Below are 137,221 nucleotides of genomic sequence, written 5' to 3' on the forward strand. Positions count from 1 at the left end.
AAAAAATATTATCAATTTTCCTGAAGGAGAATTGTATAAAACTTTTCACAAATGATTAATTTTGTGTTTCTCTGACTCAGGGACATCTGCCTCTAACATCTCTGAAACTTGCAACATCTTTGGAGAAAATTGGCTCTTTAAAGGTACAATCTTGTACAGTTATATCTTTTAAGATATTTCAAGGCAAAGGCTTCTTGTTTTTAACATTAAGAGTTGTATCTTCTGCAGGCACAGTCAAATATTAGTTCGAAGGAAATACATTCAATAACAGTTGATCCAACATGTCCATATCACTTGGCTTTTCATCTTGATGACGGTTGGTAAGTCATAGAAGATTAGCAAGTAGGAACTAGTATTTCTGCTTATGTAACAAAATGTAGATTCATGTTTGTGCTATGTAGACCAATTTTCAATATTGCTTAGACATTCGCTTAAAACATCTTGTTATTATTATTCTCTGGTCTAGGTCTGGAGTTTTGGATCTGCACAATTTCGAAGTTACACATGTCCATTGCCCTCCACCACCTTGGTTGTAAGTATATTTTCAATTTTTCCTTCTTTATCTACATTCATACGAGCAAACAAGTGATACATTTTTTAATCTCTCTAACTGAGTTTAGGTCCAATGTTTTGTATTTGGAGCTCCCTAGAGTTTGCTAGCTTCTTATCTTGTTGTTTTGATTTTATTTGGGGTAGGGTTGGAGGAAATCATTTTGGTACCATGAGCTTGAGAAAACCGTCATGGATTTCAACTCATTCGGTAATAAGAGAAATAAAGGTAGTAGAATAATAATATGTACAAATAATAATAATAAAATGATTTTCAGATCTATGTGGTTGGATCAGCATACAACAGTGGTCTGCATTTTCTAGATTTCTATCCAGATTCCAGTTCTCCTTGCCATGTCAACTTCAAGTAAGGAACTTAATCAACTTATCCGTTGTAGATTTGAAATAGGCACAAAATGCATAACAGTTTATTACTCCTTTTCTGTTCTTAGAGAGGATAACCTCCGACATAGGCAAAACAGGTATCTTCCATTGTCAGACGGTGTTACAGCCTGTGCAACACATCCCCTCAATGGTACCATTGTTGCTGGAACCAAGGTTTGATAACCTATGAACATAACAAAGTTTTTATTTTTCTTTGGATGTCGTGATGATATGATATGGTAATAACAATGATTTTCAGCAATCATCACTGTTGGTGATCTCCCAAAGACAACAGTCATGCGGTAGAGAGGAATGTCAACAATTAGGAGGATGTCAAGTGGATGATGGTAAACATACAATGTCTTGATCAATTTTTGGAAGATGGGGCGGATGATGAGTTTCAGATGAAGCACCACCAAACAGCAAATAGTAGATTTTCATCATGTTGAATTATTAAAAAAAAATAAAAATTCATTTTTTTTAAAACCATGATTTAATCTCTAGAGGTGGCTAAGCACATCATGAACAGATCACACTGATACAAATTGTGGAAAGGTTATGAAACCCTAGTTCAGAAGTTGTGAGATGCACATGCAATAAACTGTTTAGAATATTATAGTATTAATTAACCTTGTTCCTACTTCCTCCCAAAAGTTTATAAGACTTACCCATTGTAAACGTGTCAGAGCTAGGAATCCAGTATAATAGTTTTAGTACTATAAATAAATATTGCAATTAGGTTTGAATTATCTTGATTTCAGTTTTATCGCTCTGCATTTGAAGGATTCATCAGTCCGGTGATCTCATTCAGTACTTTTCAGTATATATAGATATTTATTGGATTACTAATTTTATAGGAATTATTTTAGATGATACATGTCAAGAACTTTAATTGGCAAGGAAGATTGAAATACAATGTTTGATTTGGAAACAGTTTTGAAGTTTCTTTACATCAATTTGATAGTTTAATAATTGAAAGTGTGTAAAATCAAAGTTTTCTTTAATTTAGTGAGCTATATCAAGTACGAGTCATTATAGGGAGTAAAATTAGAGTATCACAAAAGTATAGTGAGCAAATATAATTAATATTTTTTGGGGTACATATATATATATACCTCTTAATTTATTTTTAAAACAGGAAAAAAAAAACTATACTATGGTACATTTATTTTTATTTTTTTAAATTTGATTGCAGCAAAAATTTCACTTGTCTACTATGTTTCTATTTCACACAACAATGTTACCGATTTAGACGACAACGAGATTATACAGGACTTACACCAAAAAGACGACTATTACTTCAGTGATAATGAATTAAATTTTATTTGGTGTAAATTTATTAGTTAAAATAAATTATCTAGGGCTCAAATTTCGACTATAAAATAAAATTATTTATACTTTGAAGTTGTTTCATTTAGTACTATTTTTAAATATTCAAATTATCAAATTAAATATATCACTCACTAATTTTATAATATAATATTATTATTTCTTAATTTAAATATTATTTATTATTTTATTTTTCAAGTTTTTAAAATTATTTTTATAAAAAAAAAATATTTAATAATTATTTTTTAAAAATAATATAATTATTTTTAAAAAAATAATATAATTATTTTTTTTATGATAAACAATAATATTAATTATTATTTTTATTTGACCCTGATAATATACTATTTTATATACATGAAGTCATGGACTATTTAAAAAAAAATTATAATTACAACAAAATTATAAATTAAAATAATAAATATTTATTATTTAAAAAATGTATATATAAAAATTAACTGGTTTAATTTTTATGCCCTAATGTTTACCTTCATTGTAACTAAGCTAATTTCATATTTTTATAGTATATACAGCATTTAAAATTAAATATATATATATATATATATAATTAAAAATATATGTTAAATATATTATATTGTTATTAAATAATTAAAAATACAAATGAAACTAAATTAATAAAATTTGTGTTCACATCTCATATAAAAGTAATAATAATTTTGTCTTAAACCGTGACTAATCGTGTCGATGTTAATTCATATTTGTGTTATAGATTAATTCGTACTCGTGTTATGTAAGTACTTGTGTGATAATTTATACTCGTGTTAGGTTAATATTTGTGTGATAGAAATAGAACTTATATTTTGTTAGTCTAAATTAAATAATATAAAAGGTTAATAGTTAATTTAGTTTCAAAAATATATTATTCATAAATTTGAATTGCCTTTAATTCATGCATATTAACATAATTTTTTTTTTTGTTTAACCATCCCTTCCAAATTTTGCATTTAAATTATTTATTACTAACTTTTTATATTGTAATCTCATATTAATATAAATGATATTTTTATATATATATATATATATATTTTTTTTTTTTTGTTGAATTAATATTTAAAGTCTCATTACTTTTGAGAGCACGCGGATCACTATCCGCTTTGAGACATAGAAGTGTATCACAGACGTCAGATCTTGTATCGACGGTCAGAAATCTCTCAATTGATTGCAATATTTCGTACTCCCGGCTTTTCACATTGGGCCATCTCTAATATAAATAAGGGTTCAAAGATCTCTCTAGATCATCACAACTTAGATATTCATCTTCTTCCATTTTCTCTTTATCTTTGTTTATTCGATCAAACAAATGGCTCGTACAAAGCAGACGGCGAGGAAGTCTACCGGCGGGAAGGCGCCAAGGAAGCAGTTGGCAACCAAGGCGGCGAGGAAATCAGCTCCGGCCACCGGAGGAGTTAAGAAGCCACACAGATTCAGGCCTGGAACCGTGGCTCTGAGAGAGATTCGCAAATACCAAAAGAGTACCGAACTTCTCATCCGAAAACTTCCTTTCCAGAGGCTTGTACGTGAGATCGCACAGGACTTCAAGACCGATCTCCGTTTCCAGAGTTCGGCCGTCGCCGCTCTCCAGGAGGCAGCTGAAGCTTATCTGGTTGGTCTGTTCGAAGACACCAATCTCTGTGCGATTCACGCCAAACGTGTCACCATCATGCCCAAGGATATGCAGCTTGCTCGCAGGATCCGCGGCGAGAGGGCTTAGATCTGTAATAATCATTAGACACTATAGCTTAATTCCCCGGTGTATTGTAGTGTTACTGTTATCCTAACTAGCTAGTTAGGGTTTTTATTGCTGTTATCAGATCCCTTATTATCCTATGTCTGTCTAGGTTTCTTATCTTCTGTCTCACTATATACTAAATACTAGTAAATCATTTTGGTTATCGGAACATGTTTTTTTTTGTTTGTCTTTTTTCAAATCCTTAAAAAGAATCTCAATGCAATTGTTGATAACTGGGGAAAAAATTGATAGTTATTTACTGAAATTTGGCAAATATTTCTTTTACCTATCAGTGTGTTGTATAACCTAATAACATAGTTCTATATAACATTGAACAAATAGGCTTTTCATGTGAGAAATGGCTCACCAATGTACAAATAAAGACCATTCTAATGTCTAAATTTGATTTCAAAATCAAACATCAATTATGATGATAAATTTGATATTATTTAGATTTTTATAATTTCGTAATTAAAGTAGTCATAAGAGATGAAATGTAAGTGTTAAATTGATAAGAAAAAAATGGTCCTAATGGAGCAAAATACGGGACGAATTATAATTGATAGCTTGCTCAGGTGTTATGGTAATTTTTACACTAACATATACATACATTTTCATAAACTTTGATTCATTCTCTCGATAAGTTTTGTTAGTTCTGTAGATTTTATTAAATAAAGCATTAGAAGATACGAAACAGGGCATAGGTAGTGAAATTGAAGAAAATGGAGATGATAAATAAATAAGCAAGGGAAATAAATAAGTGTTTGTAATGGTGTTGTGTTAATTAGTACTACAAATCTAATTTAATTAGGGCACAGGTTGGTGATTGATTCATATTCACACAAATTAAGTTAAATTGTAAGAATTGCAGAACCGTATATAAAATGGACAATGGTTTAGAAATTGATAGAAGATGAACATATATCCGATTCAATGTTTAAACGATGCTATTAAAAGAAGTGATTAAATTAACCAAACAAATGAGTTAACAACATAATAAAAGAGATAAGAGATTGGTTTAAGCCCTTTCACCACGGATCCTACGAGCTAGTTGAATGTCCTTGGGCATGATAGTAACACGCTTGGCGTGAATGGCACATAGATTGGTATCCTCAAATAGACCGACAAGATAAGCCTCTGCGGCTTCTTGAAGAGCGGCAACAGCAGAGCTCTGGAAACGAAGATCGGTCTTGAAATCTTGTGCGATCTCGCGAACAAGTCTCTGGAATGGAAGCTTACGGATAAGAAGCTCTGTGCTCTTCTGGTACTTACGGATCTCCCTCAGAGCAACGGTTCCAGGCCTAAATCGATGCGGCTTCTTCACTCCTCCGGTGGCCGGTGCAGATTTTCTTGCGGCCTTGGTCGCGAGTTGCTTACGAGGTGCCTTGCCTCCGGTTGATTTTCTTGCGGTCTGCTTCGTGCGAGCCATGATTCTTTCTTCTCTTCTCTGGATGGATCACCAACTGTATAGATTATGAAAGAAGATGACGATTGATGATTGATGATTGATGATTTGATTGATAGGGCCGCGGCGTACAGGGTTTTATAGATTGGAATGGAAAATAAATATATATGAGAAAGAGCGGGAAATATTTTGCCAAAATTTTCAGATTCCATGTTGGCAATCCGCGTCTCCTTTTTTTTAACCAATACTTGTTCACCTTTCAGATATTGAACTACTTTTATTTTTATTTTTTTTAATATTAACCTTCTAAAATGATGAAGATACTTAAAAATACATATATTTTATATTTACTTTAAATTCATATGTATAAAGTATTTTAAGCAAGTTTTCTATAAATTTGTATATATATTATATAGAGAGAGAACATAATATATACAAATATTAAGTTAGATTTAGATCCAACCTTTTTTTAATATTTTCAGAATTCCTGATTAAGAAAATAATAAAATTATAAAAGTATTTTAAATTTTAAAAAATATAATTAAGATTTAAAAAAAATAAAAAGTAAAATTGCCTATTTTATTATATTCAGTTTTTCTTAGCAAATCTCGATTCACAATATTTAAAATTATTTATTTTATTTGACATAGAAAAATAGTGGAGTGAGAGGTAGATTGATGGAGAGACTAATATTTTTTTAAGTTTATCACGAAAACAATATTTTCTTGTTAAATAATGGTTCGATCGGTTATCCGCGATTAAATGTAAAACTACAACTTAATCAGACCATGTTCTAGTCGGTTTTTATTTTACTATAATAAAAGTATATTCGTTAATACTATTTTTTTTTTGGTAAAACAGGTAGAAAGTCTCCATCCTACAAGTGACTAACATAAAAAAAATATATATTATATGAATTGTTTAATTTGATATCATAACATAACCTTATCTTAATAACAATATTATAGGAAGTCTATTTAACTTCCTAGGAATTTTGAAGTTTATTTAATTTTATTTATTTGTTTAAAAAAACAAGTTTGATTATTAGAAAATGAAGCATACATGAAAATGATTTGATGGAGGAGGAGGTAAAAAAGTATTTTCACCAAATAAAATAAAATAATAATTATTTCAATTTTACCATGTGAGAGGAAACAGAGAGCATATGTGGAAGTAAAGAACCTAAATTAATTGGTCGATTTTACGTTAGCTTATTTGAGATTTTTATTTTATTTTTTCAAAAAAATTATCTAATAAAAATATAGGATATTTCAGTTTTTAATTATGATATTTTTTTTTTATTTTAGTTTATAAAATAAAGTAAAATTTTATTGATAATTGATTGGTTGTTAAAAGGAATAAATTTAAAATTTTCAACTCAAATGCATTCTTTTTTATAGTGATTGGGAATAATGTTTTAAGGCGAATTCCTGGTGTTAGAATATTTAAGGAAGTGAACTACTTGACTAATCTTCATCGTTCCGAAATGGAGAGTGAAAGTTAATGATAAGTTCAATTCGAATTTAGCAAACTGTTTTGTGGTGTCCTTTGGCATAGTCTTCCAAAATCATACATAAACATTAAGTAACTGACTTGCGTTTGGTGAAAGGTTAATAACAAGAGACTGAGTGAGCAAATTTATGATAATTCAAGCATCAATTGTGTGTTATATTCGGAAGGTGATGAATCAATAGCCTATATATTTAAATATTGCCCATATGTGAGTATCATTTGGAGGAAATCATCGGTAGCCGTCCAGGGACGGATGCAGGTTAGGGCTGAGGTGGGTTTAAACCCACCCCAAGCTCATCCTATTTTTTTTTATATATATATGTAGCCAGTTTTGTTGACAGGTAGTGATCAATAACGGGGGCCGGTAAGCATACATAATTACCGAGAGAAAACAAGGTGAAGAAGACAACCAATGCAAGTTAGCTGTCAATGACAGCCTATAATTTACTATTTTTTTTGTACTGTAGATCTTTTTATTCATTTTTTTCTATATATATATATATATATATATCAACTTATTAAATTTAATATTTATATTTAAATTCATAATCGAAATCAAGTTGAAATTTTGAAGGGTTATTTGAAGAAAATCAAAGTTATTATTTGAGATGTTTTTATTTTTTTTATTAGATTAAGATACATTTAAAAAAAATTGAGTAAATAATTTGTTTTTTCACATAGACAATGTTTTAGGTGGACAATGAAAAAATAAAAAAATTATTTTTATAAAAACTATATATACTTGAGACAAATAAAATTATTTTTTATTTCATAATTTCTTATAGTTATAATTTATAAATATTTATTTACAAATTTAAGAGTGTTAAATTTTTTTTTATATATATTATTTTTATGTTATAATAAATGAGTTTGTCATCCAACCATTCTTCACTTAAGTTACATTATAAATGTTGTTATATAAGTTAATATTTTTACTTTTTAAAGTTAATTTTAAGATTTTTTTCATTTTGTTTCCGTACCTGTAGCCGTCTACTCATATATTTAGAGATTGGCAATATGTGAATCAAAGGCTATTTTACTGTAACTTTAAAAATTAATGTATTTCTTTTCTTTTTAATTTTTTTTTGGGAATTAAAGAAGAACTAATGTGACAATCCATTGTCATGATTCACCGCTTAAATTCAAAACGATTTTAGATGGAATCGAACTTCTTTTTAGATTTTTAATAAAATGACTAAAATTTTTTAAAAAATAATTATTAATTTTAAGTTAGTTATTTAACTTTGATTTTATCATCTTCTAAATCAAACTTGCAATCTCACCTAGTACTGGTTTGATATATGAATTATTGTGATAAAAACCTCCCAAACTCCAAACATTATATCCATTAACGGATCCTTTCAACTCCAAAAATAAATTAGTCTTTAAATTTCAAAAACTTTTTTTTTTGAATTTTTATTAAGGTTTTTAATAGAAAACCCATAAAACCTCAAACCACCTACCTCAAACAAGCCCTATATCTCAAACAAGCCCTATATTGGCACTATATAAACTTGTAGGAATAATTTAATAAACAATAAATATCGTCATTGCTGACGTTCTCCTCTCTCCTCCTTTGACTGGGTTGTTTCCCAATTTTGTTTGTTTGTTTATTAACTATTTAATTTCTTCCCAAAGCCAAGAACCCATATAAATAAATTAATCACCATTATCATCTTTGCACACAACACAAGCAAATTTTATCTGCTCAAACCACTCTCTCTCTCTTTCTTTTTCTCTAGATTTGTGCTTTGTTTGTTTGAAAGGATTAATTAATGGCAGGAGGAGAAGGTTCAGTAAAGCTTCTGGGTGCGTCTCCAAGTTCATACGTGAACCGGGTTCAGATCGCACTCAATCTCAAGTCAATCGAATACGAATTCTTGCAGGAGACATTCTTCCCAAAGAGTGACCTACTTTTGACATCAAATCCAATTCACAAGAAAATCCCTGTTTTTTTCCATAACGATAAACCCATCTGCGAGTCCCTTATCATATTACAATACATCGACGAGCAGTGGTCATCAGGACCGTCAATCCTCCCCCTCGACGCATATGATCGCTCCATCGTCCGTTTCTGGGCTGCCTACGTGGACGACAAGGTAAGTTATTATAAACTACTTTGCTTTGCTAGCTCATGTATGTATGTCTTGATGAGCTGACCTTTTTTTTATTTTTTTCTTAATTTGGTCTCGAATCGACAGTTGGCCCCTACTTTGAGAGAATACCGCGGGGCTTCAGAAGAGGAAAGATTGGTAATACTGGGGAGGCTGAGTGAAGGGTTAGTCTTGTTGGAGGAAGTTTTAGTGAAATCTGGAAAAAATACATTCTTTGGAGGGGAGAATATTGGGTACTTGGATATTGCGTTTGGAAGCTTCTTGGGATGGTTTAAGGCTACGGAGAAGATGACAAATGTGAAGATTCTAGATGAATCCATTACACCTCGTCTTGTGGAATGGGCTGAGAATTTCCTTTCTCATGAGGCTGTAAAGGGTGTCATTCCGGAGACTGATGTACTCATTGACTTGGTCAAGAAGATTGCAGCAATGCAAAATCTCCAACCTAAAAATTAATCCAATTTTGGGTTTGTTTAAATATATATACTTAAGGAATTAATTATGAATTGGGGATGGGGTGGGAGGTATCTATATATAGTGTTTGTTTTTATTTCAATAATATTATACCTCTCTTGTTGTATTCATTCCTCAATAATAATAATGTTGGTGGTTGATCATTACTCACACATTTTATATACACTAAAGGTGAAAAGTCCAATTTTTTTGGTCCCTATCAGAGCATAAAGGAGAGATGGAGTTGTTAGAATTCTAGATATTAACTTATTGAAAATGATATTGTATTTGAAAACCTTCTTAGACCATCTCAAACCGAGACTCAAAATTACCCTGAAATGTGTTTTTTCTTTACAACCTTACTCCAAACTTTAAACTTAAACCAAAATGCAATTTTCATCCATTTTCTCTCTCTCTCTCTCTTAGTTTACCTATCCATTTTTTAAATTATAAATGGATCATTTAAGTATTGATATGGTTTAATTTTATATATTTACTTTTTTTATATAATTTATTTATATATTTAATTTTGTATTTTTATCTTATATTTTTTTATTAATATTTGTTTATATATCATAAATTTATAATAATAAACAACATTGATAAAAAAAAATTAATTAAAATAAAACACAAAAGTATAAAAAATAAAACAAATATTTAACCGTTAAAAGCTATGAAATTGAAAAAATAAATTCAGATTATTCAATACTTAAATTAAGAAGACATTTGGATTACAATAATAAAAAAATACAAGGTAAAAATAAAAATTAAAGAGAAGCAATAAAAATATAATTAATAATCTTGTAAATTAGCATCACTATATATTGCAATTTTTTTTTTATTAATTATGAATAGATCTTTTTGACTTTGATTTTGAAATATTTTTTTAAAATACGTGTCTATTTAGTTTCAATAAATATTTGAACCATTGAATATTAGAAAAGGTTGGTATGAAATGAAATATGTCGATGATAATTTTTTTTTATGTTTCTGGCTTTCTTTATCGATCACGACCAAGGATAAAAGACAAATTTAAGTGCAGCTTAGAATAATTGGTAAAATTATATTTGATACTGCATGGTTTGTCTGACTTGTTTTTACTTATTCACATGAAACTCAAACATATTATTTTAATATTTATTATTTTAATATTTATTTAACATTTAGATCATCTCCAACCCATCTACAATCTCATTAGCCCTCCAACACACCTGTAAACTGAACTACATTTTGAGTTTTTTTTTTTTTTTTCAAATTTTTTCTCCTCTAAATCCAAATTTACAGGAACACTATTCATATACTCAAAAGTTTTTAAAACTTTTATTTCAATCCTTCTAGTTTGTTTTTTAATTAATTTACATAACTTTTTTATATTTTAATTTGTTTACATATTTTATTTATTTATATTTTAATTTATTTATATTTTACTTTATTTATATATTTAATTCATGATAATTTTAATTTGTTTATACTTATATTTAAATTTGTTTATATTTAAATTTTATATTTTCTAAGTATTATAAATATATAATAATAAACAATATTGATAAAAAAATAATAAATAATAAAAATAGTTTTAATAAAATAAAACACGTAGAAAACCCGAAAAAATATAATAATCCATTACATAACTAAGAAATTGAAAAAGACATTCCGATTACATAACTAAAAAATTAAAAAAGACATTCCATTTACATAACTAAGAAATTGAAAAAGACATTCCGATTAGATAACTAAGAAATTAAAAAAGACATCTCGATTACGTAACTAAAAAATTGAAAAAGACATTTCGATTACATTAATAAGTTATTGTAAAGTTATGGATTTAATTTGTAATTTTAGATAAATATATAGATAATATTGAAAAAATTAAAAATTATTATAAAAATGAATATTTTTTTTCGTTTGAGTTAAAGATAAATTACTGTTTGATATTTATTGAATCCTCTCAACATCTTCATGCCCAGGTTGGCGATCCTGCTTCTCGTCCATTAACTATACTCTTTTTCGGCAAATGGCCCAATTCCTTTCAAACCTTCAATGTGAATGCATCCTATCTTCATCCTGAAATTCCTGCTATGCGATAGAATTTTAATCAGACTCCTCCATACTTTTATATATATAAAAGGAAAAGGCATGACCAGAAGAATTGTGTAAAATAAGTGAATTTATCTCCTCCAACCTCCAACCTCCCACGACCAGGCTGTCAAGCTTGCTATCATTCAGGAGCAATATCTGGAGCAGCAGGTTTTTCACCTGCCTCGGCTGATGATTGGCTCAGGCCAAACATCCACTGCTACCAGTAGGATTACAGGAGCTAAGCCCCCTTGTCCAATACTGCTGCGGCAAAGGCCTCCCTGCAATAACTCCTTATAGAACACTATGGCAGAAATCCAAGCTAAGAGGGAAAAGGGCCGTTCCCGCCCTAGGCCCACTCACCCCCAGAAGGGAAAGGAGGCACTGAGGCGACAATCCCATAAAGGAAGGGGTCCAATCTGCATGTGTTAAGCACCGCGCATTTAAGAAAGAAAAGAGAGAAGCTAGCGTCCGATTCCATGCTTCCCTATGCTATCGAATCGCGGACGATTTATTATAAAAAAAAGGAGGCGCCACCTCTGTGTCTTTGTCAGTGAAGTAAATCACCTCGATGCTAAGCGATCCGCAGTCTTCAATGTGAGCCCAACCACCCCACTTTATATTTATTGTCTGGCCCTGTAACTCTTTATTTGAATTTATGATAATTAATTTTTTATAAAAATTAAAAATGGTTACTTTTGATGTGAATGTGTATGAAATCTATCCTTGATGAAACTAAGTTTAGTAACAAGAAAAGTATGTACTTATTAATTGTAATGAATTTGAATGTTTATAAAATTATTTTAAATATGAGGCTTATGGGTATGGTATATTGGTATATATTGATAGCATTGGCATTGATTCTCCTCCTATACCCAATTATTGTTGGGAAGCACCAAGTCATGAAACCGGAAAGACGTTTCTCCGGCGGTGGTGTTTTCCCCCACAGGATGATCAGTATCCCTATCCAGAGAATTCTCCAGCATAGTCAGTTTCTCTATTATATCGTTAAACCTAAATGAGAAATCCTCCGCACTTCCTCTCTCCACTACCGCCGCCAATGTTGCAGCCACCCGCTCCTCAGTTACCGGCATCGTCTCGACGGCTCTACATTCATTACGTTCCCACAGGAAAACGTGGATTGTGACTGAGACCTTTGCGTGGCGGTGTAAAGAGAGCTTCTGGCTGAGAGAAACCGTGTCGTAACATCGGATAGCTCCCGTAGAAGAAGTTATCCATGGCAGAACTTTTTGGTTGCCTAATCGAGAGACAACAAGAAGTTTGGAAGCTTTCATTGCCTCCTTATGTAGATTGCACAGTCCTGAACGCGACGAAGGCGCATTCTCATCTCCGTCAATGACAGAAGAGATGTAGATGAATCCCTGTATCATATCATTACTATTATTACTATTGTTTAATGTAATTTATTCAGAAGAATCTGATGATTGCTGACCGACCTCTTCTGTACGACTAATTGCAAAACCTAGCTTCGTGTCACCTTCTTTAAGCTCGATCTCTACAGGAATCTCTCCTCCGAATGATGAATACCAGAGACGAACTGCCCGCACAACTCCGATGTCCAGCCCGTGATAATCCTCGAATCCGTATAGACTTGTGGTAGCGAGATTAGACAAATCTGACAATGATCCCGCACTTACTGTACAAGACGCCTTTCCTCCAGAGATCTGTTATCTCAACAAGGAAGGAAGGAGTTGATTTATTATGAAGAAGAAGAAATGTGAATGAAATTTCTTCTTCTCTTCTTACCTTGGTGAGTAAGGATTCAGTCTGAACACTGACGAAGGCGACGGGAACGCCTGATGCCTGAGAAGCATTCATCCAAGCATTAGCTCTTGCAAGAGTATCCTCAAGATCGTTATAGCGTGATTCAGAAGCTAATTTGGGAAGGAAGAGGATTGAGAGAAAACCGCTGCTACAATTAGGAACAACAGATTGCATCTCCTTCATTCTCTTCTCCCATGGATATGAGACGTAACCGTCTTGAAGTTCAGTTCCTGCTAGAACATCTTCCAATCGAGCAGCTGCATCGTCTTAACTTTAACTAGAGATCGATCGATCAATCGATCAAATATATAATTAAGGATTTAAAGTTGCGCTCACCTTGAAGAGCGAAACACTCAGCCTCAGTTCGATCGAGAAACCCTACGATGTAGTTAGGATCGTCAACTGCACGGAGCATATACTGTTTCTTACCGGCGGATTCATTAGGAACGATGTAGGCCTTTAGCTCGGCAAAAGAATTTGATCCACGTCGGACGCGAACCGAGATGTTGACCGTGTCCTTGGACTTGAAGGAGGCGTGGAGGACTCTCTGTAAGCCGGCCTTACCGCTTTTGAATGGTGCTCGTATAACGGAGTGGCCATCGCCGAAGAGAATCTCCTCAACTATGTCGCCTGTCTGGAGCATATCGGCCGTGGAACCACCACCACCACCGCCACCGCCTTTGAGGCACTCGATGGAAACAACCGCCATGGATTTGGAAGAAGAAGATGAAGTAGATGAATCGTATCGGTGGATTGTCATTGTTCTGATTTTAGTGAAGAGAGAGAGAGAGAAGGAGAAACCGAGAAAAGGAGGGAATGAAGGAGGCGGCTATTTCTATGATTCCATTGTAGATATAATATTTTATAGCCGGCCGGCGGTTAAGAGGTCGTCATTGGCAATTGCAATGTGTAGGCACACCGGCGAACCATCTCTCAAAGGTTAGTCTTTCTTCATGGAGCCATTATTATTATTTTCAATTTCTTTAACATAGTAGAATTATATATGTACTTTTTTTTAAGCATAAAAATAGTATTAAAGTGTTTTTTATTTTTATATTTGAATCCATTTACGTTGCAATCAACATATTATATATGTATTACCCATGACTTATTCTTGAGGACCATGTTTCTTAAGAATAAACATATCCAAAGCGTTTATTGATTGGTTCTTCTTTACCTTCATGTTGCTCCATGTTGTTTTGATCATATAAATTAATCACATTTGATAGCTCAAGCAAGGATAGCTGGTTTGAAAACACATTAGCTTTAGCGCGAATTTTTGTTTGAATGAAAAAAACGTTATTATTTTGTCTCACGTGAGCTAAATTTAGACTAATTCGTGATATGTTCGTTTCTAAACAAGGATATATATGTCTTTTTCTTTCTGTTGTATCCAGTATCCTTTTACAACAATAGGGTTTGAGTGGGTTCCTGTTCAATCTTGAGCTTTAGAACACCCATTTGAAAGATTTTGCTTTCTCATCCACTTGAATGGTTTCATCAAAATTATGAGATTCCCATTCATCAGTAAGATTGACATAATCATCTGAAAATTACCTTTTCTTATGATTGTTTGATTCTTGTGTATCATCTCACATAAGGTTCTTATTTTAATTTGATATCCTTGTCAATTTGTTATATTAGACCAAGTTCTTTTGTTTGATGATCCAAGTGAGAAATTTTGGCCTTAAAATAATAGGTCTTTGATTAGGAATATCTTATACTTTGGCCCTTTAGAATTATACAATTCTCTTGTTTAAAATTCCAATTATCTGAAACCAAATTTGTCTTTTTGGTGAACCAAGGTATACATCAAAATCTTTCCTCTTTTATCTTTTAGAATGTGAACAAAAGCTTCGTATCTAAAGACCCTTAAGTAATTTAAAGAAGTTATTTTTCCATATCATATTACCATTCAATGATCTTATGGGTGAAAAATTGACCAGATCAAAAGCCATTTTTTTGCTTCTCCCTGAATTAACTTAGAAAGTTTTGCATGAGAAAACACATTTAATCTATTTTCCTCAATGTCCTGGTAGACGTTTTGGGATGTACATTTCCATTATCCCACTACTCTTTCAACTCAATTGGGCCTCTGTACTCTCCACCATTGTTACCTATGTTAGTTTCTGATACAGAATGAAGACTAAGATTTAAACAATCCAAGAAATGGAGGTGAGAAGCCAAGAGAAATCAAAACGAGATGTTAGAACATTTTCATAGTTTTATTCAGTAATCATAAGTTGTAATTTATATATGTTTTTATACTAGTCTATTCCTATACCAAAACATAAATATGTTTAAAAGACTAAGACAATTTCTCCTAGAAGCTTAGGCTACTCTTTTCTCATCTCCTTTCTCTTATAAACCCTAGAGGTATGTTATATTTTCTTCTTCTAACATCATCAAATTTGAAAACGGTACTTGATGTTGTTTTCCTGATAGATAGTCTTCACAAGATTGAAGTGACTGTGACCTTTTATACATGGAAAATGGACTTTTACAACAATCCCTAATAACTTCCTGCTTATATGAAAACGTATGTGACATACTTGTACAAGGATCCTTCATTCTTTTCTTGATCTACAATTAAGTTATCTGGACTAAGCCTTCAATTGTCAACACCCAATTGTCTAATCATTCATGCATCATCTAACTTCTTAATTGACAAAAGCATTCAGGTACGTGGCTTACTTGTGACATAGCTTGTACCAAAACATTCATTTCGATACGACGAAAATAATTCTTTATGAGGTGTGATGACAAATGATGATGTCAAATCAACGACTTAAAACAATTGTCCAAATGCAATATTCATATACTTTTCCTCACTAATAAGAGAAATGTTCTTGTTGGTGGTAATCCAGACTTAGATATAAATTTTTGGACTTTACATTTATCACAGAAACTTCAATGTAAATATAAATTGCTCCACAAAGTTTGCTTAATAAGGAAGCTCCTACTGGGAAACAAATGTTATCCTATACAACCTAGATGCTTATCTGTTAGACAATTGGAATCCTTGAAAATCACCTTTCAAATCATTTTGTATGTCTAGAACCAGCGGTAGAAATGCAAATCTTACTCCAGATGTTTTTTCTAGAAACAAAAAATAAAATATCCACATAGAGAGAGTCAATGGGCAACTTATTCTAACATTGTGCATATATCATAGATATTTCAAACTTCATTTGGTAGTTGACTATCATAGAATATTTTTGATGACGTGTGTAACGCCTGGCTTAGGCAAAACAACTTAGCCACCACAATCTTTACAACTTTGGGAAAAAACGATGAGAGTATTTCAGTTCCATTTATAACTTACCAGAAGGGGTAAACTGATGGGGGCAGGATTAGCAATCTGCCATCCATTCTACAACAAAAGTGTGATGAAATCCATAAACAAACATGGACAAAGCGATGATGCCCTTTGTGACTCCAAAGCCCTATCATAACTTCAAGAAATATTCACATTCCCACACATACAAGAGGCTGAAAACCAAAATAGATATGCAAATTTCAGAAGTGGAGATATAGCTTCACTATTTCTACGGATAGGTAGGTAACATGACTCACCAAGTGTGATTTTGCGTTATCTGTTGTTCTTATGGGGACAAGTACAGTTAGCTTGGCTCTCTGTAAGTATCTGATCAGGAGAAGATACAATATGGTGGGTCAGTGAGAAGACTTCAATTTTCTTTCCTTTGAATTCACAGTTCAACATACCTTCGCTTGTCTCTGAAGTTCCTTAATGTAATCAACAGCCAGGTCCAACATGTCCGCAGTGTTCGTTTGCTGATCAAGAAGACATGGTGTGCATTAATGGATATTTTCAGGTCAGTGTCATTAATTCTTAGTAAGAAGAGATACACCTTACCTTGTCCATGTTAGGAACAAGTTCTTGCAATTTCCTTATTCGTTCACTGATCTTTGTTCTTCTCACCTGAAAATCAATCCAAATATAGTAATAACTAGATTTGGTCATTCCCATCACTAAACATTCAACAATAAAAAAATAAAAGAAATAAGCATACCCTTTCAGCAACACTCCGTGGGTGAGTAGCACAACCCCGTTTTGCTCTCGTCTTAAAAGGAACTGAATCTTGGAACTGCAGTAGCTTCTCCATAGTAGATTGGGGTAAACTCAGGTGGCGAGACAATAAAGTGTTGGAAGTGGGTTTGTCATCTTCAACGTTCTGAAAAAAAAAGTGTACATGTGATTCAATCTTTAGCCAATGATGGAATCGCCAAAACACTGAATAACATAAAATTGCTAAGGATGGTACCTGATTTTCTATAGCATTTAAGTCAGCTTCTGGTTTTATGTCATCATCTTCGAGTTCTAAGAAAGATCTGGATAGATTCATTGAATCATCCCATGATTCAATTGGGAAACTCGGGATATAACCTCCGCCACTTCTCTCAGCAGCTTCACCGAAAATTTCACCTTCAGGACTTCCTATCCCCATACTATTGGTAGTTTCTGGGATTGGAGCCATTCGTCGAGATGAGAAGTCCATTTGAACCCTCAACCTGCTGGAGGAAAATGTTGACTCAGAAGTATTACCTTCATGCAGTCCAGAATTTCCCATTCCTCCCATTTCACTAAAGTCTGCCAAAAGCGAACACATATGTTTGACTGTCTACAATAATTGAATCCAACAATGATACACAACTAACATCATTCATTAGGTTTTCACAGCACCTTCATCTTGATTCTGAATTTTCAAATTCATTAGTATATATACATACATACATACTTCCAAGTTAGTAATTCTTTCTATCCTCACCTTCCTTGTCTTTTACAGAGGAGCAATCTATGATTATATTATTATGTAGTTTATTGCAACTTGGTTTCTGGTTGGTTATACACAAAAAGGGAAAGATGACAAGTGTCAACGACAATAGATATAAGTAAAAGTACCATTTTCGGCAGCATTAAAGTAGGAGGAGAGAAATCCGGCAGGGGAACTACTTTGTCTTATAAGGTTAATTCCACCCCCACCACCAGCACCAGCACCAGCACTGCTGAGGCCTCCTCCTCTTATAGAATTCGCAGCTCTAAAAGAATTATCCATGGAAGGTTTCTGATTCATCACTTGTTCAGAGAAAGAGTATGCAGCAGCAGTATTATTATTATCCTGTTGCGGTTGACGATTCTGAAAATCTTCAGATTGATGGTCTATCGATGCGGACGATTGAGACCTAAGACCTTCACTTTCGTCAAATTCAGGCGTGTTGTGCAAAGATGAATCGTCTCTGGTTACACCAGGAGCAAATCTGGAGGAATTGTAGGGATGAGGCTTGAGAAATTGATCAAATTTCTCTTCTCCTCCTCCTCCTCCGCTGCTGTTGAGCAAACTCGTAAAATACGAGCTCGGAGCAGATCTATATCGCGTCAATCCTGGATTGATTTGTTGTTGCTGCTGCTGCTGATCCATTACTACGGTGACTAGAATTGGCCGTGAGAAGTATCTAGAAAGTGAGGAATCCGGTAGATCTCTCGCTAGAACGCAAACGGTAGGAAAGCTTTCGAACAAAGAGCGGTTGGTTCCATTCGTTGAGAAGTGAAATGCAACATGTAAATCTCCTTTCTACAATTGATACTTGTTTGAGCAGTGGATTAAGGAGAAAAGTGGAGACAGAGAAATCCAATCCGGTCGAGGAATCTTTTTATCTTGAGCCTGAGATTCGAAGATTTCTGTTGTGTTGATGAAGAGCGGTGATGATGATGATGGTGGAGGGAGCAAGAACCTTTTTTTTTTTTTTTTTCCTTTCTTTCGAGTGGCGTAGCTAATATTACTAGTTGCTTTTCTTTCTTCTTATCATCTTATTATTTTCAAGAATACCCCAATGAAATGAAGTTTCATAAAAAGAGAAATAAAAAATATTCCTTCCTTATCATCAAAAACAGGCCCAAATATTTGAATTTCATTTTTACTAAATCTTAACTCCTTTAATAAGGTACTTTTAGTTTAAATTGAAGTTAGATTTTATGATTGTATTTTGTTTTTGTCATAACTTGGTAAGGGTAACATAACAAAGGTTAAAATCAAACTTATGCAACTTCCTAAAAGAAGCAACAAATTAATTATTTTGTTGGCAATGTTGACCTTTATAATTGACAAGCTCCCCAATTTCAGGAAGGGACTATTCCATTTTGTTAGTATATATACTGTTGTTTTAGTTTAATCAAAATTTCATTTAATAAGAAAATTTATACGGATTATTAAAAATTTCACTAACTTATTTATTTGATTTTATTAAAATCTTTCAAAATTGAAGTGTGACAATGATTTATGATGTAATCCTAATATGTAGTAATATATATGGTTGTGTTTATCCTAGAAAGTATGGGGAAATGGATAAAATGTTTTGAGATTTTGCTGTTATTATATTTTGGTGCAGATAAGAGTTCAATTTGTGTGGATTATTTGTGAACTTTTTCAAAATAAAATTTATATTTTTTTTAATCATTAAATTACTCAAATTATTAAATAAAATATTTTCATTTTTTTATTATAAATTTTAAATACAAAAAGTATTATATTAATTCAATTAATAAAAACCCAAATAACATATATTTTCATAAAACATTTTTTTTAAATGTATTAAAAACTTCAAAATAATTAACATCAAACAAGTCCAAGTGAGACCGGCCAGATTGTAAAATGATTTTTTATTGTTAAGTAACAGATTATTATTGAATTATGTTTGAAATAATATGTCTTGTTAAAAACATAATGTTTAGGGTGAATATTACAATTTAGAAATAATCAAAGGGCTTATTTAATATTTTCTATGTATCATTAATACATTTTTATTGCTAAAAACAACCAAGCAAATGCTGTCCATGTCTTGGTTGTCACATCCGGTATATGATTAATTAGCTCAAATTTAATTTAATCAGCTTAAACCTTTTTATTAATTATAAAAATTAATAAATAAGAGTTTCCCCCAAAAGTAGCCGACCTTTATTACCTACTTGATTAACAAATATAATCTGTTTCATAATAACATCCTATTAGTTCCATGATATCGATTACACTAATAATTTTCAAATTAGATATGAAGGTAATAAAATTGAAAAAGGGTTTGAAACTCATTTTGACCACTTGGGAGAGTTTTCAATAAATATGTATCCATAATTTTATTATTATTATTATTATTATTATTATTATTATTATTATGCATTTTTAACCTGCTTAATTAATTAGGTTGGGAATTTCTTTTAAAAAAACAAACATTTTAAAGTTGTCAAAATTTAGAGTTTAACTAGAATCCTTAGTTAGTAAACTAGCCAAATGTAGAGTTAAAAAGATAATAGTTATATATTATTATTATTATGATTATTTATATATATAATTACATATTTTATAATTAGTCAATTTTAAAAAATTATTTATTTTAATATAAAATTAATTACAAATAATAATAATTAAATAACACTATAAAAAATTATAATTATAAAATTAATTAATTAATTTAAATAAATAAATTTATTTTTTTAATTTTGAAATATAAATTTATTTATTCAAAAATAAATAATATATAATCGTAAAATCTAAATTATTTATAAACTCGTAAAATCATAAAATCTTATTATAAATTTAAAATCGTAAAAGTTTACCTATTTAAGAGTTACTTAAAATCAGACTTGTTAACCTAATGTGAAATTGTAAAATCGTAATATTTTAAAAGTTAACTCGAAATTTTAAGACTTGTCTCATATTATTCATACTAAAATATTGTCAAATTTAAAAAAGGGTTATCATTATAAATTTGGGCCGCCTCGAATTTTGAATTGCCCAAATCCACAAGGGACTGTGCTATTCAAGATGGATGTGGCATAAGGATTTGTTCCTTGGCCAATGACCTAACTATATTAGAGCTTCGAAAGATTTGAAAGGCTCCTTCCTTTACTCCAATTTTGACTTGCTATTGCACCTTTCAAACCAAGCTCCTTGTTTGGTAAAAATGTTGCTAGTTGATCTGACCCTGGACACCCACCTCCCAGGGCTATAGCCAATATCATCAGAAACCTATAAAGGTATAGACACCTATACCAAATTAGTTTGAAGAGTCTTGATTTGATGACCAAACTTTTTTTCAATTAACGTTGACATGCTTCACAGAAATAGATTTTAGTGTCAAAATATTGTAACTCAAAAGTAGATCAAACACGGGAAATTCTTGCCCTAGAAGACCGGGGTTGGTTCTTTCTCGCCACCCACGTAGATAAAATATAGATTCTTTTTATTGACATAGGTCTAATTTAAAAAAATGAAAAAAATAAATATTTTGAGTAAAATTTAAACCCATAATCAAATAAAATTTTTAAGTTTTTATATTAAACCACTAGACTAGAACATCTTATATTTATAAAAATAATAAATTTTAACTAAATATCATACTATTTTAATAAATGGGCAGACCTAGTCCAATGACTTATTGGGCTTACCCCATGGCCGACACTACTGTAATATATGATGGATTAAGTTGACGGATTTACGGATTGAATGATACTAACATGAACCTAACATGTATAGTAATTCGTGTCAAGATTTATAAGATTAACCTAAACCTAGGGACAGATTCAGAAATGTGAGTTGAGTTTAAAAAAAAAATAGGGTCCCTTAAAATAATAAGGAGAAAATTATATATAAAACTAATCAATAAGTAATTTTTACTTATTTTAAAAAAGAATAGATAAAAAATAGTTAATTAAATTGAAAAAGTTAATTTTTGTTTTTACAAAATTAAAGGGTAATGTCACATTTTTATCTTAAAAAAATAAATTAGGGTGGGCAACCTACTACCTGTCATATTTATTTGAAATTAACCTAAATTCGATCTAATTAACCTAACTTAACTCCAACATTACACGATGTAAATTAATAACACTATTTATTTCATATCAAAATTACATTAACACAATAAAAACAATAAAACTATCAGGATGACGGGTTTACCTTTGGATATTTTAAATCTGTTGGAATTTTAAACTAATTCATAAATTCTATTAATGAATGGAAATTAGAATATGAATAATGAAATCAAATCAAATTCACATGAAATTCAAACGTGAATTAAAGGGTGAAATTTGATCCAAATGTATAATTTAAATCAATTAATTTAAATTAATTGATCTAAAATGCCTTGATGACCAATTAACAAAATATTGTTAATTTGTAGTGTAGCTTACATGAGTTTGTTATTATTATTATTATTTGTTATGATAATTTATATTATTATTAACAAATTGGAAAACCACGTAATGTTAGTATTGAATTGTAAATGCCTTAATTGTTTTGACAAACAATTACTCTATAATGAAGAGAAAAACGTTAAGGTAATGAAGAGGCAAACAATGCCAACTGTTGGATCAAATGATGATTTTATTTAATGGTTTAACTTTCAATCTTAAAACAGTTTCATGTGCTAAGTTATTTAGTAGCTTTTGCCGTCGAAAATCTTTGTCTTTGATGTTTCAGAAATACGAGTCACGATGTTTCAAAAGAGATGATGGCTCATTTCGACAAGTTGAAATTATTCATCTTAATAAGAAGAAGAATCGACTAATAAAGATAAGTCTTTATTATACACGTATAATGTTAATTTTTAATATTTTTCTTGTATTATTAAAAGCTTAATTTTATAAGCTGATATATGTTTGACATATAATTTTTCTCAAGAAAAAAATTGTATATTCAATATACAAATGTTATCTTGAAAATAATTTAGAAAACAATAATTTGTTTTCTTTTTCATTAAAAGTTTGAGAGTTACTAGAATTATTATTATTAATAAATGAAAAGGTAACTAAAAGGTTAACTTATAATTTTCAATTTAAATAAAATTTGTGGTTATATTTAATAGTAATTAAAATTAATTATAATTGAAACATATGGTTTCAGTTTTAAAATAATTAATTATAATATATATACATTCTTAAATTAATTAAGTGTGATAATTAATAAGAATGTGATATGTTGATTATTAACGAAATATAGTCTATTTATATATGTATATATAAATTGTCTTATATATTTACCGTTTGATTATGATACTAAGTTATCAATTTTGTTTGACAGAGTTTAAGTCAAAAATAAGAGAAAAATAAGTTTATCTGAAGAGAAGACAAAATGTCGTAAACAGTAATACAACAATAAAAGGCCGCATTGGCACAGTGGTTTAAAGTTCAGACGCAAGGGTGTGAGGAGGCGAAAAGTCCCTAGTTCGAATCCCATTTAGCCATTTCATAAGAAATCTGATGTGTTATACAATGACACTAGTCATTTATGTTGAAACCATTCCAATTTCTTGTGTAGAAATTATGAGATGAATGGATAGTCAATAATGATTTCTTATAAAAAAAACATGATTTGTCTAAATGACATTAATTATGAATGTTGAAATCATTATAATTTCTTATGTAGAAATTATGAAATAAATTGAGTATAGAAATTTTAATTTCTTAAGATTAAATAAGTTGTTTGTGTTAGAACTTATTCTAATCATGCATTGAGAGAGACAATTATGTAAGTTGAAATATTTTCGCAAAAATTATCTCGGTGAGAATGATCCACCTAGATTTGTTTTGAGCATTGTCGCTTCACGTGGATTATCGTTCATAACACGATAATGTAATTACTTCGATTAAGACATGAGGTACGTTTGTAGTTATGTTTTATTTGATTATACTGCTAAGTGATTAATTATATATATCATGCATATTAGCTAATAATATGATTCATGTTCATTCATAATAAGTATGATTATCTAAAAATTTATATACATATATAAATAAAGATTTATTTTTAATCTATTTTATTTTAATAGATAATTTTGAATTTTGTCACAAAACTATGTATTTTTTGATTGACAAATATTTGTTATAGAATGTTAAAGGTCATCTAATTAATTAAAAAACAAATAATTGATGACATGAATACTTATAGTTAGCTAGTTTTATATTTGATTAAAGTTAAACGGTCAACATTCTATTAATTATTATGTATTTTATAAATGTATTTATATATATATGAAAGTTAATATATATTTGTTTAAATAATATATGACATATTATTTATTTGATTATGTTTCTAAGTTATTGACTATATATATATATATTTGTTTTTTTCGTGGTGACTAAAATTAAAGAAGCAATAATATATAATATCATATATATATGGATATATTAAATTTGGTATAATATAATATATTTGATATACATTGTTTAATTGTATCATAAAGACTTACTTAATTTGATAATTTTAAAATCAAATAATTACAAGGAAAGTCTTGTTTAATTTGAGAATAATATGGCAAACGTGCCAATATTGCGGGATGCAAACGTGCAACCGAAATTAAATGTTTTATGCGGCTTCGGCCAAAGATGCTTGAAACATTATGATTTCTTTTGTAGAAATCATGTGATATGGTGAATATTTATTTGATTAAATATTCTAATTTCTTTTATAGAAATTAAGTGTTGAAATAAATATTTTATTTGATTAAATATTTTAATTTTTTATGTAGAGATTATGTGAAGAATGATTTATATATGAATAAACATTCTAATCTCTTGTATATAAATTATATTTTATTCAATTAAATATTTATGATATAGTTATCTTATTCATTGTATGATAAGTATAACAAAATAAATTTGTAAAAGAATTGTGTGACAATTTCTTGATTTGAAAATCATTGACTTAAATCATATAAGTGTGTGATTTAAAAAAAAGGGTACCAACACGAATGTGGGGGCAAATATTTTTATTGATTATAACACAAAAATAATTGTGTATATTATGATAAATAAAAAGATAATTTATTGTTAGAGAAATATGTTCTCTATAAAAGATAAAGTTGCGCAACTTTACAAAAAGAAAGAAAATAACAAGAAAATGTCTTGTTTATATTTGCTGAGTTGAGTTGGTGTTCAAATCGATATTTTAGATTTGAGAATTTTGAAATCAAGAAATGTGTCATATTTTGACATTATTTTCATAAAACTATGAAGAACCAATGTCTTCAAAAGAATTTTATGAAATAAATGAAAATGAAGTTTATAAAGTTTTGATATGACTTATAACAAATTTTATAATAATGATATGAAAATTTGATCATACTTTTATTAAAAAGTGGATGTGACAATTATATATATCATAAAGACAATGAAAATTATTTCATTACGTGTCTTTTGTACGATATTTTTATCGTTGAAAATTACGATAAAAATGATTAAATCCATAAAGGATATGAATTGCACTAAACGAAATATCATGTTGTTATCAAATGATATATTGATATTATTAAATGAAAGACTTTACGTCTTAAAGTGAATATGTTTACACTTAGAAGTGCAATCTACGTATGAAAATCTTCTAAAAAACTTATGATGGATAGATTAAACGTTATAATCTATATTTTTGACTTATTTCGAAAAATAAAATATTTTTATGTAAAATATATAATCGTTTACACGAAGGCAGAATAGTTCAAAGACATTTTGTCTACTAGTTAGCCAAGTAAACAATATTTTCATAAAAAAAATTAAATGATAAGCATGTACGAATGATTATGCTTCTCATTAGAAGATGTTCCAAGGTTAACTAAGAATGCATCAACAAAAATTTATAATTATTGTGATAGTAATTAGAAATTGGACAAGCTTAGAGTCGGTGACAAGTCTAGACATACATGTCTTAGACATAATGTCATTAGACTATACTCTCTAATGAAGTTATCAAATTTAACTATGTAAGTCAAAGATAACATTGTGGATCCACTAATCAAATTATTGAATAGAGAGATAGTTTGAAGTCTTATGAGACATCAGCCTACTATAAGTTAGTATGAAGGAAAACCCAACCTATGCAGACTGGAGATCCCAAGAACTAGGTTCAATGGGACAACCTAATTGTACTAACTTGGAAAGTTATTGTTAAGGATTAATCCTATAACGAAACAATATATATTTTGACGAGGATAAGCATATCGCTTTTAATGATTCTTTGTGAGCAAAGAGATCACCTATGTGAGGGAGAAGTGGGGCCGCTTCGAAAGAATTGCACGGCTCAATTCTAGACCCTCTCACAGAACCAGGCGCGTGTTCCATGGCCAAAACGGACACAACCATGAGAGTTTGACATGTATCAAGGAGAATTCTATGTGAAAGTGTGTAATCGTTTACACAAAAGGCAGAATAGTTCAAGGACATCGAGTCTACTAATCAGCTAGTAAAGTTATATGCTTTCACAAGGGAAGGTTCAAAGGGTTACACCTACCTATCCTATGTAGAATTCAACTGTTGAACCTTTCACCGGGTTAATCTTTCAATTTCCATTAATGTGGGGGATTGTTGGAATTTTAAACTAATTCATAAATTCCATTAATGAATGGAAATGAGAATTTGGGTAAATAAAATCAAATGAAATTCAAACGTGAATTAAAGTGAAATTTGATCCAAATAATTAAATTATTTTGTTAATGATGTAATTAACATTTAATGGCTTGAAAAACAATTATCAAATTAAATATGTTTAATTTTGTTAATTGTCATTGTAACCTTCATGATATTATTGCTATCAATTTATTAGCAAGAAAATCATGTAACGTGTATTTTCTATCGAAGAAGAGAAAATACAAAGGGCAATGAAGAGGCAATCAAGGTCAGCCGTTGGATCAAAGATTAATGGTTGATTTTATTTTTATGAAAGTTTAACTTTTTAACAATATAAAACCCCTCATCTCTAATCTCAAAATTTTACATTATCTTATATTTTTTCTCACACTAGAATTCCAAAAGTCTTCTTCTTGTTTTGTGAGTGTTCTTCGAGTTTTTTGTTCGATTTTTCCGTTGAAACCCGGTGATAGTTCATGTACTTTATCAAGCTCGTTGTGTAGTGATTTCGGTGCTGAATCACTACTAGATTCGTTGTACCCTGGGAGACAACCATCTGTGATAAGCTCTAGCACATGGGGAGACGGTGGAACTGTTTTAAGGGAAATGTGCTAAGCACATGCCTCGAATCAACAATTTATTCGGTGATATTGTTTTTCATATATTTTATTTATTTCATCTATTTGTAACGTAATTTATATATATATTTCTGTTATTTTTCAAGACAAGATTTCTAACAAAATCGACACAATTTTGACCGGTTTATTAAGTAAATTAAATAGGTCGATCCGAATAAAAAAAAAATTCCAAATATGATATTTCCGTGCTCGGATATAGTCGTATTTTTGTGTCGGGTTAAAATTTGCCAACCCTATTATAAATCCACCTGGAGTAAAAAAAAAAATTCCCAATTTTATTATTTAATATAAAAATATTGTTAGTTATGATTAAGTTTCAACTTTTTAATATTTGCTTATAGATGGATGATGTAACTATACTCATAAAATTGATACCTTTTAGTCCAATTAAGATTTTTTATAAAGTTATACTCATTCATTTGTACTTCCATCGAAAACAGTTAGTGGGAGAATTCAAGAATAGAGTTTAGTTATTTTTTGCTTTCTAATTATTTTCTACCCCTCTTAATATATTTGAAAAAAAAAGTATTTCTTTTGCACATCATATTTGGAAACTTGTTGTATATGGTTAGATTTGGGTTAAAATGTTAAAATATCAAAATGAGAAAGAGACTGTTAGAGTTCTATAACTCAATCCATATTAGGTTTTCTTTCGAGTATCTTTTGATCTGTTTTCGTAAAGTTTTATGTTTTCTTTCTTGTAGTTAAAAAAAAGTGTGATTTTAGTTAAATAGTTGCGTTGCCATGGTCCTGCTCCTTATGTTCAGTAATTGAAAGTTTGAAATGTTACATATGTGAAAGTTTGAAATGTTAAACAAATTGAATATGTTAAACAATATCAATAAATGGATGTTGAACATGATGCAATTGAAACTTCTTGATATGACAATTTTTCACTATATCCAAAATCTACATTTGAAGAGTGATCCACTGTAATTTTGGTAGGAAATAAATTTTCTTTGTCAAAAAATAAAATCCCTGAGAACAGCTCAATGAAATCAGTGAAAATATTTGATTATCACTTAACTTACAATAGGGAGGCCAAAGATGAACACAATTTTATAGCTTTCAAACACTTTACATCTAATTTTGTCAAACTTCTATTAGTCACATAACTCATTGAAAATGAAAAAACAAACATATTTAATGAATTGCCAGAAAAATTTGTCACCAAATACTACAATCCAAAGAGGCTATTCCTATAGGAGTTTCAATCTTGATCTTAAAATAATCTGCAAACTAATCAAACAAAATAAATAATCATGAAGTCAAGTCTATCAATAACAAAGAAATCAGAATTGTCTCCCATATAATCAAAATTCAAAGAAGTAATTGACAAAAACTTGGGCGATAATTGAAGATTGTCTGTCAATACTTTAGAGATAAAACAAACCCAAACTAATAGACTAAAAGACAGGGTAAAATCATAACAAAGATTTGATTGATTCATTCATCATCATCTTCAATGATCTTGGTCCCTAATCCCTTGAGTCCTTCAGCTGGAGTTTCAGCAACAGTGACAAGCGAGAAGAGCTCCTCCTCAGCATCTTCCTCATCATTCCTCTTTCGGGCAATGCGAACACGGACCCTCCTTGGCACACTTCTGATACCACGGCTCCAAATCAGTTTGTTGAGCTTCACATCAACCCTAACATCTGTTGTTCCCATAGCCTTCTGAGCAAACTTCCTAATCTCCTTTATGGCATTAGGAGCCTTCTTCTTGAAGGTGCTAAATAAAGGATAGAATCACAACAGCAAACAATGATAGAATCAGATTCATCTTCAACTTGTCAAAACATCCAAATGTTAAAATTCCACAGAACAATGAGGACATACAAATTCTTCAACATAAGTCACAAACAATTCATTCGTAAGAACATCTAAGACTGTCTTGAGCATATACTTAGTAAGTCTAGTTTACAATTGTTCCGATCACAGACAGATGATGAACATATATGACTTCATAACGACGGACAAATGTAATTGATCTACAAAGATCCGACCATCTATTCAAAAACAGGTAAGGAAATCTAAAGATCTAACATTTTCTGGCTGTTTCACTGGATTGAAGAGTCAAAGTAAATGGGTTTCTATCTTCATATGAATATATCCACAAACACATCAATCTATGGCTCATACGAAAAGGGAGAAAGAAAAAAGATAAGATCTTGAAGATTACCAGCCATGGAGACGCTTGTGAAGATTTATGGTGTACTCCCTAGTGACAACCTCTTCCTTTCTGCCTTTGCTGCCCTTCTCAACCATTTTTGTCTGCGGCTTCTGGGAAGGAAGGGTTCGATAGAATTTCTCTTTCTCTCTCTCGGAAGAAATTGTATCGCCGTATCAGCACAGCTATAAGTAGAAACCCTAAACGCAGGACGACGGCCAATTTCTTATGCTTATTGGGCTTTCTTATTTAGCTGGGCCCTTTAAAACAACAGGGCCTTAAAATAACTCTAGGTCATTTACTAGTTATTTCTTTTGAGTCCATTTTGGTTTTGCAGAAGTAACAATAATATATATTCTTTTTAATTTTGTAAAAATAAAAGAATAATATAGCAATGAGACAAATAGAATTGCTATTCATAGGTCATATATATATTTATTTATTTATTTATCTGAAAATATATTGACATGACCTTTCAGTATTATTTATTTGCTTTTTACTGCTCTCTCTAGTCTCTACACAGCCAGCTTTCTTTGGGACCAAACTAAAGCTGCCACCAAGATCCATGCCCACTTTAATTGATTTTTACAAACAAAAATTAACCTAAGTTATTATTAAGACTATCTATATATATATATATATAATATATGATCATCAGACTCAAACAACAAAATCCTAAATCAAACACAACCACAACCTAGGTTATGTTGACAAATATCTACCTAGAACATGTTATATATATTCTATATATTTCAATTAGATGGTTTTTATGAATAAATTAGATGGTTTTTATGAATAGATATTTATAAGTAGAGTTTATTTAATATAAAGAATGTTTATTTTAATTAGATGTCATTTTTTCAAACCAGATTTTTATTGGCTTAATTTAGATATAATATAAGATTAATTATGAACATACAAAGGTGATAAAAAATAAGTGAAGTTTATATAAAGGAAAGCTTAGATTTCTAGAAGCTTCCAACATTAACTAATTGGTTAATAATACATTATACGCATAACACACATGGAATAACTTAATTTGATATTTAATAGTATTCTTGCATGCATATAATATATAAATTTTAGTTTTAATTAATAATTTTTCTAAAAAATAAACTAATATAAACTCAAAAGATAAGAGTCAAATGAAGTTAGACAATTCTGGTACTATATATTGTGGTTTTGTCCTCTAAGTTGAAGAGACCAATTTATTATTTGTTATGTACTTTATTTAGGCTTGCATTATATAATGTGGTGGAGTTATATTCTCATATAAATTTTCAGTCGGTTTTACAGAATAACAAAAGAGAAAGCAGAACAAAAATAAATTTAGGAGTTTGAGGTAGTAGTTTGAGAAGATTTCTGTTTTTCGAAATTTGGACTGTTTGATTGACTTCAAACGTTGACAACATGTTGGTTATTTATGAGACTATTTTCTGAACGGTGAAGATCTATTTTATGATACTTCTAAATCAATCAAAGAAAAACCAGAATTACAGAATTAATAATGTTGGTTGATCTTATTTTTTCTTGCTCTTTATTGTTATTTACCAAGATTGTTGTGTGATTTTGATGTAATTGATTAGATTTTAGTTTGGTTATACCTAGAATAAACCATTATTTGTAACATTGTTGATAATAGATTGTTAAGTGACATATATAGGTCCCGTGATTTTTACTCTCGATTTGTAGAGATTTTTCACGCTAAATTCGTCTTGTTCTGTGGTTTCAATTTCTTTCTGTTTGACTCATCTCTTATACTCAATTAATTGAAAAAGTGTTATGTTTTGGAAGAATACATTTTCCCATCAACCGTTTAAGTTTAAAGTACTCATTAAAACTAAACTAGCTAGCACTTTCTATATATGACATATTTTTATTTAAAGAAGGTTTCTGATGGTATCTTTTACTCGTCGATTATTCCTCAACACCTACTTAAAATCAAATCTTTATCTCAAGTGAAAAAAATCTTCAACTATAAGAGATCAAATGTTTCAAATTCAATTCTCCGATTAAAAACACTATACGTTGAAGTATGAGGTAATGATGGCAAAAGACCGTGCTAACTTTCTCCAAAAAATAAACTTATTTGAAAAAAAGTGGAGACAATAATATTTGTTGAGAATGTGGAAACACTTGGTTTATCTTAATGAATAAGGGTTATGATGATTACTCATTTACAATAAACTAGAACAGTAAAACAATGAACTACAAACAGAAGACCATAAATGACTATACGACATAATAACAAGTCTATCTAAATATCTAAATCACTTTCAAAATAAATTTAAGCCAACCCCAAACATGACCCGCCACAGACAATTTGAGGAAAAGCTTCACCGGTACACAAGTAAAAGAAGATACAAAAACACATTATTGAAGCAGTAATAAAAAAAAGTGAGAAGACAAAAATATTATGTTTTAAAGTGAAGGAAATAGACAATAATAAATATGATTTGATCTGCGGTATTCGATCTACACTGCAATTAGAAAACATGTTAGAAAGGGACAATTGAAAAAACATAAGGCGCAGTCTCATCAGCACCTGATCTGAGATACTTGTCATCTCTCTCTCTCTCTATATCTCTTTTCTCTCTCTAATTATTGAAAGACAATACCTAAAATTAAAGGGCAACAAGAGAACCTAGCAATCTATGGATGATCTAGCTAGCTAGCTAGCTAGTTAGTATTGTTGTCTTGCTCAATCTCAGAGGCAGGTTCATCTTCTTGATCATCAAAACAATCAATCCCATAAGCAGCATGTCCATTACCAAATGCCTTAATATGATCCTTAAGAGACCTTTTATGTTTAAAATCAGATCCACAAGAACAATACCAAAGCTTCCCACAATTCTTCTCATGTGTCCTCCAATCCCCTCTCACTGCAAAAGCCTTCCCACATTTCCTACACATGAAGGGTTTCGCTCCATGCTTTCTCTTGTAATGAGTTTGAAGCGTCCTAAAATCCTTAAGTGCCTTTGCCCTAGGATGATCTATGTTGTTCCTACACCCGGGTGCACAACAGTAACACGGCAACCTCAGCATCGCCGTCGGTTGTGTCCCTCTTAACGACTCCGGTCCTCTCCTATACTGCGATCCGTGCCCCCACATGTGCATCTATATATATAAACAAACTGATTAATCACCTAAACAAAACTATGTATTTTGGGGTCAGTTTTAAAATGAATAATATAATGGATAGACAGAAATGGAATGTTTTTATTTTGAATGAGAAGAAGATGGAAACTTTGCTTGGACTGAAAGAGGAAGGGTTACCACTCATACTCGTGAGCATACAGCAATGTATTCTGACAGTTTTTTCTTTATTTTTCACCTCAAATCACGTACCGATAAGGAGAACCCATTTGGTAATAGGATGAGACTGGAGATAAAAATCATTGCTTTTGCATGGGTCCTAATACATTCATTTCCCCTTCTTGCAGCTCTTTCATGTACAGTATATTATATCAAAAGAAAGACAAAATGATGCTGCTCTAAGTAAACAGAACCCTGAATCCTATTCATCATATTCAGAAAATAAAAGTAGTACTATTTTCCTTATTGTCATTATAGTTGGGCTTCTTTTTTTTTATATCACTGTTTCAACATGTATCAACTCTATTATTAGGGTTTTCAAGCTAGCACATTAGAATATAAAACTTTATTTTTTCTTCTTGGCATATGGGTAATATTTTTTTATTTTATTTTATTTTAAATATTTTGTTTAGCTTTTGAGTGAATATATTATAACCTGAAAACAGAAAGAAAGCACAGCGTGAAAATGTTACAGTTTTGCACACCTGCCAATGAATTGAATGATGTAGAATACAAACTCCAAGGAACAAAAAGCATAATGGGATGTGTAGTTCAATCAAAATAAAGAGAGGCACTAGACAAAGGGTACCCAGTTGGACCAGTATAGATAGATTTATTCAAATCCCCAAATCCCTCAAATCATGCACTAAAAGAAGCTAATCAATGAATAAACTATTAGTAGATGAACTTGCAGTAGTAGGAAACTAATTAACTACCAATGTTGATTAAATTCAAAAGGAAGAAAGAAAGAAAGAAAGAAAGAAAGAAAGAAAAAGAGAGAAGACCAGATTAATATAAAGTTTTTAACCTTGGAAGAGAGAAATGACAAATTTATAATATATAGGAGGAAGGAACCAGTCACAGACCCATGAAAAGTCTCAGATCCAAGTCATGAATTTATTATGAAAGCCTCTGATCAGGCCATTAATATAATTTGTTTGTTCTTGATCCATCGAATTAATTACTAATAAAAATCATGTCATTAATTTTATAATGAAAGTTTGAACCTTTTAAAAAAGAAAAGAAAAGAATGACAAAGAAAAGAGAAAGGTTGAAATTGTGGTAGAAAAGATCTAAAAAGAGGTATGACCAATTAAACAAACAATCAGTTGCTTTGTTAGCTATTTTTTTTTTCTCTTTTCTCTTCAAAGAAGAATCAAAAGTGAAACCCTTTTGTAGACAATGGGTCCATATGTTTGTTTCTGATAGATTCTGCCTTTGTTTCTTTGACTCTAGCTCATATAACAAATTAATTTAAAGGGGGAACCAGTATTTCATGTAAGAAATTAAGAATTGACAATACCTGCATGTTGTTGTATCTGTTGAAAGTCTTGAAGCAAAGAGGGCAAGAGAACTGTGTAGGACCAATCAGAATCTGGGCTGGAGTTGGAATCCAGTACTGACCACCCTTGTTAATAGGGTGTGATGATGATGATGATGAGGCCATAACCGTCGACACTTGATCTGATGATTCCTTAACCACCATAAAATTATTATTATTATCACTTGATCTTGAGATCAGATCATTATCATCACCAAAGCTGCAGCTGCTAGGGTTTGGGAGGAGGCCAAGATGGAGATCAACGGTCACAGCTTCATCAATATCATAGTCATGATCAACAAGATCTAGGTCCATGGGGGTGTATGATAAATCATGATCTGCAACAGCTTGTCTTGCAGGGCTTGAGCTGAGAAGAGGGAGGGCTTCTCTAAGAGGAGGAGAGGATGGGAATATTGAGTGATGATGATCAAAGAAATAATAATTAGAAGCATTAGAGGAGGTAATGATATCATTAGAAGATGATGAAAAGTGATGATCATGAAAAGAATTAGGGTTGATTAATTCATGATTGTAGTAGTAGTAGTAATTATAGCTTGGATCACCCATGGTGGATATACACTACTGGAAGCTAGCTACTTTGATGATAGAGAGAGAAGCAAAAGGAAGGAGAAGGAATAGGATTAGTAGTAAAACTCAAGAAAAGGCAAAGTTGATAAAGGGAAGGAAGGAAGGAAGCAAACCCTAATATGAATAAATGGGCGACAAACACTTATGATGGAGTGTTTGTTGTACATCATACATGACCTAGCCTAGTAGCCTGCGACAGATAGAGAGAGAATATGAATGAGATAATAATAATAAAAATAATAATATTCTTGGGACTCGGAAAGAACCTGATTATAGAACAATGTGTGGAAATGCAGGGGGATAACAAGATCCAAAATAAAGTGTGAAAGTAGCTAGCTAGATAATCTACATAGCCAGATCTATATATTTATCTCATTCTAATTTTATTTAAAAGATCATGTACATATATTTCCCTTTTTTTTTTTTCTTTTTAAAAGTAAGATTTTTCTCTTAAGTTTACAGTCAAATCAAAGTTGTCTTAACTGTAACGAAACTTAAACAATTATATCATATGCTTAACTAAATTAAGTAAAGTGCATCTCTCTCTATATAAATATATGTGTTTTCAAATTATATTGTAATAGATTTAACCATGATGAATTGTCATGATTTAATCAAATACAAGTGACCAAGATAAAAAAAAAACATTTCTCTCCTCAAATAAGTAAGACAATCATGAAGAGACATAGTTAACTCATGACAATAAAGAAATGAGTTATTGCGATTCTAACATTAAACTATGAGTTTTCACATAATTTTCATATATTATTATTATCAAAAACCTTATAACCCACTCTATGGTTGACCTCCAAATAAGTTTAGTTAGACCCACAATATTGTTAAGACCCACATAGACAATAGCAATGATTTCATGGTAGTGTGATTTGAATGGCCATATTCTTCAACAAACCCTCCAATATGTTTGAGATCTTATGTAACTAATCTTTTTGTTTCACTAGCTAGTATGATTTACTATTATTTTTTTTAATAGAAAAAGAAAGGAAGAAAGAAGAGAAATTATGTTGAAAGAAAACAAAGAAGTAAAAGTTAATATAATTTTTCTCCCATAGGGGTAAAAATATAGAAAGAAAAACATGGTCGAATAATAAGGAACAGCAAGAAAGTGAAAAGTGAGCGAGACAAATAGTCATGCAATTAGGGTTACATGTTGTCCCACCTTAGACCTTACCCCACCCACACCTTGAGTCTCGTTTGGTGAGGCCAGTTTTTGGGGTACTCCGGTCTCATAGTCATTTAATTTTACCTAGCTAGCTAGCTAGCTAGATAGCTAGATACTTATTTATTTGATAATTAGTAGGTAGGTACAACAATTATTGTTGTGATGTGGCTACTCTACTGCATGTATATATGCTTACCAAACAGGCTCTAACTGCAGTATCCATACAGAGTTTATAATTTATTTATTGGGAAACAAAACACAGCTTCAAACCTTCCCGGCAATGGCTTCGGTGGGCGAGCTATGGTCGCCTTTGGCCAAGTGAAGTCCACTCTCTCTTTCACACACAAAATGTGTGTGAATGTGTGTGTGAGAGAAAGAGAGAGAGAGAATGGTCCGTGTGTGTCCCTACCCTACCCTACCTTCTCTGCTGTCTAACTGTTCACACTCTTAGATGCACTCGATCATGCAGTCATGCCCATGCACATTCAACTTAGGACTAGTTTGATTGATTGATTCATTCATTAGGTAATTAGGCTCTACAACAATTGTATTAATAATATTATTATTTCTTCTCTTTAATTATAAATCTGGATTGATTATATATGTTTAAAATAACCCTAAATTGTTTTAATTACCTTTCAACTAATTCCCCCCCATCTCTCTCGCCCATACATGTGTACTCGGTACTTTTACTGGACTTTTATCAACAGTTATAGTTGTACTCCATTTTTATTATTATTTGTTGGGACATATATATATATATATATATATGCCTGATGCTTAAATAAATGATCATGGATCAACTTGTGCAAGAACCACCTAGCTAGCTAGAGAAAATGCATAGATTTTTAGCCGCGCTTTAGAATTTTAGCAACATTCTTTAGCTGCTGTTTTATTATTAACAACTTTTTACTATTAACCAATTCAATATTTTATAAATCTTAAACATCAACAATATATATAACTTTTTTTTATCATAAATAAACAAAAATGAAATAAAAACATGATAAGATGATAAGTACACGGTGTAAAACTTTTTAATATTCATTCCACTGCGAATGTTTATTGGGATAACCCGGCCCATTACAATCAACATATATATAACAACAAACAAAAAACATAAATATTATTTTGTGTTACTTGTATATTAAAGTAAGAGATAACGTCTAATCAACAAAGTTAAGTTAATTTTTGTTAATTTTGACAACACTGTAACAGAAATGAAAAAAAGGGACAAAAGAAAGAAAATTAAACAACTAATTATTAATAATTAGAACTAAGATGGGTTTGATTTAATTACTTGATTTGTTGAATATGTATATTAAAGAATGATGCATGAGATGGGGCCATGGCCATATATATGAGATAGTAACAAATTAAAGAGAAATTAAGTGGGCAAAGGAGACAAAACCATTGGTTGCTGTGGCCATCAAGATTGGGACGAGTAAGAATAATTGTACCAATAGACAAACGGTGGTTGGGGAGTTTAATTTATTTATTTATGTTGCTGCCCTATTTCAATATATATATATTTTTTATATAGTTTCAAAATTTGGCATCCTTCCCCATATTTGAACGCTTGGATCTTATATCTTGTCTGATAGGGTTATAACCATCATTAATGCAAGATGTATAATACATAGTTTTGAATCAATTAAGTTTGGTTTATGCAAGCATATGCAATATGAATTAGTCTTATCTGGTTAACTATATATATATAACTTATTGTCTATCATCTCTTTTTGATGTTTGTGATTAAAGTTTGTACAAGTTTTTGTTGATGATAAAATAAGGATATTCATGATCATCATGTGCAGATTGGAGATTTTTATTTTATTTGAGTATGGAAGTTAGGATCCAGTTTGGGCTGATGAGGAACATATATTATAATATGAATCATATCTCATTTCAATGTCTTTGTATGGAGATATATGAAGAGGAAGATGAGATGATCAAATTATAATAATTTGGTGATCAATTGAGAACTCATGAAAAAAGTGTTTAAAACAACTATTCATATATACACAGATTTTGTAGGACGAAACAATGTCATTAATTAATTAAGTGTATGATTTTCATGATCAAATAATTAGTTAAAAAGTTAAGAACTTTTTGGCCTAATATTTAATGAACAGTTTAATTACATTTTCAAGAAAAAAAAATGTCTTGCCATATATTGGGTGTGGTTCAAAGGAAACATGTGACCGTCTTCATAATTCGATAGAAAAACAGACAATATATATATACTCATAATATGATATACTTGGTGGTGTCGAAATCTAACCAAAATAAAAACTCAAAGATAAATTGATCAAGGAATTGACAAGAGAATGTAACATTTATTTCAAGAAAATAAATCTTCATTATGGTTTACTTAAGATGAGATAATGTCCAAGTTATTATATATGGGACTCAAATTTATAATTAATTAAGTTATCATATATAAATGAACCTCTTTATAATAAGTAATTAAAAATACAAAATATCTTGTATGTTTCCAACACTGCACGAGTGTTTTTGAGTCAAAGGCAGTAAATTATGAAAGAAAAAACATGAGTAGCCATTTTGGAAAGTGAGATTAAAAAAGAGATTTGTATTTTACCCTTGTATATATGTCTATTCCTTGTCTTTGTTTACACAGACATTGCTATTCTGTCCCCAAGAATTAATACGACTCTAATTAATTACTAATTACTATATATTCACCACTCCCTTCTTCCTCTTTTCACACTCCCCACCCCCCAACATTGGGATTAATTAATAGTTACCTTGTTTTACTCAAACTTATACTACAATATTACCAAAATCAAACCCCACATAGGTATTCGATCACCATCAAAGCCATTCAATAAATTAAAAAAATATACATAATGTTATGTAAATCATAACTTAATTATAAGCTAGTTTAAACTAAACTAAACTAAACCCGTGAATCAATTCTAAATAAACTTCGGTTTCAACTTTCAACATTGAGATCGATGCCTTCAATCAAGTGCCATCTATAGTTTACGGCTGCACTGTTATTGTAGACTATTTGTTTGTTGGGTGGTCTTTTGAATCAAATCGAACAATTTAATGTTTAGATAATTATATATTGTTTTGAACTCCCTTCTAATTTTGATTTTACCTCTCAAATTTGATTATGTTGAGTAGTATTGTTCCCTCAAATATCTTATTTTATGCATGCAACTAATGAAAGAAAAAAAAAAGTAAATTTTTTATTAAAACGTTTTGAGTTTAAACGAAAGACCATGATTTTGGAGTATCATGATAGTTCTTATTTAATTAAAAAAATTTAAAATGGTAACAATGAAAAAGTTGGCAACATTTTTTCAAAAATTAAAAAATAAAGTTGACAACAAAATGATGGCTTACTTATTTTCTGTTAGTTATGAGAAAATTCATAATTGTTTTGGGTAAATAGTACTCATTATTCCAATTCATTAAAAAACCATATCAAAGATAAGGAGATAATATTCACACTAAACAAAATATCATAAATAAATCAAAGCAACCAAAATATAATATAAATGTAAAAAAACTAAATACTAAAATATAGAACAATTAATTATGTTATTTTTTAATGATGCCTACAAATATGAACCTATCTATAGAGTAATAAAATATGTTAATTAACCAACTATTATACTAGCTAGGTTTTCTTAGGATTACATGGCGAATCATTTTTACTCTGAAAATGGGTAATTAACATCAGGAAGTGAACATTTACATGTATGACTATAATGTTAAGTTTTGTTTAATTGATATACATGATTTTTCGTTGAAGATGAATAACAAATTTTTAACACAATTGACAAATTATTTCATAATATAATTTAAAATAACATGTTTATTCAACAAAATAAATAAATAAATAAAAATCCATATATAACTAAAATGCCAAAAACTAACCAAAAAAATACATGCAAGAAATCTTTTAAAATATCAACTTCAATTTTTATTTTTTTTTAAGTAAGAGTGTATACTTTAAATAAATCTTAATGTTTACCGATAATTTGTTGTTAAAGAGAGAAAAAAATAGTTACCATTCAAAATGAACAATTAAACAAGCTAGACCCGGGTTCAGATTGGGATTTAGGGTCTAAAAACGTGTTATTTAAAAAGAAATGGTTAATGATATTTTTGTAGAGATAGTGATCTTATTTATATAAAAAATTTAAAACATATTAATATAAATAATAATTTAAAATAAAAAATATTTTAATATTTTGTTTAATAACATATTAATATAAATAATAATTTAAAATAAAAAATATTTTAATATTTTGTTTAATTAATTGAGTGATGTAATGAATAAGAAAGAGAGTAATATATATTTTTTATTAAATTATTTAAATAAGTCAGATTAAACCGGCCTTAATTTAGTATAAGGCATCTCCACCTACCGCTAAACGCAAACCCATACCCAATTTTTGCTCCAACCCAACTGGCCTTGTCGCAAACTCATATCCATTTTTTACTCTCTTTTTAAAAAAAACCCGCATATTTACGTATCTACAGTTCATTTTGCAAAAAAAATCTAATTTTTTAAATGAGTCCTTCTAATATATAAACTCTTTAATTTAAATATTAAACTTGTTTATATTAATTATTTAAAACATTTCACTTTGGTGTTTTAATTTTTAATTTTAAGATAAAATATTATAATATTTTTTAAATGTATAATTAAATCATTAAATTATACTATACTTGAAATTTTATCTATTTTTTTATTTTACGTTATTATTGAACTATTTTGTTGTGTATGAATTATTGATATATAATTAATTTTATCTTAATTTTATTAAAAGAATAAAAAAAGATTGGAATTAAATATGTAAAATTGATAAATATATAGATAATATTAATAAAGTTAAAAAGTTAGTGTAAAAAAAAATATTTTAAAAATATTCTTTTGAGTTTGAAAATAAATTTTTGTGTTGAAAATGAATTAATATTGATGTGACGGTTACTAGTCACTGCATCTTGGTTTTAAGAATGAGTTTGAAAATAGATTTGTAAGTCATGTTGGAGATGTTCTAACAAAATTTATATAAAATATTTAGGCAAATTAAATCAGCTTGTTTAAATAAATGTATAGGTCCCATTTTAAATAGCTGGTAATACTTTAGGTCCCATTTGAATATTCCAGCCTTTGAAATAATATAATTGTGAAAATTAATTTATGATATGATATAAAACTGGGAATAAAATGTACGATGTAATGAAAGAAATGAACATAAGAGAAGAATATGCTTTTTTCCGCTTCAGCGTTCAATAGGAAGATGAACAGGGCTTTCTAATTCTTCTATCTCTCTCTCGCCGGTGACCGATCAATGAATTGATTATACGGATGCAGCTATTGCAAAGGTGAGCTCTTTACCCATCTCTGTTCTTGCGATCGATCTTTCTTGCTCCAAGTTATTTACTGGACTTTTACTATCTTGCGGTTCTGGCCACAACTATATATCTAGTAAATGGAAACCTGCTTTTGATTCTAAATGGGTAAGAGATTCTTTTCTATTTCTCGCGTTTTCAATGTCAGCGCTTAAATAATTGAAGGAAATTTGGGGATTTTCTGATGGAAAATTGGGGTTTTGGAGACCTTGAATCTCCTATTCAAAGGAATCATCAACTGGTCCATGAGCCTCATAATCACCACCATCATATGCATCTTTCAATGAACATGATGACAGGAATTGAGAGCGAGCTCCACCCAATTGGGCATACAGGACAAAAGCTTTCAAATTTGAGTTCTAGCAAAGTAGGTTGCAGTGGTAATTATAACATCAAGAACGACAATTTGAGCGAAGGTGATGATGATCTGTGTTTCAATGATGATTGTGCTGGGATTTTGATGAAGGGTAAGAAGGGGATGGCGTCGTCACCTTGGCAAAGAATGAAGTGGACGGACAATATGGTTAAGCTTTTGATAGCTGTTGTTGCTTCTGTTGGGGAAGATGGCACGCCCGAAGGCCTGGAGGGGATGAAGAGAAAGTCTACTGCCTTACAAAAGAAAGGGAAATGGAAAACAGCCTCTAAGATAATGATAAGCAAAGGTTGTTATGTTTCACCTCAGCAGTGCGAGGATAAATTTAATGATTTGAACAAGAGGTACAAAAAGTTAAACGACATTCTTGGGAGGGTAAATTCCTGCAGAGTGGTAGAAGACCCTTCTATCATGGACTCTATGATGATGCCTCAGTTATCTGCTAAAACGAAGGAGGAGGTAAAGAAAATATTGGGATCAAAGCATTTGTTTTATAAGGAAATGTGTGCTTATCATAGTGGACAAAGGATACCCAATTGTGAAGATATAGATTTACATATTGTTCATCCTCCAGTCTCTAGAAAGTGTTCAAAGGACAGTACTACTTATGGTTCGGCTGGGGAAGATGCTCATGAAGATGACGGAGACAGTGAAAGTGAAGATGATCATAACTCGGACGATGAAGATGGCAATGATAGGCTGTTAGAGGAGTTTGCGCAGAAACAGTACATTAATAATAAAGGGGATAGAAGTTGTGGTTTTGATGAAGAAATGTCTGAGAAATTTCGAGACCCTTCAATTTCACAGTGGGATAGAAGCCAGTGGATTAAGAAAAAGATTTTTCAGCTTGAAGAGGAGAACATTAATATTCAAGTAGAAGGTTTGGAAATAAAGAAACGGTTTTTCAAGTGGTGCAGGTTTCGCAGCAAAAAAGAGAGGGAGTTGGAGAGACAGAGGCTTGAGAATGAGAGGATGATGTTGGAGAATGATCGGATGGAGTTACAGTTGAAGGATAAGGATTTAGAGATGAAATGTAAGCCGACATATGAAGCAGTACTACCATTTGCACCAATGTTTTGCAATAATATGGATAGTATGCCCAAATGATCCAACTATATATATATTTGATATAACCATGCATCCATACTTTCTGCTACTGAGATCTTGTGCTGAATGTTTCATTAACAGTGTCAATTAACATATATAACTTTTCAGAAACAGTTTGTTTAAAACTTTATACACCAAATTGGTCATTGTCATTCATCTCTGTCTCTGTTTCTACAATTCTTTCTAGGTTTATGATAATTTGAATGAGTTAAGTTTACAGATAGAGTTTGTTTTCACCACCATGAGCTGTCTGTATTCTTATGAGTTGTGTGTTTTATCATCATTCCTCTCTTTCTGTTGCACTTTTCTTTCATAAAATAGGCATCTTCCATATATGTACTTTTGTTTGTACAGTGTAAGCTTGTGTTTAATTGCCATTTGAATTAAGTTCATTATTTTGATAATTTTCTGCCAGTTTTACTCAGATCCAGATTTCATTCATAATTGCACAACTAAACCATGTGTGGAGAAAATAAAATAATGTGAACCTTAGACCCTTATTCAGAAACTTAAATATTATTGATTAGAATGAGAAATGTCACATTGAATAATATATAAAATCTCCCAATTGAGATTACAAACTTAGCTGCCATTCAAATTGATTAGCAATTATATAAGCTAACATATATCCTTCATAGTGGATCTATTAAGGGGTTCAGGTAAGCTTGAACATATCGACCTTCTAATTTTTTTAATTTGTTTTTCTAATTGAAAAAAATAGTACGTAGTACATTCATTTTACTTGTTTTATCAATAATTTTTGTTTTATATTTTTAAGCCACCAAAAACAAATTCAAACCCACCCAAATCCTAATTTATAGATCCTCCATTAATATACAATTAAACTAGTAAAAAGTCCGTGCGTTTGCACGAATGTAAGTTAACACATATATTAACTAAAAAAACATGGAAAATAAAATTAAAAATCAACGTCGAAATGCCACTAAATGCTTGTAGTTGCTACTTAAATCTACCATTCAAATTAATTTGTTTGTATTATTTTTTGTAAATTCTAATATAAATAGATATTATAATAGTTAGTCTAAGTTGTAAATATAAAAAAATATAAGATGAAATAAGAAGTGGAATGAATATCGATAATTTGACAATATTTTTTATTACATTTTTTAAGGTTGTAAGGATCGTAATTGGACACAACACAAGGAATCAGAAATTCTAATTTCTCAAAATTTATGACTATAAATATCATTTAAAAGTCCTACCAATTTGAGACTATAAATATCAAACAAAACTCTTATTCATAGTGTCGATCATCCGATAAGAATTTAGTGGTTCTACACATTCAAACAATAAAATTGTTGTTCGAAATTTCTCTTTTTATGTTTTGCAGATAATTTCATTTTAAATGGAATAGATAAAAAAGTAATAGAGAATAAAAAGTATAATATCAAAAGGCTAAGAATTTGATAATATTCTCAATAAACATCTTATTATTTCAATTTCATATCATCAAAATATAGAATAGTGACAAAAAAATAAATAAGTTTATTACCAAATGTAAAGACAAATACATATATAAATATCAAAATAATGTAGATATTGAACAACCACCAATATAACATTAAAGTTAAAATATGTCAAAAAATAATAATAATAAAGTTAATAATAATAATAATAATAATAAAAATAAAGTATCAATTGTTTATGAATTTACTTGTACCACCTAACAATTTGTCTAAAATTTTGTAAAATGAAACTCATTTTTTTGTTGGTGTCGAAATACTTATAATCCAATTTCCATAATATTTGCATTAATTAGTTATAAATTATGACTGAAGGGGTTTGTTTTATTTTATGTTAATTATTTGAATAAATTAATAATATATATGAATTGAAGGTTGTAATAATATTAATATCCGTTAATTTTATTTCTATTAATTAGTTATAAATTAAAATGAAACTGAATGATTTATTACGTTAGTGAATTAATATTAATATTTAATGCAAATCTCAAATAGAACGGAGGTTATAATAATCTGAATTAATATTAATTTTATTTCTAATAATTTATTTTATGTATGGGAGGTTATAATAATATTTATTATCAGTTAGTGAACATATTCAATGTTAGTATACTTTTTTACCATTTAAATCTCCTAAATAGTTTTCATAATTAATATTAATATTTAATACAAATCTCAATAATTTTAGATGAGAAGGGTTTATTTTATTTGGATTTATTTATAAATAATCAAATTATTTAGGTTATATTTGTTAAGTTTATTTTTACTAACATTAAAAAAAAAAAATAAGAGTATCAAAAACTAAAATATACCAAAAAATAGTAGTTGCACAATAAAATTAAATTCATAAAACAAATTATTATTTCATTAAAATTAGGAGGATTTATTTTATTTGATGTTAATTATTTGAATAAATTATTAATATATATGAATTGAAGGTTATAATAATATTTGTTATCAGTTAATTTTATTTATAATAATTAGTTATAAATTAGAATGAAACTGAATTAATTAGAGATTATAATAATATTTATTATTCATTAGTGTGAACATATTCAATATTCAATGTAATGTAAGTATATTTTTTTACAATTTAAATCTTTTAAATAGTTTTCATAATTAATATTAATATTTAATACAAATCTCAAATGACATTTTAGATGAGAAGGGTTTATTTTATTTGAATTTTTTATAAATAATCAAATTATTTAGATGAAATATTTAATAAAAAATATTAATATATATAGATGGTAGGTTATATTTATTGAGTTTATTTTTATTAACATTTTTTTAATAAAAATAGGAGTATCAAAAACTAAAATATACCATAAAATTAGTAGATAAAAATAGTAGTTGCACAATAAAATTAAATTCATAAAACACATTATTATTTCATTAAAATTATGAGTATTAAACAAATTATTCCAAGTTAGTGTATACATAAGAAATCTAAAGCTAAACACAATTATCTCAAAATTAAAATATTTTAAGTAAACAAACATTCAGACAATAGTTTGCATCTAGAAGTATAATGGCATATAATGGCTGAAAGTACCTGAAATAAACCAAATAAAATCAAGAATTAATGTAATAGAAAAAATAAAAAATCTTTTTACAAATGAATTTTATGATAAAATGATCTAAATTTCACTGACTTACCAATGCTCACACCTTCAGGCATGATAACACACCTTCAGGCATGATAACACGATTATCACAAAAGACAACTTTGCATAACCATGATAGCACCATTATCGCCAAAACCTAATAAAAAAATCAAAGTTGTTTAATCTTGAATCCAATGAACCCATCATCTCCATCAAAACATCAATTGAAATATTAAAAATCAACATATTAAAGTGATGACTAAAAGGACTTGAAACCAAGCAAACAAATCGGGAATTATTATATATATATATATAGTCTCTAGATAACTTTGCTCTCATTTGTCTTTGAATAACAAAATAAGACTTAAGGAGAGACGAAACATAATTGAGAAGAAAAGTTATATTTCAAGAACTAATAAAAATAAAAATATATGATAAGAAGTTTAGACTTGAGCTCAAGAGTTCATACCACATTACACAAATATGGATCTTCTTTGAAATAACTGAAAGCCTCGTTCTCCCTATGAAAATGACAACATTACGTCTACAAAAACTCAAGAAAAAATAGTCATTGCATCTATAACAAATAAAGACCTTTTTCAGAATATGTATAATCAATCACTTTCTATAACAAATAAAGATCTAAGCCTTAGAACGAAAGAAGAGAGAGAAATATATATATTTAAGAAAGAGAAAATACCTATGAAAGAAGAGAGAGAAATATATATATTTAAGAAAGAGAAAATATCTATGATGATGATGTTGATCATTTTGGAGATAGCGTGATTAATATATATAATATTTTAGACGAGAATTAGGTTTATTTTTAAAATAATTAATAAAAAAATATTAATATATATATGTATATATATAAAAGAGTAACAGACATATAATAATTAATGATGAAAGTTAATAGAATTGATGAAAAAATATATATTTTATATATTATTAGTGTGAATATATATATGGTAAGGGATAAAAAAACAATTAATTGATAAAGATAAATGAAGAGAGAGAAATATATATATATTTCTAAGAAAGAGAAAATACTATAATGATGATGTGAATAATTTTGGAGAGAGCGTGATGTACACCTCCAACCTTTTAAATTAAGCGTTATTAGATATATATTGATTACTTGTAACCAAAATAAGATTCAAAATAGAATATCCTTGATCAGTAATTGACTATAACATTTTCTTGAGTGATAATAAATTTATCTTTTTGGATTAACTACGTCATATAAAGAAATTATCGATTTGAATTTTTTAAGAAATTATTATTCCTATAAGTTACTTGAGGAGTCAACTAATTAAGCCTAATTAAGCTATTAAATTATTTATTAGGTTTCTTATTAATGGTAAGTTCAAATATGATCATGATTGATCAACACAATCTCTATTGTTTTAATACAGATTATAGACTTACCTAAATATCTCAATATAGGTTAAATGTTTTTTTTAATATTTAAAAAATTGGCACTAATCCTCTATCATGTCTCCACTTCAATATAAATTGTTTTCTCTTCACTTTAACTTAAAACGTTTTCAACGTGAATTAATAAATTTTTACTTATACCCTATTGGTTAAATATATTTTCTTTTGTATACATTTTTATTTTTATGTTTCTTATTTTCTTTAAATAATTCTTCATTTTATTTTAAAATTTTAAGGAGTTATAAAGAATGTACTATCATTAGGTTCGGTTAGTCCTTTAATTAGGATACTTGTATATTTTTATTCTATAAAATAAAAAAAAATTATATCATTCCCAAATTCATCCACAAAAGAATCTATTTTATTATATATATATATATATATATATATATATATATATATATATATATATATATATTTATATTTAAGCATATAATAAAATAATTAATAAATTTAATAACATTCCTGAAATTCAAAGAATCTAATTAAATATAATTTTTTATTTATTTTTTTAGCACATAAAAAATTAAATATGATGATATCAACCAATTATAAATAATTTAAAATTTATATAAAAATATTATTTAGTTAACAATTATAAAAGTTAATGTACAAAATATTTAACATTTATCAGGTTAAAAATTTAGAATAATTTGCCTAAGTTTTTATACTCATTATCTCTCAATAATAAATGTTAATTTAACAATTAGTTAAATTAAAATAATTTGAACCTCAAAACCTCCGTCCTTTCTATCTAATCTCTGTTTTGACTCCAGATATTATGAATCATGATATCTATCCATCTTAATTCATTTACGCCTGCATAAATACAAGTTTTCTTTATTAGGGTGTGTTTGAAAACCTTGGAATTGGTATTGGAATTGGAAGAATTGAAAGAATTGGAGGGTCCAATTCCAATTCTTATGTTTGTTAGACACTTCAATATTAAGAATTGGAATTGGAATTAGAATTCCAATGGAATTCAATATAGTGTAATTTGATAGTTCTCAATTTCTATCTTTTAAGGTCGGGATTGTAATTCCAAATTAACACGGTTTTTCATATTTTTGACATGTTTAACACGTTTTTCACACATTAAACACGTTTTACACGTTTTTAACATATTTTTTACACGTTTAACATATTTTCATATTTTGGCACGTTTAACACGTTTTTGGCGCGTTTAACACGTTTTTGGCACGTTTAACATGTTTTTGACACATTTAACACGTTTTTCACGTCCTTGACACGTCTAACACGTTTTTGACACGTTTAACATGATTTTCACGTTTTTAACACGTTTTGGGCACGTTTAACACGTTTTTGTCACGTTTAACACGTTTTGACACATTTAACACGTTTTTCACGTCCTTGACATGTTTAACACGTTTTTGACACATTTAACACGTTTTTCACGTCTTTGACACGTTTAACATGTTTTTGACACGTTTAACATGATTTTCACGTTTTTAACACGTTTAACACGTTTTTGACACGTTTAACACATTTTTGACACGTTTAACACATTTTTTATATTTTGGCACATTTTGCACGTTTTGGCACGTTTAACAAGTTTTTCACATATTTAACACATTTTTGACGCGTTTAACACGTTTTCACGTTTTTGACACATTTAACACGTTTTTTTTACATTTTTGACATGTTTAACGTGTTTTCACGTTTTTGACACATTTAACACGTTTTTTTTACGTTTTTGATACGTTACCACATTTTGACACCTTTTACACATTTTTCACGTTTTGGCACGTTTAACAAGTTTTTCACATATTTAACACATTTTTGACACGTTTAACATGTTTTCACGTTTTTGACACATTTAACACATTTTTTTACGTTTTTGACACGTTTACCACATTTTTGACACTTTTAACACGTTTTGACACATTTAACAAGTTTTTCACATTTTTAACACGTTTTGACACGTTTAACACGTTTTCACGTTTTTGACATATTTAACACATTTTCTTATGTTTTCAACACGTTTAACATGTTTTCACGTTTTTAACACATTTAACACTTTTTTTTACGTTTTTGACACGTTTACCACATTTTTGACACGTTTAACACGTTTTGGCATGTTTAACAAGTTTTTCACATGTTTGGAACGTTTAACACGTTTTTGACACGTTTTCATGTTTTTAACACGTTTAATACGTTTTAACACGTTTAACACGTTTTTCACGTTTTGGCACGTTTAATAAGTTTTTCACTTATTTGACACATTTAACACATTTTTGATATGTTTAACACGTTTTTACGTTTTTGATAGGTTTAACACGTTTTAAACCTATCAAAACATGTGAAAAACATGTTAAACATAGTAAAATGTCAAAAACATGTTAAATGTGCCAAAAATGTGAAAAACGTGTGAAAAAACGTGAAAACGTGTGAAAACGTGAAAAACATGTTAAAACGTGTAAAACGTGTTAAAACGTGTGAAAAACGTGAAAACGTGTGAAAACGTGAAAAACGTGTAAAAAAACGTGTGAAAAACATGAAAAACGTGTTAAAACATGTGGAAAACATGTAAAAAAACATGAAAGATGTGTGAAAAACGTGAAAAACTTGTTAAAACGTGTGAAAAAAGTAAAAAACGTGTTAAAACGTGTAAAAAACGTGAAAACGTTTGAAAACGTGTGAAAAACGTGAAAAACGTGAAAAACGTGTGAAAAACGTGTGAAAAACGTGGAAAATGTGTGAAAAACGTGTTAAAATGTGTAAAAACGTGAAAACGTGTAAAAAACGTGAAAACGTGTGAAAACGTGTAAAAAAACGTGTTAAAACGTGTGAAAAACGTGAAAACGTGTGAAAAACATGTGAAAAACGTTTGAAAAACGTGAAAAATGTGAAAAACGTGTGGAAAGCGTGTTAAAACGTGTGAAAAACGTGAAAAACGTATGAATAATGTGAAAAACGTGTTAAAACGTGTAAAAAACGTGTGAAAATGTGAAAAAATGTCAAAAACGTATTAAACGTGCCAAAACGTGAAAACATATTTTAAAAGTTAACATTTTGAACCGATATTTTATTTTACAAACATTGGAATTAGAATTGAATTACAATTCCATCATTTTCCCAAACATAGGAATTGGAATTGAATTACAATTCTATCATTTTTCCAAACATAGGAATTGAATTGTAATTCAATGTCAATTCTCATGGAATTGGAATTAGAATTCCAATGCCAATTCCAATTCCAATTCCCCCTCATCAAACACACCCTTAATGATTTTGTTTCTTATGATGTTCGTTTTTATTTGATTGTAACTTAGTTATAGCAAACTATTTTTAACAAGTTCATACCTTAAATTAATTTTGGGTCTTTACAAGTCCTAATTAAGTTTTTGAGTGTTAACAATCTCATATACAGTTGGACAAGACAATATATCTGGTTTATAAATTAATTAGTTTGACCTAATTATCATATGATCAAGGTTTTTTTCTTAATTTGAACAGTACTAATTAACTAATTAATTTTGGTGGTCAAAGAAGTAGTTGAAGTACTTAATTATATATTAAATAGCTGATCAATAATCTAATTTATATATTAAATAGTTGAAGTACAGTTAAAGTGCATGATAAAAGAGTTTGTTTAAAATATCAAATATTTTATTCCAATTACAAACATGTTAATTTCAAGTCAGTAATAAAAATTATAACACAAATCAAATTAGTCCCGGTTTATTTTTTTCATGAAATTTAAGGTCTACATTATTGACTTTTTAAAATTATTCATGTCTTTTCCACCCAATGAAAAGATGTAATGTTTTCCTTCAATCTTGCTGTCCTCTTTTCTTTTCTTGCATTAATGTAAATACTATTTGTAATTCGATTTAGAGAACATTATTGAATATCAACAGATTTTTAAGGTTCAAAATGAAACTTTATTATTTATATTATGAAATGGATATTATTAGACATCAATAAACTTCATATAACATGTGTGGATGTCCATGAACAGAATATGAATTCACTTCAAAGTACATTAACATATATTTAAAACAAGTGTTTACTCATAATTCAGGTAACACTAGAAAGAATGAGTTTCGCTCTCTAATCGTCATTCTTCTTATTGCTCTTTCAATTCAACCATGACCTGAAAAATCAGATTCAAATTTTCAATTAATTAAAACACCAAATCAATAATACTTACATTAGAGCGCCGATAGATGTCAACAACAATAATACTTACATTAAAAACAATACTATATATGGGCTTTTAATTGATTCCTTAATATTAATACTTTGGAGGTGGTGGAGACCTATAGTAGTATGGGGGTGGTGATGGAGAAGGTGGGGGTGGGGACTTGTAATAGTATGGTGGTGGTGGTGAAGGAGATGGTGGAGGTGGAGACTTGTAGTAATAAGGTGGTGGCGGTGAAGGAGATGGTGGAGGTGGAGACTTGTAGTAATAAGGTGGTGGCGGTGATGGTGATGGAGGGGGAGGGGATTTGTAATAGTAAGGAGGTGGTGGTGAAGGAGATGGTGGTGGAGGAGACTTATAGTAGTAGGGTGGTGGCGGTGATGGTGATGGAGGGGGAGGAGATTTGTAGTAGTATGGTGGAGGAGGCGATGGCGAAGGAGGTGGTGGAGATTTATAATAGTAAGGAGGCGGTGGTGATGGAGATGGTGGAGGAGGAGACTTGTAGTAATATGGTGGCGGGGGAGAAGGTGATGGAGGGGGAGGAGATTTGTAGTAGTACGGTGGAGGAGGCGAAGGAGGTGGTGGAGATTTATAATAGTAAGGAGGCGGTGGTGATGGAGATGGTGGAGGCGGAGACTTGTAGTAATATGGTGGCGGGGGCGACGGTGATGGAGGGGGAGGAGATTTGTAGTAATATGGTGGCGGGGGCGATGGTGATGGAGGAGGAGGAGATTTGTAGTAGTATGGTGGAGGAGGCGATGGCGACGGAGGTGGTGGAGATTTGTAATAGTAGGGAGGTGGTGGTGATGGAGATGGTGGAGGCGGAGACTTGTAGTAATATGGTGGAGGAGGCGATGGCGAAGGAGGAGGTGGAGATTTGTAATAGTAGGGAGGTGGTGGAGAATGAGTTGGTGGTGGAGGAGATTTGTAATAGTAGGGAGGTGGTGTGGGAGATTTGTAATAGTATGGCGGAGGTTTATATTTCTTTGTTGTTGGTGGTGGATAGTTATAATAGTAAGGAAATTGTGGCACCGAAAATGGTGGAGGAGGAGATTTGTAGATATATGGTGGCGGTGGTGGCGATGAATAAATATAAGGTGGCTCATAGGAAGCATATACGGTAGTTGTGGCCATTAGACATATAGCTAGGGCACATAGTGCCATTGGCCACAAACTATTCATTGAATTAGATAGAATGTGTTGTGAATGAATTTTTAAGATAAGGGGCTGGCTGCCTTTTATATATAGCATACAATAATTTGCTTAAGGTGGTATAAACATAATAATAAGAATTTTCTTCTCCTATCCACCACCAACCAATTAATTATTAAGAAAATTAATTTGAGACTGACTACTAAGTCTTTAAATAAAAATTAATTTTGAGTGACTACTAAGTCAATAAATATTGTGTAGAGGCCTATGAAACTTTACACAGCAAAAAATGATAAAACGTGTGTGGATCTGACTTTAACAAAATTGTGTTTTTGTTCAAAACATGTGTAAGAGACTCACTTGAACTTTGTTAGTTTTTTTAAAAAAATTTTTTAATTATAATCAAACATTATTTTATCAATTCTTTCATATATATATATATATATATATATAATCATATATTTAAATTATAAATTAAAATATTAAATTAACTTCTACCTTAAAAAATAAAGTTTCATTATATATTAATAATTTTTAAACTTTTTTATTATAAAAAACTGATCACCACTTTAAAATCATCCCTGTTAACATTTATTAAATAAATAACATATATTTTAAATAGTTTAATTTAAGTAGAAAAAAAGAAGAAATGTACAACTTGGTACGTTAGGAAAATGTAGAAAATCTAGAAAGCTGTCGTGATCAGACCATTAATTCTTTCTTAATAATGCTCCTATGCCAAAATTGAAATATTATTATAACTATATCGGTTAGGTTTGAAATTTATAATATAGTGTTGATTTTATGTAAAAAAAAGTTTTAAAGGTATTAATATATAATTTTATTTTTTTAATTAAAAATATTTTAATATTATAATTAATGGAGTTATACAATTAATGAAAGAGTAAATAAAATAATATTTTATTATGGTTAAAATTTTCAATGTAAAACTTTTTATTTATTTATTATTATTATAAAGTATCTTTATTAAGGTTTGGAATGGAACTTGCCATATTTTAGTTTAAATCAGCTTGATAATTTTTTACAATGATATTGAGATTGGAGATATGAGATATATATAGCTAGTGATAGAATTTAAAATTTTGAGTTAGTTGGGCTTGAAATTTTTTTTGATTGAATTTATAAAATTAATAAGAAAATTATGAATAAAATAAGTGAATAAATTTAATTTTTTTTTATTTTTAAATTTTTTTTTATGGAGGATTGTTATTTTTTTATAATTTTGAAAAGAGACATCCTCGCCCATATTTGTACCGTAAACTAAAAATAATTCGGGTGGGCAAATCAGCGCCTAGCAGGCACCATTTAAATTATGGATGGTAAAATAATAATTTATCTATATTAACCAAAGTAATTTATAGTTTAAATAATCTAATATAAATTCAAATATTGAGATTTTGTTTGATATATATATATTTTTTATCATTACCTGTATGAGTAACAATACAGGTAATATAAATATATAATTCTCGCTCTACCTCTTTGATTATTATCGGTCAAATAAAAAAAGAGCAAAATGGTTCTAAATAGTAAATAAGATAATTTATTTCGATAACATTTGGAAATATTACATCATCGTCTCTAATCTATATATACAATGATGTTTAATTTTTAAAGTGTCTGAATCGTCGGGTCGAGAACGGTAATTAATTTGGATATATATGTGAGAGTAAATTAATACTTGGGTCGGATTTGTGGATTGGCCCGCTCATAAACTTAAAACGGTTTAAAATAAAATTAAAAACAAAACAAGTACAACCTTTTAACCACTAGACTAATAACACTTTATATTTTAAATTAACACCAAATTAGATGAACGCGAGATATTTTAACAATATAAGTTCAACTTCTTAACTAACTAATCTACATATATATAATGATGCTTAATTTTTAAAATGTCCGGATTGTCGGGTCGAGAGATGTGATTAATTTGAATATATATGTGAGAGTAAATGAATACTTGGGTCGGATTGTGGGTTGACTCGCCCATAAACTTAAAACGGTTAAAAATAAAATTAAAATTGCTATATATATGTTTTGAAGTTGAAACCTAACAAAATAAGTACAATTATTTAACCAAGTATGATTGTGATGTGGTTTGTCGAGGGATAATATGCCGGTATCAGTTAAAAGTGGTTAAAAAAATATGAATCAAATATTTGATTGACCAAAGTGTGAGGTCAAGATGTTAATTATTAAAAAATATGAATCAAATATTTAATTAACCAAAGTGAAAGTGTAATATCACAAAATTAAAAGGTTTATTCGTAAAAAATATGTGAGAAGATAAGTTGTTTTACGGAAGTGAATAAAATGTGGAATGAGATCGTTCTATTTTTTAATTTTAATATATTATTCATTATTTATTAAGAATTTTAAACATGGAATACATATTATTATTTTTTTATTAAATTTATTTTATTTATATTTTTATCCGTTTACATCGCACACAAATCTTCCTAATTTTTATAAAATTGATTATTAAAGCTTCAACCTCCAATTAACCTTACATTGACGTAAATGGATTCTTTCTTTTCTGCCTCTTAAAATTATTGCGGATTCGGCAAGAATCTCATTTTTTTGGTAGTACGAAGGGGGAATTGGCCCAAAAATTGGATAGGGGTCAAGACGGGGCGCCAGCGGCTGACTAAAGTGCCCCCCGAATCGCGCGAAATGGTCGCCTATTACACGGCTCACAAAAATAAAATCAATAATATTTATTAGAAAAAGTTGATAAAAAAAATTCTTAAAAATTTTTTGAAAAAATCATTGTACATTTTATCAATCCACTCAACCTTATTCTTTTTTTCATATAATTAAATCATTTCTTTCGTATCAAATGAAAACAAAATCATTTTTTTTTACAATTAAAAAAATAATTGTAATTGTGATGGTGATAATGACAAAATATTAGTTTCCAAATAACCTTATAATATCAACCAAACAAATCCTTAATTTAAAACAAGATCAAACTAATAACTAAAAAACAAAATTCATAATCCTAAAAAGTTCATTAATATATTTCCAAGTTAAAAAGTTTTAGGTTAACATCACAAACTAACCCTTTAAATCCTTTAAATATATATACTCTTTAAATATATATTTATGGTAAATTAATTTACAATATATATTTAAACTAAAATAATTGAAAAATAAGATTATAAGGCTGGAAGGAATAAACATTAAGTGTTAAGAAATTTATTTATATGGTTTTGGCGACGCTTATTTTGCGACGCTTATTTTACACAGAAAATAATAAGTTGTTGTAGCGCCAAATATTAAGCGCCGCTTTTAAGCGTAGGAAAACTCTAATTTATTGTAATGTTAAAGTGCTATATGCTTCAAGTACTTTGTATTTGGATATAAAGGTCTCAATACTGGTGGAGATTAATTATGCTTATATATCTTGTAGATACTTATATTTTCCTTTACCTTATAACCTTAATTACATGAAGATGTTCATGTTTTTGTTTGTATCTTCAATAGAATGTTACATGAAGATGGTTTATTTTCCTTGACCCATTGTAGAAAATGGTTTGGAGATGTATGTTAAAAGGGAAAATTAAAGGTCACTTCCACATAGAATATAGCTAGCTCATTAAAGCATGAAGAAATCATGGTAGTGCATAAATATATAGTCCAATCATTAGAAGAAGTACATTAAGATATTAAAATAAGACAGAATAAGAATCTTTATTACAAATGAACACATAGAAACATCACAAATATATTTATTTTCAAACTGGCAGCCATTTCTCGAGCTAAATTGAGAAGTTTCCATCTCCATATCAATGCCAAAATCTTCCTTCTCGAGTTAATTATTCCTTTCACAAATCTATAGCCTGCAAGACCGAGTTGAATGCATTAATATTATTTAAATAGTTATGTATATATTCTCTTCTTTTGAGATACTTACATGAACTAATTACTTGTAGCCTTAATTCCATCTTATACAATGGAAAGATATGGAGAAGATCACTTATAATAGATTGGAGGTGGTGGAGATCTGTAATAATATGCCGGGGGAGGAGGAGAAGAATAGACATAATAAGGAGGAGGTGGTGGTGACTTGTAAACATAAGGTGGTGGAGGAGGAGACTTATAAATGTAAGGAGGAGGTGGTGGTGATGAGTAAACATATGGTGGCGGAGGTGGAGATTTGTATACATAAGGAGGTGGTGGAGGTGATGAGTAGACATATGGTGGTGGAGGTGGAGATTTGTATACATAAGGAGGTGGTGGTGGGGAGGAGTAGACATAAGGTGGTGGAGGTGGAGATTTGTATACATAAGGAGGTGGTGGTGGGGAGGAATAGACATAAGGTGGTGGAGGTGGAGATTTGTATACATAAGGAGGTGGTGGTGGTGAAGAGTAGACATACGGAGGTGGTGGTGGAGATTTGTATACATATGGAGGTGGTGGAGGAGATTTGTATACATAAGGAGGCGGTGGTGGTGAAGAGTAGACATACGGCGGTGGTGGAGGAGACTTATAAATGTATGGTGGTGGTGGGGAGGAATAAACATATGGTGGTGGGGGTGGAGATTTGTATACATATGGAGGTGGTGGTGGTGAAGAGTAGACATACGGCGGTGGTGGTGGAGATTTATAGACGTATGGTGGGGGTGGTGGGGAGGAATAAACATATGGTGGTGGGGGTGGAGATTTGTATACATATGGAGGTGGTGGTGGTGAAGAGTAGACATACGGCGGTGGTGGTGGAGATTTATAGACGTATGGTGGGGGTGGTGGGGAGGAATAAACATATGGTGGTGGGGGTGGAGATTTGTATACATATGGAGGTGGTGGTGGTGAAGAGTAGACATACGGCGGTGGTGGTGGAGATTTATAGACGTATGGTGGGGGTGGTGGGGAGGAATAAACATATGGTGGTGGGGGTGGAGATTTGTATACATATGGAGGTGGTGGTGGTGAAGAGTAGACATATGGTGGCGGTGGTGGAGATTTATAGACGTATGGTGGCGGTGGTGGAGAAGAGTAGACATATGGTGGTGGGGGTGGAGATTTGTATACATATGGAGGTGGCGGTGGTGAAGAGTAGACGTATGGTGGCGGTGGTGGAGAGGAGTAGACATAAGGTGGTGGAGGTGGGGATTTGTATACATATGGAGGTGGTGGTGGTGAAGAGTAAACATATGGCGGTGGTGGTGGAGATTTATAGACATATGGTGGGGGTGGAGGTGATGAGTAGACATAAGGTGGTGGAGGTGGAGATTTGTATATATATGGTGGGGGTGGCGGTGATGAGTAGACATATGGTGGTGGTGGTGGAGAGGAGTAGACATAAGGTGGTGGAGGTGGAGATTTGTATACATATGGAGGTGGTGGCGGTGAAGAGTAGACGTAAGGTGGAGGCGGTGGAGATTTATAAACGTACGGCGGTGGTGGTGGAGATTTGTATACATAAGGCGGTGGTGGTGGAGATTTGTATACATATGGAGGCGGTGGTGGAGAAGAGTACAAATAAGGTGGGGGTGGTGGTGATGAGTAGACATATGGAGGTGGAGGAGGAGACTTGTAATAATATGGTGGCGGTGAAGAGTAAACATACGGTGGCGGAGGTGAAGTGTAGTAATAAGACGGAGGCGGTGATGCATAGTAATAGGGTGGTGGTGATTTATCATAATCGTGGTCATCGTCATCGGCCATTACTACTTGAGTGGCCAGTAAACATATAGCCAGGGCATATATTAGTGCCCTTGGCGTAGAAGTAGCCATTTCTGGCTTGATTATAGGAATGAAAGACAATGTTTAGCAGAAACTGCAGTTTTTGTTGAGGATGCCTTTGTAATGGGAATTCGGAGCTTTTTATATAGTGATCCCCACATTTGACTATGGCTTGTTTTTGTGTGTAAATTACTACATGTTTTATAATTTATTGATAATAACCCACTAGAGAAATGACAATTTGGTGTATGAGCCTCGGAAGTTTTCAAATATATTTATTTTTTAATTTGAGCTAGCTAGATCAAGATAGAAATAGTAATTAGTTCTTATGAAATAATAAATAATTAAACAGTGGAAATGGCTCCCCCGTTGACATTAAGTGGGTCCTGCTGTCATATGAAAACGTGACAGGTCCGGCAAATTAATATTACAAACAATTAAGATAATTTAATTAGAGAATGAATAATCTCTAATTCTAATTCTAGTTAGATATTTCATGGTATTCAAATAATACAAAATTCATAATCAAGCGATTCAAGAGATCGAAAGATCAATTACGTTGACCTTCAAACTTTTAACCTGGCCTGACCATGGGGGGTTAAGGAGAGATATTATAGGTAACTTGAGGAAATTTTATGTTAAGAAACTTGTGAAAGGATGAAAAGTATAGATGATATAACAAATTATAACGCAATTAGGATTAACGGAGTCTAAGCTCGTCAAGAAGGTACCCGAAGCTCGATTACTACCCAATTTGTTTCGGAGCATTTGGTAACTATCATTTAATATTTGGTCTCGATTGTTATGGATTTTGTTATTCCCATAATCACATGTTATTAGTGTGTATTTGTTTAATTTCTTAGTTAATTAAGGTCTTATAATTATTTGAAACTCATCTCTTAGGGACTTCTTAAATAAATTTTTATTTATTAAGAAAGTTACTGGAACATATCAACTTCGGGATCGGCTAAGGGTTAGGGCGGCATAGTCAAATGTGCCAGATTTTATTTAAATTCTAATTAGAGTGGTTAATTAGGACATTCCAAATTAGTATTAACATTCAACACTTGGTGAAGAAAATATCCTTCACAAAAAAAGGACATTGAAATAATATGGTGAATAAGTCTCATCTTATCACTTTTAACTACTACATGGATTATAGAATAATTTATAATTGTTTTACCAAGTCTTCTAGTTAGAGAGTTCCATTACAAATATATATATATATATATACCACATTGTTAATTTCAATTTACGCGGTTTTGAACGTTGAATAAATTTTAAGTGAGTTTTTCGTTTGTTGACAATATTTATTTTACTTATGTGTTATTATGTGACATTTAATCACATTTAATCACAGGATAAAAATATTTATAAAAATTCCACTACAAAATCACAATTATTTCTAATTTTCATCATTAATATTACTTTAGAGCTTATATAGTTTGACATTGCTTTTTCAAACAAAAAAAATTATAGTTTGACATGGTGCATTATATATAGTTGGTTGACTAAAACTAATGAGATTATATGTTGTATTTTTTTTTGTTGGGTATCTTATTGTATAGATCTTATCCAATAGATTTGTTTTGGGGGTAAGTTGTTTTAAATCCTTTTTCTCACGCCTAATGGACTGGATTTTGTCTTGGATTAACTTAAAGCACAGTTTAATTGACCTATAAATTTGACATGATATAGAGAACACTAAGGCCATGTTATCTTAAAAGAAAATATCAAAATGTGGTAATAGTTTAAAAGTTTATTTAAGAATTTCTCTAAATAAACCAACTACTTAGAAATAGTCGATAAATTTATGATGTGTTTGATACTATCAACAATACGATTGATCTACTACTTGACATTTGTAAAATCACAAAAAAAATTAACTGTGAAATAAGAAAATATTGAATCAAACTAACCCTAAATGGAAGAATTGGTAGATATACCATACCTATCACTCAATATATAATAATTATAAAGAGTAGAGTAGTTGGGAAGAAGTCAATTTCTTACTTTTCTTTTGGTCATTTTGAGAAAAGATATATTTCTTCCAGGAATAGTATTTCCAAATTGCAATACAAAATATTAATTTAATGCATTATTGAATACAATACAATATAATTAAAGTTTATTTAAATTGTTCTTAAACAGAATGATAAAATGTTGGCAAGGTACATATATAGATAAAACCAAATTGACAGAAATAGGCTAAATACATAATCAACTTGTCAAACATTAATTATTATGATTATGGAGCAAAACCCTAAATAAATATAACACCATGTTCATTCAATTACATACAAATAAACAACAACTTGAACATAGAAATCAATCTATACTATTTACCATGTCATCTGTATATAATAATTATTCAATTTTACTAATCATTTAAGCCTATTCTGATTTGAAAATCCATAAAAAACAAACAAAATGCCAACATTCCTACTTTGGAAGAAGACTCTGCTTCAATGAATTATGTGAGGAGTCATTGGTAGCATCTGAACGCTCGGATTGGGAAAACCCGATGAACATTTGCATAACCGTCGCAATGATAACCAAAAAAACTGCACAAATTACAAACACTTCCCACCAAGGCAGGAATGTAAACCACCTGAAAAATCTATACCCGCCATAAACCAACAAACACGACCAGAACATAATAACCTGATCACACACCCAAGCCACAAATAATAATTCCATTACTTACCCAAGCCACAAATGATAATAATAAGGTTATTATTATGAAAACTCTTACAAACAAGGATCTTTTGGGTCGGCCAATGTCTTGAAAATCTTTTTCCCCAAAAGTGCCTTTGACAAGATGTTGCTCCAATAAAGCATCCTTCAAGAACATACAGGATTATTGTTGGATTTGATAACAAATAAGATTTTATGACCTACCTTGGCCACAAACAAATTCTTGCACCACTGTGCAATGCCACTATTCGTTTCAGGCAGCTCCTCCATTGGATATCGCTTAATGTGAACACGAACCTGTTTTTTTTTTTTTTATTTTGGGATCTTTCAGCAGATTTAACAAATGGGTGTTGCTCAATATGATTGACAAAGAAATGTATTTGCTCTTACCACTGATGATTTCCCGCTAAATATACTCAACATTGTTGGTTGTGGTTCATCATTAAGAATTGTCGTCACTGTAATATCATATATAGCTGGAACAAAAGATCTCATGTGATTTACAGCCGATATAAAACCCTGCCATCACACACATTACTCACTCTTTTTTCATGCTAAATATGATTTCAATTCTAAACAAACAAACAAACAAACAAACAAACAAACAAATAAAAGTTTCTGAGATGAGAACCACCTTAGTCCGGGGAACCAAGACATTCTTAGGGATGGGTAATCCAACAGACCGAGCATATTCTTGAGCTGCTAAAAGCTTTGACTGTGTTAACCGGGTCCCTTCCACAAAAAGACCAAGCCAGAAAGGCCGAGGGAAATCCTTCAGCTGCTCATAACCTGACTGCATAGACAGAAACAAAACAAAACAAAATTAAGCTGTGTACAGGAAAGAAATTCCTAATAAAGTTTCTAAAATGACCTTCAATGTGTTCTCATCTTTGGCCCAATTTCTTTCCAAGAAAATGTATTCCGAAAACCACATAGACCAACCCAGAACCTGCACATTAATTGTTTGTTTCCTATTCAAGTGGCTTCAAAGAAACTAATTTGAGAAGAACCCACATGGATTCTTTCTCCATAACATGAAAAAAAAAGAACTCACAGGGAGGTATTTGGATGATTTCTTCGTTACAGCCAAAGAACTACCAAGACAATCTGCACGCTGCCAATGCCAAAATGAAACTCAACCACTGAAGAACACGCCGACTGTGATTTCATATGCAAAATAAAGTCCCACAGCTAGAACGATACTCTTGTTAGTTGAGGTTATGAAATTAGTTAAGAACCTGAGCAAGGATCAAACCAACAAGCCAGTCAATGTCACTTCGATGATTGGGTAAAAGAAGTGCGTGTTCTTTACCTATAAAAAGAAAATACGGTTCTTATAAAAAGGAAGAAAAGTGTAGTAAATAGGGAGAATTTCAGAATGATACCCATTAGTTGAAAATCTTCAGAATCTACAAACAACTCAACCTAGCACAAGTTAATAAACCATTGCTAAGAGCTAGCAGAGAACCATACAAACTCTAATAATGTTAATAATAAGACTATAAATTAGATATGATTAAAGCACCTTCATGTTTGCCCACCAGTCAAAAAGCCATACGAGCTGTAGCCACAACAGTTCTGCAACAACTTTGTTGATCCGCCTGTAGATATTGCGGGAACATGGTCGGACAAGAATGAAGAAAAGAGCCTGAAAATGCAGAGTACAGGGAAGACACAACATTTTCTTCGGTTAGTTTCCAGTATTCCATCTAAACCTGTAAATTGTTTTCAATTATAGTCTTGTAAAGGATTTCGTAGACAGCTACATTATTAATTCATTGAAAAACCCTAATGAGGGACAAAGTGAAAGACAATCATATACGATGTGGGTTCAGAGAAGAATACTAATAATGATGGAAAAGCAAAACATGACAATCTGAAGAAGAAGAAGAAGAAGAATTTGGAGATGGTGAATACCTGAATGAAGTTCACAATGAGGCCTGAGAGAAGGAAGAGGATACCCAGGGGAAGAATAACGAGAGATGGAATCGCCATTGCATAATATCACCAATCCTAACATAGAAAGAAAGAAAGAGAGAATGAGAAATATGAGATGTTCTGTAATTGGAGGGAAAACCATTTTCTTTCTTTAGTCTGTCTGTTGGTTTGGCCGTTGTTCTAGGGGGGATAAACTTTCCTTCTTTTTTTTTCTTTTTTTTTTAACCTTTTCGTGTATATGAATTTATTTTTTAAATCATTATTTTATTTAAGAGCTATTATTTTATTTTTTGTTTTTTTAGAATATTTATGTGTAATTTAAAAAAAAATGATAAAAAAATGGTTATTTAAAATGATATAAATAATTAGTTTTTTATATTTAAAAGTTAATAAAATTAGAATAATAGTATTTTAGTTGATAATTAGTCTAATTATCTGGGTTCAAACTTTGGGCATTTTATAATATAAAACTCGGACAAGGCGTTTTAGTTGATTTGAACATATAAGATTCAAATTATGTATGATTTTTTACTAAACGTTTGTTTATTTTATTTGACATGGTATTTTATTTTTCAAATTAGATTACATCTGTCATTTTTAATAAAAAAAAAAGAAATTTACAAACACCCTCTCTATCTTCCTCGCCAGATGATACAAGGGCAAAGAAAATGAAGACGTTCGTTCTTCTTCTTAAAAACTTAAAACTCTGGCCGGCTACTTTGGTTAAAATGCTTTGTTTTAACCGTTATAAATCAAACATTTAATCAAGAGTGGGAGACAAATGGAGAATGTTTACCTTCTTCGCAGTTGGAATCGTTGGCTGGATGATTTGGAGAAGATAGAAGAAGGAATGAAGAGGTTCGCGAGAAGAGGAGACGAAGGAAGAGAGAGGAAAGGGTGCTAGTAAATTTCTTTCTTTTTTTTTACACGTCAAATAAAATAAACGGGACTAAAATGACGTTGAGTATAAAAAACCTAAATACCAAAAGTTTGATATGTCAAAATGGTTCAAATTAAAATTCCAACTCCACATGGCAAAAATGCCCAAATTCGGTCCAAAAAGTAATTGGGCGTTGATTAAAAAAAAAAAAAAAAAAAGTTAATTATTAGAATATATATAATTATGCTTAATTTTTAAAGTGTCCGGATTGCCGGGTCGAGAGCTGTGGTTAATTTGGATATATATGTGAGAGTAAATTGATACTTGGGTTGGATTGTGGGTTGACCCGCCCATAAACTTAAAACGGATAAAAATAAAATTAAAAATACTATAGGTATGGTTCAAACTTGCAACCTAACAAAATAAGTACAATTCTTTAACCAACTAGGCTAATAACACTTTATATTTTAAATTCAACACCCAATTTGATGAACGCGGTAGTTCATCAATAGTTTTTAATCATTCATAATTCTCTTTTGACTCCGCGCTATAGATTTCACTATTATTAGTGAGCAATAATCGAAGAATTACGTCATATTTATAGAGATAAGGGACATAGTTCATATGAATATAGTAAGTCTCGTCTGGACTACTTTAATTGTAGTTTTTACATTTTTCCTTTCACTCGTAGTATAGGGAAGAAGTGGACTCTAGAGGTGAAATTAAATGAGTTGAGGAATCAGACGGTATCAATTGTTTTAGAGATCGTTCTGCAATGTGAGAGTAAATGGATACTTGAGTCGGATTGTGGATTAACCCACACATAAACTTAAAACGGTTAAAAATAAAAATAAAAATGTTATTACTCGTGCATTTATCGTAATATTTTTTCATAGGTTTTTATATTATTACTCGTGCATTTATAACTTGCCTAACATGTATGAATGCATTATCAAGGACTTAAGAACATGTATGAATTCATTCACTAATAAGATTTGGAGAATGATGGGATTTAAAAATGAGTGGCCATAATTGTGAAAATATTGAAAAAAAAATGATGGTGGAGGAGGAGAAGAGATATAAATGTAGAATAATTGATAGTCTATGAGTTTGTGGAATTTAAAAGGAAAGGAGGGTTAAAAAAATAACATGACAAGATATATAGATTTGATCGATAAAGAAGTTTAAACAATGCTAACATGTGCGGTTCAGACATTTGGAGGAAGATATTTTGATGAGATATTCATTTATAAAACACATTATCTCAATAAGATAAAGACATAGAGACATGAGAAAGAAAAGTGAAAAACATCTCTGATCTCTCTTAGGTGTTGAATCTTATATTTGAGTTCGACAACACCATTTGTATATGGACACGGTTCAATATATGATCGAAATATCATATATTCTTTTACTTAATCCTATTGAAAGGATTTTGATAGGATTGTGAGTGTTAACCTTTATAAATGTTCTGATTCCAAGTTAGAGTGAATTGAAATGGAGAATATAATACGATAGTAAAAGAGATGATAAACTCTATATGAGTTACATTATTATTGAATTGATTAGTTAAACTTTATATGAGTTACATTGTTATTGAATTATTGGTTGGTATTTTTATGTACGGATATTTATAGTAAATTACAATAAATAATATTTAATATTGAAATACAGTATAAACTTTTTAAATTAATAATGCCAGGATTGAAGAAATTTATTAATTTATCAATTAATTAATAATTATTAATTTATCGATAAATTATTAATTATTAATTTAAAGAGTTTTTAATCGATTCAACGTATAATTCATATATCCGTATAAAATAAATAATTATACAAACCAAACAAAAAGACAAAATTAGTTTATGCCTCTTAGAAATACGTTGCAGTGGATAGGGATGTAAATGAACTGAGCTGCTCGCGAGCTATTCGAATCTCGGCTCGGCAAAAAGCTTGTTCGAGCTCGTTCGTTAATCTTAACGAGCCGAGCTTAGGCTCGTTTAAAAGCTCGAAAATTTAAACGAGTCGAGCTTGAGCTTCTCGATATTCGGCTCGTAAGCTCACGAACATGTTCGTTTATAGGCTCGCTTATAGGCTCGCGAACAAGTTCGTTAATAGGCTCACGAACATGTTCGATTATATAAATTATAAAAAAAAAATTTAAGTAATATATATATATTAAAATAATTAATATAATAATAATATTTAATTAAATTTAAATTAATAAATATATATTTTTTAAAAGATACCTCTAGAACTATGTAGAAGAACTGAAAGAGGGTCATTCATCCTTCTATCTCTCATAACTCTCTCTTCTCTTCCGTCTAGGTTTTCAAGGTTGCAGCTCACAAGGAAAAAGAAAAGAGTTTATTATTCCCACCATTCTCATCATGCTCTTAGTTGACTAGAAAGAGAAGGGATTGACTAGATTGCGTACAAGATTTCGAGACACTTTGCTAGGAATCTACACTGTGTATTGATCTCTTTGCTTTTTCTGCTGTCCAGGTTTTCTCGCTTTTCTTTTCTCTCCACGGACGTGTCTTTAATGTTTTGATATAAGATTTCAATCATTCCATGTTTCAGCTTTGTATGAATTTTGTAGATCTATATGAATTCTATACTGATATTAGGGTTTGAGGTAATTTATTTATAATATATGATTTTTGCTGTTCAGATTCGATCAAGTAGAATGATCTGTCTAGTTGATCCGATACCTGTCTGAGATTTAAAAATGTTCTTAAAAGAATATCATATATATATATGATCTTTTCTGTTCTGAATCGAGCAAGTAGAATGAATGATCTGTCTAGTAGATCCGATACCTGCCTAAGATTTCTGCAGAAATCTCTTTCGTTTTTGGTTCGGATGGACGAACTAAGATGTAAATTATATCATTAGCTGCATACTTTTCATTGCTCATTAATGGATCCTGTTGTTGTGCTAAGTTGTCTTTTGAGGAGGGTTTTATTTCAAGGGGAAAGTAGAGTGAATGAATTTGCTCCTGATCGATTCCATTACCTGAAATTGGTCATTTGGTTAAAACTGTAGAACGATTTATTAGTATTGAAGGGATCTAGAATTAACTGTGCCCTAATAACTGTCCAGTTGACATATTTTTGATTCAGGTGATGGAATCTGTAAGCCTAATTACTATGGTGTATATTTGATATCTTTTTATTTATGCAATAGTTAAAATATATTGACTAGCAAAAAGATTGCGTTTTCTTGCATCATTATGTTGATTTTCATTTTAACTTGACTTTTTTGTTCACTGTTTATGATTTGCAGAAAATTGAAATTTGGAGTCCTACTATTTGTGAGATTGGAGTGTTAAATATTATTTATTTTGTAATCATATTATGAAATGAAAATAATGAATACTGATGATGTGTTATTTATGATGTAGGTATGTTGATTTTGTGATAGTAATCTATAATGGTAAGATGTTGCTGGAGGAGAGCAAAATGCTCTTGATAATATGCAAGTGTTTTGGTCTTTTTTGAAGTATACTCCAACTAAAGCAAGATGCTTTATCTTATTAGATGATTGCAAAATACTTTTGATAATAGCAAAATATTTTTGATAATATTGGTGTGTTATGGCCTTTTTAGAAGTATTCTAAAACTAAAGCAAAATGTTTTTTGTAATTATGTTATTAGCTAGTGTTTTATCATTTTGATAGTTTATTTCCACTAATTTGTTACACATAGCAGTTGAAAAGTATATTTACAATTTTTACTTTAATGTTGCATTCATTTCATTGTTTAAGTTATAAACGAGCTTTAAACGAGCTCATAAACGAGCTTTTTAAACGAGCTCTAAACGAGCTTTAAACGAGCCGAATACGAGCGGCTCGTGAGCTCAATTAAATTCATACGAGCCGAGCTCGAGCTCGATTATAAAAGCTCGAAACGAGCTCGAGCCGAGCTCGAGCCCGAATATATAACAGACGAGCCGAGCTCGAGCTTGATACTGTTCGGCTCGGCTCGGCTCATTTACATCCCTAGCAGTGGACATTGAGACTCCAAGCTTAACACTATTAATGACTTTTGAATAGAGCGGTCAGACGGGCTAGCGCGTGTTGTCTCACTACAAATTAATACCTTGATTTTGAGAGGAGTCCATTTCGAAAATGAATCTGTTATTTAACAGAATATTAACTTTCAAACTTTCAGTGTGAAACTTCTGGAACTAAAACCAAGTTTGAATCCATGAACCCTTAAAGGCGAGAACGAAGAGAAGAAAGACGGAACAAATAAATAGTCGGCGGTAATGGCGCGAAGTATTTAATATTAACTGTTGTAGTCTGGAATCAAGTTTGAATCCACGAACCCTTGAAAGCGAGAACGAAGAGAAGAAATGCTGAACAAATAAGTAGTCGACGGCCGATGGACGAAGTATTGAGTATTGACTCTTACAGTGGTGCTTGAGAAAAAAAAACAAGGACTATGCGAAATATGCCTATAACTATAAGGTTATAAATCAAATTAGATTTTTTTTGACAACCCACGGGCCAACCCAAGCCCGACTCTCGCCTAGGCCCGCAACTCGAGCGGGCTGGCCTATGTAGGCCCACTTCTAAATGGATTGCTAATATTTCAACTCAACCCGTCTAAATTGTTTGGCGGGGCAGGCCAACCCGTCTAAATTATTTTAACATTATATATTAATACCTTTTAAATTTTTTATAAAAAAATTCCGACTTCTCAAAGTTACCTCAAATCATTATTTTTTAAATAATTTAAATAAATAATGTATAACGAAAAAAACGTGGAAGAGTTGTTTGAAAATCGGGTTGCATTTTGAAAATTGGAAGCATTGTATCAATTTTTATTATCATGACGATGTCGGAGATTAGATCCAGAAAACATGTGAATTCGTATGGAGATCTTATTGTCATCCTTAAAGATATTCAAGTCAATTAATTATTCTAATATAATTAATTTATACCTAACTTTTTTTTCTATGTCATCTTTTTATAGTTGTACTTAAATAATTTTTTATTAAATGAATTATTTTAAAAAAAAATTACTTAAAAATATCTTATTATCGTATTAAAATAAATAAATAAATAAATAGGTTGGTGAGCATTAGTTCTAGTAGCTTTTCAAATGACTTGACATCCATATTTTTATATATATATCTACCTCGACATCATTTACAACAACTTGCTCCTCAACCAGATTTGACTTTAAAACTAATTAATTTCATTATGATGTTTACTTAATTAATTATCTTAATTGTTTCATTAATTAATATTATATTATTTAAAATAGAAATAAAAAGTATAATTATTTTCTCTCCATATTAATTTAGCTGAATTTAAGTTAACTTATCTGTGTGTCACACTAGTTTATTGGCTTGTCATATTCTATATCAAATTAAGGTGTGGTTGTTTTCACCGGTGTCTAGTCACTTGCCATAATAATTGTATAGTTATCTTTCAAGTTTAATTGTGGTGCCTAATTAGTAGTAGTTGATGGTGTTTATTGACCGATTGATATATCTCTTATTACTTATTGCGTACACCAAATTCTACTACCAATTCATCTTGATTAATTACTACTTGTCTAATTTATACATATAATTAGTTTCAAAATATCTTCACTAAGTATATTGTTACCTAGTTTCCTCACTCCTTTATATTAATATATTCAATTATATTAATACCATGTGAACTCCTTTATTATTATTATTATTTATAGTGTGGACTATTATTATTGACTTTTATGAAATCTTCAGTGAAACAATTACTTCTTTTTTTTTTAATTATATCATTCTATTTTATTTTTAACCGAAATATTAAAATGACCTCACACATCCTGTGGACGTGGACAGACTCGCACCTGCGTAAGCCTAATAAGTTATCGGACTAAGGGCGGACTAAGGCAACCCACTCTCTAGGACATTATATTTTTATAGTTAAATTTATTATAATTTTAAATATAAATTTTGAAGAATAATGGTTCAAGATACAAATTTATAGTATTCAAATCTCATCGTTTTTTTATTATTAATTTTTTAAATTAGACCTAGAACAACAAAAAGAAAATTCACTTTTTTTCTACCGGGCTGCCTAGGTGCCGACTTTGCACATCCATGACATTCACTTTAACTTAAAACGTTTTAAGTAAAAGTGGAACTCATTTTGATCACTTAAAATCATTCTTATCACTTGAGTTACCTTAATCAATATAAATTATTATCATTCTATTATAACTATTAAATCATTGAATTCATTTAATTACTTATTTGATTTTTGGATTTTTAGATTTTCTAAAGAACTTTTATTTAAAATTTAACTATACACCTCATTCATCTAATTAAAAAAAAAAATATTAGGGTGTTTGGATATATCAACCCAATTTTTATTTTTTTTTATCAAACAGTTTTTATAGAAAAAATATAAAAAAAATCCTCAAACTAACACTAACTCGAGTGTCTTGTTTGATTTAATAAATATTATTATTATTATAATTATTTATTTAGTTATAAATAAAATAGTATAAAATGGGTTTTACTAAATTGTGTTTCCCAACTTTTTATGCCACGGAAGAGGCAAAGAAGGCCCACCAAAGTACTCAAAGAACAAAACATCTCCCCACATTTAAAACATGCCACGTGTCATACTGGCCCCATATTCTCCCTAGCGCACATTAGCATTTCACCCTTGGCGGAGCTAACAAACCAGCTGAGCTGGTCTGTGGTCCCCACACCACATACATAGTATACACCGGGAATATTTCCACCTTCCGATTAACATTTGGACGGTCAAGATCGATTACCTTACATCATTGATCATAGAGCGCGCCGACGTTGGTAAATGGTGATACGGATCCTGCCCGTTTTACTTTACTTTGTTAAAATCAACGGAGAAGGGACTTCTCACAGTGTTGTTCATTGAGCAAGCTCGCGACTTACTTCTACCGGAGGAGCAATGGCGGCGTTTGCTCTCACTTCATCTCTTTCACTTAACTTCCGATCGATTCCATGTCGCCGAGTTTCTTCTTCTAAATCTTCTCTTCCATCTTTAAATCTCAAATCAGATGCCCAGGATCAAACCCATTTCAAAATTAGCAGCAAAGCTGTAGATTTTCCATTCAAACCCACTTCCAAGAACAGTTGCATCCTCGATCCCACGTTTTCTAGGCGTAAACTTTCAGTAAATGCTTCGGCGGCTTCGCCTCCGGCGAAGACGGAGCAGGAACCATGGCAGGGCGCATCAATGAAGCCTCTAATCGCCTCGATCGCTACCGGTGTAATCCTTTGGTTGGTTCCTCATCCGGCCGGCGTTACGCGAAATGCATGGCAATTGTTGGCTATTTTCTTGGCTACTATCGTCGGGATCATTACCCAGCCCCTGCCTTTAGGAGCGGTAGCACTGATGGGACTTGGTACCTGTGTCCTTACCAAGACTCTTACTTTCGCTGCCGCCTTCTCCGCCTTCGGCGATCCGATCCCATGGCTTATCGCTCTCGCCTTCTTCTTCGCCCGAGGATTTATCAAAACCGGCCTCGGCAATAGGATCGCGTATCAGTTCGTCTCTCTCTTCGGAAGCTCCTCACTAGGGTTAGGGTACAGTTTGGTTTTCTGCGAAGCTCTTTTAGCTCCTGCAATTCCGTCGGTGTCGGCTCGTGCGGGAGGGATTTTTCTTCCATTGGTGAAATCCTTGTGTGTTGCATGTGGGAGTAATGTAGGGGATGGGACGGAGCACAAATTAGGGTCTTGGTTGATGTTAACTTGTTTTCAGACTTCGGTTATTTCGTCTTCCATGTTCTTGACAGCTATGGCTGCGAATCCATTGAGTGCTACCTTGGCTTACAATGCGATAAATCAGACGATTGGATGGATGGATTGGGCGAAGGCCGCCTTTGTACCGGGTCTGGTGTCCTTGTTGGTTGTGCCTCTGCTTCTTTATATTATATATCCACCGTCAGTGAAGACTAGCCCCGATGCTCCCAAGCTTGCTAGAGAAAGGTTAGAGAAAATGGGACCCATGTCTAGAAATGAGCTTATAATGTCTGGAACTCTCCTTCTTACGGTATGAAACACACAATTGAACCTATTAACTGGTACTACAGCATTTTTTGCATACCTTCCTTTTAGTGCTTGTGGTTATTCAAGATGTTTGTAGATTTGATTTAGTAATTAACTAACCAGTGATTTCTCAGGAACATAGTTGTAAGTAATTCTTGTTCTTTCTTCTCACTTAATTGTTCAAGATTGTGTGTGCTTTGTTGCCTTGATAGAGATAGCTACTTTAGCTGGAGTGTTTGTATACTGTCATAGACCTTGAAAATGATGGATAACACATATGCCCATTTGAAAACACTTTCTGAATCCAGATCTAGATAAGAAACTGTCAACTCGTAGAATCAATCTTGTTTTCCTTTTAAAAGTTCTTGGTAACAAAATCATCTCATTGGCTGGCCATACACACAATTTCCATAGGAATTACCGTGTGCAACACTACGAGCCTATTTGGAAACTTGTGTTTTGTTATAATCACTATAATAATCATGATCTCATTGAAAAGGACTCTATTCTATTTAGTATAAGATTGTTTTATGAATCATGATTCACGTTAAAGTGTGATTGTTTGCATTTGGTATAAAGATTAATTGTTGATTCATGATGTAGGTTATAGTTATAGTGTGTGTGGGTTTTGACTTCATTTGGTGTGAATTTGTTCATATGTGGGTGGTTTTTGATCTCAGGTGGGACTTTGGGTATTTGGAGGAGTATTGAAAGTGGATGCAGTTACGGCAGCTATACTTGGATTATCGATCCTACTAATAAGTGGGGTTGTGACATGGAAAGAATGCTTAGCTGAATCTGTAGCCTGGGACACCCTAACCTGGTTCGCTGCTCTTATTGCAATGGCTGGCTATCTCAATAAATTAGGTCTCATCACATGGTTTAGCCAAACAGTGGTCAAGGTACGTCTTGTCTTGTTAAATTTTGCTTCTGATAAGGGTCTCTTTGAATAATGGTTACTTATATGTTTGCAGTTTGTTGGAGGGTTGGGTCTTTCATGGCATCTCTCGTTCGGAATCTTGGTCCTTCTTTACTTCTATTCTCACTACTTCTTTGCAAGTGGAGCGGCTCATATTGGAGCTATGTTCACAGCATTCTTATCGGTCGCAAGTGCTCTAGGCACACCCCCTTATTTTGGGGCATTGGTGCTTGCCTTCCTGTCCAACTTGATGGGTGGCCTGACCCACTATGGAATAGGCTCAGCACCCGTGTTCTATGGCGCTAACTATGTCCCTCTTTCGAAATGGTGGGGATATGGGTTCATAATCTCGGTTGTCAATATTCTTATCTGGCTTGGAGTTGGAGGTATTTGGTGGAAGGCTATAGGACTCTGGTAAAAAATAGTTGATCATTCAAATCCCTTGTTGGCTAATTATGAATTTTTGTTCCAATTTTCATGGTGGGAGTCAAACTTAGTTTTGATTCTTTATCCTAGGATTTATAATAATATCAGTTTGAACTACTACTACTACAGAATGTAGAGATCATTATTTATTTATTTTCATGGCAGTTACTATAATGTGGATTTTTCATCTTTCTTTTTGGTTGATTTTAGGGTTTGAATTATCTTTCATTTGATGAGTGGTATAGAAAGAGTCAGGGTTTTGACATGAGCTCACAAAACTACATTTATCACTTTTTTTTTTTTTAATTCCTTTATACATAGTTATGGTGAGTCTGAAATATGTCTAATAAATAATTAAAATAATTGGATTTGCGTTTAGATATATTAATATTTTGAAGGATGAATTTTTTTACAGATATAAATTAATTTAAAATATATTTTTTTTATAATAGATATAAATTGATTTAAAATATTAATATAATTTTTTTTAACTAATATTCAATTGATTTGTATCTATGACCTAACCTTTTTTTAGTTAACCATTTATTAACATATTTATTTAGTAAATTAAAAATAAATAAATAAACTTGATTTACTTATTAAGTTTTGTAAGATTAAGACTTTGGAATTAGGACTGGTTATTTTTTTTAAAAATTCAATTTAAAATTAATTTTTTAATTAATTATTTCTCAACAATCATATTATTCATTTAATTAATCAAAATACTTTCTATTTTAAATTATTATTTTTTATTTTATTCATATATATCAATATCCTTTTAAATCTTTTTACCAAAAATATCATAACCTTCTCAAAATCATCACCAATCATCCATTTTTTCCCTCTCTAGGTCTGTCCTATTTGTTTTTTTAGATTAAATTTAATTTTTCTCTCTCCTCCTTTCCATCAATTCGATCATTTTAATCACTTTATTTCTCTATTTAAAATACAATTTTACTCTATCAATTTTTCTAAATTTTAAATTATTAAACCTTATTATTTAAACTTTAACAATATTTACTTTATCAATTTTTCTAAATTTTAAATTATTAAACCTTATTATCTAATTTTTAACAACAGTGAGTGAGTGAGGACTTAAATCTCTCAAAACTCATTATACCCAAATAAATTTATTAATATTTCATACAGGTTTTTTTTGGCTACTTTAACCAAAATAAACCAAATAAGCCTATTTGAGGTATAAAATTGAATATTCAAAACAGTTATAAAATTGATAAATTATCTCGTATATATCAAATCAATCAAGTATATCTTTCTCATTCATAAAATATAACATTTATCCTTACGTTATAAGTTTATCTTTTACGATACGACAGTGATTTATTGTATTCCACCAATAAAGTTTAAAAAATGATTCAAATAAGCCCTTGAATCTCTAAAACCCCATCCATATGCATATTTGTCGATAATAAAGTTCATCAATTTACGAGTAAGGAAGGAGTCGCATGATTTTGCACTTCGCCGGCGGCGAACGATGCCTACATATGCTGCCACGCTTCTCCGCCCGGATGACCTCATTATCCGGCTGACTTCCTCAGCGTCTGACGGCGACGATAAGCTCAAGGCCCTTAGATATCTGAAGAACCAGATCATCGGAAACCGCACTAAGAAGCTCTCTTACATCAAGCTCGGGGCTGTACCCGCTGTTGTCTCTATCCTTTCCGATTCCTCCGCTGGGAATTGTGAAGCATCTCTCTCTCTCCTCGTGCAGGCGGTGGCCACCATAGGAAGTTTCGCATGTGGCTTGGATACAGGCGTCAAGGCGGTTATTGATGCCGAAGCTTTGCCTATCCTATTTTCTTTAATCAACTATCCAAATGAGAAGGTAATCATTCATGTTTGTTTGCTTGGTGCCATTTTTTTTAAATTTTTTATTTGGAGACTGCACTTCATATTTATCTATGCAATAAGATGAGCATAGGTTAGATGAAGAACAACTTAAGTCCAAGGACGATTTAAAATGGGGTATTAGTTTCACAAGTCAGTTTCAAATGTTTGTAAAAGCTACCGCCTAAGCAAACTTGTATAGAGTGTTTTCTATGATATCTTACTAGGTGAACATGAAATGATTGGGCGTCGTGTTTATTGCACCTTTATGTTCATGCAGGGTGGAGGCAAACTGGGGCTTTCTCAGGCCACTGAGCCTTCAAAAGCTTGCATTTTGTGATGTGAAAAACTTTTCCCAAGGCAAGCAACCTTGCATTGTCTGTTACTGAATATCGCTACAAAAACTATTCTTGTGGGAAAAAATATATATTAGAGAAGTTTCTAAAAATTGATCATCAATCATCAATCACCACCACTCCTAAAACTTGAAAGTGTAGTACATCAAACAACTGGTGATGCTCATTGATGCATAAGACGACCTTCTGTTACATATTCAATCTTTCTGCTGTTAGGGGTTTAGTGTTTTAAATGACGACTTCAATTTCTCATTCCCTTTGATGTAGATATGTTTATGTCTTTCATAATAGCCTTGAGGATAGATCTCTGTTTTATAAAGATGACAGTTGTAGTCCAACACTTCTTCGTCTTTAAACATTGAATATGTACCATTAGCAAACTCTAGAATCTACTATTCTTTTAAGTTGGATATTTGTAGAATCGATATTGCTAAAAATACAATCAATTGAGTTCCTTGAGCCCTTTCAAAATCACTGACCATGTTCCCCTCATTATATAGGCAGAAATACTTCAATGTAGTTTTATTCTTATTATTAGTCATTCTTCTATTCATACCAATCTAGTGTAGGTAATCATTGAAATTTTGGGTCATTTGGAGATGAATTCTGCAGATTGTAGATGCTGGTACTCGTTCCCTTAAATTGATCTATCAGTCCAAACTGGCTCCCAGATATAATTTTTTCCAAGAAAAGAATATGGAATCACTCCTATTACTACTCAACAGTGAGAATGAAAATGTAAGTGGGCTTGGTGCTAGCATCATAACTCATTCTTGTAGGACAAGCATTGAGCAGAAGGCACTAAGTGAAACTGGAGTTCTAAAGAAGCTTGTTAGTCTTCTTGGTGGTTCTTTATGTCAGAGAGAGGCAAGCTTAGAATCCCTGGCAACAATTACCAAGGGAAATCCAGAAGTAATCTCACAGCTTGTGGGTCTTGAAGAAAAAGCATTAAGTATCATAACTGAACTAACGAAAGATAAGTATCCCCGAATTAGGTTGCTTGCCTGTGTGTTTTTGCTTGCTTTAAGGAATACATCTCCTTGTTATCTGGAAGATACTGGAATCACGACTAAGTTGGTGCTAATATTGCTTGATATTCTTGATGATCCTGGTCAAGTTGGGGATGAAGCTCCTTTTGCCTTGTCAAATTTGGTTGCTGGAAATAAGGATCTGCAAAATCTAGCATTTGAGGCCAATGCTGTTGATAAACTATGTGATTGCTTGCAGAAAGCGGTACTGCAGCCCAGACGTGTGCAAGGAATATTCCTGGCATTGGCAGGTTTATGCTCCACGCTGGAAAAATGCAGGTCAAGACTTCTTTCGCTGCAGGTACCATGTATGACATTAAATTGCACCATGTATTCTCCTTTTATTATCAATTATAACTTTGTTCTGCAGCCACACCACCTTAGCACTTGATCTGTGAACTACCCCAAATTTAACCGGAAGTTATTCTGGCATCTTATGACATTGTTATTAATCTTTTCCACGAATGGTTGCAAGGCTGCTAAGAAGAGGAGACATACTTTAGTTAAATATTGGAACTTTTTGTTATTTTCCTATATAGATATTTTTATCACTTCTACATACTGCTAATGCTGAGACATGTCCTATAAGTGGACCTTGAATTTGATTATCCATCTGTATAATCTGAAACTTGGTTACATCTCTTTGTTAATAATTTAATCTAATTACAAGATCTAGCTTTGTAAACACATGAATGACTGTTATAATATTAAACCTTTTTTTGTGTGTGTGCGTAGGTCTTTAACTTAGTAAACAGTGCACTGACTCATAGGAGCTCTGACGTACATGAAGCAGTATGCATATTTTTTAAGTGCATCTCTCGGTCAATAAAGGTTCATAATCCAAAGTTTCTTAGTTTGAGTTTGAAGCATAATACTAACCCCATTAATGAAATCATTCAGAATCTCAGTGCAGATCACTTTATTAATGAAACGAATATCAGTCTGCTGGTTGAACTTTTGAATGACACTTCTACTTCTGTCCAGGTAAAAGCTTCGAAAAGATATGCTTCCACGCAATTCTTGTTTACATTTTTCATAAAATTTATTATGACCATCTAAATTACACTCCATCCAACAAAGGGGTTCTGACTGTTTCCTGGTGATGACTGCCTTTGATGAAAGCAATAATAGCTTCTTGGTTTTGTAAATCCAACAATAACTGGGAAAATTTGTTACTTTGTCATTGCAAAACATATTTGGATTAGATTTTTTTTCTAAACGGTGGCTTTTGTTTCCAGATTGCTGCTCTTGGTGCTATTAGCAACATAGTGATTGATTTTACAACGAATAAGTTAACTATCATTCAATGCGGAGGATTGAGAGAACTTGTTCAATTATCAAAATCAATGGATTCAAGTCTTAGACTCAATGCTGTATGGGCACTAAGGAACTTGATATTTCTTACAGACAGACAATTTAAAGAAGTGGTTATGCTAGAACTCACGTCAACAGCACTGTTGAGTCTGATTTGTGGTAATTGTTTGTGCACCTGTCCTTTGATCAATTTCAGATGTACATGTTTCATAGCTTCATAAATACAATGTCTTAATGGCATTTCTGGTACAGACTCTGAGACTTCTGTACAAGAACAAGCTCTGGCTTTTGTGCGGAATCTGGTTGATGGACCATTGGAGTGCATTGATTATGTCTTTGCTGAGGGAGGTCTACTACTGCAAGCTGTTTGTAGACAAATACGGAGTGCTCTTAAAGATGAGGTTTTGGTTCAGGTTAGTGTGTTCTATATAGAACTAAAACTATTATGGCCATGTGAAGTATGGAAGATATATGTAATGCAATAATGTTATAATATTTTCTGCTAAACCATCATGTTGATTTAGCTCTTATGTGCTTTTAGAGGGCTGGTAAACACATTTAGGGTGTGTATGATAAAAATGAAAAATTAGTGTTGAATGCTAAATTTTAAGTGTTTGAATAAACCAAATAAAAATATGTAAATTTTAAGAGTAATTTGATTCAATCAAATATGAAACTAATGTCTGGCAAAATTATTAAAGACTATTTTACCTTTATAGATACACAATTTGATTAATTTTGAGGGGTTAGAGTTGTTTTTAGAAAGTTCTTACTATATTATTATAGGGAGTTAATCATAACTTACCAAATTAAGTTAATCTTAGATATGTTTTGCATCGACATTTTCATCTAAGGTGATACTTTAGAAGAATTTTTTATGCATAGCTAAGTAGTTTTTTTATTGGTTCTTTTGATGGATTTATGACAGGGATTGTATATCCTTTGCAACGTGGCATCTGGTAATGAATTTCACAAGGAAGCTGTAATGCAAGCACTTCTTTACCCGATAGACAACAGCCAGCCAATGATTCTAAGATTCTTGCAGAGTTCCAATAGCCAACTGCAAACAGTTTCTACGTGGGCGATAATAAATCTCATATCTCCAAGCAGCCCAGGTTCATCCGATCGAGCTGTAAAACTAAAAAACATCGGCATAATTCCTCAATTGAAAATTCTGGTTAATGATTCTTGCCTTGATGTAAAGGTTGTTAACATGAGCATACACTCTTAAGAAGAATCACTCTGCTTGTTTACATTGGTGGGTGGTTAATGCTTATTTATTTATTTATAACTTTGATATATTTTTCTTGTGTTGCAGCTTCGTGTTAAAACAGCACTGGGGCTATTTATGAACATTGAGGATGGCGCAGCAGAATGACCATCTATTTGAACCCTTTCACACATGTATGGTATGAATCCTTCAATTTTTAATGCCAGAGTTTCTACTAGTTGTGAATTGAAAAGGAGAACTTGTCGTCTTTATTGAATGGCCAGAAGGGTTCTTTTAGGGTTTAGGGTAAAGAAGTGAGAATAGGAAAAAGGAGAAACCGAAATATGGGATGTGATTGAATTTGGCTTTGTAATCCTGATGTGTTATAATTTTTGTGCACTAAACTGTCAAAATTCTCAATTCCTTATATGCTTTTTGTCTGCTAGGTGATTGGTTTCTCAATTTCTAAAAAAAGAAATTTGTATATTGGCCTTGCAATTTTAATTATGAGTTTTTTTTTTAATTTTATTTATTTAGTAAGCACTCCACGTCTACTGTCATGATCCTATTTCAATTGTTATTTGTGGAATTAAATTTTAAACTTTTGGTCTACTAGTAAATTCTATAGTTCTCTTTCTCCTTTAGAGATAACATATTTTCATGATATAATTGAAATCTTAATTCATTAGTAGAATAGAAGTTAAAGATAAAATTGTCAAACACAGTAAAAAAATTCATGAATAAGGAATGATAAAATATAAGGCAGGTCAGTGCAAACACAAAATTGCAGCTTAAAATTGTTTCATTTTTAAACTTGTAATTTTTTGTTGTTATGTATGAAAAAGTAAAAAATCAACTAAAAAAGTGATAAAATTCTGTAGGTAGGTATATGAGTTTCGGTTCGAGTTCATATATTAATTGTTATTTTGCTTATGATTTGTCAAGTTATTTTAGCATAATAATATATAATATAATTTTTATATTATTTTTTTTTTCATTTCTTTTCTCAAAACCTATATATAAGACCCACAATCTAGTGATAAAAAAGTTATAAAAAAAATCATAATGTCTAATATATCGTAACATTCTAGTGACTCTTCCTCTTCATTATTTTTTCCACTCATTTATAATAAGTTCACCCATCACAAGGCTCTCAAACTCAACATGTGGTGAATTCAATCTCGGACAAAGTCAAAGCACTGCGATTGATCTTTTACCTTAAACTTTAAGCCTCTTCGTAGAGAAAGTAGTTACATCATTTAGTGTTTTTCTATATTTATCCATGAACAATCATTATAAGCATAAGTTTCTCATCATAAAAACATAAACAAGACTTATTGATTAGTTAACCGACAAAAAAAAAATTCTTGTTTGTCGCCGGATTTTCTTGAAACAAAAATGAAATCAGATTTGTTTAAAAGCAAAAACAATAACAATAGTACAAGTGAAAATAAGTTTTAATTTTCTTCTCAATGAATGAATGAGAGAAATTGTGTAAGTGAGAGAAAATATACAAAAATGAAACAACCTATTGTTTTATTTTTAAAAATGTTCATATATTAAAAATGAAAAAATCGTTTAAAAAAAAAAAGGTACTCAATTATTTATCGAACTCATACATCTTCGAGAAGAACGATTAACTCCAAATATACTCTAATGATTTTTCTAGACGAATCTAAAAACGTTATAATAATAATATTATGAATGATACCCATCAGATTACTACGATTATTGAAAGTTTGACGATTTCTCTCGACCTTCTATTATAAACAAGTGAAATAAACTATGAATCATGTATGATATGATAATTCATTAGAGTTTTGCTTTTTAATTTTTAATATAATAAATATAATAATATAAATAGTGGGTCTTTTTTATATAAGAGAAAGAGAATAAAATATATTTATTTTAAATTTTAAGTTTTAACATAAAAATATATAAAAAATATATTATATATTATGAGTCTAAAAAAACTCAATAAACTATCTAACATGTATTTTATGAGCTAGAGTACTAAAAAAGATGTTTTAAAAACAAACATTAAGAAAAAAACTTTAGAAAGAAGTGAACGACGACGTTTCAAGCTTTCCTTATTGAGGATGCTTCCAATTTCCGCAGACCTGATTAAGTAAGGGGAGTATCGTCTTTCCTCATCCTCCTCCTGAACCCTCAACTGCAGTCCAGAGAGAGAGAGAGAGAGAGAGAGACACCCGTTAATATTGTTTTGGCAGTTAAAAATGTTCTACAGAGGAGCCTTGAGGTATGATTTCTTGGTTTCTTTCTTTTAATTTCAAGCTTTTGTTCATATATCTTTGTGTAAACAGTTATGGCGATTTGAGTGACGGACGTGAAACGGGTCCAAAACGACAACGAATAATGGATCCTCTTGCATTTTACGGCTCTACTTCTGCTGCTTCAACTTATATGTACAATCCCATTCATCATCATCATCATCTTCCTCATCCTCCTCCTCTTCCTATTCCTCTTCCTTACTCATTTGTCGGCGAATCGCTTGCTTGTCCTGTTGTCCGACTTCGAGGTCTCCCATACGATTGCACTGAAACTGATATTGCCGACTTCTTCCGTGGACTTGATATTGTCGATGTTCTTTTCATCCATAAGGGTAGAAAATTCATGGGTGAGGCTTTTTGCGTTTTAGGATATGCTCTTCAACTTAATTTTGCTCTTCAAAGAGATAGGCACAATATTGGTAGGAGATATGTTGAGGTTTTCAGGAGTACAAGGAAGGAATATTACAAGGCTATAGCCAATGAAGTTTCTGATTCCCGTGCTGGTGCTGGTGCTGGTGCTGGTGCTGGTGCTGGTGGTGCTGGTGGTGCTGGTGGTGCTGGTGCTGGTGATTCGCCTCATCCAACTGTTCCTAGAATTAAATCATCTGATGATTCGAAGGATCTTCTTGAGCATACAGGAATTCTGCGCTTAAGGGGACTTCCTTACTCGGCTGATAAGGATGATATTCTTAATTTCTTCAAGGGATTTGAACTTTCTGAAGAATCTGTTCATATTACTTTCAATTCAGCTGGAAGGCCTACAGGGGAATCATTTGTTGAGTTTTCTAGTATAGAAGATTCTAAAGCTGCCATGGATAAAGATAGGATGATGATTGGAAATCGCTATGTTGAGCTATTCCCTTCTTCGCGTTCCGACATGGATACTGCAATTTCAAGGGGCAGGTGATTGATTATCTTTCTTGTCTTCATTATGCTCCTCTATAATTAATTATGAGAAGCATATATATGTATATCTGGATTTTTCTTTTCTGATTGGTTTAATATGCATTACTTATGTGGCCTACTTATTCCAACAATCCAAATCTTTGATGCTTTTATAATCACATACAAGAAAAAAGGATCAAGACCTGAGTTTTGTTACATATTATTCAATTTTATATTGAAATTATCCAAATACCCTCTTGTTCTTGAATTTCTAGTATGCTTATCTTGTGCTTGACATTCAGAGGAAGAACATGCAAAAGTTTCTATCTTTAGACTAATGCTCCTTAACTTATGATTCTTTGGGAGTAAGTTATTTTGTGGTAATTTATCTGACAGTAAGGGGAACTTTATGCTTCTAGCTTCAGATTGTATTTCAATTCACATAGCACGGCAATACCTTTTAAGGTGTTCTGAATTGTCCATTGCCTGTTCTAAGGTAATATATCCAATTTGGTCAAGTTAACAACCTGAATATGAACAATAACAGTAAGCACACATAAACTGAGAGTTATTGAATTGATTCCCATTGACTAAACAAATCATTTTGTTCAGTCATTTATTAGAGATTCAATTTTGTTTGTTCTTCCCTGTTGGTTGTCTTCAATTGTTAGGTGACTCTTGATGTTTAGGGGGTTCAAGACATCAATTCTTGAAATCAGACTTTTTTTTTCATTCTAGTTGAAGACAAAATAAGACTGATCTATAACTTACTTGGTTTGTTGGCTCGGTAGGGCTAAAAAAAATCGTCGTGAAACAAATCGTCTTGAAACAAATTGTACAAATTTCACGATAATCAGATATTTGGATCATCGGAGGGAGGTTTGAATGTGGTGTGATTTCTAGTGTATCCAGGCAGCTACAACAAATGTATATGGATTTGTACACATAAAATTATTTGATGCTTTTCATCCGGATACAAATTTGTTTTGCCCATTTGGAAACACTTTGTTTTCAAATCTAGATTTGAATTTGGATCAAAATGAGAAACTGCCAATGAACTTTTTTTAACGTGTCTGACTATATGCATAGGTCATATGGAATATGTTTAACTTAGTTTGTATGTTTTACCAGACAAAAGAAGACAAGAAACTGGGATGGTGGCAGCAATGAAACAACTGAAAACGCGGGGGTGCTGCGAATGAGAGGGTTGCCATTTTCTGCTGAAAAGGATGATATTTTGGAATTCTTTAAAGACTTTTCATTGTCAGAGGAATCTGTTCACTTTGTTCTCAATTCAGAGGGTAAGTCAACAGGTGAAGCATTTGTTGAGTTTGAGAGTAAAGAGGATTCAAGGGCAGCCATGACCAAGAACAGACAATTGCTGGGCAATCGTTACATTGAGCTGTTCCTGTCCTCGTCAAATGACTTGAATGAAGCAGTCAGAGGAGGACGGTGATTTTGTGTTCTCCAACTTTCTTCGTCTTTGTAACTGCTACGTGACATTCTAGTATCATGATAACAAACAAACAGTACTAATAGTAGATGCTGTTTTCAAGTTTTGTTTAGGTTTTAAGTGAACTGTTGAGTTTTGTTGTTTGATTTGTTTATTTTTCAAATGAAAAGGAGATGAGGATAATGACCTTATTTTATGGATGTTGTGGTATTGTTGTTACTGGTTATATATTTGATAAGATTGTTAACATTGGTTTGTACCAGAAAATTAATATCTAGACTAGAAGAATAATCATATTGTTATTCTGATATAAGTAGATGCAATAATAAGATGACCACTCTACCTACTCTTGAGGCCAGATCAACTGTGGAGTGAGCAATGTCATTGCAGAGACGATAAACAGTGCCTGGTAAGACATGAAATAACTCACTAAGGGAGCTCAAGTGACATTGACCAAAGGTTCCCACTTAAACGCAACTTGAAGTGGTATTGACATGAAATAACTCACTAAGGGAGCTCAAGTGAGATTGACCAAAGTTTCCCACTTAAAACGCAACTTGAAGTGGAGGTTATGACTGAGGGTCTCATATGTAGAATTTGTTTGATTTTCTTCATATATTTTGTACCAAAAAAATAAAATTCATTTGAAGTGTTTTGATGCTTCTTTCAACATGAGTTTTGAATATAGTAAAAAGGGCATTAAATTTCAAAGAAAGTGGGCCTTTAAAACATCATCAGCAGATGTAATGTAACATTGTTTGTTGGAGATTTTGAGCACTGTTGTTTGCCAATCATACACTCTTCACATACTTTGGATGTAACTGTGATTTTGAGGAAACCCTAAACCATTTCCTTTTGTATGATGGTCCTAAGTCATAACCCTCCAAAGCTTGAGTGACCATATCAAAAGTGTCAAAGTTTGTTTCTTTTCAACACGACTGTGACCTTGTGTGACATGAACCTACGAGCCTTCATCGATAGAGGAGTTTTTTACTTTAGCCATAAAATTGGTTATGGAAACAATAACTCTTTTGAATAAGAGCAATAACATCTCTAATGGGGTCATAGATCTCTCACACGCACATTGTCTTATTGTGATGACATGCCACTTTTCTTGTCATTCCCCATCATCTCAAACTCTTTCCTTAAAGTCTGCGGGCTCATTTGGTTCTGAAAGAGCCTTGGTATTATTTATTTTTCATAGATTCCCAAATATTTTTAGTCCTTTAGCTTCAAACTCTCTAATTTGATTTTACTCATCTGATGTAGAGAAATTAGTATCATTTTAAGATATACCTGATTCAATGACTTCCCAATAAATATAAGCAAAACCTCTAAACACTCAATAAAGGACTCTTAAAAATGTAGAAATCTGCATCTCAATAATATTTCTGCAATAATTAAGAAAGATTAGAGATGAGAATATGGTGCTCTTTTAGCATCTAAATGCTATAAATTATTAGAAAGAATAAAAACACTTCAGGCTCCCTGTAAGTGAGCATAGTCATTCATGTTCTATAAATTGGTCCAACCAAAACCAATCATATATATATTCTCATAAGGATTGTATATATTGATTACATTGTTATACAATAAAAACAGAAACATTTTCCAAAAAAAAAAAACATATCCAAAACTAAATGTCTTGGTCTATAATCTATATATCGGCTGGCCCTGCAGCTGCTGCATGGCGGCGTCATATTATGATTCTGTGTCCCTGATTTCTTCTTCTTCCTCCACATTTTGTTCATATGTGGTTTCTTCAGTTAAGTTGTATGTATCTTCTTCAGATTTTGTCTCAAACTCATCCGCACTAGTACCATTTTGGGGCTCAGTATGGTTATCCATCATCCCAGACAAAGATAATCTAGGAGACCACTCAAGAACGTCATCGATGATATTTGAGACCCGTTTCTGGTACCTGCAAGTAACCCAGCATGTTTAGTTAAGAACTGAATGTTGATGTCAAGGACCAGTAAATTCCTGAGTACCAAATGGAGCAATTTTATTTTAGATTAGTTTTTCGTTTTATCTCAGCAGGAGTGCTTTTCAGTGAGAACCGAACATGAGAGATCTCAATCTCTTAGGAATTGAACAATTTTTGTGTACCCAATTAGACATTTAACAATTATATTGAGTAGAAGTATGAAATAGTGATGTTAGATTATTCGGGGATAATGAGCACAGCAAACAAACCTGTATCTGGCAGCTTCATCAGGAGCATGATGCCTTAGAATTAAGATCACTAACACAGCAAAACCGAAGTAGAAAAGCCTTGCAGTAAACTTTGGCTTATCATCCTCATCTTTCTTGGGCCAGAATTGAAATAGTTCACTCAGTGTTGCTTCTTCAGCAAGGATATTCGGAAAAAACCAGACACGTTTCCCAATAATTGTATATAGAGCACCAAAAACTGCAGCTCTGACTGCCAAAAACAAAAAGAGATTGAAACTTAAAAAAACGGATGAATGAGAGATAGACTATTTTTTTTGTGTGTTTTTTTTCAAGAAATAAAGTGACCATAAATATATGAAGGTCATCATCATACAACACACAAAACATCATAGCTGTGATAGATTACGACAAACAAAGTAAGACCAGTCAAGAATGATTAAGATACATAAAACGTATTATGACTTGAATTGTACAAACAAACTCACTCACATAAGAGGAGGCTAAGTATGAGTAGCAGTAGTCCAGCACAGGAATAGAGAATGAGCAGCTTGACCTGATGAGGGTATACAGGAAACAAGCAAATCGCGAGTGTTAGCACTGGCCAGAAGAAAGATAAAAGAGTTTGCCACAATGGATGTCGTTTTTCAAAAGTCCATGCAAAGAAGGCATCTTGTTCAGAAAAAACTTGATCCTACAATAGAAAATAAAAAAACTCAATTTCAGAAGTTAAAAACAAAATGCCCCTCCAATATTGAAGAACTTACTGGGAATATCTCCAAGTGTGCAGGCCATGTAGACAACTTCTTCTTCCCGGGTCGAAGAGTTTTCACGACACGATCACAGCGTGCTAACAATTTTTTATCCAGTAAGATATTGACTATATCTTCTACATCAAGATTTTTATCAGATTCTAATATATCCTTGACCTCAGGATGAGTCTTCAAAAAGCTAACAAAACCCTTTCCTCTGAAATATTCAACCCGAGTCTCTTGTAAGATTGCCCACCTGGATTCAAGACCTTTATTATCTCTGACCTTCTCAGCAAACAACTGAAATACATCCTCCTTCTTGTCTGCTTTTTTCTGTTTCATTTTTTCAAAGACAGAAAATAATTATATAGACATTCAACAACATGAACCCAATCAAATGCGCAATTTTGGTAAATGCATTTTAAGAGAAATGAAATGGGAGAGAATGATGAAAGGAGAAACCCTAGGAGGAGAAGTATCGTTGTTGGTGCCGCCATTAAGAGCAGGTACAGCAGCAGCAGCGGATCGCTTTACTCTCTTCTTCTCTGCCCCCGCTTTCTTCATCTCTCTCACTGTGTTCTTCTTCTGTGATCCTGTCTTCCGACCAAAGTAAACTTGAACTGCTCAATTGTATTATTAAATGAAAAGATAGTTGTCATTTAATTTTATTAAATTATTATAATATTTTTTTATTTTATTTTAATTAATGAATGATATGATAGAATAATTTAAAAAAACAAAATATGATATATAAAATTTTAAATTTAAAAAGTTATTTTAACATATAAAAAAACTCTCAACAATCTAACAGAGCCTTAGTAAACAAAAATTTCCATTATATAGACAAGATTTTAAAAAGGATATAGATTATACAAAGATTTCCATTATATAGACCTTTTTCAAAAAGAAAAAATGAAGTAAAATTAAAAATAGTTTTGAATACTTTAGAGTTAGTCTGATTTTTAAGTTTAAAAAAAATATTTTATTTAATGTCATTATAATTTTTAAATTATTTAATTTATTAATTAAAATATTAAAATAATATTACTTTATTTTTATTAAATTTTAATATAAAAAAATATTTTAATAAACCTACTTTTTCTAAAACAAAGATCCACAAAATTAAGTAAATACTAAATAACATGTCACAAATCTTTCACCACACTAGGCCTTGTTTGTTTTGAGATTTTATTTTATCCATTCTTATATGTAAAGAGTACTTCAATATTATGTAAGTACTTTTCCTATATTTAAATAAAATGAATAAATAATAATTAGATAAAAAGGATAAATTAATTAATATCTTCTAAAATTTATAAAATATCATACTCTACGAAATATTAGTAAATTATTATTATAATTCTTTTAATATATAAAAAAAAAAATGATAAGGATAGAAGATTTGGAAGAGAAAAACTAAATTTAATTAAAAAAAATATATTCTCTCTTCATTCATTACTCCAATTTCTCTCTCACTATCTCTTCTACTTTACTAAATTTAAATAACAAAATAACATTTTCTTTATAAAAAAATATTAATACATTTTTAATATTCTTATAAATTACAAATTTTGTTTAAGCATAATTCTTGTTCCTTAATGTTTAGGCATGATAAATTGATGATACTTGTTAAGTGAGTTATAAATAACTAAACTTTTCACAATTTCAATCCCATATTATTCAAATAACCCTCCAAACACTATTAGTCAAAGAAAGATATTAGTGACAGGTAATGTTGTTGGTCCAAAGTTCAAACCTTCCTTCTATGTTATTCATGCATTCTTATTATATCTGGAGTTCTCTAGAAATTAGAATGATAACAAATTTCAAGTCAAGAGAGATTCTGAACAAAATCCAACAAAAAGTTCATAGTCTGCAGAAACCCTATTTTGCTTTAAGAAACTGTCTTACAAGATTCTCGAAAGCCAAACAAAAACAAACCAGATACAGTTATTGTCGAACTTACCATATTGTTTTCCTTACAATTTCATTTTATTTTAGATGATTTAAGAAGTGAAGAACTTCTTCTCCTTCAAGCTCTCCACTGTTTCCTTGAGGCTTACTTCAATGGGAATGTAATCAATGCCTATGCTTTTTGCCTTTTCCTTTGATACCTGATAAATAGGCACATCTGGATTGTCATCTGCAGGCCTGCAAAGATTAAAAACTTTCAATAATTAGCAGCCATAAGGAGATTAAGAGGACCTACCATCAAATATTCACTTACTTTTGTGGAAGTTCAATTGTAGGATCAATTTCACTTAGCATCTTCACAACATCCGAGAAATGTATAACTCGCTCCACCAAACAATATCTCCCTTTAGCTGAAGGAGTCTCGTATGCATGTATGTGCGCATTTGCCACATCTTTCACATTAACCCACCCAAATGAAGCATTTGGATATGTCTTTGCACCTGCATGCCAAAGTAATGGGAGACCACATCAAGCACTTAGTCAAGTCCAAAAAAGCCTTGTCTAAACTCCAAATGTCTATTTGGAAGCACTATTGTTTTGTATCTGAATCCTAATGAAATCCACCAATAAATTTCTGAATATGGATTTTCAGAAGTATTTAAATAGTTATTTTTCTAACAGAGTTAAGTGAGATGAAATAGCAAAAACCAACCATAATTGCAGAAAATATAATAGTCAGCAAAATTTATATTGTTGTTTACCATTGATTAAATTTAAGATTGCAGCAGCACTTGTATTAAGAGTAGGCTGAAGTAGAGGACCAATAACCATAGCCGGGTTTATCGTGACCATATCAATACCCTTCTCATTTACAAACTTCCAGGCAGCATCCTCTGCTAGTGTCTTTGAAAGCACATACCACATCTAGAACCAAGTTAGGAGGAAAGATATGTTAAGCACGTCAAAACAAATCCACCAAGAGAAAAAAAAAATGCTAGCAAGATTGAAATGATTTATAGACAAAAATAAAAATAATGCAGATAAAGAATGATATTAGTGAGTCATGGTTTATAGAGACTAGGTTACTCATACAATAACCTGGTAATGGTCAGAACAATAGATGGAGGACATAATCAGGTGATTATTCAAATAACCCCAGATCAAACAAGGCCCAGCAGATCACATACACAGATGATACATATTCTTTTATTTTATTTTTTGCGACGAGGGTTTATTCCCTTAAGGAGGATAGTACAACAACCCACTTAGGTAATGAATCTTTCTACTTGAGTTACCCTTGGAAGTTAAATGCTACATATTCTTAATATATCTTTAAAATGTATACCTTATTTTTCTTGCAAAGATCAGGGCTAGAATACCAGGTTTCATCAACTACAACCTCAGGTGTACGAGGTTTTTCATTATATGCAACTGCAGCAATGGAGGAGGTTAAAACCACTCGTTTCAGAGATTGAATCTTTGTACAAGAACCAAGGACATTAAGTGTTCCCTTCACAGCAGGTTCAATTAGTTCTGCCTGTAACAAGTAAGAAAAAGTAATAAACAAAAGGTTCCATCATAAGATTCAAACCTAACATCCTAGATAATATCTTAGCAAAAAAAAAACTAGATTATAACTCTTAGTAGAATACAAGAGAAAAATGTTCTAGAATCCTTCTGTAAGACAGTTTTAATGGGTTGTTTGTCCACAAAGTTTAGGAAAGTAAACTGCTACTACAATTCAATTTCTTCTGGAACCTGGGTGTTCGGGATAACTTTTGCGCACCTTAAATTCCTTATGATTCGCTCTGATATCTAGCACAGCAACCCAACCGCCTTAACCTCATACTTCAGTATGGTTCTTTCATAATAATTAATAAGTCCCTTAATAGAAAGCTTTTGTCTCTAAGCCACCCAGGGTGGGTTGCTTAGACAAATCATTTATTTTCTTAAAACTAAATGTTTTTTTTTTCATTTAGGCTAGTCAATCATTCTACATAAGTTATGTTGCAGAGTAGGCATCTCAATTAAGAAATCTAGGACACAAGATATTCGGATATCATGCAGTGTATTTACTTCTATTATTTTGTTGGCAAAAACAAAGGGAAACAACAGCAAAATTTCAGGAAACTGTAATTGTTAATACTATTTATTTTGAGCTTTCATATAATCCCATTTAAGAGTGAAGTTCAGGATAGATGGAAAAGAAGACGAATGATGAACGAACCTCAGGGTCCTTTACATCATGATAGAATGGAGATGCTGTATGAAAAACACCTTCACACCCTTCCACTACAGAATCAAATGAGCCATTTTCCAGCAAGTTTGCTTTGAACAAGTGAAGCCTTTCTTTTGCACCATCGAGACTCAGCAAGTGTTGTGTTTTCTTTGAATCATCTGAAGGTCATATTGCATAACAAGATAAATATCTTTTAGAACAACTAACTGCTGCCTTTTTATTATGAGAACCAAGAAAGCACAATTTTTTTTTAAGAAAGAACACAATGGAAAGATAGATAGAGAACTTTTAGAATAAAATATCATATTATATAATTTTATTTATTTAGACAATAACACACACATATATACATTGAAATGGGACAATGAAAGGTCTAGAAATATTAAACAAAAATCCTAAAAATATAAAAAAACCTAAGAATATATGAAATAAAAGGGCCTAGAATATGAAATGAAAAGTCTCCACTTATACATTTTAATTGTTTGGTTTAATATTCTTATGTACACACCTTGAGTTTGTCAAGTAGAGCAAAACGGTTAGAAGCAAAACTTTGGTGAGTATGACGGCAATTTAATCATCAGTAAATATGTATCAAGTGATTAGAGATTTTTGACTAGCACGTTCACAGACGAAGTAAATATCAATCTCGATATATTTTGTACGAGAATAGAAAATGATTGATGGAGAGGAAGGTAACACAAATGCTGTCACACCAAAGAGTGAGAGGTTTAAGGGGAGAGACAAAATTCATGTAGTTGAATTGAAACCAAATGATTCTGTAGTTGAATTGAAACCAAATGATTTAGCCTACATAGTAGTGACAACCAGCCCAATCAGAGTCGAAAAATGCAGAAAGTCCGATGGATGAGGATGAGCGAATGAGAAGTCAAAGAATGGTGAAACTTGTGATGAATATAACGAATATTCTATTCACAGCAGCCTAATAAATGGTAGTAGACGGCTGCATAAATTACCAAGCACGATTGACAACAATTACAATGCCTGGTCGAGTATCTGTCAAATAATATAGAGCACCAACGATGTTGCGATATAAAATTCACTCAAAAAAATTGTCCCATCATGTTGAGATAAGGATGACTCGAAGAAGATTGGTGTATTGAGAGTTTTTGAGTCACTAATGTTGGCTTGGAGAAAAATGTCTTTGAGTAAAAAAATACCGGAGGCGGAACGATAAACTTCAAAACCAATAAAGTATGTAGTGGTCCCAAATTTTTTATGAGAAAAAATGGTTGAGTTGAAAATGATTGAGAAGATATGAGAGAAGAAGTTGCTAATAAAGATAATACCATCCACATAAACAAAGATTATCATGCAATCTAGAGAGTGATAAATAAATAAAGATTATCGTTTTTAGATTAATGAAATCAAAGGGAGAGAAAAAACAATTTCAAAATGGTATTCCATTCTCGGAGCTTGTTTGAGACCATAGAAAGCTTTTTGAAATTTGCACACATGGTTATTATAGTGAAAATGAATAAAGTTATGAGGTTGAGACATAAAAACTTTCTTGTGAAGGGAAGGGTTCTATGTAAAAAGACATTGATAACGTCAAGTTGATGAATTACCATTGATTAGTGACAACAAGAGATATGATAATTCGGATAATAACATATGTTTCACAATTAAACTAAAAGTTTTAGGTAGTCAATGTCTTTTTGTCGATGAAAATCTTTTGCAACTAAACGAGCACTATGACTTTCAATAGAATTGTCATTTTTTTCTTCGACTTGAAACACTCATTTGCATCCCACGACATTCTGAGAGGATTGGGAAACAAGAGACCACATCTTTTTTAATTGAGACCATTAAACTCATTGAACATAGCGGAACATCATTAAAGATCTCTGTTGACAGCGGAAAAACAGGTTGGTGAAAAAGTGAAGATTGTTGCAAGGTTTGCGTTTTGAAGAACACGAGTTGTAACACGTGCAATAATATGGTGCGAAGAGCATTCCAGAGCATGTATGATGATGAAAAGCCCACGAGTATGTGAGTTGGGTGAGGATGAGTGATTTAGTGACGATAGATGTTTGATGATGGTGACTGAATGCCTAAAAATATTACATAACATTGTATATGAACACGACAATTATTAGAGGTGTGACCACTTTTATCGCATGTATTGCATTTGAGACGGTTATTTCCTCCGTTACAATTTCTAGAAAAATTGTTGTGTCAAAAGTGAAGCTATTTAAAAGCTCTGATACCAAAAGAATTACTAAGACGAAAAGATGAGAAAAGTTTAGAATAAAAGGTATTGTATTGTGTGATTTTATTCATATATATATTGAAATGAAACAATGAAAGATATAGAAATATGAAATGAAAAGCCTAAGAATATAAAATGTAAGGGCCGAATATGAAATGAAATATGGCCTAAGAAAGTAAGAATATGAAATGAAAAGTCTTTCACTTACACATTTGAATTGATTGGTTTAATACAACACAATCCAAATCATGAGCCAATTGTTGAACATTTTAGAATGAAATGATCATGCCAATTAATAAAACTAAAAGAAACTATGTTTGATGTCAAACCCTTTCTCTGTATGTCATTTCATCAATCCATCTCATTCATATTCTTTCTAAGTCCTTAAAGATCTTCTCATCTGCACTAACAGGTTAAATCTCCATAACTAACCAAATTTCAGGTTTGCCATCTTTACCAAAAATCACAATGTCATAATCTAGAAGAAGAAGAAAAGAGAATCTTAAAACCAAACTAAAACAAAAACAATCTCAATCAGTTAACATATGCCTGAATCACTTCTGAACTTAGAAGTTAATTGGTGAGATCGGAGCAATAAAATCAGATATCCATTAAGAAGAAGCAAAGATGGGGCTGAATCGACTGAAAAGAAAGTAGAAGAAAAGGAGGAGGAGAGAAAACAAACTGGGATCGCGAACGGTGGCCCTGACAGTGTAACCGCGGTGAAGCAATAGCTTAACTAGCCATGAAGCGATGTAACCTGATGCCCCTGTTACGCATACCGTCTTTCCTACACCGCTCATCCTTTCTCTCTCTCTCTCTTTCTCGATCAGATCAGATTGCAAAACGAAACTGTCTACCAAGAGTGAGTATATGGACTCTCTATGTCGGTTAGTCGGTCTATGAGTAGTAAAAGAGATTGCACCAAAATAAACAAATAAACAAATAAACAAATAAATAAATAAATAAAGTGGAAGAAATTTGTAGGAGTGATGGAGAAGGAAAAAAAAAAGAAGATTTGATGAGATGATTCTAATAATGGTCTTAATTGCCTAATAATATTGTGTAAATGACCAACTCATATTTTGAGTCATGCGACGAACCAATTCGTTGAGTGTGTCGGCAAGACGCGACCGCCATCGCGACTAATTAGGATTTTGTCGCGTCGCGTGACATATTATTTCCATCGTAACAAAGGAGGAGTTATTACAGCAAGTTTTATTGGGCGCTAGTCATTTCCCAAAATAAGGGTTTTATTTCATTTCATCAAATTTTACGGAAAAAGAGAGAAAAAATAAATTATTTTATTTTTCAGACAATCTTAAACTACGGCATTCTCCCTCCCAAATATCATATCCCAATCATTTCTAAATAAAAAATCTAAAAAAAACTTATATGAATCTCATTTTCATTAAAAATATTTTTTTAACTTAGAAAAGTCATAGACGATGAAATTTGAAATAAGAATTAAAAAGGAAATTATTAACACTGATTTGTTATAAAATTAAAATAATTTATCTATTTTTTCTTCTTTCTCACACTTTTTCTTTTTTGAATGTCACTTAATTCTCCCTGTTATTTCTCTAAGCCGATCACTCATCTATCTTATTTATTTCAAAATAAAATATAGACTCAAATTAATTGAAAAGAGAAACAATTATCTATTTTTCCAAATAAATTTATTGGTTAAAATTTTTAGAATTCCATAGTCTTTTTCTTTTTTTTAGTTGGAGTTATTTGAATATTTGATCAAAATCATTAATATATAATAAAAAAATAAAAATAAAATATTTTGATTGATTGATGTAATTGTTGATTTAAGGATAGATAAAATGTATTAAATTATTTAAAATAGTACTACAAATAGTCAAAACTGAAGAAGAAAAGTATTAACCTCAAACTCATTCATATTCCTGGTTCGATAATTCAGAATCAAATAAAAAAAAAAGTATTTAATTTTTAGTTTACTTATATAATTATAAGAATTCAAATATCTGAATTATTTAAATTATTAACCAAATATATTTAAATATAAATAATAATGGTGTTTAATGCGCATAAACAAACTTTATTCATTCAAAAAGAAATCGTTTTAGTCAAAAGAAAAATATTACAACAAAAAAATAAAGATAAAAAAAATGATCCAAAGTAAAATATAAAAAAGTTAATAAAAAAATTAAATACAAAATAAAGTTTCATTTATTTTAATAATATTTTTTTTATATCAAAATACCAACAAAATAATTGTAAAAAAAAATCATACCAAATAACCATGATCTATTTTGATTTACTTAATTTGTTATCTGCTATCTATCTATCTTTACATTTCCATACTTCAATAAAATAAAATAAAATTTACTTTTTCAAAAGATAAATTCTCCAACTACGCAAGTATTAATTATTTGGAAAATCTCGGACAAGAGAAAAAATGTCTAAGCAAATATGTCATTCTTTTTGTTTTTAGTATTTTAAGACCGACATGTACATTTTCTTTTCTTCATAAAGGACATATACAGTTCACCTCCACCTACTACTATATAGAATATATATATTTATTTATTTATTTATTTTGACAAATAATAAATTAAGAAGTTATTTTTGACAAATAATGATTGGTCTTAATTTTAAGAAGAGGTAGAATATTTTTAATAAAAAAATTTAAAAGTTATTAATATATAATAATAAAATAAAAAATAATAATTAAAATAAAATATATTTTAATATTTTGATTAATGAATTGAATAATAATGTAAGGAAGAAAGGTGAATAGAATAATGTTTTTTGAATTTTAGTTATTAAAAAATAAGACTTTAGTGAGGGTTATATTTTATTTTTTAATTTTTATATCTTATTTGAGTATTGATTTAAATCAAATAATATTATAATTTTTCTTATAATTATATATATATTAACTAATTTAATAATATTTATTTGTTCAAGTATTTTCAAAGAATCTCTCGTCGTTCAAATTTCTTATACCTTTTATTTTATTGATCATACATATATAATTATACATGGGAAGTTCTCTCTAGAATCATAAAAGTTACAAGATATATAACACAATCAAACATAGTCTGCATGCAATGCAATCCCATTTTATTTGATCTAGAAACAAGATAATTTTCATGCCTTAAGAAGCATTGAAGAACTTCTTCTCCTTCAAGCTGTCCACTGTTTCCTTGAGACTTACTTCAATGGGAATGTAATCAATGCCGCCTATGCTCTTTGTCTTTTCCTTTGATACCTGGAAAACAGGAGCATCTGGTTTGTCATCTGCAGCCCTGCCAAGATCAAAACTTCCAAGAATTAGCAGCCCATTTAACATTAATCTAAATAAGTAATTAATCATTGAATAATAACATTCACATACTTTTGTGGAAGTTCAATTTCAGGATAAATTTCACCTAGAATCTTCACAACATCAGAGTAATGTATAACTCGCTCCACCAAACAATATCTCCCTTTAGCCGAAGGATTCTCAAATGCTTGTATGTGTGCATTTGCCACATCTTTCACATTAACCCACCCAAATGAAGCATTTGGATAAGTCTTTGAACCTGCATGTGAGACAAAAGAAACTACAGTTATTTTTCTAAGACAGAAGACAATATTTGACTATGTTGTTTACCATTGATTAAATTTAAGATTGCAGCAGCACTTGTATTAAGAGTAGGCTGCAACAGAGGACCGATAACCATAGCCGGGTTAATGGTGACCATATCAATACCCTTCTCATTCACAAACTTCCAGGCAGCTTCCTCAGCTAGTGTCTTTGAAAGCACATACCATAACTACAACCAATTTCATTAGGAGGAACATATGTTAAACATATCATCAAAATAAATACAGTACCAAGTTTTCCCTTAGAATGATTATGGAAATACCTTATTTTCCCTGCAAAGATCAGGGCTAGAGTACCAGGTCTCATCGACAACAACATCAGGGGTGCGAGGCTTTTCGTTATATGCAACAGCAGCAACAGAGGGAGGAGGTTAAGACAACTCGTTTCAGAGATTGAACCTTTGTGCAGGAACCAAGGACATTAAGTGTTCCTTTCACTGCAGGTTCAATCAGTTCTGCCTGTATATAACAAAATAAACAATGAACAAATATATACATGGAGATTAAGGATTGAAAACAGAGGATTAAAGGTATGATTGAATGAATGAACCTCGGGATCCTTGACATCATTGAAGAATGGAGATGCAGTATGAAAAACAACTTCACAGCCTTCCACTATTACAGAATCAAATGAACCATTCTCCAGCAAGTTTGCTTTGAACAAGTGAAGCCTTTCTTTTGCACCATCAAGACTCAACAAGTGTTGTATTTTCTTTGTATCATCTGATCATTAATTGATGAGATGAGATTTAAGCATATATTAAAAGACTGATAACATGTATATCCAGTAAGAAGAAGCAAAGATTGGAACATACTGGGATCACGAACCGTGGCCCTGACAGTATAACCACGTTGAAGCAATAACTTAACTAGCCATGAAGCGATATAACCCGACGCCCCGGTCACGCATACAGTCTTTCCTTCACCGCTCATTTTCTTTTTTTCTTGCTCTATCTCGATCAGAATTTTGATTATTTATTGCCCAGAAAACTGAATTGAGGAGAAGAGAAATCGAAAGTGTCTTTTAATTGTTTTTGTTCTTTAAACGTGGGGACAAGTTAGACTTTGTCAAAATTTGTATACTGTATTCTAGTATATTTCTTCTTCAGCAGTTAGTGACATAGTTTCAATGACAATTCTCATGACTATTTTTTTTATCCTTTTGAAGCCAGTAAAAACCTGCTTCAAACAAGATAATTAGTATCGCGGGACTAATTATAATTACTATTGTTATATCAAAAATAATTTTTTTTCAATCATAATTACTGGATAATTTTGTTGCCCAAGCTTATGCTAGTAAAATGTTTGTGATTTTTGTTAATTTATTCATTTTTAATATTATCTACACTCCTGTCACATTTCAACAAAAAATAAAGTATTTTAAATGGTAGGTGGAATTGGACTATATGTCTGTTTTTATGTATGCATTTTCTTTTCAATTTGATCTTTATTTTGTCTGCATGCACCGAACATTTAATTTATATACCCAATTTGCAATAAATTAATAAGATAAAATAAATTTAACGTTCCAGCTAAAATCCTCAATCACATTGTCCATATTTTTTTTATAAAATCAAAATAATGAAACATGTTAGGAAACTAAATAGGGTTATATTACTAGGTACAAGTTATCATTATATAAAATTATAAAATAAATCATTACCGTTGAACACTTGAACCAAATGTACTCCAATCATGTTCTTGTTTGGCCAAAAATAAAAAGTACTAATGTTCAGTTCCACCAAATTTGTTTTGGAGGAATGAATATAAAATTAATGATCATCAATTTAATATAGCTACCCTCTTTTTTTTTTCTTTCAAAAAATCTGAAGCTCTAATGGATTCTACTTTGAATTTGATTGTCTTGGAATTGGAGAAATTTTGCTTCCCTTCCCCAATTTTTAAATTTTATTTTGACAAAGAAAAAGTTACAAAATTATTGTTCTACATAATTAAAATTTTCTTTAGTTATTTTTTTAATTTATAATTTAAAAAAATTATTGACAAGTTAAATTTATGTAAAATCTTAAATTAATTAACTTTCTATAATCTTAAGATTTTTGGAGTTTATAAATTATTTTAATTTTATCGATTTTACATAAATAAAATTAATTAATATTTTTATATTTTCAAAATAATTTATTAATATAAAGGAATTCATATAATTAAAATTTAAAAAAAAAATTATGTTGCTTCTATTACCAATTACAGAGATGTTGTCAAGATCATAATTGATTCATATATTCATACTATGATAATTTTCCTAATAAGATTAGATATAAGAGACGTCTTAGACTATCGGAGCCCGATTATTCATTATGTTATGCATTAAAAATATATAGATACATCTATTGTTGGTAATTATTATACATCAAATTATCTAGTTTTTGTTGGGACCTTGTACGAGACTCATAAGTACCACCAAAATATCGTTATTTGGTTAGAGTGTTATTGATGTATTTAAGTGTATTGCTTTTTCACGGCGACACTTCCGTATGGCCTTTTCATGGCGACAATTCCGTGTGTGTAAAGTAAAATCTTCTTTAGGTGTACATGGAGAACTTTGTCATGCCTTTCCAAGGTTTTAAAATTTTATTTTGGCAAAGAAAAATTACAAAATTAATGGAGACATGAGTATGACAAATAAGATGAAAGTTAATTTTTAAATTTTATAAATGTACAATTCTAGAAATTTATTTAAACTCTTAAATTTTTATAATTTTAAAATTCGATAAATTTAAAAATTATTTTAATTTTATTACAAAAATGAAATGAATTTATTTTTTTACAATTTCAAAATAAGTTATTACTTATTCAAATAAAGTTAATAAATATTTTGTAATTAAGACTTTTTTTAATGTCATTTATTTTTTAGATTAATTTTATTTACAACTATCGATAGTAAATATATAACTATAAAAGTGTACGTTTCCGTTTCAAATGCAAACCATAATTGATGGTTTTTGCTTGCAACAAGTTTCCATTAATTTTGTAAACTTGCATAATGCATTTTTAAACTTAGGCCCATTTGAAATAATAATTTTATTGGGCTACTGAAAACCTAAGCCCAAATTCGTTGTAGAGGGCTAGAGGCTACTCTCTAATATTCCTAGAAAACTTTGTTTTATGGACCATTATGTGAAAACTGTTAGGCCGTGTTCGGATTGATTGGGATGGTTTTTTTTTTTTTTTTAAATCTGAGAAAAAAATAATCAAAGTTGATGATTTTGAGAAGATGATGATTATTTTTAATAAAAAAACTTAAAAGGTATTGATATATATAAATAAAATAAAAAATAATAATTTAAAATTTAAAATCTTTTAATATTTTGATTAATGAAATAAGTGATGTGATTATTAAAAAAATAATTAACTGGAAAAATGATTTTGTAGAGAACAACAAGGTGAGACCTACTAAACATACAATTGTAATTTGTAATTGAATTTGATATGACTTCTAATTTTGTTATCATCTTTTTTATTTTATTTTTTATCTTGGTTTTATTCAAAAATATTTTTTTATATATAAAACAAAATTATTTATTTAAAAAAAAATTAATTATTAAAATGTTATTTTGTATTTAAAATACAAATTTAATAAAAAATAAACAAACTAAATATCAAACAAGCTCTTTACTATCAAATTAATATCATTTTAATAATTAAATTAATTAATTTATCAATTAAAATATCAAAATATTATTAATTTACTTTTATTAAATTAGATTTTAAATACAAAACATATTTTATATTTTAGTAATTTATTTATAAAAAAATAATTTGTTTGTATCAAAATAAAGCTTTTTAGATAAAAAAAAAAAAATTGGAAAGAGATCTACTATTACATTGAAATTGGAGCCGGTACGGGTACAGTTAAATGGTAAAAACAATAAAGTCACCCCTTGCAAATTTAATTTAATTAGTCATTGAAATTGAAGCCGATACAGTTAAATTGTAAAACAATTAAGTCATCCTTACATAAAAAAGGCATACGGTAAATTTATTTTAGTCAGAAAAGGAATTAAAAAAAAATTAAATTAGAGTTAACTTAAAAAAATAATGAAAAAATTATAAATAAAATGAGAGAATAAAAATACATTTTTCCCATTTTTTAATAATTAAAGACACAAATACTAAATTAAACTGATTTTTTTTTAAAATTAAAAAGTTATATCATATTGACATTTCTACTATAAAAAAAAATTATTATTATTATTATTATTATTATTATTATTATTATTATTTAAATGGATTTCAGCTCCCCAAACTCTAACCTAAATCCACTAATATGTTATCCTTTCGTTATGAGGTTATTTTTGTTTTCTTATAAGATATTGACATTTGAGTTATTTAAGTAATAAATAAGAAACAAAACATTTTTATGATATAAATGATAAATAAATAAAAATTAATTATTAAATTCAAATTATACTATTTATCAATTTTAAAATATTACACAATTTTCTATATAAGGAAAAAATGATATAAAAATGTTATAAATTATTTTCATTTAAGGCCTTGTTTTCTTTGAATTATTTTAAAACTCTAAATAGAATCAATTTTTCAACCACTCATTTCATTAATGCGTAATATTAAAATATCTTTTATTTTTAAATTATTAATTTTATTTTATTTATATATATTAATATCCTTTAAATCTTTTTACCAAAAATAATCATCACTTTCTCAAAATCATTAACAAACATTATTTTTTTTTACTTTATGTTTAAAAAAAAAAACCAATTCAAACAAGATTTTTTCAACAAACACCATCTAGATTTAACTTGTTGTTGTGATAGGTCAAGCCAACTTGATTATTCAAAAGAAAAATTAAGATAACACCTGCACGTTATAGCCATGTTAGTAGAACTAGAATCTATTATATGTTATTTTTTAATATTTTTATTTTAAAAAAAACATTTCATTCACAAAAACAAGTGAAAGACACTTAAAAAAATCAAATAAACTTAGGTAGGTTTGATTGCTTATTCGCTCCAACTTATTTGTTAGAAGAAGAACGTAGATAGAAAATTATGTTTAAACGCAAAATGTGTTTAATTATAATTTTTGCGTTAACTTATTACGCAAAAATATATTATTACGTAAACGTTAAACGTAAAAAAAAAACAAACGAGCCCTTAATTACATAGAGATAATAATGGGATAGTCTCAATTAGAAATGGAGCTTGCAATATAAACTTTAGTGGTGCTATATATATATTATATCCAAGCCAGGCATAAGGGAATAAAACCTAGCTAGCTATTATATGCTATGCTTGATCATATATATATATTTCTTGAAAAGCTTTCTTTGAAGACACTATATTCAAAAAGATTTGAAAAGACAAAAGGAATATTTTATTATTGAAGTGAAATTTGAAACATAATTTTATTCCGAATTTGTTATTTTGCATTCTTTTTAATTTCAAATGGAATTATCTACATTTCATAAATAATGGTTGTTTTCAAGTTTTAAGATGAGTGACTTTTTCATTACTATTTCTCATAATATATAATAATTATTTCAAGTTTAATAAATTTTTATTGGCTATTTGCTAATAAAGAGGTTGATAAGTACCCTTTCCAACTACCTAGAGTTTATATAAAACATATTATTAACCTTAAAAAGTATTCGATTCGATCTCTTTGTCTCAAAGTTGAAACAATTAATTAAGACATCATATATATGGGATCTCAAATCTTGGGTTGACATTTGGCAGTACGCACATCATGTGTATATTTTTTATTATTATAATTGAAACTAATTAATTTTGCAAATTTATATCCATGTGTTGTATTTAAGAAAATTAATTGGGTGGATCTTGTTTGTAATTATATATAAACAATGAATTTGATAAGAGATTTGGCCAATGGGATGCAATTAATTAATGTTTTAGAGTAATTGAATTTGATTGTCAACTTCTTGCGTGATCTTTGGAATCAGATCTCACTTATTAATTATGATTAATTGTCTCCTAGATCCCTTATTTACTTAAGTTAATATATAATCGATCAATCATTACTGGGTGGAAAAAACGTGCTTTTTTTATGTGATCTGGGTGGAAAAAACGTGCTTTTTTTTATTAACATAACGAATCTGCTTGGTCAATCATTATTGGGTGGAAAAAACGTGTTTTTTTTATTAACATAACGAATCTGCTTTTTATATTCTTATTTTCATCTCTAACAATATCATGTTTTATATTTATCATTACAATTTTAACTTTAAAAATAAATGTTAATTAAGAGAGTTACTCCATTTTACAATATTGTATTCCAGAGAGAGAAACCCTAAAACAAAATTAGGAGGAATTAAACCAAAAGTAGAATATATTGTTCATCTTAAAAACCAACTACACTACAATTCTATTATAAATTGAAAAATAATTAGACACAAATGTTTAGTTTTTTTATTTTTATTTTATTTTTTATTTTTTTAAAAGGTCCACGAAGAGAAAATAATTAGAAATAAAAAAAAAAAACGTTACTAAATAAGTTATCAAGCTCGTAAGTTATCGAGAAAAACGATTAACTCCCTGACGGACTTTACCGACTTTCCGGAATTAATCTCAGAAAGTATAATAATAATAATATTATGAATGATACGCATCGAACAACTACAATCAGTGAAAGTTCGACGATTTCTATCTAACCATATATTCCACCAAAAAATAATTTGGATGATAACCCAATTATGTAGTCTTTCCATATTAACTGCATCAATCCAAATTTTCCAACAACTACTCAAAAACTCGGGCATCACTCAATGAATCCCAGTGATACTCCACTAAAGACTCTAGATACTAGTCACCTCTCAACAATGTAAAGTAAGTGAGTTGCCGATTCAACCTCCTCGTGACACATACGACTAACCATAATACAATCTTTTTTCATACACATATCATCCGTAAGAATTCCACGATGAATAATGCTCCATCCAAATAACGAGATCTTGTAAGGAATCTTTAATTCCCAAAGTTTATCCTAACAAAAATTATATGAACTCATCTTAGCGAACAATTTATAGCAATACCCCACATGAAAAATATTCATGTCATGTCAATGCATAACGTCTTATTCAGATGAAAACACTTGTTTATGTCCTACAAAAAGTAAATTCTATTATGAAACAAACTCTCCATAATATTTAATCTATTTCTATATCTAATTCGGCTAGCGAAACCACTAGATTGAGGATCAAACATGTTCTTAACTGTGACATTTCTACATATAACAATGAAAGCAAGCTCTAGATACGTCGTAACTAGACTTTTGACACTACACCAACTGTCGTCCCAAAAACTGATCGAAAAACCATCTCCAAAATGAATCTAGATTGTTCACGAAAACTTTTTCACATAAAATAATATGTATACGATGAATATATATATATTATCCACACTCTCTTTGATTTGATTGCCTTCAAATTCGAAGGGAACAAGTCGTATGTAACCGATTAGAATCCTAGAGAAAGAAAGAGCAAAATCTAGCCGTTAGGTTATATACACAAATATTTAGTAGTTAATACATTTTCCCGTCATTATTGCATACATAGATCTGCCCTTTGACTATATATGAAAAAGAAAATACAAATCACTCTTTTTTTGCTCCAAACAAACCGCTAGAGCCTTCTTTAAAAAAAATTATATTTGTTCGAATTTATAAATATTGAAAAATAATTTAGATCATATTTAAAAAGAATGTTTATGTCCACTAAATTAAGTCAAAACCAACTTTATAATTCAGATGGTGGTAGCTTAATTTAGTAGAAAAGCATAAGACCATTTAAAAAATAATAATAATCTAAATCATGATTTAATTAAACGATTAAAAAATGATTTTCTAAAAAATAATATTTAAAAAGGAAACCATTTTTAATTTGAACTAAGTATTTTTGAATTGAATAAGTAAAAGAATGACAAATTATCATTTAATTATATAAATTCTGAAACTTAACTATACTTGATGAGATAATGAATCATAAATTTTGGTCCTCCTAGCTATATTTTTTAATGCTATTTTGATTCTTAGTTATTTCTTCTATGTACCTCTTTATATAAATTATTAAAAATTCAGAATAAAGAAAATTAAATATTCGGGACCACTCTTTAAAGCCTTTGCCAAATTGTTACAATAATAAGATTCCAAAAGAAAAAAATGTAGGTAGTTGATAGACATTAATTAATATTGCCTAAAAATGGTCACTTAATTAATTAATTAATTTAGTCTTCAATGAAAGTATACCCTTTATTAAATATTGTTCTAAATAGTTATTTATCTATCCACTTGACTATCAAATATTAGGTAAACAAAACAAAACAAAAATTATCCAAAAGTTTTTTCTTAACCACAATCCACAGTCTAAGATTTTGTCACTCATTAATCAAAATATTCTTAGGTCTAAAATAAATAAAAAAACAGAAATAAAAATATATTCATTCTAAAATATCTTATTTTTACAAAATGTGTATTGAAAAATAATAGTGAGAATGAATTTGAAAGAGTGAATGATGTAAATTTGAAAGAGAGAATTCGCTGAAAAAATAATTTTTTTTTTCTCTTTTTTCTCTTTTTTTTACACATTTTTTCATCCAATGATTTTATTTATTTTCTCATTCTCTTCCCTAATCATCATCCCTTTACCGTTTCTTGTTTATATATATATATATATATATATATATATATATATATATATATATATATATATATATATATATATATATATATATATATATATATATATATATATTAATATATTAATCTCGAGTTGAATAAAAAGAATATTAATCATAATTTTTGTTTATGTTTAAACAATTCTTATAATTTTTTTAATATGCATGAACTATTTAAAAAAAAAAATAAATGATATAAGAGGGAAAAGTATTTTGAGATTGTGGAGGAGTTCAAAACTAAAAGGCATCTCTATCGCATTCGTGGCGCGGCTAAGCATCTTCCATGTTTTCTAGTTTGTTTATCTAGCTAGCTCAAATTTAATCATATTAATTATTATTATATTTTATTTTTGATAGTTTATTTATTTTTATCCATATGGTGCAGTGCATGCCAATATATTAGGATAGTATTTGATACATGTATATATATATATATATTATATATATATATATATATATATTTTTTTTTATATATATATATATATATTATATATATATATTTTATATATATATATATTTTATATATATATATATTATATATATATATATTTTATATATATATATATATATTTTATATATATTTTTTTTATATATATATATTTTATATATATATATATATATATATATATATATATATATATATATATATATATATATATATATATAAAAGTTGTATAGATATATAAATTGTAACTATGTATAAATAATATAAGTTGTATATGTCATTTTTGTTTGATATGAATTATAAGAAATTTATGTAGTTTATAATTTTGTGTTTGGTATATAGTATAAAATTGTAAGATACGTTGTATAAATATAAATATAAATATAAATTTAAAATTATTATTATTATTTTTACATTTACTTATATTAAAAATAATATTGTTTATTATTATAAATTATAGAACTGTTATGGTTTAATAATTAATATAATTTTAATTAAATTATAAAAAAATAATTATAATAAAAACTCGTAAATTATATTTATTTAATTTGAATATTATTAATTAATAATTGTAATAAAATAAATATATAAAATAAACAATATTATTTATAATAAGTAAATATATAAAATAATAATTAATAAAATTATCGTTATAAAAATAAATATATATGTTTTAATTAAAATATTGAACTATTTAAAATTATATATTAAAAATCATTATATATAATAATAATATTAAAACTAAATAAAATATATTTAATATATTATATAATAATAAGTTATATATAATATTAATAAAATGTATAATAATAAATAAAAAATGAAGTGATATAAGAAAAGTGTTATACTTAAATGTATTAGTTATAATTTTATACCAAATATAAAAGTATAAATTATATAAATTTATACTAATAATAAAATCCTAAAAAACAACCTAATTAAAATATTATTGATATAATTTTTATACTATACTAATAGTGTTATACATGGTATACCTCATACCAAACGTTGCCTAGATGAATATAGAAAAAGAAAAAATTAAAGTTCGTGTTTCTTCTCAACTATAAATAGACTTAATAGTTTTGAACTTTCACATGATCTAAACCTATTCAAGTTAAACTTGACATAGCTTGAAAGATGGTCATGGAAAAGAAACTATTTCTTCTTCTTGTTCTTGCTCTCCTAGCCTTTCCTTCCCTCATAAGTTGTCAACTTGAATCTCTACCGTTGTATGATCTTACTACCTTAAACCGAAGTAGCTTTCCTCAAGGTTTCATTTTCGGGGCTGCTACTGCAGCTTATCAGGTAATCTAAAGCTAGATCGATTAGATCAATTATTGAATCTCTAAATATATTCTCATCAACTTTAATTTGTTTGCTCAATTCTTGATAGTATGAAGGTGCAGCATCCGAAGCTGGCAAAGGCGTGAGTATTTGGGATAAATTTACTAGCGAACAACCATGTAAGTAGCTTTCTATCTCTCAATCGACTATTTTGGACGTTTCAATAGTAAATTAAGAATAATAAAACCATTAATTAATACTGAGTATTATTTAGTTCTTAATACACCAGTACCTTTTCTATTTTACTATTGCCTTATCTAATCCTTAATTAATACATCATAATATATCTTCTAGTTAATTAATGAGTAGATACATTTTGTTAAACCCTCTAATTAATACAAAATAAATTTATTATATATATATTTCCATAACAACTATGTACTCTATTATTAATTATTGCCTTATCTTAATTGATTAATTATTATTAGTTTGAAATTAAACTAGCTTATTTGTCATATTAATTATTAATATGTTTAAAATGCAATGACAGGGAAAATTGCAGACGCTAGTGATGGCAAAGTTGCACTTGATTCTTACAATCGTTACAAAGTAAGTAAACTTTAATATGTGCATTCGTCTAGGAACCTTTAAATGTATGTAAAAAAAGTAATAACTATGGTGTTTTCTGTTTATTCCATTTGTTTTGTTTTAATAGCTAGAGTCGGATAATTCCTTTTGTTTTGTTGCCATTGGTTTATTATACATGCAACAATAACCCTAAATTAAATAAAGTTTGCAAAAACACGTTACCAAATTATGTTAATTATATAGCAATAATTGAAATGCATGCATATTTTACAAATGAAGTTATTGCAGGAAGACTTAGAGATATTGGATAGCATGGGCATGGATGCATACAGAATGTCAATCTCATGGACTAGAATATTACCCAGTAATTAATTAATTAATTAGATTTTTACTATTTCATTCTATTGGCTATTTTTTTTAGAATATTCTAAACATAGAATTGAATATAATGTAGAGGGATCATTGAAAGGTGGTAAAAATGAGGAAGGCATCCAACATTACAGAAAACTATTTGATGACCTTGAAGCTAAAGGTCAATGCACAAACATAATTTAATTTAATTATATTCCATATATATATACTTATTTTCTTGCATATTTATGTACATATATATAAATAGGTAAAAAGCCTTTTGTGACTATATTTCACTGGGATGCTCCTCAAGCACTTGAGGATGAATATATGGGTTTCCTCAGTCCTCATATTGTGTAAGTATATATTATGGCCACTAATGTTAATTTAATTTGGGAAGTTTTATAAAAATTTTAAAAAAAAAATCTTAAATAAGTTTAATATTGTCTCCAGGAAAGATTACGTGGACTATGCAAATATTCTTTTCGAAGAATTTGGAGATAAAGTAAAACATTGGATTACATTTAACGAGCCATATGTGTTTACTATCGGCGGATATGTTAATGGCAGTATGGCTCCGGGTCGTTGCTCTCCTTGGTTAAAAGAGTTGAATTGCACAGATGGAGATTCGGCTCTCGAACCTTATTTAGTTGTTCATCATATACTTCTTGCTCATGCTGCCGCAGTAAATTTATATAGAACAAAGTATCAGGTTTTGAAAAACACAAGAGAGGATCGAAATAATAAATTAATTTTTATTGTTTTCTTTTAAATGGAAAAAAAGATTGATTTATATTGATTAATTAATTTGCAGGAAAAGCAAAAGGGTGAAATTGGAATCACCCATGTTGCTGATGGAAGGATACCATTCACATTTTCAGTACAAGATAGGGAGGCTACACAAAGGGCACGTGATTTCAACTTTGGATGGTCAGAATTATTTAATTAATTGCACATACCATTTTTGTATTTGATTATTCCAAACTTGTTAATATTATTACTGCAATATCATTAATTAGGTTTGTGGATCCTATGGTTCACGGTGACTATCCAGAGGTGATGCGTCGCATTGTTGGACTCCGACTTCCAAAATTTACGAAAGAAGAATCTACTTCGTTAATAGGTTCATATGATTTTATCGGAGTGAATTATTATACCTCCACGTACGTATTCAATAGAAAAATTATCGCCAATCCAACTCAACAAACTTACTTCACCGATACTCATGGTTACACTTTATGTAAGTGTTTATTTATTTAGTAATTATATAATCTCTTCACTTAATTAATTCTCCACTAATTATGATTTATTTCACTTATTTCTTTAATTAGCTGAGCGCAACGGACAATTAATTGGGCCTGTGGTATGGTATTTTTTATTATGTTCTTATTTAAATTTATAAGTTTCTTGCTCTCATGTATATATGGCAATTGATATACATTTCAGGCTGGTTCAGTTTGGCTCAATGTTTATCCAAAAGGAATTCGGGATTACCTTATCTATATAAAAGATAAATATGGAAACCCAAGAGTTTATATAACTGAAAATGGTATATCCGAACCCAACGATCCTTCAATTCCAGTTGATGAAGCGCTTATCGATCCATGGAGAATCAGCTATCACTTCTCCCACCTTGACTTCATTAGAGCTGCTATTTCGTAAGTTGCTATTAATAGTAGGTTATTTATAATAATACTGAAGCATTTAACATAAGTTTTGTTATGGTTGAACAGGGAAGGTTCAAATGTGCAAGGTTACTTTGTATGGACGTTGCTGGATGATTTTGAATGGAACTCGGGCTATACAGTTCGCTTTGGCATTGGTTACATAGACTATAAAGACAATCTAAAAAGATACAAGAAACTTTCTCACAAATGGTTCACCAAGTTTCTTAAACCCGATTCGGATATTGTTTGGAGTGATTTGGAAGTAAGGAAATGAGAGTGAACCTACTATTTTGTCATTCATGAATAAGATTTAATTACTTGTCATTTCCTATAAACTAAATGAGGCCTCTCTCTCACACACTTGAGATACTTCCACAAATAAGAACCATATAATAAATTGAGGGAGGGATTGAAATGATGTAATTTTTTTTAACTAATCAGATTGTGTTAAGTTATTATCTCTCTTTCCTTCTTTCAAATTCATTTTCTTTTCATTTCTCTAATAAATATTATATTCTCATATCATAATTGTTTGATTACACCGTCAAATTACTTGAGCGGGTTAACAATTTTGAAACTAGCGAAAATGATTGATGACAAGTTTTACAAGATTGTGAATAATAATAATAAAAAAAAATCACCATATGCTTTAACATGCATTATGTGATTTTATTTTTGCCTTAGCTACTTCTTCCATTTTTTTTCATCAATACTTTTATTTTTTATTTTCACTCTCTATATTTGTACTTTGATATACATTTTACTTGATGTTTTTTTAAATATAAACAGTACATTTGAAAAATAAAAATAAATTGAAGATGAAAGGCAGTTGCAAAATATATATATATAGCATTTGAAAAGTGGTTGTGATTTGAAGAGTGAGGATGGATTTTACAGCAAATTTTATTGATCATGGAAGACTGACAATTTTTCTTCTGCTCAAATCATCCAAATTATTACATTTTGTAATATTAATGATCCAAAAACGTTGAAATCTCGTCAACTAAAGACCAAAACAAAAACATGAGCATCTACACAAATAAAATGTTGTGTTACATGATGATGCAACCAATGCTAGAAGTTGGTAATTAACATGGTAATTTGGCAGAGTTCAAATTGTGCCTAATTAATGATATAACAATAAACCATAATAAAAAAAACCAAAATAACATTTTCCGACGCTTAAAAAGGATGTTTCCGTATTTATTTACGTCGCCAAATACCTTACCGGCACCTAATTTTGGACTGGCAAAAGTCTTTACCGGCGCTAATATATGCGTCGATAGAATAAAATTAACGCCAATAAATATAACCTTTGAGATGTCATTCATGTAGCATTTTTTTAATAGTCTACGCTATGCTGATTTAATTATTTAGCTATATTTGAGTTTAATATTATTTTTATTTAAAATTAAAAAAAACAAACTAAATACATATGATTAAAATAAAATTTAATAACTAAAATATTATAATATAGAGTAAAATAAATCAAAATCAACCATTCAATTCATAAAAGTTTTTTTTTTATATTTGAAATTAAAGTAACTCATTTTCATTTCTTTTAAAAAATTGAATCATGAATAATATATTTAGACATATATACTTTACAACTAATTCGTTTAAACCCGTGTGAAGTATAAATATAAACATATATTACAATGAATATTTTTGCAATTTCAAATAAGTTATTTTTACAATTTCAAAATAAGTTATTACTTATTCAAATAAAGTTAATGAATATTTTGTAATTAAGATTTTTTTTAATGTCATTTATTTTTTAGATTAATTTTATATACAACTAACAATAATTATATATAACTAAATATAAAAGTGCATGTTTCCGTTTCAAATGCAAACCATAATTGATGGTTTTTGCTTGCAACAAGTTTCCATTAATTTTGTAAACTTGCTTAATGCATTTTTAAACTTAGGCCCATTTGAAATGATTATTTTATTGGGCTACTAAATACCTAAGCCCAAATTTGTTGTAGAGGCTACTCAAATATTCATAAAAAATTTTGTTTTATGGAAAAAAAATTTGTGGACAATTACGTGAAAACTAGATTATAATCAATTTATGTTAAAAATTGTAATTCATTAGTAACTCTTAAATTATTTCAGAAACATAAAATTGTAATGGAATTTGGTTTAATCGTAACGAAAGTATGATATATATTCAGAGTCGAGTTTTGGGTTGTCCTAGTCCCAATACAAAAATAAAAAAATCATATTTTGTTATTGACCTAAGTCTAATATTAAAAATTAATAAAAAAAAATAGTGAGATTTTAACTCGTAACAAAATAAAAATTTTAAGTTTATATCTTGAACCACTAAACTACAACTTTTTATATTTAAAAGACCATAAATTTATCAAAATATCTTATATATTTTATTAAATGAGTTGCTCTAAAGAGTGAGTTACCCTAGACTAATGACTACTTGTCATTCTTTTTTTTAATTTTTTTTTATCCTGCGCTTTATTCAAAAGTATTTTTTAAATAAAACAAAATTATTTAAAATAAATTATTAAAATGTCATTTTTAATTAAAATATAAATTTATTAAAAAAATAAGCTAAATATCAAACAAGCTCTTGTTTTTTTAAATGGTCTCTCTATACTATCTAATATCATTTAATAATTAGATTAATCAATTTATTAATTATAATATAATTATTTTACGTTCATTAAATTTAGATTTTAAATACAAAAAAATATTTTCATAATTTATTTTTAAAAAAAATCCAAAATTAATTTGTTTTTATCAAAATAAAGCTTTTTAAATAAAAAAAAATTATATTTGAAAAGATAAATATATGTTTAATATGATGACCCATACAGAGTACATAAAAGTAGACCTAACATGTCTTAATTTCTCGCTACCAGTATCGTAAATTTGATGAAACATATATAGCATGCCTTTACTAATTTTTTTTATTTTTAACCTTTTGTCAAGGCAAAATGTCACTTTTGTCCTTGATTTAAAAAAAAAAAATTGATTTTCTTTTCTGTTTCCCTTTCCTTCTCATTTCCCTCCCTCTCTCTCTTTTCAACTTCCCCTACCCCGAAGACGATCGATGACGACGAAGCTGAAGGAACCAACGAAGCCACCATCATCTTCTTCTTCTTCTTCTTCTCCTCTCCCCCGACGACGAAGCCGAAAGAACCAACGAAGCAACTCAGAACGAAGCCACCACCATCATCTTCTTCTTCTTCTCCTCTCCCCCGACGACTATTCGACCCCCGACGACTATCCGCCCCCGACGATGGAAAAAAGCAGAACGAACGAAGGTTGAGGTTGATGGTGAGTTTTCTCCGAAGCAACGAACTCCGAGGTTGAGCCCTCGATCCCGTCGGAGACGAATGCGCATCTGTCGCAGGCGACAGATGCGCATTCGTCTGCGACAGCCTACAACAACCTTCGACATATGCATTTTAAACCCAAAACGATCCAGTCAGCCAATAAACCTAAACCTAAACAATAAACACTAAAACCCTAAACCTAAAACGGGAAAACTCGGATAGAAACGGGAAAACATGAAAGATAAACTCACATTCGTCGTTCTGGAGTTCTGATTCTCGTCGGAGGCTCTTATTTGTCGTCGGAGGCTCGTCGGGGTTCGGAGGAGAGGACGTCGTCGATGTTTCGGCTTGATCGATCGTCTTTGGAGGAAAGTTGAAAAGAGAGAGAGGGAGGGAAAGGAGAAGGAAAGGGAAACATAAAAGAAAATTAATTTTTTTTTAAAAAAAAAATAAAGGGCAAAAATGACATTTTGTCTTGACAAAAGTGACATTTTGCTGGCAAAATGTTAAAAATGAAAAAATTAGTAAAGGGATGCTATATATATATATGGTAATAACCCTCTTACGGAGTTATTTCATCAAATTTCACCTTGATTTGATCATGTGCGTGCATATGCTTGTGTGCCTATTGGCTTCTTTAGTAATATTGATTTTTTTTTAATTCATTGATTTAACTAAATTTTTATATTTTTTAATTAAGAGATCTAATATTACATTAATGTTGGAGTCGATACAGTTTAATTGTAAAAATAATTAAGTCATCCCGACAGAGATGAGGCTTATTGTAAATTTAATATATAGAGTAATGGACGGGTTTAGACATTTAAGTTGAGTTGGGTTAAAAAAATAATAGAAAAATTATAGATAAAACGAGTGAATAAATGTAGGTAAGTTTTTCCATTTTTAAATGAATAAATAAATTAAATTAATTTTTTAAAGAAAATTAAGCAGTATTTCACATTTTTTTCGTAAAAATAATAATTATTATTAATTTGTTATAGGAATGGTTTTATCGAACCGTAACATATATCTCCCTAGAATGTCATTTCTCAATATTCATTATTAGGAAGTTATTTTTGTTTTCTTATAAGATATTGAAAATTTAGTTATTTAAGTAATATATAGATATATTTTAATGATGTGAATGATAAATAAATAAAAAATAAAAAATAAAAAATAATTATTAAATTCAAATTATCCTAATTATCAATTAAAATATTAAACAAAATTTCTATACTTGAAAAAAAAATTATATAAGAATGTTATAAATTCTTTTTAAGAAAATAATTTCTTCACCAAACACCATTTTCAATAATAAAATCTGAAAAAATACACATCAAGATTTTGTTGTTGTTGTGTTGGTCAAACCAACTTGATTATTCATAAAACAAATTAAAACAATTGATATGAAATTAAGATGACAACCATGATTGTCATGTTATGTATTGTACGGATGAACTATAACCTATTATTATTATTAATATTATTATTATATGCAATTTTTTAAATCTTTTTACTTTAACAAAATTTTCATTTCATTCACAAAACAAACTTAATTAACAAATCAAATAAAGTTAGGTAAGTTTCATTTAGATTATTTGCTTTAACTTATTTGTCAGAGAGGAAGAAGCAAAATGTGTTTGATTATAAATTTTATATTAAATTTATTACGCAAAATTACTATAATAAATTATTAATTTAATATTAAACGTAAAAATTATAAACTAATTAAATGAGCCCTTAATTGCATGAAGATATATAATAAGGGATAGTCTCACTGAGAGATGAACTTGCAATATAAACAACGTCAATGGTCTATATCCAAGCCAGGCATTAGGAGAATAAAACCTATATATATATATATATATATATATATATATATATATATATATATATATATATATATATATATATATATATATATATATATATATATATATATATATATATATATTTACATATATTTCTAGAAAGTTCTCTTAGAAGACACTATATATATGTTCATAAAGATTTGTAAAGACAAAAGGAATATTTTATTATTGAAGTGAAATTTGAAACATAATTTTATTCCGAATTTGTTATTTTGCATTCATTTAATTTCAAATGGAATTATCTACATCTCATAAATGATGGTTGTTTAGTGGGCAACGGTGATTCATGTTTAGCTCCATTGTATGTATAAATTAAATTTTAGTATTTTTATTTCACTTTTCTTAAAAATTATTAGTCATACTCTTTATGGTCTGTAAAGGAATTGAACCTAATTAATTTTGCAAAAATATATCCATGTGTTGTATTTAAGAAAATTAATTGGGTGGAACTTGTTTGTAATTATATATATTTTACAAATTTGAATTTGATAGGTCAATTGTGGAGGCTAAGATCGAAGACCAAGAGATTTGGCCAATGATCAGATGCAATTAACGTTTTAGAGTTGAATTAATTTGATTGTCAACTTCTTGCGTGATCATTTAGAATTAGATCACTAATTAATTAATTAATTAATTATGATTAATTGCCTTACAAGGAATTAAGGACCCTTTTAGATCACTTATCACTCAAGATAATATATAATCGGTCCACAATCATTAATATTGGGTGACAAAAAACATGCTTTTTTATTAACATAAAAGATTCTGCTTTTTATATTCTTATTTTCATCTGCATTACAATTCTATTATAAATTTAAAAATAAATGTTTAGTAGTTAATACATTCTTTTTTTCCAAGTCAAAAGAAAAAGAAAATACAAATCACTCTTTTTTTTTTCTCCAAACATACCGCTAGCTAGAGCCTTCTTCCAAAAATATTTGTATTTGTTCGAATTTATAAATGAAAAATAATTTAGATCATATTTACAAAGATTGATTTTACACCAAATTAAGTCAAAACCAACTTTATAATTCAGATGGTGGTACGTAGCTTAATTTTGTAGAAAAACATAAGATCATTTAAAAATAAATAAATAATAATCTAAATCATGATTTAATTAAATGATTAAAAAATGGTTTTCTAAAAATAATATTTAAAAAGGAAACCATTTTTAATTTGAATTAAGTATTTTTGAATTGAATAAGTAAAAGATTGACAAAATTTGAAATTTCTGAAAACTTAACTATTCTTGATGAGATAATGAATCATAAATTTTGGTCCTCCTAGCTATATTTTTTTAATGCTATTTTGATTCTCAGTTATTTGTACTATATATGTACCTCTTTATATAAATAATTAAAAATTCAGAATAAAGAAAATTAAATATTCGGGACCACTCTTTAACGCCTTAATTTGCCCAATTGTTACAATAATGAGATTCCAAAAAAAAAAAATTGTTAGGTAGTTAATAGACATTAATTAATATTACTAAAAGGTGGTCAATTAACTAATTTAGTCTTCAATGAAAGCATACCCTTTATTAAATATTGTTATAAATAGTTATTTATCTATCCACTTGACTATCAAATATTAGGCAAGGAATTGGTTGAATAAATAAATAAAATTTTCTATTTCTAGTCTTTCATAGAGTATGACTGAAATTTATTAAATGATGCAAGAGTCCTTAGGTACATTTTATAAAGTTTAGATTGAGACGACTGATATGATATACATATATATTTAGGTCGAAATTTCAATGATCGTAGTCATCCGATTTATATAATTTATAATGTTATTATTATGTCGTTTTTTTTATATTTGTTTCAAAAAATCGGTGGAGTCGGTCGGGGAATTAATCATTCTTATTGAGGATATACAAGCTCGATAACCTATTGCGTTTTTTTCTTCTAATATTCATGTTTTTGTGACTATTTATTTTTATTTTATCATGTAATGTTTGTGTTTGTGTTTATGCATGAACCATATAAAATTAAAATAAAAAATTGAATTATTTTTTAAAAACAAAAAAAAAAAAATGGAAAAGTATGCTTTGAGATTGTGGAGGAGTTCAAAACTAAAAGGTAAAAAGAATGATCAAACATGTATTTTTCAATATTCCACATGAGATTGAAAGGCGGCTTAAGCATCTCTATCGCATTCGTGGCGGCTAAGCATCTTCCATGTTTTCTAGTTTGTTTATCTAGATTTAATCATATTAATTATTAGTCTATTTATTTATACCCATATGGTGCATGCCAATATATTAGATGACTATAGAAAAATGACAAATTAAAGCTCATGTTGTGCTCAATTATAAATAAGACTTAGTTGTTTTGAACTTTCACATGATCTAAACCTATTCAAATTAAACTTAACATAGCTTGAAACATGATCATGGAAAAGAAACTATTTCTTCTTCTTGTTCTTGCTCTCCTAGCCTTTCCTTCCCTCATAAGTTGTCAACTCGGATCTCTACCGTCGTATGATCTTACTACCTTAAACCGAAGTAGCTTTCCTGAAGGTTTCATTTTCGGGGCTGCTACTGCAGCTTATCAGGTAATCTACAGCTAGATCGATTTGATCAATTGAATCTCTAAATATATTCTCATCAACTTTTGTTTGCTCAATTCTTGATATATAGTACGAAGGTGCAGCATCCGATGGTGGCAAAGGCGTGAGTATTTGGGATACATTTACTAGCGAACAACCATGTAGATTTCTATCTCTCAATCTTTACTTCTTTTTATTTGGTTTGATTAATTGTTAGTAAAATAGAGAATATTAGAGAAAAACCCATTTTTTAAACTATTTTAAATATAAAATAGGTTATTATTATTTTTTTTAATAGTTCATATACTAGAAAAAAATTGAGAATCTTTAATTTTAAGCAAACAAAATTAAGTATGATATAATTTTTTATTTAAAAAGAAAACAAGGAAATAAAAACAAAAACCAAGAATAAGCCACATAAATCAAGATTAATTGGCCTCATATAAGTTTATATTAAGTTATTGTAATAATACTGCAAAGAATAAAATATTGTAATTTAAAAAAAAAAACTTAAAAATTTGAAGAAGGAAAAGATGCTTCACCACTCAAAAAAAAAAGAAAAAGAAAAAGAAAAAAAAGCAAACGCAATATCTGCCACCCACTAAGACAACTATTTTGGACGTTTCAAAAGTAAAGAATAATAAAACCATTAATTAATACCGAGTATTAGTTAGTTCTTAATACACCATCTTTTTTAGTTGATTATATTATATTATAGTTAAATAACAACTATTTTACTATTGCCTTATCTAATCCTTAATTAATACTTCATAATATATCTTCTAGTTAATGAGTAGATACATTTTGTTAAACCCTCTAACTAATACAAAATAAATTTATTATATATATATTTCCATAACAACTATGTACTCTATTATTAATTATTGCCTTCTCTTAATTAATTAATTAATTATTATTAGCTTGAAATTAAACTAGCTTAATGCAATGACAGGGAAAATTGCAGACGCTAGTGATGGCAAAGTTGCACTTGATTCTTACAATCGTTACAAAGTAAGTAAACTTTAATATGTGTATTCATCTAGGCACCTTTAAATATATTTAAAAAAAGTAAAAGCGACGGTGTTTGTGTCGCTATTTACCAAAGGAAACCGTCATTTTAAGCAGTATTTGTCAAGTGACGGTATAATAGTGACGGATTTGACTACCGTCGCTATTGTTTCTCAGCAATTGGGATTTGAGTAATATCACTGGTTATATATGTTCGTCGCTGTTTTCTGTTAATTCCATTTATTTTGATTTAATAGTGACGGATAATTCCTTTTCTTTTTTTAATTTCGTTGCTATTGGTTTATTATACATGCAACAATATACCTAACTAAAATAATGTTTCGAAGAACACATAACCAAGTTATGTTCATTATATAGCAATAAAAGAAATGCATGCATATTTTACAAATGAAATTATTGCAGGAAGACTTAGAGATATTGGATAGCATGGGAATGGATGCATACAGAATGTCAATCTCATGGACTAGAATATTACCCAGTAATTAATTAATTAATTAGATTTTTACTATTTCTTTCTATTGGCTATTTTTTTAGAATATTCTAAACATAGAATTGAATATAATGTAGAGGGATCATTGAAAGGGGGTAAAAATGAGGAAGGCATCCAACATTACAAAAAACTATTTGATGACCTTGAAGCTAAAGGTTAATGCACAAACATAATTTAATTTACTAAAATTATATTCCATATATACTTAATCTCTTGCATATTGATGTATATATAAATAGGTAAAAAGCCTTTTGTGACTATATTTCATTGGGATGTTCCTCAAGCACTTGAGGATGAATATATGGGTTTCCTCAGTCCTCATATTGTGTAAGTATATATTATGGCCACTAATGTTATATTAATTTGGGATTAGTTTTTTAAAAAATGAAAAAAAAATTAAATAAGTTTAATATTGTCTCCAGGAAAGATTACGTGGACTATGTAAATGTTCTTTTCGAAGAATTTGGAGATAAAGTAAAACATTGGATTACTTTTAACGAACCATACATGTTTACTATCGGCGGCTATGTAAACGGTAGTTTGGCTCCGGGTCGTTGCTCTCCTTGGTTAAAACAGTTGAATTGCACCGATGGAGATTCAGCTGTCGAACCTTATTTAGTTGTTCATCACATACTTCTTGCTCATGCTGCTGCCGTAAATTTATATAGAACAAAGTATCAGGTTTGAAAAACACAAGAGAGGATCGAAATAATGAGTTAATTTTTATTGTTTTCTTTTGAATGGAAAAAAAATTGATTTATATTGATTAATTTGCAGGAAAAACAAAAGGGTGAAATTGGAATCACCCATGTTGCTGATGGAAGGATACCATTCACATTTTCGGTAGAAGATAGGGAAGCTACACAAAGGGCTCTTGATTTCAACTTTGGATGGTCAGAATTATTTAACTAATTGCACACATGATTGTTATATTTGATTATTCCAAACTTGTAAGTTAATTGTTAATAATATTGCAATATCATTAATTAGGTTTGTGAATCCAATGGTTAACGGTGACTATCCAGAGGTGATGCGTCGCATTGTTGGCCTTCGACTTCCAAAATTTACGGAAGAAGAATCTGCTTTGTTAATAGGTTCATATGATTTTATCGGAATAAATTATTATACATCCATATACGTATTTAATAGAAAAACACCCGCCAATCCAACACAACAAACCTACTTCACCGATATTAATGCCTACACTTTATGTAAGTGTTTATTTATTTAGAATAATTATCTAATCTCCTCACTTAATTAATTCTCCACTAACTATGATTTATTTCACTTGTTTCTTCAATTAGCTGAACGCAGCGGACAATTAATTGGGCCTGCGGTATGATATTTTATCATGTTCTTATTTAAATCTATAAGTTTCTTGTTCTCATGCATATAGCGAAATTGGCATACATTTCAGGCTGGTTCAGTTTGGCTCAATGTTTATCCAAAAGGAATTAGGGATTACCTTATCTATATAAAAGATAAATATGGAAACCCAAGAGTTTTTATAACCGAAAATGGTATATCCGAAACAAACGATCCTTCAATACCGCTTGATGAAGCGCTTATGGATCCATGGAGAATAAGCTATCACTTCTCCCACCTTGACTTTATTAGAGCTGCTATTTCGTAAGTTGCTATTTATAGTAAGTTATTTATAATAACATGGAAGCATTTAACATAAGTTTTGTTATGGTTGAACAGGGAAGGTTCAAATGTGCAAGGTTACTTTGTATGGACGTTGTTGGATGATTTTGAATGGAACTCGGGCTATACAGTTCGTTTTGGCATTGGTTACATAGACTTTAAAGACAATCTAAAAAGATACAAGAAACTTTCTCACAAATGGTTCACTAAGTTTCTTAAACCTGATTTGGATATTGTTTGGAGTGATTTGGAAGTAAAGAAATTAGAGTGAACCTATAATATTGTCAATTAATTGTCATTCATGAATAAGATTAAATTACTTGTCATTTCCTACTAATTAAATGTGGCCTCTCTCACACACTTGCCCGATACTTCCACAAATAAGAACCATCTAATGAATTATAAGGTCAGATCATAATTTTTGACACTAAGTTTAAATTTTTTTGAAAATAGTGTAAATGATCTATAATGAGTTTTACATGATTGTGTCCAAATATTAATGATTCAAAAACAAATTGAAATATCGTTACGAAAACAAAAACATGAGCATATAAACAATTAAAAGGTTGTTTTACATGATGTAGCCAATGATAGAAGTTGGTAATTAACGGAGTAGTAATGTCTGGTACTTGCAAAATGTAGTTGAAGTTAAGAGTTGTGCAGGGCAAGGATCAAATACTGCCTAATCCATGATATCACACTATAACAAAAATAACTTTTTCTGACGCTTAAAATATGTTTTTCCGGCGCTATTTATCGCCGACGAGTATCTCAAACTAATTTAACGTCGTAATGAGTGATGACAAAGTCTTTACCGACGCAAAAACAAGCGCCGGTAAAAAATTAGCACCCCATAAATATAACCTTTGATACGTCATTTCTGTAGCAAATTTTTAATATTCTAGATATTCTGATTTCAATAATGATTTAATTTGTAAATACAATTTGAGTATCTTAACCAGATCAGATCTTCTGCTACCGATTGCCGTGTTCCCCTGTGGCGCACCAATCAGATTGCAGCATTATTAATTTAATAATAAATCAATCTGGGCAGGAGACGGAGGGAGGGAGAATCCGGAATCCGGGTTTAGGCCCGGGTTCACACAAGACGCCGTTAACGGAAGCGCCCGTTAACGCCAGGAAATAATATAATATTCAGATAATACCCAGATAAGATATCTTCGCTCTGATCTACACGCCCGTTGCCATGACCCTCATGTAAACCCCGCATACCCACCCATGAGAAGAACGCCTGACGTTCATGAAAATACACTTACACGTCCATGTAAAGACCGAATTGACATGCATATTATATTTACGTTTTTTAAATATTAATTTAATTTATTAAATAACACAGGCAGCGATATAATATTCGCTTCAAGTAATTCAATCTTTTATTTTCTCGGATTTTATATTTTTTTTTATGTAATTATTTTTTACCTCGAGACTCTCTGGAGCGAAGATATATATGCTTCAATTAATTTTAATAAAAACCTCATGTAAAACCCCCCTACCCACCCATGTGAAGACCGCTTGCCTACCATGTAAAGACACTTACCCGTTTATGTGAAGGCCAAAATGACATGGATTTTATATTTCCGTTTATTAAATATTAATTCAATTAATTGAGGATGACATGCAGCGACCGAACAAATCTTCGCCTCAATTACCGGCTTGTTTTCTTTTTCCATTTTTTTTTTATTTCATTTTTTTTGCCCCGAGACTCTCTGGAGCGAAGATATATTTGCTTCCATTAAGTTTAATAGAAACCTCATGTAAAACCCCCCTACCCACCCATGTAAAGACCTCTTGCCTACCATGTAAAGACACTTACCCGTTTATGTAAAGACCAGAATGACATGGATTTTATATTCCCGTTTATTAAATATTAATTCAATTAATTGAAGATGACATGCAGCAACCGAACAAATCTTCGCTTCAATTACCGGCTTGTTTTCTTTTTCCATTTTTTTTTATTTCATTTTTTTTGCCCCGAGACTCTCTGGAGCGAAGATATATTTGCTTCCATTAAGTTTAATAGAAACCTCATGTAAAACCCCCCTACCCACCCATGTAAAGACCTCTTGCCTACCATGTAAAGACACTTACCCGTTTATGTAAAGACCAGAATGACATGGATTTTATATTCCCGTTTATTAAATATTAATTCAATTAATTGAAGATGACATGCAGCAACCGAACAAATCTTCGCTTCCATTCCTTTGCCACATTTTTTTTTTATTCCGTTTATTAATAAATGTTAATGTAATTAATTTAAATTGAAAATCAGTACACGACCAAATATTCGCTTGAATTTTGTTTTTCGAGTAGACGATTGAAAGCGAAGATTTCTTATTTTCCAATAATTTTAGCCTGACGTTCATGTAAAACAACCTCCCCTCACATGAGAAGCCAACTTGACTGTCATGTAAATTCACTTACCCGTGCATTTACATTCCACGAATAAATCTTCGCTTCTATGAATACTATCTCTTTTACATTTATTTTTATCATTTCTTTATGAATTTACGATATCGAACGAATATTTATTCGCTTCCATTACTAGTTGATATAATTTCAATTTCCCGCTACAAGCCGACTATCCCTCTATTTCATTTTCATAAGCAACTGTTCATATTCTTCTCTCTCTATCTCCCGGCGATAATCCAAACACTGAACGTCGAAACCCTAGATATTTCGTTTATACTACAAGGATTTCTTCTGAACATGTCGGGTAACCAAGGCAACAACATGGAAGTGGATCATCCCATCGACTCCCGAGAGGTCGTCTTGCAAGTTTGTAGGAGCATAACCGAAAACGAAACTGCACCCACTCCGGCATCCAACGTCAATCCCAGCACTAAACCAGAGAGGTATGTTCATCTTATTGTGTTTATACTAATTTTACACATGTTTATTCAATTTATTTCGTTGAATACTGATTTATGCTATCCCACCCAAAATAATGACTTCGAGGTTTAATAACTTTACATATGAAAGGAAGAGGAAGAGAAATCCGAAGACGAATACTAAGTCGTCGATGACTGCTGAATCAGTTTCCACAGTTGCTGTCGAAGCTACTGATGTTGCTGCAGGTACTGATGAGATTTTACCACCACCTTTTCCCCCTAAAAAAAAAACGAAATGTTATTCATACCTCCACTCCAACAGTCGATGAAGAGTTACCAGAAGCACCCCCAGAAACCACTAATATTTCTCCGTCTACTACCCCATTCGATGAAGAGTTTCCCCCCTCTCCCCAAAAAAACCAAAACCCGCAAGAAACGTCCAGTGACATTTCTAACCAGATCATCACCTCATGGCCTCGCTCAACTCATTCCTCAATTGAGCGTAGAACAGAGGGAAGCCGTTAAGGAAATCGGGTTTGGTTCTCTTCTTACAATGGGCGTCTCCAAGTGCCTTGCTCATTTTTCCAAACATGTAATCCAATCTTTTGACCCGGATAAGAGTTCTCTGGTATTGGCCAACGGTGATGAGATCCGTATCGATGAAGATCTCGTACAGCTCGTGATGAACCTCCCTAGAGGCTCAATGAACGTAGTCGAGTCCGTTGGGTTGGACAAGACTAAGGACCCTGCTTATTTTAATTTCTTGAGGGATTGGAAGACCAGATGGACCGGGGAAGACTCCAAAGCTCCCGAAACACTTTCTATGATCCCCAAGATATTAAGTAACACAAGTGCAGACAACGATTTCAAAATAGACTTCGTTGTCTTTGTTGTCTCTAGTTTTTTATGTCCTGTTCAAAATTCACGAGCCAGGTAAACATGTATTCAAACCTCTTATATATCTAATTGTATTTTTGAATACTGACAAATGTATTTTTTTCATTTCAGGTTCAAATTCTCAAATCCTTAATGGAGGTTGATAACATAAAGGAACTGAACTGGTGCCACTTTACACTTCAACGATTGATTGACAGTGTAAGAAGTTGGAAAGAAAAGCAAGTAAAAATAAAAATCCATATTTCGATGGACCTATAACCCTTTTATCGGTAAGTATTGTTGCCTCTCTTATATATGATTTATAGATATGTAATATTTTCTAACATGTCTCCCACTCCTTTACTCCAGATTTGCTACCTAGATGGTGTTTTTGTGGAAGGTGAACGTATCCCCTACGAAAGAAAATTTCCAATCATCTCCTGTTGGGATGACGTCAGCGTGTTGGAGTTTACCAACTTAGAAGGTCGTGCCGGTGGTTTTGGGCTTGGCAGGGCAAGGGCGCGCCTAGCAGTTAGACAACCCGAGAATCCAGTTGACTCGGTTGAAGTAAAAGAAGACGATAATGAGGTATGTGGAAACAATAAATTGACTCCCATTGTTCTTTATTATCCTGTTTTCAAGATTAATGAAGTATGTTTTTCATAATGTACAGTTGTTGACATCCAAAATCCTGCAAACTTTTAAAGATACAGCCCAACAGCTGAATTACCTATCAGGGGAGTTGGAGAAACGCAACATCGATCCGAAGCCCTTTTTTGAGGCCGGTTTCCTGAACCTCAGAGAGTCTGAAGGCTTCATGAAACACTTGAAGGTGGTGTTCGATGGTCCGGTTCATGTAGGTGTGGAAGATCCTACAAGGGAGGCACTTGTGGACACTTTACCGTGTGCGGGCTTGAAAGTCATTAGTCCCCGGGTTGATTACACATGTGAGACTGCATTGGAGGACCATGCAGACAATCCAACAACACGGGTTGAACAGAATGATTTAGAGGATGCAGTTATGCCCCATCAAGAAAATCGTTCAGATCAGGTAGAACCGAATGATCTCGATGATGCAGTTCTGCACAATGAAGATCAGTCACTCCCTGTTCAAACGAAAGATGTTGAGGATGTAGGTCATGACATTGACGATGAATCACTCCTTGTTGAACAGGAAGTTGTACAGGCTGCATTTCATCCCATTCAAGCCAAGTCACCCCCTTTTCAACCGGACGAACCTGAGGATGCAGTTATGCCCCCTGATGAAAATCGTTCGGATCACGTGGAACCGAATGATCTCGATGATGCAGTTCTGCACACTGAAGATCAGTCACTCCCTGTTCAAACGAAAGATTTTGAGGATGTAGGTGTGGACATTGACGATGAATCACTCCTTGTTGAACTGGAAGATGTACAGGCTGCAGTTCAGCCCATTCAAGCGAAGTCACCCCCTTTTCAACCGGACGAACCTGAGGATACAGTTCTTCCCAACAAAGATGCCTCACCCCGTGTTGAACCAACTGATCATGATGGCGAAGTCAAGGAACCGGATGAGGTACCCCCAGTGCAGACACCCACTCTTGAAGACGATGATCAGGGTGAAGGCAAGCAACAGGTTGAGGAACCCAAATCTCATCATTTAGAACCGAATGATCATGGTGCAGGGAAGGAAAATGTCGAGGAACCCCAAGCTCAGTCTGTTGCACCAACTGATCAGGGTGAGGGCAAGCAACAGGTTGAGGCTTCTAAGGCGGTTGAATCTTCTGAAGATGAAGATGAAGGTGATGGGGGGGGGCGCATCAACATTAAAGAATATCCTAAGAGGAAGATCTCAAAAATTCCTGTGCACCTTCGATCCCCTTACATACAACAGGTGGCTGATATGTTGGACCACAAAATAACCAACAAGGAACAGAGATTAGCCGATTTTGTGTTTGATGAAGACCTCCCTGGATCGTAAGTTATTTCGCCTTGTTTTAGAAATTTTAAAAATGAAATTATTTAGTTATGGTCTTCTAAATGAATGTATTTTGCAGTGACGTTCTGTACGTAGGTGCACCTGGTAATATCACCCGGGAATTACTTCGTTCAATGAAAATGGGTCGCGAAATTTCGAGCGAAGTGATTGACGCTTGGTCCATAATTGTGCACTTCAAATGCCGTAGGTTGCCAAGGCATGAACCAAGAATAATTTGTTTCTCATCATGTTCACATGTAAGTGCATCTCTTTTTTTTGCTATGTATTGTTTGATGTTCATGACTTTGATGCTCTGCCATTATTTTGCAGGTTAATATGCAGCATGATGCCACGTTATTTTCCCAATCCATTGAAGAAGACATGAGAAACTACCAAGTCACAAAAGAAGACCTCATCTTCGCTGACGTGGTCTGTACATATCCCTCAATTCCAAGTAAATAATATGCAATAATGTATTAAATGTTTGTGTTCTTTTTGCAGATATTCCTACCCGTTGTCGTTTCCCGACATTTCTTCCTTGTTTGTGTGAATATTAAGGACTCCAAAATCGTTGTAATAGACAACTCCGGCCGTCCTCATGGAATGAAAATTTTGGACAAGTATGTCACTTTGAGTAAACAACTCGATTGTTTTGTGAACTTCTTGTTAAGTCAAGGCATGGACAGAATGGCTGCCAAGGTTAAAAAATACAGGATAACGGCACCAAAGCTGGACTGGCAAGACAAAACAAACAAGACAGACTGTGGTGTATACTTAATGAGACATATGGAAACATATAGAGGAACGACGAAGAATTGGTCTATTGACATCAACGAAAATAATGTAAGTGTTATACCATATCTAATTTTTAGTAGATGACATTGAACAATTTTAGATGTTCTTATACTTTCTCTTGTTCTTTTGAAGGCCGAAGAAGCTTTGAGTACGTTGAGGATTAAATATTTATACAGAATTCTTATGTCTGAGCACAATGTCAATAGGTTCAAGTTAAAGACTGCAATTAGATCAAGATATTAGGGATTTGTATGTCTTATACGGAATTATACTTGTACAGTAATTCTTATGTTTACACAGGTCAATTCACATTTTTTAATGTATGGATGTTTGATAGTGAATTATAACTTATAATGCAATTCAGATCTTAATGTATGGACTGCAATTCAGATGTTAATGTATGGAGTTATAATGTATTGATGTTTGATGTGTCTTCTTGTACCGATTTTTTTAAAATCATAAACGAGTACATTTTCTTAACTGTGTGTTTTAATATTCTTAAACGAAGATATATTGTCAACATCATGAAACTGAAAAACTTGCAACCGTAATATCTTCTTCACTGAAAATTTTGAAATTCTTAAACGAAGATATCTTCTTATGGTAATTTTTGGTGAAATCCATATTTTGGAAATCCGAGACGAAGATATCTTCTTCACTATATGTTTTTAAATTCATAAACGAAGATATCCTCGCAACTATACATTTTGTAAATCATAAACGAAGATATCTTCTTATGTTAATTTTTGGTGCAATCCATATTTTTAATATCCGAGACGAAGATGTCTTCTTCACTATATGTTTGCCAATTCATAAACGAAGATATCCTCGCAACATGTAATGCAACCACCTGTGGTATGTATTGATTTCAATTCAAGAATGAAAACTCATTTATTAACTTCAACTACTGCTGTATCAAGATCATCACTCTCATACCCTCACTCTCACTCTCACTCTCACATTACACTCTTACTCCTTCCCGAATCTCTATCTACCGTTGTCTTTCCTTAAGCGTAAAACTCATAAGATGGATGTAGAGATGGACCCAGACATGCTGGTTTTATCGCAGCAACAACTGGAGCGATACTTAAGTCTGATCAACGATGACCCTGTCCCTTTTAGTGTCTATCATGTAGATGAGATTCTTCCTCTATTACGAATAAACGTTAACGACGGACTGATGGCCCACATGCAAAGCAGATGGGATACGGACTCTCGTTCTTTTGTTATTGGGGAAATGCACATATGCCCGACGCTAGAGGACTTTGCTTCAATCCTTAGGTGTGGTACAAATGCACTCATGATCTTGCCTGTCCATCAAGATCCTCATATGGCCGTCCACATTTGCGACAGCTTCTATGGATGTACAATGCTTGATGCTCTCTTGTTTACCCTCCAACATGGATTTCTGAATATGACAAACATAGACGAGTACATTTGGCGTGTCCAGGGAGCTGAGAGGACCATCAGCCACACACAAAGCAAACTGATCATGCTTGTGGTTCTGGCTCATTTTTTTTATGTCCGGCTGCAGGACGCCGGCCTTCGGAAAGGCTCCTGCGTGTAGTTCCTGCACTGATGGGAAACGCCCCAAACCTGGCTAGCCTGGTACTTGCTGAGACATTACTTGGTCTTAACGAATTTGTTCCCGAGGAAAACAACTATTCTCGCCGTGGATCACCTTTGGTTCTATACCTCTGGTTGTTAGACAAGTTGCATTGGTTGCCCCGTCCTTCAATTCCCTACACTTCCTTTGCCAATCTACAAGTGCAAAGGGTCAATGGACTCGTGCCTCCGAATTTTATTTCGGATATTCACCCAATTAGGTTCATTGTTCCGTGGTATCTGTTTACTGAAATGATGTACGAGATGAGGGGTTCTCCATTCATCATTTTGTTGGGCCTTCAGGGAACTACCTCCTACTGCACAAGTGTCATATACAGACAATTTGGCCTACGGAATCCCCTACCTTCAAATGGAGACAATCCTCCGGAGGACTTCATGTTTACTCCTCAACATCTTTACTTAGAGTACGCATCAATAATTGAAAATTCTTTGACGGTTTTCATCCCCAACCGATGGATCAATGCTGTGAACGAAGCCATTCAGCTATACATTCCACCCGTCATCGAACATGAGGTCGTGTCGCTGACAGGACCGATAGACGAGTCATCCTCTCATGAATCAGACTAGAGCTTCATTTGTATTGTTGAACATCTCTATTTTGGTTAATCTGTGCAGTACTTATGTAAACGGATTATGGAATGTTTTTGTGTATTCATCAATATTATGAAGTTATGTTTGATTATAGTCTGAAGTTATATTTTACATTCTGTAGTGATATAAATCGACTCATTGTCGTTAGCTTTGATTCATTCTTTGATTGCAATTTGGATGTCATGATCAATTCAAAGTATAATGTACAACAACTGATCTGTTCATGTAAACCCCTTCGATTGATCAATCGATTGGTTGCTCGCTTCCTTACACCATATCTATTCAGTAAATCGAACGGACATTTCTTCGCCTGTAAAACCCTTAAAAACGAAGATGATGTCGCATCCAATCTTTGAAGTTACATATTATTGTTGACACTTTCATGTCATACTGTAATGAATTGGAAAACGAAGAATCATTCGCCTGTAAGTTTCTATATTAAACAAAACATTGTTACGAAACGACATAATATTCGCTTGATCTTCATATTTCAGGTCGACCACATTCAACGGTAATGTATTGAAAATATCTTTCATCATTCAAAAAAGAAAAGAAGTGTGTTTTCGTATAAAACCCTATAAAGAAATCATTTCATATCTATGGATTACTGTATGTAGCCTGTAATGACATATCAAATCGGAACAGTGTGCAGTATTGTTGTCACATCAAAAAAATTAATAAATATTGTATTTTAATGAATTTGCAAATTATGTTTATTTTTCAATTTTTAAGCACATGACTTCATCTAATTATATTTGAAAAGAAGCGAACATATATTCGTGTGCATAACTAATTTGAAGCGAATAAATATTCGCTTGAATGAATTCTAGGTTGACTTACATGTGAAACGCACAACCCCTACATGAGAATACCCTTTACACCTGATGTAAGTACACCAACGCTTGTATGTGAAGACCAAAATGATGAACGAATGTGGGAGGAAATTACACGCCGCGAATAAATCTTCGCTACAAACCATTTTCCAATTTCTTTCCGTTAATCACATATAATTTTTATTTATAATCATTACACATCGAATCGGACCAAAACTTACATTTAAAATTATGGCAATGATATGATAATACTTTATTATTTTTAACAATTTCGTTATTTTATTAATGTTTAATGACATTTGCATGAAAATATAAATAACAAATAAATATTATCATTCGACGTACAAATTTTCATTACAAGTTTCATAAACATTTCCCCGTTTCATAAACATTTGTACATTTTAACAATATTCATCTGCATCTCCAGCTTCAAGGCATCTCCATTGAAGCAACCACAGCGGATCTCTCACGCATAACTGGGGTCCTACACCTGTTGAGTTATCTCTTGAGATGTTTTCCATCCCAGGGAATCTCCCAAATGATACATCCTAGGGAAGCAACCACAGCAGTGTACACGAATGATCTTCATTTGATCGGTAGTTTCTACTTGAGTTACCAAGCATTCGTGTACACTGAAGATGTTTTCCACCACTTGATCTTGATTGTACAAGTTTTCCATCACAGAGAATCTCCCAAATGATACATCCCAACAAACTATATGAAAAAAACACACACTCTCAACAAAAACGCTCAATAGATATTTCATGCTGCCGACGAAGATTGTTCATGTAATCCCTACATTTATAGCAAAAAGAAAATCTGTTTTCTTCATAAATTATTTAGATCTATTGATTCAGAAAAAGTAAATTTCCCGTGATGAAATATCAAATCCGAACAGTGTGTAGTCACTTTGTCACATCATGAAAAAGTAATTTCATTCACGAAAATGTAATAACACTTAATAATATTAAAAATAATACATTATTCAATATTGTCATTCACATTATATTAGATAATAAATTATTTCAACATGAATAAACACATTTTCATGAATAATTATAAAATTATATTCAATATAATACGTAGGATGTGTTTGGTAGACAGTAGTACACTGTTATAATTATTTCAATATAATTATAAAAGTATATTTATCCCAATAGTAAAATTATAAGGGTGTTTGGTTGAACTGGTTTTATATGTATAGTAATTATTTAAATTTATTTGTAACATTTTTTAATCTTATTCTTTTAATATTAACATTAATTCTTTTTATTAAGTTTTAATTAAAGTTTAATTATTAAGCTTTTATTATTTTTAATTTAAGTTTAATTATTTTTAATATTTGTTAATATTATTCTTTTAATATTAACATTAATCCTTTGTTTTGTCACATCGTGCAGAAATTAGATGTCATCATTGAAAAAGAGGTGTGTTTTTGTATAAAACCCTATAAAGAAATCATTTCATATCTATGGATTCAGTAAAAGTATTATGCATGTCATGACATGTCAAATCGGAACAGTGTGCAGTATTGTTGTCACATCACAAAAAGTAAGAAATAGTATATTTTAATACAGTTTCCAATTGCACAACATTTTTCTATTTTTAAACACATGCAATCATCTAATTATACAAGAAAAGAAGCGAACATATATCCGTGTTCAGTGAAACTTGCAAATTATGAGAAACTAATCTGAAGCGAATAAATATTCGCTTGAATGGATTCTAGGTTGACTTACATGTGAAACACACAACCCCTACATGAGAATACCCTTTACACCTGATGTAAGTACAACAAAGCTTGTATGTGAATACCTAAATTATGAATGAATGTGGGTGGCAAACACACTAACGCGAATAAATCTTCGCTACAAACCATTTCTCAATTTCTATCCCCTGGATCACATTTCATTTTTTTTTATAATTCATTGCCGACATATTTTTGTACGTTACATCATATCTTAAACTAACCATTATACATCGAATCGGACCAGTCTTCATTATTTTAGATAGGGAACATCAATCATAATTTATATATTGTTAATGAAAAAGTTTAGGTGATGTTTGATCTTATCTTGTTACACTCATTATAGGAATCAAAAATTTATATTAAAAAATGCTGAAGACTACGGTCATAAATTAAAATATTACATTTACTATAATTAACATTATATGAAATATTAAATTATTCATATATAACAAACCTTATATTTATTACATGAGCGTCAAAGTAAAATATATACAATGTCATTTATATTCCAAAAAAAATTATAAAAAAATTTAATTGACAGCTCAATTAAAAAGGAAATTAGTACAATGAAGCGCCAACAAAATTACCACATGTCAAGTCAACTGTCACAAAGTCTCAGACTTTGTGACGCCGGTCAGTGAATCGCTACCATCGAATCAAACGTCATTCCTTTAGATTGGATACGATCTGTTAGATTGGCAGATCGAAGATTTGTTCGCTTATTCAGCATTGAGAATCAAATAGTTGTTTCTTTTGTGGGAATTTTTTTTCAAATAATGTGAAACATGAAAGACATGTACTAAGCGAAGATATATTCGTACAGTGCGGAGTTCTGCACGAATACATCCTCGTCTATTGTCGTATGTTACTTTTCATAATGCATAATTACCTTTCACACTACAAAAGCGAATATCGCTTCGACTCGTACGAAGTTCATGAGAAACTCCTTATTCATGTTTGTGAAAACCGATACGGCCTCATGAAAATACATTCACACTAAGAGTGCACTTTGCATAGTAAAACTGTAAAACATCTGAAGCCCGAATTCGGCCGTAAGACACCCAGGTTATTCTACCATCTGACCTAGCGCTGTCGTCTCCGGCATTTCGACTACGAACCCATTTGTCTTCCGGTTAGTATCTTCGGCTCCAGCGAAAATGGTAAGAAGTATTTACGGTTGCATGCTTGTGTCTATTTCGTTTTCTTAGTTTAGGTCGTTAGAATCTAAATGTGACTTTAACATCTCAGAATCAGGATTCCGATATGCAAATAGTTCCATATACTGAATCCACGACTGAAGTGAACACACTAAGGTAATTACGCGAATGTTACAATTGTTAAAATTTGACTCTATTTGGATTAGGTAAGTAATCCAATTTGCTAATGATAATGTAGTGTTCAACAAAGGAAACGAAAACCCGATGCATCAGGCACGCCCACGACACCACTGGATATTCTGGCCAACGCGGCGAATGAAGCACTTAGTGAGAACCAGGTTCAGAAGAAAAGAAGAAGGACTCGTGACCCTGATGTCGATTTCAAGAGCAAAACCTCTCCATCGGGCCTTCATCACCTGATTAACAGGTTATCTGAAGAACAGAAGCAGGCTGTGAAGGACATCGGATTTGGTTCCCTTCTGTCACTTGGCATATCAAAATGCCCACTTCAATTCTCACGGTGCATTGTGAGTCTATTCAATCCCAGAAGGAGGAGCATCGTCCTACACAGTGGAGAGGAGATGCAGATTGATGAAGAGGATGTTCAATGTGTATTGAACATACCCAGAGGTGAATTAGTTGTGGCAGAGTGTTTAGGAAATCACACGGACGACAAGGTGTACAAGGAACATCTCACGGCGTGGAGAAGGAGATGGGGATTCGAGAACAGTGGAGGTCCTTCAACCTACCACATGCCTGACAAAATTCTACAGAACACAGAAGGAGACAGTAACTTCAAGATGGACTTCGTGGTGTTTGTTGTATCCAGTTTTTTGTGGACATCCCAAAATCCACAGTGCAGGTAAACCCAAAGAACCTAGCATTAATTCTGTGATCTCATTTAGAACTTCAATATCATTTTACATGGCTTGAGTCACTACTTTTTATTTTCAGATTCAAAGTACTGAAATCCCTCCAGGATGTATCTAAAATCAAAGACTACAACTGGTGCAAGTTCACGTTAGACGGGCTAGTCGACAGTGTTTATAAGTGGAAAGCAAAGAAGACATCCTATTTCCATGGACCATTAACCTTTCTTTTGGTGAGTGTAGAAATCTATTTGCTGGAGGTTGTCCATTCATAATTTTTTGATGACTTTGAACGTAACATATATTTGTTCATGCTAATGTATCAGTTGTGCTACTTGGACCGTGTGGTTGAGTTCAAGGTAAACAGTAAGATCTCAAGGAGTTTTCCTATTCTAGGATGCTGGGACGAGAAGAAGATGTACGAAAGGGTTGAGTATGAGGCTGCACAGGGGGGGTTTGGACATGGTAGGGTGGTTGCTCGCATAGCCATGCCGAATGAGCAACCACCGATGCAACAAAATGTGCAGCCAACACCACCACAAACTGGAGATGACCATCCAACTGAGCATGCTCCAATTACACAAAACCTGGCGTCATGTTTGAGGAAGGTTGCTGCCGCTGCCGAAGAATTGGCACAAGGGCTAAATATCTGAATGAGATGCACCAGATAAACGCCATGGAACTTGTACAGTCTGCGTTTGAGCCCTTGGCCACGGTGCTAAACTCCAATGCAATCCTGAGGGAAGGCTTACAGCGGAGTCTGGACCAAAACAAAAAGCAGCAGCCCAGAGGAAGTGGCATTAACCCCCACACGGAAGCCACCACCCAAGCGAAAGGCAACACCCTTCCTACCAACAACCCTGCCAACACCAATCCAACGGCCCCATCGAACAAGAACACATTCACCCCCTCCACCGAAACGAAGACAAAAGCCAACCACCCACCAACGGCCCCCATCCAACAAGAGCACACTTTCTCCCAACATCCAAAAAATATCAACGCAGACAACCAAGCCAAATCCAACACCCATCCTCTAAACACCCTAGACCACACACAACCCACCCTCACACCAACACCCCAATCCCACAAGAACCCCCTTCCACTCAAAACAGTTACCCAAACCCCAGCCCCACCCCCTCCAATGGCACAAGCCAACGCCAACCCCCTTCCTCCAATCATAACCACACCCACTCCAGTGGCACAAGCCAAAGCCAACCCCATTCCTCCACTCAAAACCACACCCCCTCCAATGGCACAAGCCAACGCCAACCCCCTTCCTCCAATCATAACCCCACCCCCTCCAGTGGCACAAGCCAAAGCCAACCCCATTCCTCCACTCAAAACCACACCCCCTCCATTGGCACAAGCCAACGCCAACCCCCTTCCTCCAATCATAACCCCACCCCCCTCCAGTGGCACAAGCCAAAGCCAACCCCATTCCTCCACTCAAAACCACACCCCCTCCATTGGCACAAGCCAAGCCCAAAACAAACCCCATTCCTCCACTCAAAACCACACCCCCTCCAATGGCACAAGCCAAAGCCAACCCCATTCCTCCAATCATAACCACAACCCCTCCAATGGCACAAGCCAAAGCCAACCCCATTCCTCCACTCAAAACCACACCCCCTCCATTGGCACAAGACAAGCCTAAACTAAACCCCATTCCTCCACTCAAAACCACACCCCCTACATTGGCACAAGACAAGCCCAAAACCCCCATTCCTCCACTCAAAACCACACCCCCTCCAATGGCACAAGACAAGCCCAAAGCAAACCCCCATTCCTCCACTCAAAACCACAACCCCCTCCAATGGCACAAGCCAAACCCAAAGCCAACCCAATTACTCCCAAAACAGCAACCAACACGAACCCCAGCACTACAACCACCCCAGCCTTGCCTCCTACCCTAATTATCCAAAAAAAAGAGGAAGCAGGACCTTCAAAGGCCTTAAATGTCCAAAGAAAGCCCACGAAATTTGAAAACTGATTGGTTAACCGATGTCATCAAACAGAAACCAACAAAAACTCCCCTTCTTTGGCGATAGTTAAAAAGGAACCTGAAGAATGCATCTCCAGTCTACCACAGCCACTTCAAACCGCCTCGTCATTGGAGACAGTAAGAATGAACCTGAAGAAGGCATCTCCAGTCTACTAACGCCATTTCACACCGCCTTATCTTTGGAGATAGTAAAGAATGAACCGGAAGAAGGCATCTCCAGTGTACTACCGCCACTTCAAACTGGCTCTTCTCGTCCAAACATGCGAACGACAGAATGGGTTTAAAGCATTGGACTTGCCTACAGCTTTGAAAACACCACAATTCAATAAAATGTTTAGGGATGACAAGAAACTAACAAACTTTCAGAAGATTTTTGTGGGTTTCGTATTTGCTGGAGGACTTGATCCAAGGTAATGTTTGCTGCAAATGCTTAATTATTCATAAAAAATAGGAATTGCACACCATCTTGAAAAATGTTTTGCTGTTTCCATGCAGTGAAATGTTATTTATTGCGGAACACCTATGTCTACACGTGACGCGCGGGGACATGCTCACAATGGCTAATGAAACCTGGGTAGACAGTATGATTATTGATGTTTGGTCATACATTTTGCACAACCTTTGTAGGAAAAATGTCAAATCTCGTTACAAGAAGATTTTCTACACAACCGTGCTCACCGTAAGTTGTACTAGCACTGTTATTTATCAATTATGTATTCTTGTGAGACTAAAGACTGCTGTAAACAGATTTTTCGTGAAGGTGGGATAACTACGCGAGGAAAAATTCAATGACAGGTTCTGTCTAGAAGGTCGTGCTTTCCAAATTTCAAAAATGGACCTCTGGGAAGTGGACCTCGTAAGTACATCTGTGGCTGTCATACCTTATAATATCATTTACCACTCAGTTCAAATCTAATCTTTTCTAATTCTATCCACAGTTGTTTTTCCCAATCATTGATGACAGACATTTCTACCTTGTTTGCTATAACTTCATACAAAGGCAATTTCAAGTAATTGATAACCGGCGAGTCACCTATGCAATCGCCCTTCGAAAGAAGATATAAGAATGCACAAATCTTGGTATGACACTACAATTAAAATTTAAACAGTTCAATTTTGGGAATTCTAGTAGCACTAAATACATTACATAATGTTGTTTGTAATGATGTATCAGGATGACTACATTCAACAATATATGAACGACGTAGACCCCGTTCTTGCTAAAAAGTATGGCGGTTTGGAAAAGATATGTCTGAAATTGCCATGGCAGGATTCAAAGAATTACACTGACTGCGGCATTTTTGCATGAGACACATGGAGACGTATGAAGGTGAGGTGAAGGGGTGGAAAACTGGCTTTGGAGTTAAAAGAAATGTAAGGAACCAAATAAGGACATTGAGGA

At 31.0% G+C, this 137,221-nt stretch overlaps 18 protein-coding genes and 1 pseudogene across 21 annotated transcripts in view; 9 read left to right on the forward strand and 10 right to left on the reverse strand.

Annotated features, from left to right (window-relative positions):
* LOC124929102 overlaps nt 1-1,717 on the forward strand; it is a 6,890-nt gene extending 5,173 nt beyond the window's left edge. The window contains exons 12-18 of one of the 2 annotated variants that reach the window (XM_047469372.1): nt 81-143; nt 229-320; nt 467-532; nt 697-760; nt 828-916; nt 1,002-1,107; nt 1,193-1,717. In XM_047469372.1, coding sequence (XP_047325328.1) covers nt 81-143; nt 229-320; nt 467-532; nt 697-760; nt 828-916; nt 1,002-1,107; nt 1,193-1,300 — 588 coding nt within the window. In that variant the 3' untranslated portion in view covers nt 1,301-1,717. Of the gene's footprint in view, nt 1-80; nt 144-228; nt 321-466; nt 533-696; nt 761-827; nt 917-976; nt 1,108-1,192 lie in introns of those variants that run through there. The other variant, XM_047469373.1, reaches the window with a different exon arrangement.
* A 1,814-nt stretch (nt 1,718-3,531) lies between these two features.
* LOC124929104 (histone H3.2-like) lies at nt 3,532-4,181 on the forward strand. The gene has a single exon (XM_047469375.1). The coding sequence runs from the start codon at nt 3,584-3,586 to the stop codon at nt 3,992-3,994; it is 411 nt and encodes a 136-aa protein (XP_047325331.1). The 5' UTR covers nt 3,532-3,583; the 3' UTR covers nt 3,995-4,181.
* A 716-nt stretch (nt 4,182-4,897) lies between these two features.
* LOC124929210 (histone H3.2) lies at nt 4,898-5,534 on the reverse strand. The gene has a single exon (XM_047469509.1). The coding sequence runs from the start codon at nt 5,439-5,441 to the stop codon at nt 5,031-5,033; it is 411 nt and encodes a 136-aa protein (XP_047325465.1). The 5' UTR covers nt 5,442-5,534; the 3' UTR covers nt 4,898-5,030.
* Nucleotides 5,535-8,609: 3,075 nt separating this feature from the next.
* LOC124931598 (glutathione S-transferase U17-like) lies at nt 8,610-9,576 on the forward strand. Its single transcript, XM_047472105.1, has 2 exons — nt 8,610-9,028; nt 9,131-9,576. The coding sequence occupies exons 1-2, from the start codon at nt 8,705-8,707 to the stop codon at nt 9,497-9,499; spliced, it is 693 nt and encodes a 230-aa protein (XP_047328061.1). The 5' UTR covers nt 8,610-8,704; the 3' UTR covers nt 9,500-9,576.
* Nucleotides 9,577-11,748: 2,172 nt separating this feature from the next.
* Nucleotides 11,749-14,226, reverse strand: LOC124929634. The gene is made up of 5 exons (XM_047470035.1): nt 13,694-14,226; nt 13,340-13,614; nt 13,030-13,257; nt 12,448-12,954; nt 11,749-11,853 (listed from the first exon to the last, which is right to left on the reverse strand). The coding sequence occupies exons 1-5, from the start codon at nt 14,115-14,117 to the stop codon at nt 11,749-11,751; spliced, it is 1,539 nt and encodes a 512-aa protein (XP_047325991.1). The 5' UTR covers nt 14,118-14,226.
* A 1,470-nt stretch (nt 14,227-15,696) lies between these two features.
* Nucleotides 15,697-19,147, reverse strand: LOC124932642 (transcription factor bHLH81-like). Of its 2 annotated transcripts, XR_007098771.1 has the most exons (8): nt 18,282-19,147; nt 17,644-17,969; nt 17,392-17,553; nt 17,235-17,300; nt 17,084-17,152; nt 16,934-17,003; nt 16,683-16,849; nt 15,697-16,456 (listed from the first exon to the last, which is right to left on the reverse strand). XR_007098771.1 is itself a non-coding variant. In XM_047473302.1 (7 exons), the coding sequence occupies exons 1-6, from the start codon at nt 18,796-18,798 to the stop codon at nt 16,950-16,952; spliced, it is 1,194 nt and encodes a 397-aa protein (XP_047329258.1). In that variant the 5' UTR covers nt 18,799-19,147; the 3' UTR covers nt 16,534-16,849; nt 16,934-16,949. The 2 variants fall into 2 exon arrangements, 1 of the variants encoding a protein (XP_047329258.1); XM_047473302.1 differs by lacking the exon at nt 15,697-16,456 and having other exon boundaries at nt 16,534-16,849.
* Nucleotides 19,148-28,671: 9,524 nt separating this feature from the next.
* Nucleotides 28,672-29,744, reverse strand: LOC124930921 (60S ribosomal protein L31-like). The gene is made up of 2 exons (XM_047471296.1): nt 29,586-29,744; nt 28,672-29,135 (listed from the first exon to the last, which is right to left on the reverse strand). The coding sequence occupies exons 1-2, from the start codon at nt 29,669-29,671 to the stop codon at nt 28,853-28,855; spliced, it is 369 nt and encodes a 122-aa protein (XP_047327252.1). The 5' UTR covers nt 29,672-29,744; the 3' UTR covers nt 28,672-28,852.
* Nucleotides 29,745-32,252: 2,508 nt separating this feature from the next.
* On the reverse strand, nt 32,253-34,776 carry LOC124932403 (zinc finger protein WIP2-like). Its single transcript, XM_047473023.1, has 2 exons — nt 34,192-34,776; nt 32,253-32,690 (listed from the first exon to the last, which is right to left on the reverse strand). Exons 1-2 carry the CDS (start codon nt 34,774-34,776, stop codon nt 32,253-32,255), a joined length of 1,023 nt encoding a protein of 340 aa, XP_047328979.1.
* A 6,444-nt stretch (nt 34,777-41,220) lies between these two features.
* On the forward strand, nt 41,221-43,008 carry LOC124932402. Its single transcript, XM_047473022.1, has one exon. It carries the CDS (start codon nt 41,559-41,561, stop codon nt 42,852-42,854), a length of 1,296 nt encoding a protein of 431 aa, XP_047328978.1. The 5' UTR covers nt 41,221-41,558; the 3' UTR covers nt 42,855-43,008.
* Nucleotides 43,009-51,322: 8,314 nt separating this feature from the next.
* LOC124929635 (extensin-2-like) lies at nt 51,323-58,474 on the reverse strand. Its single transcript, XM_047470036.1, has 5 exons — nt 56,741-58,474; nt 56,637-56,667; nt 56,464-56,562; nt 51,596-52,809; nt 51,323-51,499 (listed from the first exon to the last, which is right to left on the reverse strand). Exons 1-4 carry the CDS (start codon nt 58,457-58,459, stop codon nt 51,641-51,643), a joined length of 3,018 nt encoding a protein of 1,005 aa, XP_047325992.1. The 5' UTR covers nt 58,460-58,474; the 3' UTR covers nt 51,323-51,499; nt 51,596-51,640.
* Nucleotides 58,475-61,309: 2,835 nt separating this feature from the next.
* On the reverse strand, nt 61,310-63,100 carry LOC124929636 (1-acyl-sn-glycerol-3-phosphate acyltransferase 3-like; the record flags this gene model as incomplete). Its single annotated transcript, XM_047470037.1, has 9 exons — nt 63,023-63,100; nt 62,631-62,753; nt 62,491-62,530; nt 62,344-62,417; nt 62,160-62,219; nt 61,977-62,054; nt 61,740-61,898; nt 61,496-61,624; nt 61,310-61,402 (listed from the first exon to the last, which is right to left on the reverse strand). Coding segments are annotated over exons 1-9 (834 nt in total), but the record flags the coding sequence as incomplete, so codon positions are not given.
* A 7,674-nt stretch (nt 63,101-70,774) lies between these two features.
* LOC124931008 (dicarboxylate transporter 1, chloroplastic-like) lies at nt 70,775-73,477 on the forward strand. The gene is made up of 3 exons (XM_047471390.1): nt 70,775-71,964; nt 72,641-72,862; nt 72,935-73,477. Exons 1-3 carry the CDS (start codon nt 70,861-70,863, stop codon nt 73,295-73,297), a joined length of 1,689 nt encoding a protein of 562 aa, XP_047327346.1. The 5' UTR covers nt 70,775-70,860; the 3' UTR covers nt 73,298-73,477.
* Nucleotides 73,478-74,726: 1,249 nt separating this feature from the next.
* LOC124928800 (armadillo repeat-containing protein 8-like) lies at nt 74,727-79,565 on the forward strand. Of its 2 annotated transcripts, XM_047469046.1 has the most exons (8): nt 74,727-75,151; nt 76,122-76,838; nt 77,273-77,368; nt 77,438-77,521; nt 77,776-78,010; nt 78,104-78,264; nt 78,780-79,055; nt 79,170-79,565. In XM_047469046.1, the coding sequence occupies exons 1-8, from the start codon at nt 74,801-74,803 to the stop codon at nt 79,227-79,229; spliced, it is 1,980 nt and encodes a 659-aa protein (XP_047325002.1). In that variant the 5' UTR covers nt 74,727-74,800; the 3' UTR covers nt 79,230-79,565. The 2 variants fall into 2 exon arrangements, with proteins under 2 accessions (XP_047325002.1, XP_047325001.1); XM_047469045.1 differs by having other exon boundaries at nt 77,273-77,521.
* A 1,598-nt stretch (nt 79,566-81,163) lies between these two features.
* LOC124929637 (heterogeneous nuclear ribonucleoprotein F) lies at nt 81,164-83,937 on the forward strand. The gene is made up of 3 exons (XM_047470038.1): nt 81,164-81,321; nt 81,386-82,255; nt 83,369-83,937. Exons 1-3 carry the CDS (start codon nt 81,299-81,301, stop codon nt 83,691-83,693), a joined length of 1,218 nt encoding a protein of 405 aa, XP_047325994.1. The 5' UTR covers nt 81,164-81,298; the 3' UTR covers nt 83,694-83,937.
* A 1,170-nt stretch (nt 83,938-85,107) lies between these two features.
* On the reverse strand, nt 85,108-87,226 carry LOC124932305. The gene is made up of 5 exons (XM_047472921.1): nt 87,077-87,226; nt 86,630-86,947; nt 86,355-86,556; nt 85,887-86,115; nt 85,108-85,611 (listed from the first exon to the last, which is right to left on the reverse strand). The coding sequence occupies exons 1-5, from the start codon at nt 87,176-87,178 to the stop codon at nt 85,392-85,394; spliced, it is 1,071 nt and encodes a 356-aa protein (XP_047328877.1). The 5' UTR covers nt 87,179-87,226; the 3' UTR covers nt 85,108-85,391.
* A 1,197-nt stretch (nt 87,227-88,423) lies between these two features.
* Nucleotides 88,424-93,855, reverse strand: LOC124929268 (phenylacetaldehyde reductase-like). The gene is made up of 6 exons (XM_047469593.1): nt 93,683-93,855; nt 90,756-90,925; nt 89,874-90,065; nt 89,290-89,452; nt 88,842-89,028; nt 88,424-88,765 (listed from the first exon to the last, which is right to left on the reverse strand). Exons 1-6 carry the CDS (start codon nt 93,798-93,800, stop codon nt 88,621-88,623), a joined length of 975 nt encoding a protein of 324 aa, XP_047325549.1. The 5' UTR covers nt 93,801-93,855; the 3' UTR covers nt 88,424-88,620.
* Nucleotides 93,856-95,982: 2,127 nt separating this feature from the next.
* On the reverse strand, nt 95,983-97,586 carry LOC124929267 (annotated as a pseudogene).
* Nucleotides 97,587-106,872: 9,286 nt separating this feature from the next.
* LOC124929638 (beta-glucosidase 12-like) lies at nt 106,873-109,244 on the forward strand. The gene is made up of 9 exons (XM_047470039.1): nt 106,873-107,040; nt 107,129-107,198; nt 107,570-107,628; nt 107,896-107,971; nt 108,062-108,139; nt 108,227-108,314; nt 108,412-108,670; nt 108,773-108,888; nt 108,978-109,244. Exons 1-9 carry the CDS (start codon nt 106,873-106,875, stop codon nt 109,216-109,218), a joined length of 1,155 nt encoding a protein of 384 aa, XP_047325995.1. The 3' UTR covers nt 109,219-109,244.
* Nucleotides 109,245-117,175: 7,931 nt separating this feature from the next.
* Nucleotides 117,176-120,840, forward strand: LOC124929639 (beta-glucosidase 12-like). Its single transcript, XM_047470040.1, has 12 exons — nt 117,176-117,354; nt 117,440-117,509; nt 118,301-118,359; nt 118,780-118,855; nt 118,945-119,022; nt 119,107-119,194; nt 119,290-119,548; nt 119,645-119,760; nt 119,858-120,078; nt 120,172-120,203; nt 120,264-120,387; nt 120,553-120,840. Exons 1-12 carry the CDS (start codon nt 117,187-117,189, stop codon nt 120,783-120,785), a joined length of 1,524 nt encoding a protein of 507 aa, XP_047325996.1. The 5' UTR covers nt 117,176-117,186; the 3' UTR covers nt 120,786-120,840.
* Nucleotides 120,841-137,221: the final 16,381 nt, after the last annotated feature.

Source organism: Impatiens glandulifera, chromosome 3 (assembly GCF_907164915.1).
Source record: "Impatiens glandulifera chromosome 3, dImpGla2.1, whole genome shotgun sequence".
NCBI classification, from domain to species: Eukaryota; Viridiplantae; Streptophyta; class Magnoliopsida; order Ericales; family Balsaminaceae; genus Impatiens; species Impatiens glandulifera.

What these genes read in the sequence shown, in the direction of transcription:
- LOC124929639 (XM_047470040.1), top strand. Translation starts at nt 117,187, where the DNA reads ATGATCATGGAAAAGAAACTATTTCTTCTTCTTGTTCTTGCTCTCCTA. An exon ending in ATTTACTAGCGAACAACCAT is followed by an intron (nt 117,510 to 118,300) that starts GTAGATTTCTAT and finishes ATGCAATGACAG; the next exon opens with GGAAAATTGCAGACGCTAGT. An exon ending in GACAATTAATTGGGCCTGCG is followed by an intron (nt 120,204 to 120,263) that starts GTATGATATTTT and finishes TCATGCATATAG; the next exon opens with CGAAATTGGCATACATTTCA.
- LOC124931598 (XM_047472105.1), top strand. Translation starts at nt 8,705, where the DNA reads ATGGCAGGAGGAGAAGGTTCAGTAAAGCTTCTGGGTGCGTCTCCAAGT. An exon ending in CTGCCTACGTGGACGACAAG is followed by an intron (nt 9,029 to 9,130) that starts GTAAGTTATTAT and finishes TCGAATCGACAG; the next exon opens with TTGGCCCCTACTTTGAGAGA.
- LOC124932403 (XM_047473023.1), bottom strand. Translation starts at nt 34,776, where the DNA reads ATGGGTGATCCAAGCTATAATTACTACTACTACTACAATCATGAATTA. An exon ending in ACAGATACAACAACATGCAG is followed by an intron (nt 32,691 to 34,191) that starts GTATTGTCAATT and finishes TTATATATATAG; the next exon opens with ATGCACATGTGGGGGCACGG.
- LOC124929104 (XM_047469375.1), top strand. Translation starts at nt 3,584, where the DNA reads ATGGCTCGTACAAAGCAGACGGCGAGGAAGTCTACCGGCGGGAAGGCG.
- LOC124929268 (XM_047469593.1), bottom strand. Translation starts at nt 93,800, where the DNA reads ATGAGCGGTGTAGGAAAGACGGTATGCGTAACAGGGGCATCAGGTTAC. An exon ending in GGCCACCGTTCGCGATCCCA is followed by an intron (nt 90,926 to 93,682) that starts GTTTGTTTTCTC and finishes TATGACCTTCAG; the next exon opens with ATGATTCAAAGAAAACACAA. An exon ending in AATCTTAAATTTAATCAATG is followed by an intron (nt 89,029 to 89,289) that starts GTAAACAACAAT and finishes TTTGGCATGCAG; the next exon opens with GTGCAAAGACATATCCAAAT.
- LOC124932642 (XM_047473302.1), bottom strand. Translation starts at nt 18,798, where the DNA reads ATGGATCAGCAGCAGCAGCAACAACAAATCAATCCAGGATTGACGCGA. An exon ending in CTTTAATGCTGCCGAAAATG is followed by an intron (nt 17,970 to 18,281) that starts GTACTTTTACTT and finishes CGCTTTTGGCAG; the next exon opens with ACTTTAGTGAAATGGGAGGA. An exon ending in TAAATGCTATAGAAAATCAG is followed by an intron (nt 17,554 to 17,643) that starts GTACCATCCTTA and finishes TTTTTTTTTCAG; the next exon opens with AACGTTGAAGATGACAAACC.
- LOC124928800 (XM_047469045.1), top strand. Translation starts at nt 74,801, where the DNA reads ATGCCTACATATGCTGCCACGCTTCTCCGCCCGGATGACCTCATTATC. An exon ending in ACACTTCTACTTCTGTCCAG is followed by an intron (nt 77,522 to 77,775) that starts GTAAAAGCTTCG and finishes TTTTGTTTCCAG; the next exon opens with ATTGCTGCTCTTGGTGCTAT. An exon ending in ATTCTTGCCTTGATGTAAAG is followed by an intron (nt 79,056 to 79,169) that starts GTTGTTAACATG and finishes CTTGTGTTGCAG; the next exon opens with CTTCGTGTTAAAACAGCACT.
- LOC124932402 (XM_047473022.1), top strand. Translation starts at nt 41,559, where the DNA reads ATGGAAAATTGGGGTTTTGGAGACCTTGAATCTCCTATTCAAAGGAAT.
- LOC124929638 (XM_047470039.1), top strand. Translation starts at nt 106,873, where the DNA reads ATGGTCATGGAAAAGAAACTATTTCTTCTTCTTGTTCTTGCTCTCCTA. An exon ending in ATTCTTACAATCGTTACAAA is followed by an intron (nt 107,629 to 107,895) that starts GTAAGTAAACTT and finishes AAGTTATTGCAG; the next exon opens with GAAGACTTAGAGATATTGGA. An exon ending in TGATGACCTTGAAGCTAAAG is followed by an intron (nt 108,140 to 108,226) that starts GTCAATGCACAA and finishes ATATATAAATAG; the next exon opens with GTAAAAAGCCTTTTGTGACT.
- LOC124929210 (XM_047469509.1), bottom strand. Translation starts at nt 5,441, where the DNA reads ATGGCTCGCACGAAGCAGACCGCAAGAAAATCAACCGGAGGCAAGGCA.
- LOC124931008 (XM_047471390.1), top strand. Translation starts at nt 70,861, where the DNA reads ATGGCGGCGTTTGCTCTCACTTCATCTCTTTCACTTAACTTCCGATCG. An exon ending in CTGGAACTCTCCTTCTTACG is followed by an intron (nt 71,965 to 72,640) that starts GTATGAAACACA and finishes TTTTGATCTCAG; the next exon opens with GTGGGACTTTGGGTATTTGG. An exon ending in TTAGCCAAACAGTGGTCAAG is followed by an intron (nt 72,863 to 72,934) that starts GTACGTCTTGTC and finishes ATATGTTTGCAG; the next exon opens with TTTGTTGGAGGGTTGGGTCT.
- LOC124929637 (XM_047470038.1), top strand. Translation starts at nt 81,299, where the DNA reads ATGTTCTACAGAGGAGCCTTGAG. An exon ending in TTCTACAGAGGAGCCTTGAG is followed by an intron (nt 81,322 to 81,385) that starts GTATGATTTCTT and finishes TTGTGTAAACAG; the next exon opens with TTATGGCGATTTGAGTGACG. An exon ending in ACTGCAATTTCAAGGGGCAG is followed by an intron (nt 82,256 to 83,368) that starts GTGATTGATTAT and finishes ATGTTTTACCAG; the next exon opens with ACAAAAGAAGACAAGAAACT.
- LOC124932305 (XM_047472921.1), bottom strand. Translation starts at nt 87,178, where the DNA reads ATGAAGAAAGCGGGGGCAGAGAAGAAGAGAGTAAAGCGATCCGCTGCT. An exon ending in CACACTTGGAGATATTCCCA is followed by an intron (nt 86,557 to 86,629) that starts GTAAGTTCTTCA and finishes TTTCTATTGTAG; the next exon opens with GATCAAGTTTTTTCTGAACA. An exon ending in CATACTTAGCCTCCTCTTAT is followed by an intron (nt 86,116 to 86,354) that starts GTGAGTGAGTTT and finishes TGTTTTTGGCAG; the next exon opens with TCAGAGCTGCAGTTTTTGGT.
- LOC124929635 (XM_047470036.1), bottom strand. Translation starts at nt 58,459, where the DNA reads ATGGCTACTTCTACGCCAAGGGCACTAATATATGCCCTGGCTATATGT. An exon ending in ATTCTTCTCCTCCTCCCCCG is followed by an intron (nt 56,668 to 56,740) that starts GCATATTATTAC and finishes CCATTGTATAAG; the next exon opens with ATGGAATTAAGGCTACAAGT. An exon ending in GCTACAAGTAATTAGTTCAT is followed by an intron (nt 56,563 to 56,636) that starts GTAAGTATCTCA and finishes TCGGTCTTGCAG; the next exon opens with GCTATAGATTTGTGAAAGGA.
- LOC124929634 (XM_047470035.1), bottom strand. Translation starts at nt 14,117, where the DNA reads ATGACAATCCACCGATACGATTCATCTACTTCATCTTCTTCTTCCAAA. An exon ending in CTGAATCCTTACTCACCAAG is followed by an intron (nt 13,258 to 13,339) that starts GTAAGAAGAGAA and finishes TTGAGATAACAG; the next exon opens with ATCTCTGGAGGAAAGGCGTC. An exon ending in TGCTTCCCAACAATAATTGG is followed by an intron (nt 11,854 to 12,447) that starts GTATAGGAGGAG and finishes GAGTTATTGCAG; the next exon opens with GGAGGCCTTTGCCGCAGCAG.
- LOC124930921 (XM_047471296.1), bottom strand. Translation starts at nt 29,671, where the DNA reads ATGGTTGAGAAGGGCAGCAAAGGCAGAAAGGAAGAGGTTGTCACTAGG. An exon ending in CACAAGCGTCTCCATGGCTG is followed by an intron (nt 29,136 to 29,585) that starts GTAATCTTCAAG and finishes TCCTTTATTTAG; the next exon opens with CACCTTCAAGAAGAAGGCTC.